General features: G+C 43.1%; 11 protein-coding genes across 17 annotated transcripts; 10 read left to right on the forward strand and 1 right to left on the reverse strand.

Moving 5' to 3' along the window:
* Window positions 1–15045: 15045 nt before the first annotated feature.
* Window positions 15046–17715, forward strand: LOC123728099 (uncharacterized). Its single transcript, XM_045698685.1, has 5 exons — window positions 15046–15534; window positions 15779–16150; window positions 16671–16768; window positions 16933–17044; window positions 17224–17715. Exons 1-5 carry the CDS (start codon window positions 15270–15272, stop codon window positions 17241–17243), a joined length of 867 nt encoding a protein of 288 aa, XP_045554641.1. The 5' UTR covers window positions 15046–15269; the 3' UTR covers window positions 17244–17715.
* A 21681-nt stretch (window positions 17716–39396) lies between these two features.
* On the forward strand, window positions 39397–52150 carry LOC106576253 (C-type lectin BfL-2-like). The gene is made up of 4 exons (XM_045698647.1): window positions 39397–39409; window positions 39669–39779; window positions 51272–51646; window positions 52140–52150. The coding sequence occupies exons 1-4, from the start codon at window positions 39397–39399 to the stop codon at window positions 52148–52150; spliced, it is 510 nt and encodes a 169-aa protein (XP_045554603.1).
* A 670-nt stretch (window positions 52151–52820) lies between these two features.
* On the forward strand, window positions 52821–65207 carry LOC106576244 (mitogen-activated protein kinase 11). Of its 2 annotated transcripts, none has more exons than XM_014153310.2 (12): window positions 52821–53222; window positions 58781–58910; window positions 59020–59078; window positions 59278–59389; window positions 59910–59939; window positions 60383–60430; window positions 60547–60661; window positions 60880–60951; window positions 61426–61505; window positions 61754–61832; window positions 62011–62184; window positions 62392–65207. In XM_014153310.2, exons 1-12 carry the CDS (start codon window positions 53110–53112, stop codon window positions 62463–62465), a joined length of 1086 nt encoding a protein of 361 aa, XP_014008785.1. In that variant the 5' UTR covers window positions 52821–53109; the 3' UTR covers window positions 62466–65207. The 2 variants fall into 2 exon arrangements, with proteins under 2 accessions (XP_014008785.1, XP_014008787.1); XM_014153312.2 differs by lacking the exon at window positions 52821–53222 and adding an exon at window positions 56673–57707.
* Window positions 65208–65631: 424 nt separating this feature from the next.
* LOC106576243 (mitogen-activated protein kinase 12) lies at window positions 65632–71133 on the forward strand. The gene is made up of 12 exons (XM_014153309.2): window positions 65632–65987; window positions 66705–66834; window positions 67912–67970; window positions 68069–68180; window positions 68418–68447; window positions 68620–68667; window positions 68994–69108; window positions 69382–69453; window positions 69683–69762; window positions 69888–69966; window positions 70138–70311; window positions 70911–71133. Exons 1-12 carry the CDS (start codon window positions 65869–65871, stop codon window positions 70985–70987), a joined length of 1095 nt encoding a protein of 364 aa, XP_014008784.1. The 5' UTR covers window positions 65632–65868; the 3' UTR covers window positions 70988–71133.
* A 775-nt stretch (window positions 71134–71908) lies between these two features.
* Window positions 71909–73656, forward strand: LOC106576254 (hemagglutinin/amebocyte aggregation factor). The gene is made up of 5 exons (XM_014153320.2): window positions 71909–72040; window positions 72236–72314; window positions 72679–72867; window positions 73120–73272; window positions 73514–73656. Exons 1-5 carry the CDS (start codon window positions 71983–71985, stop codon window positions 73557–73559), a joined length of 525 nt encoding a protein of 174 aa, XP_014008795.1. The 5' UTR covers window positions 71909–71982; the 3' UTR covers window positions 73560–73656.
* An 8241-nt stretch (window positions 73657–81897) lies between these two features.
* LOC106576255 (uncharacterized) lies at window positions 81898–84122 on the forward strand. Its single transcript, XM_014153321.2, has 6 exons — window positions 81898–82018; window positions 82245–82283; window positions 82560–82808; window positions 83028–83282; window positions 83508–83756; window positions 83886–84122. The coding sequence occupies exons 1-6, from the start codon at window positions 81964–81966 to the stop codon at window positions 84005–84007; spliced, it is 969 nt and encodes a 322-aa protein (XP_014008796.1). The 5' UTR covers window positions 81898–81963; the 3' UTR covers window positions 84008–84122.
* A 10840-nt stretch (window positions 84123–94962) lies between these two features.
* On the forward strand, window positions 94963–97898 carry LOC106576256 (uncharacterized). 3 transcript variants are annotated; one of them, XM_014153322.2, is made up of 6 exons: window positions 94963–95120; window positions 95406–95444; window positions 95727–96023; window positions 96195–96449; window positions 96781–97029; window positions 97517–97898. In XM_014153322.2, exons 1-6 carry the CDS (start codon window positions 95066–95068, stop codon window positions 97609–97611), a joined length of 990 nt encoding a protein of 329 aa, XP_014008797.1. In that variant the 5' UTR covers window positions 94963–95065; the 3' UTR covers window positions 97612–97898. The 3 variants fall into 3 exon arrangements, with proteins under 3 accessions (XP_014008797.1, XP_014008798.1, XP_014008799.1); XM_014153323.2 differs by having other exon boundaries at window positions 94965–95120; window positions 95727–95975; XM_014153324.2 differs by having other exon boundaries at window positions 95008–95120; window positions 95406–95448.
* Window positions 97899–98365: 467 nt separating this feature from the next.
* rpap3 (RNA polymerase II-associated protein 3) lies at window positions 98366–109885 on the reverse strand. 4 transcript variants are annotated; one of them, XM_045698490.1, is made up of 18 exons: window positions 109704–109885; window positions 109191–109346; window positions 108950–109093; window positions 108666–108782; window positions 108109–108236; window positions 107900–108021; window positions 107689–107759; window positions 107469–107603; window positions 107150–107277; window positions 106938–107059; window positions 106695–106765; window positions 106501–106593; window positions 106165–106394; window positions 105828–106017; window positions 105357–105454; window positions 105165–105265; window positions 104984–105070; window positions 98366–99084 (listed from the first exon to the last, which is right to left on the reverse strand). In XM_045698490.1, exons 2-17 carry the CDS (start codon window positions 109338–109340, stop codon window positions 104985–104987), a joined length of 1986 nt encoding a protein of 661 aa, XP_045554446.1. In that variant the 5' UTR covers window positions 109341–109346; window positions 109704–109885; the 3' UTR covers window positions 98366–99084; window position 104984.
* LOC106576245 (uncharacterized) lies at window positions 98996–100233 on the forward strand. Its single transcript, XM_014153313.2, has 3 exons — window positions 98996–99091; window positions 99388–99441; window positions 99644–100233. The coding sequence occupies exons 1-3, from the start codon at window positions 99040–99042 to the stop codon at window positions 100231–100233; spliced, it is 696 nt and encodes a 231-aa protein (XP_014008788.1). The 5' UTR covers window positions 98996–99039.
* LOC123728234 (carcinoembryonic antigen-related cell adhesion molecule 6) lies at window positions 100611–104012 on the forward strand. Its single transcript, XM_045699884.1, has 3 exons — window positions 100611–101239; window positions 103070–103342; window positions 103490–104012. The coding sequence occupies exons 1-3, from the start codon at window positions 100915–100917 to the stop codon at window positions 103762–103764; spliced, it is 873 nt and encodes a 290-aa protein (XP_045555840.1). The 5' UTR covers window positions 100611–100914; the 3' UTR covers window positions 103765–104012.
* A 2681-nt stretch (window positions 109886–112566) lies between the features above and the next one.
* LOC106576246 (mitochondrial inner membrane protease ATP23 homolog) lies at window positions 112567–121356 on the forward strand. Its single transcript, XM_014153314.2, has 6 exons — window positions 112567–112836; window positions 113113–113158; window positions 119817–119898; window positions 120007–120144; window positions 120256–120339; window positions 120624–121356. Exons 1-6 carry the CDS (start codon window positions 112686–112688, stop codon window positions 120825–120827), a joined length of 705 nt encoding a protein of 234 aa, XP_014008789.1. The 5' UTR covers window positions 112567–112685; the 3' UTR covers window positions 120828–121356.
* The last annotated feature ends 21660 nt before the right edge of the window (window positions 121357–143016 follow it).

Consider the following 143016-nt stretch of genomic DNA (forward strand, 5'->3'; position numbering starts at 1 on the left):
GTGAAGAGAGCGGAGGAGCGGGGTGACGTGAGAGAACTTGGGAAGGTTGAACACCAGACGGGCTGCGGCTTTCTGGATGAGTTGTAGGGGTTTAATGGCACAGGCAGGGAGCCCAGCCTACAGCGAGTTGCAGTAATCCAGACGGGAGATGACAAGTGCCTGGATTAGGACCTGCGCCGCTTCCTGTGTGAGGCAGGGTCGTACTCTGCGAATGTTGTAGAGCATGAACCTACAGGATCGGGTCACCGCCTTGATGTTAGTGGAGAACGACAGGGTGTTGTCCAGGATCACCCCAAGGTTCTTAGCACTCTGGGAGGAGGACACAAGGGAGTTGTCAACCGTGATAGCGAGATCATGGAACGGGCAGTCCTTCCCCGGGAGGAAGAGCAGCTCCGTCTTGCCGAGGTTCAGCTTGAGGTGGTGATCCGTCATCCACACTGATATGTCTGCCAGACATGCAGAGATGCGATTCGCCGCCTGGTTATCAGAAGGGGGAAAGGAGAAGATTAATTGTGTGTCGTCTGCATAGCAATGATAGGAGAGACCATGTGAGGATATGACAGAGCCAAGTGACTTGGTGTATAGCGAGAATAGGAGAGGGCCTAGAACAGAGCCCTGGGGGACACCAGTGGTGAGAGCGCGTGGTGCGGAGACAGATTCTCGCCACGCCACCTGGTAGGAGCGACCTGTCAGGTAGGACGCAATCCAAGCGTGGGCCGCGCCGGAGATGCCCAACTCGGAGAGGGTGGAGAGGAGGATCTGATGGTTCACAGTATCAAAGGCAGCAGATAGGTCTAGAAGGATGAGAGCAGAGGAGAGAGAGTTAGCTTTAGCAGTGCGGAGAGCCTCCGTGACACAGAGAAGAGCAGTCTCAGTTGAATGCCCAGTCTTGAAACCTGACTGATTAGGATCAAGAAGGTCATTCTGAGAGAGATAGCAGGAGAGCTGGCCAAGGACGGCACGTTCAAGAGTTTTGGAGAGAAAAGAAAGAAGGGATACTGGTCTGTAGTTGTTGACATCGGAGGGATCGAGTGTAGGTTTTTTCAGAAGGGGTGCAACTCTCGCTCTCTTGAAGACGGAAGGGACGTAGCCAGCGGTCAAGGATGAGTTGATGAGCGAGGTGAGGTAGGGGAGAAGGTCTCCGGAAATGGTCTGGAGAAGAGAGGAGGGGATAGGGTCAAGTGGGCAGGTTGTTGTGCGGCCGGCCGTCACAAGACGCGAGATTTCATCTGGAGAGAGAGGGGAGAAAGAGGTCAAAGCACAGGGTAGGGCAGTGTGAGCAGGACCAGCGGTGTCGTTTGACTTAGCAAACGAGGATCGGATATCGTCAACCTTCTTTTCAAAATGGTTGACGAAGTCATCCGCAGAGAGGGAGGAGGGGGGGGGAGGGGGAGGAGGATTCAGGAGGGAGGAGAAGGTATCAAAGAGCTTCCTAGGGTTAGAGGCAGATGCTTGGAATTTAGAGTGGTATAAAATGGCTTTAGCAGCAGAGACAGAAGAGGAGAATGTAGAGAGGAGGGAGTGAAAGGATGCCAGGTCCGCAGGGAGGCGAGTTTTCCTCCATTTCCACTCGGCTACCCGGAGCCCTGTTCTGTGAGCTCGCAGTGAGTCGTCGAGCCACGGAGCAGGAGGGGAGGACCGAGCCGGCCTGGAGGATAGGGGACAGAGAAAATCAAAGGATGCAGAAAGGGAGGAGAGGAGGGTTGAGGAGGCAGAATCAGGAGATAGGTTGGAGAAGGTTTGAGCAGAGGGAAGAGATGATAGGATGGAAGAGGAGAGAGTAGCGGGAGAGAGAGAGCGAAGGTTGGGACGGCGCAATACCATCCGAGTAGGGGCAGAGTGAGAAGTGTTGGATGAGAGCAAGAGGGAAAAGGATACAAGGTAGTGGTCGGAGATTTGGAGGGGAGTTGCAATGAGATTAGTGGAAGAACAGCATCTAGTAAAGATGAGGTCAAGCGTATTGCCTGCCTTGTGAGTAGGGGGGGAAGGTGAGAGGGTGAGGTCAAAAGAGGAGAGGAGTTCAAAGAAGGAGGCAGAGAGGAATGAGTCAAAGGTAGACGTGGAGAGGTTAAAGTCACCCAGAACTGTGAGAGGTGAGCCATCCTCAGGAAAGGAACTTATCAAGGCGTCAAGCTCATTGATGAACTCTCCAAGGGAACCTGGAGGGCGATAAATGATAAGGATGTTAAGCTTGAAAGGGCTGGTAACTGTGACAGCATGGAATTCAAATGAGGAGATAGACAGATGGGTCAGGGGAGAAAGAGAGAATGTCCACTTGGGAGAGATGAGGATTCCAGTGCCACCACCCCGCTGGCTCGATGCTCTGGGGGTATGCGAGAACACGTGGGCAGACGAGGAGAGAGCAGTAGGAGTAGCAGTGTTATCTGTGGTAATCCATGTTTCCGTCAGCGCCAGGAAGTCTAGGGACTGGAGGGTAGCATAGCCTGAGATGAATTCAGCCTTGTTGGCCGCAGACCAGCAGTTCCAGAGGCTGCCGGAGACCTGGAACTCCACGTGGGTCGTGCGCGCTGGGACCACCAGGTTAGAGTGGCAGCGGCTACGCGGTGTGAAGCGTTTGTATGGCCTGTGCAGAGGGGAGAGAACAGGGATAGACAGACACATAGTTGACAAGCTACAGAAGTGTTGTTTCTTGTATTATTGTCTCTTGTGTCTTTAGAGAACTGTTTCACTTTGATATCCTTTTTCTTCTGTCCTGATTTTATCTTTCTTTTCTTTTGTTAACTAGATATTCTTTGTTATTCTTCGTTAGCTAGCTAGCTTCTTCCTAAAGAGTCCCTAGCAACTGCTTAGCAACTGGTAAACAATTCAGCTGGCTAAGATAACTACAATTTTATGAAAAATAGTAACTTTTTCAAAAGCCTATCTTCTTTGTTTGTTGCTTGTTTTTTCTCCTATTCAGTCTTGCAGTTTTCTTTAGATTTTTTCTGATGTACTTCACTCTAAAAACCATGTAAATTTCAATATTTGTAGGAGCTCATTTTTCAGCTGCTGCTGCTCAAATTGGAATTCCAATTGAGAGCTTAAATATTACATGGGTCAAGGTTCATTGCCGTGGGAAGGTGCACAGACTGTTTCCCGAGACAAGGGAGATGACTTAGAGAGCATCCTCACCCAAGAGGATTACATAGCATTCCAAGCAGAACATAGACACAGCAGTTTGAAATATGGATCGGACTCTACTGGAAGACTTCTACCAGAATGTGGCAGTGGTCCAATGGGGACTCCTTTCCATACTGTGTGTCTGAGCCTCAACTGGGTGCTAGTAACTGCTGCTCCCTGACCCGTAAGGGCCATGGAGAGACTGAACATGCCGCCTCCCCGGACAAGATAGACTGCTCTCTGAAGAGTTGCACTGGAAGTAAGACTGCCATCTTTTATTGAACAGATAGAGAGAGGAAAATACAGGGAGAGGTTGTGTCAAAGGGCACTAGACTGGATTCAAACCTTTTCTGATACCATAGACATGTGTTCCAGAGGCTGTGGCATTACCACTAGACCAGACAGGCCACAAGATTGCCATCTTATTTGGGTTATTGTGGGTAAGACAGGGACAGGGATGGCATTTTAGCCCCAATAGGGTCCCATTGCAGCAAGAACTGTCACATGTCGGACACAGAGATGCTACAGTTAGCCTACTCCAGCCACATTTCTCTCCCCACCTTCCAAATAAATAGTGCCTTCGGAAAGTATTCAGACCCGTTTACTTTTTCCACATTTTGTTAGGTTACAGCCTTATTCTAAAATTGATTAAATCGTTTTTTTCCCTCTCATCAATCTCCACACAATACCCCATAATGACAAAGCTAAAACAGGATTCTATAAATGTTTGCAAATGTATTAAAAATAAAAAACTGAAATATCACATTTACATAAGTATTCAGACCCTTTACTCAGTACTTTGCTGAAGTACCTTTGGCATTGATTACAGCCTCGAGTCTTCTTGGGTTTGACGCTACAAGCTTGACACACCTGTATTTTGGGAGTTTCTCCCATTCTTCTCTGCAGATCCTCTCAAGCTCTGTCAGATTGGTTGGGGAACGTTGCTGCACAGCTATTTTCAGGTCTCTCCAGAGATGTTCGATCAGGTTCAAGTCCGGGCTCTGGCTGGGCCACTCAAGAACATTCAGAGACTTGTCCCGAGGCCACTCCTGCGTTGTCTTAACTATGTGCTTAGGGTCGTTGTCCTGTTGGAAGGTAAACCTTCATCCCATGTCTGAGGTCCTGAGCGCTCTGGAGCAGGTTTTCATCAGGGATCTCTCTGTACTTTGCTCTGTTCATCTTTGCCTCAATCCTGACTAGTCTCCCAGTCCCTACCGCTGAAAAACATCCCCACAGCATGATGCTGCCACCACCATGCTTCACCGTAGTGATGGTGCCAGGTTTCCTCCAGACGTGACGCTTTGCATTACGGCCAAAGAGTTCAATCAGACCAGAGAATCTTGTTTCTCATGGTCTGAGAGTCTTTAGGTGCCTTTGGCAAACTCCAAGCGGGCTTTCATGTGCCTTTTACTGAGGAGTAGTTTCCGTCTGGACACTGTACCATAAAGGCTGATTGGTGGAGTGCTGCAGAGATGGTTGTCATTCTGGAAGGTTCTCCAATCTCCACAGAGAAACTCTAGCGCTCTGTCAGAGTGTCCATCGGGTTCTTGGTCACCTCCCTGACCAAGGCCCTTCTCCCCAATTGCTCAGTTTGGCCGAGCGGCCAGCTATAGGAAGAGTCTTGGTGGTTCCAAAACTTCTTCCATTTAAGAGTGATGGACATGGCTTGGTATTTGCTCTGACATGAACTGTCAACTGTGGAACCTTATATAGACTGGTGTGTACCTTTCCAAATCATGTCTAATCAATTGAATTTACCACAGGTGGAATCTAATCAAGTTGCTGAAAGATCTCAAGGATCTTTTAGACAGCTGATGTTCTGAAAGAACTGCAAAATCTGGATCCCTACAAATCAGCTGGGCTAGACAATCTGGACCCTCTCTTTCTAAAATTATCCGCAGAAATTTTTGCAACCCCTATTACTTGCCTATTCAACCTCTCTTTCGTATCGTCTGAGATCCCCAAAGATTGGAAAGCTGCCGCGGTCATCCCCCTCTTCAAAAGGGGAGACAATAGACCCAAACTGTTATAGACCTATATCCATCCTGCCCTGCCTTTCTAAAATTTTCGAAAGACAAGTTAATAAACAGATCACCGACCATTACGAATCCCACCGTACCTTCTCCACTACGCAATCTGGTTTCCGAGCTGGTCATGTGTGCGCCTCAGCCACGCTCAAGGTCCTAAATGATATCATAACCGCCATCGATAAAAGACAGTACTGTGCAGCCGTCATTATCGACCTGGCCAGGGTTTCGACTCTGTCAATCACCGCATTCTTATCGGCAGACTCAATAGCCTTGGCTTTTCAAATGACTGCCTCACCTGGTTCACCAATTACTTTTCAGTTAGTGTTCAGTGTGTCAAATAGAAGGGCCTTTTGTCCGGACCTCTGGCAGTCTCTATGGGGGTGCCACAGGGTTCAAATCTCGGGCTGACTCTTTTCTCTGTATATATCAATGATGTCGCTCTTGCTGCTGGTGATTCTCTGATCCACCTCTGCGCAGACGACACCATTCTGTATACATCTGGCCCTTCTTTGGACACTGTGTTAAGAAACCTCCAAATGAGTTTCAACGCCATACAATACTCCTTCCATGGCCTCTGCTTTTAAATGCTAGTAAAACTAAGTGCATGCTCTTCAACCGATTGCTGCCCGCACCCTCCCGCCCGACTAGCATCACTTCTCTCGACGGTTCTGACCTAGATTATGTGGACAACTACAAATACCTAGGTGTCTGATTAGACTGTAAACTCTCCTTCCAGACTCATATTAAGCATCTCCAATACAAAGTTAAATATAGAATCGGCTTCCTATTTCGCAACAAAGCTTCCTTCACTCATGCAGACAAACATACCCTCGTAAAACTGACCATCCTACCGATCGTTGACTTCGGCGATGTCATTTACAAAATAGCCCCCAACACTCTACTCAGCAATCAAGATGTAGTCTATCACAGTGTCATCCGTTTTATCACCAAAGCCCCATATACTACCCACCACTGCGACCTGTATGCTCTCGTTGGCTGGCCCTCACTACATATCCATCGCTAAACCCACTGGCTCCAGGTCATCTATGTCTTTGCTAGGTAAAGCCCCACCTTAACTCAGCTCAATGGTCACCATAGCAACACCCACTCGTAGCACACGCTCCAGCAGATATATTGCACTGGTCATCCCCAAAGCCAACACTTACTTTGGCCGCCTTTCCTTCCAGTTCTCTGCTGCCAATGATGAACGAATTGCAAAAATCTCCCTCTCTAACTTTAAGCAACAGCTTTCAGAGCAGCTTACCGATCACTGTACCTGTACACAGCCAATCTGTAAATAGCACACCCGACTACCTCATCCCCATATTATTACTTACCCTCTTGCTCTTTTGCACCCCAGTATCTCTATTTGCACATCATCATTTGCACATCTATCACTCCAGTATTAATGCTAAATTGTAATTATTATTATTATTATTATTATTATAGGGCCTATTTATTAGGGCCTCCCTACTCTTCTACATTTGCACACACTGTACATAGATTTTTTCTATATATATTTTATTTTGTGCTATTGACTGTACGTTTGTTTATGTGTAACTCTGTGTTGTTTTTGTCGCACTGCATTGCTTTATCTTGGCCAGGTCGCAGTTGTAAATGAGAACTTGTTCTCAACTGGCCTACCTGGTTAAATACAGGTAAAATAAAAAATAAATAAAAAATGATCAATGGAAACAGGATGCACCTGAGCTCAATTTCGAATCTCATAGCAAAGGGTCTGAATACTTACTTACAAATAAAAATAAAACAGTGTTTGCTTTGTCATTATGGGGTATTGTGTGTAGATTGATGAGGGAGAAAATAAATGTAATCCTTTTTTAGAATAAGGTTGTAACGTAACAAAATGTGGAAAAAGTCAAGGGTTCTGAATGCTTTCCTAATGCACGACATGTGTTCATGTGGTTTTTAATATCAGATAATAGTTCCATACTGGTAAACATAGAATACAGAGACTTGAACTACACAGTTCCAAATAAATGTACAGCCTTTAAATTACACTGGAAGAAAAGCTACTTATTAATTGCAACTAAGCTGAATCTCATGTGAGTGAATGTTACCACTCCTATGTCTCTCTAGAAAAGAGAATGAAGCAGACCATTGTAAGGATGTCTCTGAAATCTAACTCAGGAGCTGACCTCAATGACCCAGTGGTAAAGGAACAGATGTTGGAGCAGGTACAGTAGTCCTACATCTCCCACATCAGAAATCAATGTCATGCTCACTCATTTCACTCTTCTCATGATTCGGAATAGAAACTTGACATCACATAGTATTACATTTAGGATGCTCAATTGAAATGGGTGTTGGTGGCTTTATCTAGTGCGATCATATCTCATAGATCAGAAATGAGCTGGCCAAGAATGGGAACTTCATCCTAGACCTATGCTGGAGAGAACTGCCTAATGGAGATGTTTATCGCAAGACAGTTGAAGTTGAAAGCCCTGAAGAATGTACACACTTGTGTCACAGTTATGAAAATGACCCTCCTTATGTTTAGTTTGTTGTTCGGAGTCCCTTGTATAGTGTGTTAGGTTTTGCATCCCATTGACAGTATGAAAATGAATTAAGGTGTTCATTAACCTCTCTTGGGTAGAAGGCAGTATTTTGACGTCCGGATGAAAAGCGTGCCCGTAGTAAACTGCGTGCTACTCAGGCCCAGAAGGTAGGATTTGCATATCATTAGTAGATTTGGATAGAAAACACTCTGAAGTTTCTAAAACTGTTTGAATGATGTCTGTGAGGATAACAGAACTCATATGGAAGGCAAAAACCTGAGAAGAAATCCAACCAGGCAGTGTGGAAATCTGAGGTTTGTAGTTTTTCAAGTGATTCCCTATTCAATATACAGTATCTGTGGGGTCATTTTGCACTTCCCAAGGCTTCCACTAGATGTCAACAGTCTTGAGAACGTATTTTCATGCTTCTACTGTGAATGGGTGAGAATAAGAGCATATGGAGTCAGATGACTGAGAAAATGACATGGGCTCAATCGCACGTGCACTCCCATGAGAGTTAGGTGTGTTCCTTTTCATTTCTGAAGACAAAGGAATCGTCCAGATGGAATATTATGAAAGATTTATGATAAAAACATCCTAAAGATTGATTCTATACATCGTTTGACATGTTTCTACAAACTGTAGTATAACTTTTTTGACTTTTCGTCTGGACTTTGTAAGCGCAAGCCTTGCATTTGGAATAGTGAACCTAACGCGCGAAGAAAATGGAGGTATTTGGACATAAAGATGAACTTTATCGAACAAAACAAACATTTATTGTGGAACTGGGATTCCTGGGAGTGCATTCCGATGAAGATCATCAAAGGTAAGTGAATATTTATAATGTTATTTGTGACTTCTGTTGACTCCAAAATGGCGGGTATCTGTATGGCTTGTTTTGATGTCTGAGCGCTGTACTCAGATTATTGCAAAGTTTGCTTTTGCCGTAAAGCTTTTTTGAAATCTGACACAGCGGTTGCATTAAGGAGAAGTGTATCTATAATTCTTTGAATAACAGTTGTATATTTTATCAACGTTTATGATGAGTATTTCTGTAAATTGATGTGCACATTCACCGGAAGTTTGGGAGGCAAAACATTTCTGAACATTACACGTCAACGTAAAATGGGGTTTTGGATATAAATATGAACTTCATCGAGCAAAACACACATGTATTGTGTAACATGAAGTCCTATGAGTGCCATCTGATGAAGATCATCGAAGGTTAGTGATTAATTTGAGCTGTATTTCAGTTTTTTGTGACGCCTCTCCTTTCTTGGAAAATGTCTGTGTGGTTTTTCTTGTCTAGGCTCTGTCCTAACATAATCTAATGTTATGCTTTCGCCGTAAAGCCTTTTTGAAATCGGACACTGTGATTGGATTAACGAGAAGTGTATCTTTAAAATGGGATATAATAGTTGTATGTTTGAGAAATTTGAATTATGAGATTTTTGTTGTTTTGAATTTGGCGCCCTGCTATTTCACTGGCTGTTGACGCTAGCGTCCCACATACCCCAGAGAGGTTAACTAATTCCAGTGAGAGTCTTTGTACTGTTGTGTTTGTTTTCTTTGGTCGGTGTGGGTCTGGATGAAGAGGATCAGCCATGATAATGCAGAAGGAGAGGGATAGAAGGTCCAAGAAAACTAAAATAGTCCATTATAAATAATATATGAAATAAGATTATTAAATTATTTTTAGTTTATGTTATTCAAGTTGTGAAAGTTAGCTTTCTCTTATGAAATACGAAAGAAAAAGAAAAATAATATTTATGTAAGGCTAGATTTAGATTTTACAATATTTTACTAATGCAACATACAATTATAATCTAGATGTTTTGTTGGTGTTTGAACGTATTGTGATAAAAAAGCTTGTTGGGCAATTTGATTAGTAAAGAGAAGTGGATTTTAAAGTTTGTAGTTAAAACATGTACGGTGACAGAGGGATTTTCATAGTTTATAATTCTTCATAATGATGTTACAAACTCACTTATGGATATAACTGTTGACATTCTTAAATAAAATATGTTTGATTAGTGACAACAGTATTAATATTATTTTCACCCTCCAGAAGGAATGGTGACATTGAGGCAGTAATCACAACAACATAGAATGATGTGCCCACTTCCAGGTGGCATGGTTCAGAGAACTGTAAAGAAGGAGACAAACAAACTCTTGTAGGTGTAACAGAATGACAGAATCCATGTCAAGATTTGGATATCATTAGAGTTTTCCCTGGTGTCATAGTTTGTTGACTGTCATTTATTACAGTCATAAACACAGTCTCATGGATATCAGGGGAGGGGTGTGGGGTTCTTGCCCTTATTCATGTGGTTGATGGCTGTTAAATCAGCTTGATAAACCAAAAACCATGAATCAGTGAAGTTTCAAAAGATTTGACACCCTACATTTTTTGAATGATATAGTTATTTTGCAATTATCCAAATCGACATAAAGAAAGGGAAGTAAAAGCACATACTAACTACTTGTAACACTAAACTCCAACTAAATAAGCTATTAGGAACTATGCTTAGGTAAATCCAGATTTACATTTCACTTTTGGGTATTAGGCTGCCATAGCCTTGCAGGTACCACACATAAAAGAAGAGTTAATTTACAATCATTGGAAGGTCTATGAAACTCATATATTCAAACAGCATGTTTCTAGTAAAAAGGCATAGACGGGGTAGTTGTAATTATACTGCAGTATGTTATGCAGTATGCTCTTATTGTAGCATGTACAGGCTACTCCTGTCTAATTTTGATCAACTGACCTCTGACCTTGAACTCCCTCTAGTGGAGATTTAAAATACTGGTAAATAAAACGGATTGATTGGTCTGGCTGGGGCCCCTATGCTTTCCCTCACCTAGATGCTCTGAACACTGAGGTGGGCGTTATTATTGTAATGTAATATGTGGTTATAATATTGTTCAATATGTGTGTCCATGGCCTTAAAAGGCAAATGGCAATGGCCATGCATGCTTGATATGTTATTTAAAGTCACCAAAGGAAACCTAACCTAGTCAAGAGGGCCCAAAAAATACTATACCTCTTCCAGAAAGACAGATTTAGGGTTAATACCATTACAGGGGAAGAACTGACATGAACATTTTCAACTGAGATTTACCCATCATTTCCCTAAGCGCAAAGTCTTGATTTACCAATCAAATGAAGAGCAGGACATATCAGGTTCTCTAAACTGAGTGGACAAATTATTAGGAACACCTTCCTAATATTGAGTTGCAGTTCTTGACACACTCAAACCGGTGTGCCTGGCACCTATTACCATACCCCATTGAAAGGAACTTAAATCTTTTGGCTTGCCCATTCACCCTCTGAATGGCAGACACATACAATCCGTGTCTCAACTGTCTCAATGCTTAAAAATCATTCTGTAACCTGACTCCTCCACTTTATCTACACTGATTGAAGTGGATTAACAAGTGACGTCAATAAGGGATCATAGCTTTCACCTGGATTTACCTGGTCAATCTATGTCATGTAAAGAGCAGGTGTTCCTAATGTGTTGTGCCCTCGGTGTATATCTCCATGGGGATTGGAACTCTTGTCTTGGTCATATGCCAACCTGTCACGTCCTGACCAATATTTAGGTATTATTTCTATTATATTTGGTCAGGACGTGGCAGAGGTATATTTGTTTTGTATTATGGGGTTTTGTGTGTGGTGTAGTGGGGTGTGTTAGTTTGGTATAGGTTCTAGGTTTGTTTTTCTATGTGTAGTTTTGGGTGCTGGACTCTCAATTGGAGGCAGGTGTTTCTAGTTGCCTCTGATTGGGAGTCCTATAAGTAGGTGTGTGTTTGTTTGGTTTTCGTGGGTAGTTGTTTTTTGCACTGCGTGTTGTGTGCCTGCAAAACTGTTCCTGTCTTTGTGAGTACCGTTTATTGTTTTCCCTGTGGATGCTTTACTTGTGTTTGGAATTAAACTATGAGTATCCACATTCCCGCTGCGCCTTGGTCCATTCTTGAAGACAACTGTGACAGAACTACCCACCACCAAAGGACCATGCAGCGGAGAAGAGGACAGAGGCAAGTGAGGGAGGAATGTTGGAAGCAGCGCGCTCGGGAGGTGATGGATTCCTGGTCGCTGGAGGTGTTGACGGAGAGGATTGACTGGACATGGGAGCAGTTGCGGGTCCACTGTGACAACCTGCCTGGGAGGCAGGTAGAACCCGAGAGGCAGCCCCAAGATTTCTTTAGGGGGGGGCACAAGGGCTATTTGGCGGGGCGAGATTACAGCCCCAGGCCAGCTCCCCGTACCCTTGTAGGGCAGACTGGACAGGTCCCGTGCTTTGGGGTTGGGGCTGTGGTGAGGCCTGGGATTTTCAGGCCGGTAGGCAAGGTACCAGCGCCCCGCATGTGCCAGGGCGAAGTAGGCATCGAGCCGGAAGGGGTGATGCCAACCCTGCGCTCAAGACCGCCAGTGCGCCCTTTCGGTCCGGTGTTTCCCGCTAAATGCACTAGCATGGAGGTGCGTGTCTCCAGGCTGGCACGTCCAGTACCAGCCCCACGCATCAGGAGTCTAGTGCGTCAGCCCAGCACCGCCAGTCAACAGTCGTCGGAGCTGCCCGCCAGTCAACAGTCGTCGGAGCTGCCCGCCAGTCAACAGTCGTCGGAGCTGCCCGCCAGTCAACAGTCGTGGGAGCTGTCCGCCAGTCAACAGTCGTGGGAGCTGTCCGCCAGTCAACAGTCGTGGGAGCTGTCCGCCAGTCAACAGTCGTGGGAGCTGCCCGCCAGTCAACAGTCGTCAGAGCTGCCCGCCAGCGCTGAACTGCCGGAGTGGCCAGACTGCGCTGAACTGCCGGAGTGGCCAGACTGCGCTCCGGCCCAGCCCGAGGGGCCCTCCTGTCCCCCGGCCCAGCCCGAGGGGCCCTCCTGTCCCCCGGCCCAGCCCGAGGGGCCCTCCTGTCCCCCGGCCCAGCCCGAGGGGTCCGTCTGCCTGGCGCAGCTATCGGCGCCACCGACGTGGGCGACGCCGAGGGTGGAGCAAGGTCCACGTCCTGCACCGGAGCCACCTCCAGGATAGGTGGGTTGGGGAGGGAGGGTGTAGCACAGTGCCGTCGTTGACGGCAGCCACCCTCCCTTCCCTCCCTTATTGTTTAGGGGGTATTGCTTTTTGGTTTTGTTGGGGTAATGGGGATTTTTTGTGTTTTTCTTTTAAGGTGCATTCCGGGGTCTGCACCTTTAGGGGGGGGTAATGTCACGTCCTGACCAATATTTAGGTATTATTTCTATTATATTTGGTCAGGACGTGGCAGAGGTATATTTGTTTTGTATTATGGGGTTTTGTGTGTGGTGTAGTGGGGTGTGTTAGTTTGGTATAGGTTCTAGGTTTGTTTTTCTATGTGTAGTTTTGGGTGCTGGACTCTCAATTGGAGGCAGGTGTTTCTAGTTGCCTCTGATTGGGAGTCCTATAAGTAGGTGTGTGTTTGTTTGGTTTTCGTGGGTAGTTGTTTTTTGCACTGCGTTTCTAGCCTGCAGAACTGTAGCTGTTGTCACTTTGTTTGAATTGTTAAGTGGATGCTCTACTCCTTTATTTTAATTAAAGATGAGTATTCACATACCTGCTGCGCCTTGGTCCATTTCTACAGAAGACAGCCGTTACACAACCAAAAATAAATTGTTATCTTCATGTAAAAGTTTTCAGGAAATGTTGGAATTTTTCAAATGTTTTGGCTCCTACCAGATCTTAAAAATCATATAAAGTGATACTAAAAATAAATTAAAACATTATTACATACGATGCTACAACATATTTATTAAATACAATTTACTCAATGTGGATAAGTGGAGTCTCCCTTTCAGGTTGTTTGATTTACAATATAGGGACAAACACAGTCTTGGTGGGTCCACGCTTTCTAGAAGGATCTTTCAGCAAGACAACAGGGAGGAGGCTTGATGTTGACTGACACAAGGGTGTGTTCAAAGGAGGAGGAGAGCAGATCCTCTTCATAAACACTCCAGCTACAGTACTTCTCCACCTGACTGCTCATCAAAACCAAACAAGCCTTGAAGAGAGAGAGAGAGAGGAGGAGCCAATAAGGTACAGTATGTTTTAATTTAATTTTACTAATGGATATTACAAGCACTTTCTCACTGTATAACATCTTACATCAGGACCGATATTTTAGTGTCAAAAAGCATTCTTTTAAAGTTGTTTTCTAGTAAATATGCCTAGTTTGTATCACAGGGACTCTCATAATGGAATATTTATCAAGCAGAGAATAAGTCAGAAAATGTGTTTTGTTGTAAAGTGATTATGTAATGACATGTAATACCGCAACAGCATGCCAGCTATAATTTTATCATATCACTTAAAACTTGATCAATGACATGTTTGTGTCACGTCCTGACCATAGTAAGATGTGATTTTCTATGGTAGAGTAGGTCAGGGCGTGACAGGGGGTGTTTTGTGTTTTTCTATGTTTTCTATTTCTATGTTTAAGTTCTAGTTTTTCTTTTTCTATGTTGGGGTTTTTGGGGTTGATCTCCAATTGGAGGCAGCTGGTCCTCGTTACCTCTGATTGGAGATCATATTTAAGTAGGGGTTTTTCTTCCTGGGTTTTGTGGGTGATTATCTTTTGAGTAGTGTTTGTTTCTCTCTGCGTCACAGTTTGTTGTTTTGTAAATTCAGTTGTTTATGGTTTGCAAAGTTTCACGGATTTAATAAAATGTGGAACTACAACCACGCTGCACTTTGGTCCGATCCTTTCGACAGCCATGACAGTTTGTTTCTAATCTATATAGGTCAAGTAAAAAAAAAAAGTGATCCTGTCCGCAAAATGTATTGTTTTACTTAAATAGTCAACAGAGCATTAATTTATGATCCCTAGCCAGCTTGGGTGGAATTGAACTCATATATCAGGGGTCAACATGTCACGGTAGTCGAAGAGATTAGACCAAGGCGCAGCGGGTTGCGTGCTCATCATTACTTTATTTGAACGTGAACACGAAGAAAACAAAGAAGCGACAGTATGACAGTTTCGCAGGCTAAACTAACAGCAATGGAAAAAAAGAACTACCCACAAAGGGACAGGTGAAAAACAAGCTCCTTAATAAGTATGACTCTCAATCAGAAACAACGATGTACAGCTGTTCCTGATTGAGAGCCACACCAGGCAAACAAAGAAATACACAACATAGACAACCTAGAATACAAAACAAGAACATAAACCAAAAACCCCGGAACACACAAAAAATATGTTTTCCTGTTAAAGGTGAAAGGCAAAGGTACATAAACAATCCATGTTTCAATTGTCTCAAGGCTTAAAAATCCTCCTTTAACCTGTCTCCTCCCCTTCATCTACACTGATTGAAGTGGATTTAACAGGTGATATCAATGAAGGATCATAGCTTCACTTGAATTCACCTGGTCAGTCTATGTCATGGAAAGAGCATGATTTGTACACTCAGTTTATGTCAACAATCCTTTCTCTAACGGACCATTCTATGGATTATATTTAGTGAAAATCCCCAAAAGTTCTGTATTTATTTGGTTCTAGTTTCATGAGGAATCACCCCGTGCTTTGTCCACACAGGCCCAGCAGTAGAGATACCAGTGTTTACTCTGTTTGGTGAGGGGAGGAGCATGGCGAAAGCCCAGAAGTTCTGCAGGGAGTACTATGAGGAACTGGCCACCATCTTCAATGCTGAGGACCAGATAGCAGCTCTGAGAGCAGTGTCAGCACACAGCCTCACTGACGCTGTCTGGGTCCACCGCCAGTACCACGCCTTCTGGCCCAAACTGGGCTATTGGAATCCACCAAATGCAAAGTGTGTTGTTCATGGACAAAGAGCAAAAGTATGGGGTTTGAGAGATTGCACAAATCCATGTCAATTTGTGTGCCAGAAAAGTAAGTTGATTTTTGCATCCATTCTCTCCCTTGTCTGATATTTGTAAAATATGACTTCAAAGTAATGAAAAGACTTTACTTGAATAGGGTTATTCATTCAGAACATCTTGCCATAGTACATTTCAAATAATGTCACCTTCATGAGGTACAGTATCCTTTGACAACCGTTTAGGTACATTTATTTAACATCAATGTCTGTGTCTTTCAGACATTTTTAGGACAATTGTGGTTCTTCTGTTCTTAGGCACACATTCAAACAATTCCTCAGAGCTTAAATATTACATGGGTCAAGGTTTATTGACGTGGGAGGGGGCACAGATGGCTTGCCGAGCCGATGGAGATGACTTAGCGAGAATCCTCACCCAAGAGGATTACACAGCATTCCAAAGCATAACAAAGACACAGTGGTATGATATGTGGATCGGACTCTACTGGAACACCTCTACCAGAATGTGGCAGTGGTCCAATGGGGACTCCTTTCCATACTGTGTGTCTGAACCTCAACTGGGTGCTAGTAACTGTTGCTCCCTGACCCGTAAGGGCCATGGACAGACTGAACACGCCTCCCTGGACAAGATAGACTGCACTCTGAAGAGACCGTTCCTTTGCACTGGAAGTAAGACTGCCATCTTTTATTGAACAGATAGAGAGAGCAAAATACAGGCAGAGGTTGAGTCAAAGGGCACTAGACTGGATTCAAACCTTTTCTGACACCATAGACATGTGTTCCAGAGGCTGTGGCATTACCACTAGACCAGACAGGCCACAAGACTGCCATCTCATTGGGGATATTGGGGGATGTAATACAGTGACACGGATGCCATTTTTGCCCCAATAGGGTCCCACTGCAGCAAACACTGTCACATGGGACATTGAGATGCTACATGTAGCCTATTCCGGCCAACTCTCTCTCCCCACTCTCACTAGGAACAAATGCAAACGTGTGTTCATGTGGTTTCTATTATGAGATAATCATTCCATATGGGTAAACATAGAATACAGAGACTTGATACTACACAGTTACAAAGTAATTTACTGTCTTTAAAGACAGTGGAAGAAAAGTTCATTATTTATTGTAAATAAGCTGAATCTCATTTGAGTGGCTGTCTCATCTTACCATTCCTATGTCCCCCTAGAAAAGAGAATGAAGCAGACCATTGTAAGGATGTCTCTGAAATCTAACTCAGGAGCTGACCTCAATGACCCAGTGGTAAAGGAACAGATGTTGGAGCAGGTACAGTAGTCCTACATCTCCCACATCAGAAATCAATGTCATGCTCACTCATTTCACTCTTCTCATGATTCGGAATAGAAACTTGACATCACATAGTATTACATTTAGGATGCTCAATTAAAATGGGTGTTGCTGGCTTTATCTAGTGCGATCATATCTCATAGATCAGAAATCAGCTGGCCAAGAACGGGAACTTCATCCTAGACCTATCCTGGAGAGAACTGCCTAATGGAGATGTTTTTCGCAAGACAGTTGAACTTGAAAGCCCTGAAGAAGGTAAACACTTTTTTGTGTCGGTTATGAAAACGACCCTCCTTAAGATTGGTATGTTGTTCAGAGTCCCTTGTACAATGTGTTGTTAGGTTTTGCATCCCATTGACAGTATGAAAATTAAGCAAGGTGTTCATGAACTCATTCCAGTGAGAGTCTTTGTAGTGTTGTGTTTGTTTTCTTAGGTCACTGTGGGTCTGGATGAAGAGGACCAGCCATGATGCTGTAGCAGGAAATGGATGGAAGGTCCAAGAAAACTAAAATAGTCAAGCTCTCTGTAAATAACCCTTGTACCTAATAATATATTACCGTATATAAATAACATTATCTTAGTTCACGGACAATGTTTTTTCTTTAATGATTGATAGCTTTATGCTTTTGAATGAGAAATAGGATGTCAAGTTATGTTAGGCTAGTTTTAAACTCTACAATGTTTTACTATTGTAACATCAAATTATAATCTAAGATTTTTGTTGGTGTATGAATGTAATGTAATAATAATGTTTGTTGTACATAAGGGCAATTTGATTCATGAAGAGAAGAGGAGTAAAACGGACATTTGTGTTTGTTCAAGTTTGTAGTTTAAACATGCATAGTAACACGTTTTAGTGAGGGATTTTCATAGTGTATAATTCTTCATAATGATGTTACAAACTCACTTATGGATGTAACTGTTGACATTCTTAAATAAAATATGTTTGATTAGTGACATCAGTATTACCATTATTTTCACCCTCCAGCAAGAATGGTGAGATAGGGGCACAAATCACAACAATGTAGAATTACGTGCCCACTTCCAGGTGGCATGGTTCAGAGAACTGCAAAGATGAAAACAGAGAGAATGTTGTAGGTGTGACAGAATGACAATATCCATGTTATGAATTTAAGCAACATTTGTATATCAGAATTTTCCCTGGTGTCATGGTTTGTTGACTGTGTCATCTATTACAGTCACAAACACAAGCTCATGGATATCAGGGGAGGGGTGTGGGGTTCTTTCCCTTATTCATGTGGTTGATGGCTGTTATACATAAATCAACTTGATAAACCAAACACCACAGATCAGTTAGTGAAGGTTCAAAGATTAAACAACCTACATTTAATTTATCATGTTATATAGCATTTATCTAAATTGACATAAAGACAGGGAAGTAAAAGCACATCCTAACTACTAATGACACTAAACTCCAACTAAATAAGATATCAGGAACTATAGGCTTTTGAACATCCAGAATTCCATTTCACTTTGTTAACACTATTGGGTATTAGGCCCTGCAGGTACCGCATAGAAAACAGGACTTTACTTACGATCACTGGAAGGTCTATGATACTCATATATTCAAACAGCAAGTTTCTAGCCAAAAGGCATAGACGGGGTAGTTGTAATTATACTGCAGTATGCTATGCAGTATGCAATTATTGTAGCATGTACAGGCTACTGCTGTCTAACTTTGAAACATCTTGATCAACTGACCTCTGATCTTGAACTCCCTCTAGTTTATATTCAAAATACTGGTAAATATTTTTCAGACCGAAAATAACTACTCTGATTGATGTCTCTGGCTGGGGCCGCCATGCTTCACCTCACCTAGTTTCTCTGAACACTGAGGTTTGAGTTACCATTGTAATGCAATATGAGTGTCTATGATCTTAAAAGGCAAATGACAATGGCTATGTGTAACGCCCTGGCCATAGAGAGGGGTTTTTGTTCTTTATTTTGGTTAGGCCAGGGTGTTACATTGGGTGGGCGTTCTATGTGCATTTTTCTATGTTGGTTTGTTTCATTGATTTTGGCCGTGTGGCTTCCAATCAGGCACAGCTGTAGATTGGGAGACACACATAAGTGCCTGTTTTTCCGTTGGGGTTTTGTGGGTAATTGTTTCTGTTAGTGTTTTGCACCTGACAGGACTGTTTGGCTGTCGGTTTTCTTGTTTTGTTTTTCGTATAGTGTTCTTTCTGTTATTAAATTCAATGATGAACACTAACTCCGCTGCACCTTGGTCTACACTCTCTCCCACCAGCCGTTACAGAATTACCCACCAAAAACGGACCAAGCAGCGGAGGAAGGAGCAGCACAAGGAGGACTATAGGAAGCAGCGCTCGGGAGGTCATGGCATCCTGGTCGCTGGAGGTGTTGGAGTCCAGGATTGACTGGACATGGGATCAATTATTTGACCACTGCAACAACCTGCCGAGGGAGAGCGACGGACACGGGAGACAGCCCCAAGAAAAACATTTTGGGGGGCACACGGGGAGATTGGCGGAGTCAGGCGGTAGACCTGAGCCAACTCCCCGTGCTTACCGGAAGCAGCGGGGTACTGGTAAGGCACCGTGTTATGCTGTGGAGCGCACGGTGTCTCCAGTGTGCTACATTCCAGCCCCCCGCAAGTGACATGCTAGAGTGGGCATCGAGCCAGGGCGGATGGTGCCAGCTCAGCGCGTCTGGTCTCCAGTGCACCTCCTCGGTCCAGGTTATCCTGCGCCGGCGCTGCGCACTGTGTCTCCAGAGCGCTGGGAGGGCCCAGTTTGCCCAATGCCTGCGCTCCGCCCGTGCCGGGCCAAAGTGGGCATTCAGCCTGGAGTGTGGGTAGAGAGCCTACATACCAGAACTCCAGTGCTTCCCCACAGCCCGGTTTATCCTGTGCCTCCTCCTCGGACCAGGCCTCCAGTGGGTCTCCCCATCCTGGTCTCTCCTGTGCCGCCTCCACGGACCAGGCCTCCAGTGGGTCTCCCCATCCTGGTCCGTCCTGTGCCTCCTCCTAGGACCAGGCCTCCAGTGGGTCTCCCCATCCTGGTCCGTCCTGTGCCTCCTCCTAGGACCAGGCCTCCAGTGGGTCTCCCCATCCTGGTCCGTCCTGTGCCTCCTCCTAGGACCAGGCCTCCAGTGGCACTCCCCATCCTGGTCCGTCCAGTGCCTCCTCCTAGGACCAGGCCCCCAGTGGGTCTCACCAGTCCGGAGCCGCCAGAGCCACTCGCCAGTCCGGAGCCGCCAGAGCCGCCCGCCAGTCCGGAGCCGCCAGAGCCGCCCGCCAGTCCGGAGCCGCCAGAGCCGCCCGCCTGTCCGGAGTCGCCAGAGCCGCCCGCCTGTCCGGAGCCGCCAGAGCCGCCCGCCTGTCCGGAGCCGCCAGAGCCGCCCGCCTGTCCGGAGCCGCCAGAGCCGCCCGCCTGTCCGGAGCCGCCAGAGCCACCCGCCTGTCCGGAGTAGTCAGAGCCGCCCGCCAGCCCGGTGAGTCCTGTGCCTCCGCCGAGGGCCAGGCCTCTTACGTGTCTCCTCAGCCTGGTGAGTCCTGGGTCAGTGCCGCCGGCGCAGTCATCGCCGCCCGCCAGCCGGGCGCAGCTATCACCGCCCGCCAGCCGGGTGCAGTCAGGGTCGCCCACCAGACCTTCGGCGCGGCCAGGTGCGCCACCTAAGAGGGCGACGCCGAGGGTGGAGCAGAGGCCACGTCCCGCAACTGAGCCGCCGCCGTAAGAAGGCCCACCCGGACCCTCCCCTTCAGAGTCAGGTTTTGCGGTCGGAGTCCGCACCTTGGGGGGGGTTACTGTAACGCCCTGGCCATAGAGAGGGGTTTTTGTTCTTTATTTTGGTTAGGCCAGGGTGTTACATTGGGTGGGTGTTCTATGTGCATTTTTCTATGTTGGTTTGTTTCATTGATTTTGGCCGTGGCTTCCAATCAGGCACAGCTGTAGAGTCTTGTTGCTGATTGGGAGTCACACATAAGTGCCTGTTTTTCCGTTGGGGTTTTGTGGGTAATTTTTTCTGTTAGTGTTTTGCACCTGACAGGACTGTTTGGCTGTCGGTTTTCTTGTTTTGTTTCGTATAGTGTTCTTTCTGTTATTAAATTCAATGATGAACACTAACTCCGCTGCACCTTGGTCTACTCTCTCTCCCGCCAGCCGTTACACTATGCATGCTTGCTAAGTTATTCAATCGAGTCACCAAAGGAAAACACGCCAAGAGGGCCCACAAACAGTATACCTCTCCCATAAAGACAGATTTAGGGTTAATTCCATTACAGGGGGAGAACTGGAATGAAAAATGTCAACTGACATTTACCTATCATTTCCCTGAGCCAAAGTCTTGATTTACCAATCAAATGAGGACAAGGACATATCAGGTTGTCTACACTGAGTGTACAAAACATTAGCAAAAACTATCTAATATTGATTTCCAACCCCCCCTTTTGCCCTCAGAACAGCCTCAATTCGTTGTGCAAAAGACTCTACAAGGTGTTGAAAGCAGGGGATGCTGGCCCATGTTGACTCCAATGCTTCCCACAGTTGTGCCAAGTTGGCTGGATGTCCTCTGGGTGGTGGACCATTTTTGATACACACGGGAAACTGTTGAGCATGAAAAACCCAGCAGCGTGACAATTAATGACACAAAACGGCACGCCTGGCACCTACTGTTCACAGAGACTTCAATGTTTGCGTTGCATATTCACCCTCTGAACGGCCCACACATACAATCCATATCTCAATTGTCTCAAGGCTTAAAGATACAGTAGACTGTAGGTTACTTCCCTTTATTTACACTGAAGTTGATTTAACAAGTGAGATCAATAAGGGCAAATAGAGATTCAACGTGTCAGTCTACTGTATGTCATGGAAAGAGCAGGTGTTCCTATTATTAGTATTTAGGAAATGTTGATCTTAGGTTATGTTGATCCCACATGATCTTAACAATTATTTGATAAGATATTATACCACCTAGAACACCGGTGCATGAAGTTAAGCAACATAATCAAAAAATCACCATCAAAATATGTCAGTTTAAGCTAGAGATGTCTGTTTATTTAAACGGGCTGTGTCACACACGCCTTTGTCACACTTCCATATCAGTGGTGGAAAGTGGCAGAGCTACCGCACTATTTGTCAGTCCAGAAGACATCCTGAAAATCGGTCTTCTCATGAAAAATGTCTGTAGCATCTGAACGGTTAGGCCTACAACTAATATGACCGCAGATGCGGAAGTGTGACATAGGCGGATGAGGTGGATTGAGACGCAGAAGGTGTAAATAAACATATCTCTAGCTGAAACTGACATATTTTGATGGGGAGTTTTTGATTATGTTGCTTAACTTGACACACTTGTGCTCTAGGGGTATAATATCTTATAAAATAATTGTTAAGATCATGTAGGATCAAAACGTCCTAAGATCAACATTTACTAAATACTTCATAGAAAGGAGACACTCTCACTCTCTGTAACGGCTGCCTTCATAAAACGGACCAAGGCGCAGCAGGTATGTGAATACTCATGGTTATTTATTACCAAAAAAGAGTAAAGCATCCACTTAAAAAAACTATGAAGGTGACAACAGTAACAGTTTTACAGGCTATAAACGCAGTGTAAAAGCAACCACACATAAACCCCAGTGACAAACATACTCCTACATATATGACTCCCAATCAGGAACAACGATCCCCAGCTGTTCCTGATCAGGAGTCACAAGACACACAGAACATTCAAACACACACACAAGACTGCCACGTCCTGACCCCCAAACTACTACAACAGCTCCATCTGCTGGTCAGGACGTGACAGTACCCCCCCCCTCAAGGTGCAGACCCCGGAATGCACCTAACCACAAAAAAAACCACCAACAAACAAAAATCCCCAACAAAACCCATAAACACTAACCCTTAAACAATAAGGGAGGGAAGGGAGGGTGGCTGCCGTCACCGACGGCACTGTGCTACACCCTCCCTCCCCAACCCACCTATCCTGGAGGTGGCTCAGGTGCAGGACATGGACCTCGCTCCACCTTCGGCGTCGCCCACTTTGATGGCGCCGATAGCTGCGCCGGGCAGACGGGCCACTCAGGCTGACCCTGGCAGACGGACCACTCGGGCTGGGCCGGGGGACAGGAGGGCCCCTCGGGCTGGGCCGGGGGACAGGAGGGCCCCTCGGGCTGGGCCGGGGGACAGGAGGGCCCCTCGGGCTGGGCCGGGGGACAGGAGGGCCCCTCGGGCTGGGCCGGGGGACAGGAGGGCCACTCGGGCTGGGCCGGAGGGCAGGAGGGCCACTCGGGCTGGGCCGGAGGGCAGGAGGGCCACTCGGGCTGGGCCGGAGGGCAGGAGGGCCACTCGGGCTGGGCTGGAGGGCAGGAGGGCCACTCGGGCTGGGCCGGAGGGCAGGAGGGCCACTCGGGCTGGGCCGGAGGGCAGGAGGGCCACTCTGGCAGTTCCGGGCAGTCTGGCCACTCTGGCAGTTCCGGGCAGTCTGGCCACTCTGGCAGTTCCGGGCAGTCTGGCCACTCTGGCAGTTCCGGGCAGTCTGGCCACTCTGGCAGTTCCGGGCAGTCTGGCCACTCTGGCAGTTCCGGGCAGTCTGGCCACTCTGGCAGAACCGGGCAGTCTGGCCACTCTGGCAGAACCGGGCAGTCTGGCCACTCTGGCAGAACCGGGCAGTCTGGCCACTCTGGCAGCTTCTGACTAGCGGGCAGCTCTGGCGACTTACGACTGGCGGGCAGCTCTGGTGACTGTTGACTGGCGGGCAGCTCTGGTGACTGTTGACTGGCGGGCAGCTCTGGTGACTGTTGACTGGCGGGCAGCTCTGGTGACTGTTGACTGGCGGGCAGCTCTGGTGACTGTTGACTGGCGGGCAGCTCTGGTGACTGTTGACTGGCGAGGCTGGGCTGACACACTAAACTCCTGATGCGTGGGGCTGGTATTGGACGTGCCAGCCTGGAGACACGCACCTCCATGCTAGTGCGTCTAGCGGGAAACACCGGACCGAAAGGGCGCACTGGCGGTCTTGAGTGCAGGGTTGGCATCACCCCTTCCGGCTCGATGCTCCCCTTGCCCTGGCACCTGCGGGGCGCTGGTACTGGGCGAACTGGGCTGTGCGTCCGTATAGGCGAGATGGTGCATACCACAGCGTAACATGGCGCCCTCCACCTCATATGCACCTCCCTGTAGTCACGGGTAGCTGGCTTACGGCTCTTCCCTGGCCTGGCCAAGCTACCGTGTGCCCCCCCCAAAAAAATTATTGGGGTGCCTCTCGGGTTTCCTTAGCTCCCTTAACTTGTCCGCCCAGAATTTTCTTTCGTCCTGCCAGGTCCATTCCTCCATTTTCTTCTCCTGTGGCTTCCTCCTCTTCTGCTGCTTGGTCCTTTGGTGGGTGGTTCTGTAACGGCTGTCTTCATAAAACGGACCAAGGCGCAGCAGGTATGTGAATACTCATGGTTATTTATTACCAAAAAAAGAGTAAAGCATCCACTTGAAAAAACAATGAAGGTGACAACAGTAACAGTTTTACAGGCTATAAACGCAGTGTAAAAACAACCACCCACAAACCCCAGTGACAAACATACTCCTACATATATGACTCCCAATCAGGAACAACGATCACCAGCTGTTCCTGATCAGGAGTCACAAGACACACAGAACATTCAAACACACACACAAGACTGCCACGTTCTGACCCCCAAACTACTACAACAGCTCCATCTGCTGGTCAGGACGTGACACTCTCACGATGTTGTTTTGCTCTACGACCCCCACAAGCCCCACAGGACTCGTCGGAATTTTCTTAATACTGATGTTCCAATTTTTGTCTGTACATTCCAAACCATTTGGGCTACAATCTGCTAAACTGAAAAAATGCAACATGCAACAATTTCAAAGATTTTACTGAGTTACAGTTCATATAAAGAAATCACTCAATTTAAATATATTCATTAGGCCCTAATCTATGGATTTCACATGACTGGGACTACAGATATGCATCTGTTGGTCACAGATACTTTAAAAAAAGGCAAGGGGCATGGATCATAAAACCAGTCAGTATCTGGTGTGACCACAATTTGCCTCATGCAGTGCGACTCATCTCCTTTGCATAGAGTTGATCAGGCTGTTGATTGTGGCCTGTGGAATGTCGTCCCTACTCCTCTTCAATGGCTGTGCGTAGTTGCTGGATATTAGCGGGAACTGAAACACGTTGTTGTCGTACACATCAATCCAGAGCATCCCAGCTTAGAACCCCCCCTCTCCAACATCTTAGATGCTTAAGAATTTTAAACTAACAATATATCAAATTATTATAACTTAAAATACTACAACACATTTATTTCATATCATTTACTCAATGTGGATAAGTGGAGTCTCCCTTTCAGATTGTTTGTTTTACCATATACAGTGGGGGGAAAAAGTATTTGATCCCCTGCTGATTTTGTACGTTTGCCCACTGACAAAGAAAGGATCAGTCTATAATTTTAAAGGTAGGTTTATTTGAACAGTGAGAGACAGAATAACAACAAAAATATCCAGAAAAACGCATGTCAGAAATGTTATAAATTGATTTGCATTTTCCCTGTGGCTCAGTTGGTGTTTGCAACGCCAGGGTTGTGGGTTTGATTCCCATGGTGGGCCAGTACGAAAATAAATGTATGCATTCACTACTGTAAGTCGCTCTGGATAAGAGCGTCTGCTAAATGAAAAAAATGTAAAAATGTAACGTAAAATGTTTCTAATCTATATAGGTCAAATAAAAAAAGAAGGGATTCTGCCCTCAAAATATAGTGTTTTACTTTAAATATTCAGCAGAGCATTAATTTCCGATCCCTAGCCAGCTTGGGAGGAATTGAACTCATAAATCAGGGATCAGTCCTTAGTCCTAAATAACTTTTGGTTCACACGGTCTGCAGCTAAACCCACTACAATGACACACAAGATTATGTATCACTGACAATAACAGATTGATGCCTCATTATATAATATTTGTTCCAGAGGATGCTGACGAAGAATTTGAGAAAAAAAATAGTTTTCTTGTTAAAGGTGACAGGCAATGGTCAAGTTTGTCCTGAAATCACTGAAAATCTGTCACGTCCTGACCCTAGTAAGATGTCATTTTCTATAGTAGAGTAGGGCAGGGCGTGACAGGGGGTGTTTTGGGTTGTTCTATGTTTTTTTATTTCTATGTTTGAGTTCTTGTTTTTTCTATTTCTATGTTGGGATTGTTTGGGTTGATCTCTAATTGGAGGCAGTTGATCCTCATTGCCTCTGATTAGAGATCATATTTAAGTAGGGGTTTTTCTCTTCCTGTTTTGTGGGTTATTATCTTTTGAGTAGTGTGCTTTCCTCGCTGTGTCACGGTTTGTTGTTTTTGTGTTTTCAAGTATTTAAGTGTATTGCATTGAGTTTCACATTTAATAAATATGTGGAACTACAAACACGCTGCATTTTGGTCCGCTCCTTCAAACAGCCGTGACAGAATAACCCACCAACAAAGGACCAAGCAGCGTGGAATGGAGCAGCAGGTGAAATGGACTTGGGAGGAAATTTTGGACGGGGAAGGACCCTGGAGTCAGGCTGGGGAGTATCGCCGACGGAAGGAGGAACTTGAGGCAGCGAAGGCAGAGCGGCATTACTATGAGGCGCTGTACAAGCCACTACCACACTCATGGTCTGAAAAGGGCCTGCATTTCAATTCATTATATTATTACACCACTATTACTAATATTACTATTACTACTACTTTTCTTATTATTATCATCTCTGTTGCATGATATTACTTAATGATACTGAACTTACATATACTGACTCATAAGCATTGTTATTTGACCTATAATTTATTGTAATACTTTTATTGTTTTAAAATAGAGTAAAGAAAGGTAAAGTAAAGGGTATTAACTGAAAATGTAGTATGTAACTCCTGTGTGATATGTACTGTTTCAGAACGCTATTTAGTTAGAATGTAATTATTGTTATTTTGTATTTCCTTTCATCTCTGTTCTGATTAAACATCCATTTAGAGTTTGATCAGTGTGGAATTTCCTTCTTCATAGAAATTACATTGAGTGATGAATCAAAAGCAATTAATTAATTAATTTTATTTAACTAGGCAAGTCAGTTAAGAACAAATTCTTATTTACAATGACGCCTAAGAACAGTGGGTGAACTGTCTTGTTCAAGGGCAGAACGACAGACTTTTACCTTGTCAGTTGAGGGACACGATCAAGCAACCTTTCGGTTACTGGCCCACCGCTCTAACCACTAGGCTACCTTCCGCCCCGAATAATCCAACCCTATGATTTAAGTTGTGTCTAGTCTAAATGGATTTTATCAATATTTTCAGCAGGACTGCCAACGACAATGAACCTGACATCTTAGAAAACAACTTTTGACCTAATACTGTCTTTTGATTATCAGGGGGCGAGATGTTTGTGACATCTGTAATGTTGACACACAATTGCACTGATGGGCTGTATTTATATAAACTCTATTCTCCAAAATATAAAGTCAAATCCATTTTTTTCCAGGTGCAGCCCCTGACCTCTTCTTCAGTCAGCAGTCCTTCAGTCCTTCAGTGACACCTGAGTAGTCGATCCATGTGAGTGTTTATACTTATATACTATATCTTTAATGCTTTAGTGTAAATCAATCTAATATTGTAATATTGAGCCCTAACAATCAACCTGAACTGGGTGGTAGTAACTGCTGCTCTCTGACCTGTAAGGGCCATAGACAGACTGAACTTGCCTCCCTGGACAAGATAGACTGCTCTCTGAAGAGATTGTTCCTTTGCACTGGAAGGCTATCATTTTTTTGTTTTTGTTATATTTATATATTTTCTATGAACAGATAGAAAGAGAGGATGACAGTAGGGATATATAGACAGAGGTTGCATCAACGGGCACTACGCCAGATTCAAACTTACACTGACACCCTAGGTTGTGGCATTACCACTAGACCAGACAGGCCACAAGACTGCTGCCTTATTGGGGTTAATGGGGTTTATATCTGTAAGACAGGTGCAGGGATGGCATTTTAGAACCAATAGGGTCCCACTTTATCAAGTACTGTCAGATGCCAGACAGGAATGCTTCATGTTGTCTAATCCACTGTCAGATGCCAGACAGGAATGCTCCATGTTGTCTAATCCACTGTCAGATGCCAGACAGGAATGCTTCATGTTGTCTAATCCACTGTCAGATGCCATCTCTCTCTTCCCACTCTTACTAGGGACAAATGCAAATGTGTGTTTGTGTGGTTTCTACTATGAGATAATATTTCCATATGGTTAAACATAGAACATGGAGACTTGAAACTACACATTTCCAAAGTAATTTACAGCCTTCAAAGGACATTGGAAGAAACGTTACTTATTTATTGTAAATAAGCTGAATCTCATTTGAGTGGCTATCTCATCTTACCATTCCTATGTCCTTCTAGAAAAGAGAATGAAGCACACCATTGTAAGGATGTCTCTGAAATCTAACTCAGGAGCTGACCTCAATGACCCAGTGGTAAAGGAACAGATGTTGGAGCAGGTACAGTAGTCCTACATCTCCCACATCAGAAATCAATGTCATGCTCACTCATTTCACTCTTCTCATATGATCTGAAGTTTATATTCCAATTGATCATATTATTAAACTCTGATGCTTGATTAACATAGGAGGGCTGCTGGCTTTATCTGGTTTGATCACATCTCATAGATCAGAAAGGAGTTTACGAAGAATGGTAACTTAATCCAAGCCCTACGCTGGAAAGAACTGCCGAATGGAGACGTTTAATGCAAAACAGTTGAACTTGGAAGCCCTCTAAGCACTATTTTGTGTTAGAGTTATGAAAATGACCCTCCTTATGTTTAGTCTGTTGTTCAGACTCCCTTGTATATTGTGTTGTTAGGTTTTGCATCCCATTGACAGTATGGAAATGAAGTAGTGTGTTCATGAACTAATTCCAGTGAGAGTCTTTGAACAGTTGTGTTTGTTTTCTAAGGTCAGTGTGGGTCTGGATGAAGAGGACCAGACATGATGATGCTGCAGGAGAGGGATGGAAGGTCCAAGAAAACCGTATGATTTATTATATCCCTTATAATACAATATTATTTTAGTTAATGTTATTCAAGTTATGATAGTTTGATGTGTATGAAGTAAATGTATATTAGGATCGTTTTAAACTCTACAATGTTTTACTAATGTAACATCAAATTATAATCTAAGAATTTTGTTGGTGTATGAATGTAATGCCAAAATAATGTGTGTAGTACAGGGCAATTTGATTAGTGAAGCGAATAGGAATAAAAAGGACATTTGTGATTTTTCATGTTTGTAGTTTAAACATGTATAGTAGCACGTTTTAGTGAGGGATTTGCAGAGTGTAAAATTCTTCATAATGAGGAAAATATGTTACACACTTTTCATTAATTCTTTGATGTGAATACAATATCAAATTACATTTCTTGAACCAAGATGGCCTCCTGGTCAGGTGACTGACTCTATCAAGATGGCTGCCGAGCACACCAAACATTCTTTGGTTTGGTAGACATCAGAGGACTCTCATCCAGTATGAGTTCATGACAAAAACATACTTTTGACAGTTCTCTATGAACATGTTTTGCCCTCTATGCTGGGATGGTTTTTGGCGCTACAATACATTGGATTCTTGTCCAGCTCACTCTCGAGACGGAGCCCAATTGGCTGTTAGCATCCAACAACAACTAGTCTTTAGTCTTGGTACACTACAAATCTACTCTAACCTGGTCTTACAAGACACTTCATCAGTGTATTTCATTCACACTCACTTATGGATGTTACTGTTGACAATCTCAAATAAAACATGTTTGAATAGTGACAATCGTTTTATCATAATTTTCAGCCTCTAGCATGAATGGTGAGATGGAGGCACTAATTGAAACAATGTAGAACTATGTGCCCACATCATGGTGGTATGGTTCAGAGAACTGTAAAGATGGAGACTGTTGTAACGTCATTATAATAATTAGGTGGGTGCGTGCATTTGTCCTATTTCATACATCAATTGGAAATATGTTGTTTTTGCATATCCCACTCCCCTTGAGACACCCTCAGAGAGTGAGGTCACAGCCGGAGATCAGCCATTATTGACAGCGACCCTGGTGTGCAATTAGGGATAAGTACCTTGCTCAAGGGCACATTGACAGATTTTCACCAAGTTGGATTGGGGATTCAAACCAGCAACCTTTCCGTTAGTGGCCCAACACTCTTAACCACTAGTATACCTGCTGTTATGGGTGTGACCGTATGACAGATATGCATGTCATGAACCTAATCAAGATGTGGATATTATAATTTTCCCTGGTGTCATGGTTTGTTGACTGTGTCAGCTATTACAGTTATAAACACAGGCTCATGGATAGCAGGGGAGAGGTGTGGGGTTCTTGCCCCTATTCATGTAGTTGATGGCTGTTATACATTAATCAACTTGATAAACCAAGTCATTATGTAGGCCTAGTTATTTAGCAAATGCTTTTATCCAAATCGACATAGAGTCCAGGAAGTAAAACCACATCCTAACTACTTGTACCATAGCACTGAACTCCAACCAAATAAGCTATCAGTATGGACTACAACGTGTCCATATCAGGAACTATGGGCTCTTGTACATCCAGAATTACATTGCACTTTGTTTACACCATTTGGGATTAGGCTGCCATAGCCCTGCAGGTGCCACATAGAAAACAAGACTTTATTTAATTTGCGTTGGGCTGTAGGAAGGCGACCTGCTTTGCATGAAGCTGCGAGAATACACTCACACAGGTTACAATTATATTTTTGAAGTTCTTTGTTTTTTAACCACATTTCTTCATATCTCGTATATCAGAGGTCAGTGGATATTGTTCTGAACCAGGCTCTTCAGTGAAGCACATGTCCAGTGCAAATACAATCAAGTTTGCTGGTTACCAAATGTACTGCAAATTATTGTGACAAATGTGAACTTGATACACTAACAAAAATGTACATTCGATCAGACAACGTAGATGTACTGTAGTTCTAAAAAACTATGTAAACTAATGTAATAACGTAGTAACTGCTGCTTTCTGACCAGTAAGGGCCATAGACAGACTGAACAGGCCTCCCTGGACAATAGAGACTGCTCTCTGAAGAGATTGTTCCTTTGCACTAGAAGTAAGACTATCATCTTTTTTTATTTTACATTTATATTTTCTATAAACAGATAGAGAGGATGACAGTAGGGAAAGATAGACAGAGGTTGAGTCAAAGGGCACTAGACTGGATTCAAACCTTTTCTGACACCATAGACATGTGTTCCAGAGGCTGTGGCATTACAACTAGACCAGACAGGCCACAAGACTGCTGCCTTATTGGGGTTAATGGGGTTTATATCTGTAAGACAGGTGCAGGGATGGCATTTTAGCACCAATAGGGTCCCACTTTAACAAGCACTGTCAGATGCCGGACAGGAACGCTTCATGTAGCCTAATCCACTGTCAGATGCCACCTCTCTCTCCCCATTCTCACAAGGGATTAAATAAAAATATGTGTGTGCACGTGGTTTCTATTATGATATAATATTTCCATACTGGTAAACATAGAACACAGAGTCTTGCAGCTACACAATTCAATATGAGGAATATAAGCATGCAACATTTGGATATCATTAGAGTTTTCGCTGGTGTCATGGTTTGCTGACTGTAGCAGGTATTACAGTCATAAACAAAGGCTCATGGATAGCAGGGACACAAGGGGGAGGTTTTTGCCCTTGTTCATGTAGATGACTGCTGTTATACATGAAACAACTTGATGAATCGACCTTGACACATTTAGCAAAGGTTCAGTGTATATGACATCATACATTGTATTTACTGTAGTTATTAAAGGAAATGCATGTATCCAAATCAACGTAGGACAGGCAAGTGGGCTACAACCACATCCCAACTCCTGGTGTAGTATAATCTAAAATAGGGAGGCCTGACAACGAGTTTCTAGCTTCAGCATGTTTACTAGCCTAGTCTGCGCATGTAATACATAGGTACGGATACCCACAAGGGCCATCCTTCTACATCTTCCCCTCTCCAATGATCAAGAATTCAACATTCAGAACCACTGAAGCATAACTGAAATGCAATTTGGAAACCAGTATTATTTTCTTTAACATCCTACTTCACATCCTGAACCAGTATTGTTCTCTTTAAAATGCTACTTCACATCCTGAACCAGTATTATTCTCACAGTATTATTCTCACAGGGCTTGTTGCTCTGTGAGAATGCTTTTTGGACAAGCTTGTGGCTCTGTGAGAATGCTTTTTGGGCAAGCTTGTGGCTCTGTGAGAATGCTTTTTGGGCAAGCTTGTGGCTCTCTGAGCACTCTTTCTCCTTCCTGCTCTTTTTGTGCGTTGTCTTTGGCCTCCTCAGCCTGTGTGGCTGGTAGATCTGGAAGAGCTCTAGAGATGTGTTTTGTTCCTCTGTGTCTCCTCTGCCTGAGCCCGTTTCCACCACATAGGAGCGTGGAGCATCCACTTTCCTCAGCACTACTACTGTTGTCTTTGAGTTTGTAATCCACACACATTGACCTTCTGTCAGCTCTGGCCTCTCCGTAGTACGATGTCTCCGATTAAAGTCTCCGGTTTGTATTTGTCTCAGCCGTTTTACCCTCTCAGCGAAGGCCTTCCTGTTAGGCCATCGGGGTTTAAGCGGAGCTGGCGAGACAGGCAATGGGGAGCGTAGCCTCCTGCCCATCAGGAGCTCGGCAGGCGACGGCCCATGATGAAGTGGTGTAACTCTGTAAGCTAACAGAGACCTGTATGGATCCTTGTTATTTTTCAGCAGTCCCTTGACAGCACTCTCTGCCTCACCGTTGCTCTGTGCAGTGTAGGGGCTTCTGGTCACATATGAAGTCATATTCTGCGGCAAAAGCAGAAAAGCAGCTTGCTGAGAACTGGGGAGCGTTATCTGTAACCAGGACCTCAGCGCCCCCTTACCTGGAAAAAATGTACTTTAATCCATTGATAACACCAGCTGATGAGGTTATGGGTGTCTTTGCTATTTCAATGTATCTTGAATAGTAATCTACCACTAGCAGATAAGTGTCATTTTTCCAATGGAACATATCTGCCCTTACCTTTTGCCATGGCTGTTTTGGCAGCACCGTTGCCATCATTGGCTCCGGACGACAAGGTTGACATTTTGTACAGACCTCACACTGGGCCACCAGCTTGGCAATCTGAGTACTCAGACCAAGACACCACACCGACTGTTGAGCCCTCAGTCTGCATTTGGTTATCCCCATGTGTCCCTCATGCACTCTGTCTAGCATTTCTGGTTATAGAGTCTCTGGGATAACTATCTGTTGTCCTTTCATGAGAAGGTCTCCATTACAGTGGAAGTCACTTTGGTGCACCCAATAGGGTTTCAGCAGCTGAGGCAGTTCCTGCCTGGGCCATCCCTTTTTGCACTGCTGTACTATCTGTCGGCAGATGGGGTCTCACTGTTGCTCCACTGCAATCTGCTGCAGTTTGGTCTGAGATGCAGGTAGGCTGTCTCTTACAGCATTAATGGACACCTGTACCTCACCCTCTAGACATTGCTCCTCCTCTGTTAATGGACATTTAATTGGGGCCCTGGAGAGGGCATCTGCTGTGATCAGTGCCTTCCCTGGCACATACACCATCTTGTAGGTGAACGTCAGCAATCTGAGGCGGAAGCGCAGAACTCTGGGAGGCAAGTGATCCAGTGCTTTTGTCCCTAACTGAGCCAACAGTGGTTTGTGGTCAGTCTCTGCTGGCCAATAAGTTATTGGCTGAGCCTTTCACATGCCCATGAGATAGCCAACGCCTCCTTCTCCACCTTCTCCACTTGTGCATACCTTTGCTATGTGTCGGATAAGCTTTGTAAGATGTATGCTATTGGATGCCACTCCATGTTGTCCTGCATCTGTGTGAGGACCGCCCAAAGGATGATGCACCCGTTGTTGCCTTAGCGTGGGGACGATACTGGGCCAGCACTCTGTGAGGCCAGGTCTCCTTTGATTTTGTCAAACGCCACCTGTTGCATGCGACCCCATGACCAGTCATTCTCTTTGGCTAGTAAGTCTCTCAGGGGTTTGGTTGTATCTGAAAACTGTGAGAGAAACTTACCCAAATATGTGGTCATGCCTAAGAAGGTCCTGACTTCTGCCACGTTCTGGGGGATGGGCATATCATGTTCTGCTCTGTCCCATCCGCACACAAGCACGTCGTCTGCATGGACTATGACGCCACTCAGCCTATCCAAAAGTTGGGACATTTGTCTTTGGAAATGCTCAGGACCAGAAGCGATTCCAAATGGCAAAACGTTAAAACAGTACTGGCCAAACGGTGTTATAAATGTTGTGAGCGATCTACTCTGGTGACAAGGGCATCTGCCAGAAGCCTGAGCGGGCATCCAGCTTTGAAGACTTTTGAGCCATCCAACTGAGCCAGTGACTGCTCCACTGATGTGTCTCTCTCTGCAGATTGCCTTAAGTTAGTCATGTCCACACAGATCCTTATGTACCCATTGGCTTTTGGGACCACCACCATCCCTGCACACCAGTCAGTGGGACTCTCTATTTTAGACACAGACCCAATATCTTCCATCCTGCTGAATTCTTCCTTTACTCTGGCCAATAAAGGGATAGGCACACGGCGGGGGGTGGTAAGGGCATAGGGGACCACATCCTCTTTCAGGTGGATTTTCTAGTCACTTTTTAGCCTTCCTAGGCCAGAAAACACTTTTGGGAATGTCTTTTTGAAAACCTCCGCTGGGTCCTCCAGTTCGCCCACTCTCTCTAGGAGTTGCAAAGCTTCAATTGCTGGTAGCCCCAGCAACGGTCTGACCAGAGAGTCAATGACGAAGACAGTCTGGATGGCACTTTTGTCTTTACTCTCCAGTTTACTCACCAACTGCCCTACCACTGGTAATATCTTATTACTGGGCCCGTACAGTTTTTTGTTTGTAGAGAGCAAAGGGCCATCTCTACTATAGCTATACAGCCTAGTTGGTATTGCTGTCACTGCTGCCCCTGTGTCTAGTTTAAATGACACAACCTCCCCATTGAGATTAATGTCTGAGTGCCAGCCAGCATCGTTTTCCCTTACTGCTCCCTGAAAGATGCTGGCCTGCTGTAGCTGCTGTTCCTCCTCTGAGACCTCATGCATTTGCTTTGATCGACAGACAGCTGAAAAGTGTCCTCTCCTGTGACATTTCCTGCATTCCGCATCCTTTGCTGGGCAATCTTTCCAGCTGTGGAAAGGAGATTTCCCACATTTGCGGCAAACACTTGAACTAGCTACTAGTGCTGTCTGTGATTGTTTTCTCCACGTCTGTCTCTGTTCTGTGTTCCCCTCCGTATTTTTTATCTCGGTATGAAAACGCATTTGTTTCCTCACTCTCTTCGCTCTGCAAGGAGCTGCTGTAGCGCAGCATCATCTGCTGTCTTTTTACTGACTCACTCTTCCTAACCTGGCTTACAGCTTTGGACAAGGTAGGCTGGGAAACTAACTAACTTTTCAAAAAGTGAGATATTTCTTATTCTCGGATCAGCATTTCCCTGAGTTCGCCAAACTGACAATGTTCCGCTGGCTTGTGAACAGCTGTGATAAAACGGTTGTTGTTTTCACCCTGCTCCTGTTTGCGCACATTAAACCTAGCTCTCTCAAATATAATGGAGGCCCCCATTATAAGCCAGATATAATTATCATTTTGCGCAAAAAAAACTAAGTTAGACAGGCCCACTGGGCTAAAAATGGACCAGCACATCTGGCATTTGCCTAGAATTCCATTGCACCATTTCTGGGGATTAGAATGCCATATAGCCATGCAGGGAACACATAACAGTAGCCCTTATACATTTTATTTGCATTGGGTTTTCAGAAGGCTACCTGCTTTGCATGAAGCTGGGAGAACGTACAGACACAGGTTAAAAAGATATCTTTGGTGGTTTTCTTAGTTTTTTAATCACATATATTTAATTTCTCATGAATCATACGTCAGTGGGTAATTTACTGTAGCAGTCTCTTTAGTGAAGCCCATGTCCAGAGCAAATACAATGAACTGGGTACCAAATAAAATGTACTGCAAATTATTGTTACAAATGTGAACTTAATATGCAAACAGACATATACATTCAATCAAGCAACTTAGATGTACTGTATTTCTAAACTACACTGTAGTAAGTCCACTGTAATACATTCGGCCTATTGGTCAGTGTTTTTTAATGTAGAGGGAGATGTTGGAACTGAAGTTTCAGCATCTCCTGGGTGTGTTCACCTGGTCAGCAGAGAGGGAGGAGAGAAACTCTAGAAACTCATCTCTCTTTCCCCTGTCTCTGCATCTCACATCCAAACTCTGGGGAGGGAACAGGACCGCTAACTGGGTAGGTGTGCCATCATTTCAAGTTGCATTATAAAAAAATGTCCCGATATGTTGAAACACTGTGCTTTTCTTTGAAGAGGTAATAATTCAGATATGTTTAGCGCCTTTGTAACTTACTGTTCAAGATGGTATTTTGAAAACATGAAATGATTTTGCACTCTTCTTTTCGTTGATGAGGTACTTATTCACACATTGTTAGCAACCCTTTGTAACTTTTTTTGTAACTTTTTTTTTAATGATTTGGATGGTGCTGTGTATTTTAATCAAGTTGAGACTTAATAGAGGTCAAATCTAATATTAGATGAAAATGTGTGGGTTGTTTATATGATACCTCTTAAGCATATCATAGACAATGTGGAAACCAATAGATTGGGATACTCTGAGACATTTGTGTTGCTCTCCATCAGATCATTTACTATAGAATAACTTGGTTGATTTCATATTTAAGTTACATTTTCAAAGTGCATGTTTGGTTAATCAAAGTGTATGCCATGTTCCATAGAGTAACTGCAATGCTACTTTGGTAGTCAAATAATCATAACTTCCTTGTCGTTGTTTTGTTTACCTGGGAAGTTACTCTAGGAAGGAAATTGTGCACATTAGTTCAGACATGAAATTAACCTCCAAGACACAGACAATAATTTCTTAGACATTTTCTTCTACATGAAATCTCTGAAACATGTGTGAATTGGCAAATTGTTGTGCTTTTTTACAAAAATTGTTTCTTTCTAAATAATGCTATAAAAAAATCTTAACTTGAATGGTTGGGAGCATTGATGGCTTGTGTTTTAAACCATTTAATATGTTGTTCACAGTGGCAATGATACAGGAAATACTTCTACTCCTGCTACTGGGTAAGAGATCAGATGGGATGAATATTCCTCTCTTGGTGTTATCAAGTAGCCCCTCCATTGTTATGACTTTTGACAAAATAGTAGTTTGTCACTACTGTTAACATCCACTTACACACATGAGTCACATGAGTATGTATATACTGACATGGCAATGAAAGCTATAAGGAATGTATTTATTTCTTATCTTCATGTCACAGTATAATGTCTTGGTCAACACATAAACAATTGCAATAGAATTTCAATCCAAAAGCTACAGTATCATCCAGTGTCTAAAAACAGAATTAGTGACTTTGATCAAACATAGCAGTCTCCTTGTACTGTATGTGGACACGTCTGTGTCAGTGACACAATCTAAATGAAAACAGAGCCTTATTATCTAAGTAACAACATTTTCTTGGTGTGACCTTTGACCCCACAGCAGTCAGGGCCTCATCAGTGTTGATGACTGAGGTGTCAGTACTGGAGGGAAGCTCTGTGACCCTTCTGTGCGGATACTCTGTGAGGGACCACGGGTATGACACATGCTGGGGCAGAAACTGTTATTACAATTTCTGGAGGGAATGTGGATGTTCTGGACCCACACTGATCAAGAAAGCTACCATCCCACCTAATGACCCCAAAAAATACAGCCTCAGCAGGGAATACCTCACCATTTCCAACCTTCAGTTGAAGGACAGGGGGAGTTACTGTTGTTGTGTAGATATCACAAGTGTATTTTACCAAGACTATACAGAATATTACAATCTAAAGGTTGTAAAAGGCAAGTGTTCATGATTCATTGTCATTGCTTGGTGCATGTATTCTAATTGTGAGCAAAATTGAGGTTTATTTACATAAGATACTGTAAACGACACTGTAACATGCTGCATTGTTGATTGGACATTTATTGGCATCCATTGTCCAGGTAGAATACCTGAATATACCACTTGATACCTTTTGTCTCTCTAGTCCAGTGTTGTTTATTCTGCGTTCTGTCCTTCCAGAGACTACTGTAGTGCTGATCACATATTTTTGGTTGCCTAGTTGACTTGAGTTGTTTCAACAACAACAAAAAATCAGCAGTGTCAAATGTAAAATGTCTCTGTTACACAGGTTGTGAGAGGAACCTAATGATAGGAGTGGATTTTGGGATAAATAATATGGATACACATCAATCTCCGCCATTCGTAACTAATGCAAGTCAGTGCAGGCAGAAATGCAACGAACATTACAATTGCCAGTACTTCACATTTGTTGGGAAAGAAGCAGGAATAAAAGACCAAAATAACAGGTAGCCTACATGCTCAAAAAGCTTATATTTTATCTTCAATTTGTGCTCGAGGCAGCTATAGAATTTTTTGATCAGCACCATTCATGTTGTTAATTTCTGATAACTACTACGAGATTCTGTGTGATATTTATCCCACAGACACTTATGTTTTCTGATGGCCTCAACTGGTGATATGCCTGTCACAATACAATACCTTGAACACGCAACCTCAGGTTACTCCCTGAAAAACTGCAGTGGTATCAGTGAGTACACACGTATTTTGATTCATATAGTATATCTAATGAACAGAGGTAGATTTTGTTAATAGGCCCTAATAAACAGGATAGCGTAGACATTGGGACCAAACTCTGCTACACTGTGTTTCTGTTAATTCCATGATCTTTGTTGAAGGTGTAATTTAAGGCATATCGCCAAGCAAACATCAGAGCTCTCTTTAAGAGGGACTTTAACCAAGGCTACAGACTAACGATGTGTGAATTAGTGTAGTCTATAAAGAATATATAGTTGAGTCTGTAGCCTATGTATTTATGATTTTACAAAACACATCCACATTCATAAAACATTTTTAGAATGAGTTTGCAAATGTTTTAATTTCTCCATGCCCTTGACACATGCTCTGTTGCTTTCATCAATTACATCTATATCTCGATATTACTCTGCTATCAAACAGTATGTGTTGCCTATATTTTACAATAGAAAGTGGAAGCTAAAGATGGTAATGTTTGCCACTCAACACAACAAGCAGTCTCATAAGCATTTTCCTCTGTATTTTAAACAGTCACCTACTCAGCCAAATATTACAGTCTTGTCCTTAAGGAGAAAAACTGGACCGATGCACAAGAGTACTGCAGACAACACTACACAAACCTGTCCATCATACACACAGACGAGGATTGGAAGGCAATTCAGTCCTCTTTGGGTAATTTCAGTGGTGATGTGTGGATTGGGCTCCATAGGCCTGGTTCAACTGAAAAGTGGAAGTGGTCTGATGGAGAGGACTTCATGTTCTTTAACTGGGAAAAAGGTTTTGGTGTCCACACCGTGGGTCATGACTGTGTCTTGTCTATTTCATCTCACTGGCAACCAGTGGATTGTGCAGCTTCAAGACAGTATATGTGTCAACGAGGTAAGAACTGACTAACTCACTGTCTTTAACTCACTTACTCTCTCTTTTTATCAATGGAAAATCCAACTTGTCATTTAACAAATGGGATTGATTGATTGATTGCACAACACCTACTCAAAACCTGTAGTCTTCATCTAATCAAATTTCAAACATTTGATTAATTAGGTTATCACCTGTAACTTCCAAGTTATTTCTTATTATGTGAAGTCATTAACTTTCTCATGAAATCTGATGTGTCAGTTTTCACCTTCCCTCCTAGAAGTTCATCATGGTAATGGAACAACAGAGAAGGTGTATGAGCTGATGCCTGGGCCAAAGACGCAGCAGGACGCTCGGAAAGACTGCAAGAGCAAAGGCAGAGATCTGGCAAGTATACTTAACCAGAAAGAACAGGAAGCCTTTGATGAGGTGACTGAAGGGGACACCTGGATCGGACTTGACCACAACAACAGCAACGGACTATGGGAATGGTCAAACGGAGAACCATTTCAGCAATGGGAAAACACCAGGGAAGATGGAAACTGTGTACAGCTGAACAGAAAATGGACACCAAAAGATTGCTCTCGTCCAAGTGCTTTCCTTTGCTATGGAGGTAAGTTGAACCTTGTGAGATTGTTATCAAACTAAACGTTTTCAGTCAGTCATCATCTATGAATAAGTTGTATGGAATCTACACGAAGAAAATCCTCGTTTTTATGAGATGAAAATTTGTATTAAGATTAGGCCTACTTTGTTTTTGTATCAATGATAAAAATAACAGGAAACTTCAAATGTGCTGAAATGTAGTCTACTTCATTCTAACAGATGAACGTGCACTTAACAACACCGGGGATTTGACCACTTCTGTTACACCTGAAACCAACAGCCCTACTTCAACTGGACCTCCGTCTACCAAAACATTTACCACAACAACTACCACCTCACCAACTACCACTACTAAGGGACAGTCCACCACCTCACCACCTACCACTACTAATGGACAGTACACCACTTCACCAACTACCACTACAAAGGGACAGTCCACCACCTCACCAACTATCACTACTAAGGGACAGTCCACCACCTCACCAACTATCACTACTAAGGGACAGTCCACCACCTCACCAACTATCACTACTAAGGGACAGTCCACCACCTCACCAACTATCACTACTAAGGGACAGTCCACCACCTCACCAACTATCACTACTAAGGGACAGTCCACCACCTCACCAACTACCACTACTAAGGGACAGTCCACCACCTCACCAACTATCACTACTAAGGGACAGTCCACCACCTCACCAACTATAACTACTAAGGGACAGTCCACCACCTCACCAACTACCACTACTAAGGGACAGTCCACCACCTCACCACCTACCACTACTAAGGGACAGTCCACCACCTCACCAACTATCACTACTAAGGGACAGTCCACCACCTCACCAACTATCACTACTAAGGGACAGTCCACCACCTCACCAACTACCACTACTAAGGGACAGTCCACCACCTCACCAACTACCACTACTAAGGGACAGTCCACCACCTCACCATCTATCACTACTAAGGGACAGTCCACCACCTCACCAACTACCACTACTAAGGGACAGTCCACCACCTCACCAACTATCACTACTAAGGGACAGTCCACCACCTCACCAACTATCACTACTAAGGGACAGTCCACCACCTCACCACCTACCACTACTAAGGGACAGTCCACCACCTCACCACCTACCACTACTAATGGACAGTCCACCACCTCACCAACTATCACTACTAAGGGACAGTCCACCACCTCACCACCTACCACTACTAATGGACAGTCCACCACCTCACCAACTACAACTACTAAGGGACAGTCCACCACCTCACCAACTATAACTACTAAGGGACAGTCCACCACCTCACCAACTACCACTACTAAGGGACAGTCCACCACCTCACCACCTACCACTACTAAGGGACAGTCCACCACCTCACCAACTATCACTACTAAGGGACAGTCCACTACCTCACCAACTATCACTACTAAGGGACAGTCCACCACCTCACCAACTAACACTACTAAGGGACAGTCCACCACCTCACCAACTACCACTACTAAGGGACAGTCCACCACCTCACCATCTATCACTACTAAGGGACAGTCCACCACCTCACCAACTACCACTACTAAGGGACAGTCCACCACCTCACCAACTATCACTACTAAGGGACAGTCCACCACCTCACCAACTATCACTACTAAGGGACAGTCCACCACCTCACCACCTACCACTACTAAGGGACAGTCCACCACCTCACCACCTACCACTACTAATGGACAGTCCACCACCTCACCAACTATCACTACTAAGGGACAGTCCACCACCTCACCACCTACCACTACTAATGGACAGTCCACCACCTCACCAACTACCACTACAAAGGGACAGTCCACCACCTCACCAACTATCACTACTAAGGGACAGTCCACCACCTCACCAACTATCACTACTAAGGGACAGTCCACCACCTCACCAACTATCACTACTAAGGGACAGTCCACCACCTCACCAACTATCACTACTAAGGGACAGTCCACCACCTCACCAACTACCACTACTAAGGGACAGTCCACCACCTCACCAACTATCACTACTACGGGACAGTCCACCACCTCAGCAACTATCACTACTAAGGGACAGTCCACCACCTCACCAACTATCACTACTAAGGGACAGTCCACCACCTCACCACCTACCACTACTAAGGGACAGTCCACCACCTCACCAACTACCACTACTAAGGGACAGTCCACCACCTCACCAACTACCACTACTAAGGGACAGTCCACCACCTCACCAACTACCACTACTAAGGGACAGTCCACCACCTCACCACCTATCACTACTAAGGGACAGTCCACCACCTCACCAACTATCACTACTAAGGGACAGTACACCACCTCACCAACTACCACTACTAAGGGACAGTCCACCACCTCACCAACTACCACTACTAAGGGACAGTCCACCACCTCAACAACTATCACTACTAAGGGACAGTCCACCACCTCACCAACTATCACTACTAAGGGACAGTCCACCACCTCACCACCTACCACTACTAAGGGACAGTCCATCACCTCACCAACTATCACTACTAAGGGACAGTTCACCACCTCACCAACTATCACTACTAAGGGACAGTCCACCACCTCACGACCTACCACTACTAAGGGACAGTACACCACCTCACCAACTACCACTACTAAGGGACAGTCCACCCCCTCACCACCTACCACTACTAAGGGACAGTCCACCACCTCACCAACTATCACTACTAAGGGACAGTCCACCACCTCACCAACTATCACTACTAAGGGACAGTCCACCACCTCACCAACTATCACTACTAAGGGACAGTCCACCACCTCACCAACTATCACTACTAAGGGACAGTCCACCACCTCACCAACTATCACTACTAAGGGACAGTCCACCACCTCACCAACTATCACAACTAAGGGACAGTCCACCACCTCACCAACTATCACTACTAAGGGACAGTCCACCACCTCACCACCTACCACTACTAATGGACAGTACACCACCTCACCAACTACCACTACAAAGGGACAGTCCACCACCTCACCAACTATCACTACTAAGGGACAGTCCACCACCTCACCAACTATCACTACTAAGGGACAGTACACCACCTCACCAACTACAAATACTAACGGACAGTCCACCACCTCACCAACTACCACTACTAAGGGACAGTCCACCACCTCACCACCTACCACTACTAAGGGACAGTCCACCACCTCACCAACTACCACTACTAAGGGACAGTCTACCACCTCACCAACTATCACTACTAAGGGACAGTCCACCACCTCACCAACTACCACTACTAAGGGACAGTCCACCACCTCACCAACTACCACTACTAAGGGACAGTCCACCACATCACCAACTACCACTACTAAGGGACAGTCCACCACCTCACCAACTACCACTACTAAGGGACAGTCCACCACCTCACCAACTACCACTACTAAGCGACAGTCCACCACCTCACCAACTACCACTACTAAGGGACAGTCCACCACCTCACCAACTATCACTACTAAGGGAACGTCCACCACCTCACCACCTACCACTACTAATGGACAGTACACCACCTCACCAACTACCACTACTAAGGGACAGTCCACCACCTCACCAACTACCACTACTAAGGGACAGTCCACCACCTCACCAACTACCACTACTAAGGGACAGTCCACCACCTCACCAACTATCACTACTAAGGGACAGTCCACCACCTCACCAACTATCAACACTAAGGGACAGTCCACCACCTCACCAACTATCACTACTAAGGGACAGTCGACCACCTCACCACCTACCACTACTAATGGACAGTACACCACCTCACCAACTACCACTACAAAGGGACAGTCCACCACCTCACCAACTATCACTACTAAGGGACAGTCCACCACCTCACCAACTATCACTACTAAGGGACAGTCCACCACCTCACCAACTATCACTACTAAGGGACAGTTCACCACCTCACCAACTACCACTACTAAGGGACAGTCCACCACCTCACCAACTATCACTACTAAGGGACAGTCCACCACCTCACCAACTATCACTACTAAGGGACAGTACACCACCTCACCAACTACCACTGCTAAGGGACAGTCCACCACCTCACCAACTACCACTACTAAGGGACAGTCCACCACCTCAACAACTATCACTACTAAGGGACAGTCCACCACCTCACCAACTATCACTACTAAGGGACAGTCCACCACCTCACCACCTACCACTACTAAGGGACAGTCCACCACCTCACGACCTACCACTACTAATGGACAGTACACCACCTCACCAACTACCACTACTAAGGGACAGTCCACCCCCTCACCACCTACCACTACTAAGGGACAGTCCACCACCTCACCAACATTCACTACTAAGGGACAGTCCACCACCTCACCAACTATCACTACTAAGGGACAGTCCACCACCTCACCAACTATCACTACTAAGGCACAGTCCACCACCTCACCAACTATCACTACTAAGGGACAGTCCACCACCTCACCAACTATCACTACTAAGGGACAGTCCACCACCTCACCAACTATCACTACTAAGGGACAGGCCACCACCTCACCAATTATCACTACTAAGGGACAGTCCACCACCTCACCAACTATCACAACTAAGGGACAGTCCACCACCTCACCAACTATCACTACTAAGGGACAGTCCACCACCTCACCACCTACCACTACTAATGGACAGTACACCACCTCACCAACTATCACTACTAAGGGACAGTCCACCACCTCACCAACTATCACTACTAAGGGACAGGCCACCACCTCACCAACTATCACTACTAAGGGACAGTCCACCACCTCACCAACTATCACAACTAAGGGACAGTCCACCACCTCACCAACTACCACTACTAAGGGACAGTCCACCACCTCACCAACTACCACTACTAAGGGACAGTCCACCACATCACCAACTACCACTACTAAGGGACAGTCCACCACCTCACCAACTACCACTACTAAGGGACAGTCCACCACCTCACCAACTACCACTACTAAAGGACAGTCCACCACCTCACCAACTATCACTACTAAGGGACAGTCCACCACCTCCCCAACTATCACTACTAAGGGACAGTCCACCACCTCCCCAACTATCACTAATAAGGGACAGTCCACCACCTCACCAACTATCACTACTAAGGGACAGTCCACCACCTCACCAACTATCACTACTAAGGGACAGTCCACCACCTCACCAACTATCACTACTAAGGGACAGTCCACCACCTCACCAACTACCACTACTAAGGGACAGTCCACCACCTCACCAACTACCACTACTAAGGGACAGTCCACCACCTCACCAACTACCACTACTAAGCGACAGTCCACCACCTCACCAACTACCACTACTAAGGGACAGTCCACCACCTCACCAACTATCACTACTAAGGGAACGTCCACCACCTCACCACCTACCACTACTAATGGACAGTACACCACCTCACCAACTACCACTACTAAGGGACAGTCCACCACCTCACCAACTACCACTACTAAGGGACAGTCCACCACCTCACCAACTACCACTACTAAGGGACAGTCCACCACCTCACCAACTATCACTACTAAGGGACAGTCCACCACCTCACCAACTATCAACACTAAGGGACAGTCCACCACCTCACCAACTATCACTACTAAGGGACAGTCGACCACCTCACCACCTACCACTACTAATGGACAGTACACCACCTCACCAACTACCACTACAAAGGGACAGTCCACCACCTCACCAACTATCACTACTAAGGGACAGTCCACCACCTCACCAACTATCACTACTAAGGGACAGTCCACCACCTCACCAACTATCACTACTAAGGGACAGTTCACCACCTCACCAACTACCACTACTAAGGGACAGTCCACCACCTCACCAACTATCACTACTAAGGGACAGTCCACCACCTCACCAACTATCACTACTAAGGGACAGTACACCACCTCACCAACTACCACTGCTAAGGGACAGTCCACCACCTCACCAACTACCACTACTAAGGGACAGTCCACCACCTCAACAACTATCACTACTAAGGGACCGTCCACCACCTCACCAACTATCACTACTAAGGGACAGTCCACCACCTCACCACCTACCACTACTAAGGGACAGTCCACCACCTCACGACCTACCACTACTAATGGACAGTACACCACCTCACCAACTACCACTACTAAGGGACAGTCCACCCCCTCACCACCTACCACTACTAAGGGACAGTCCACCACCTCACCAACATTCACTACTAAGGGACAGTCCACCACCTCACCAACTATCACTACTAAGGGACAGTCCACCACCTCACCAACTATCACTACTAAGGCACAGTCCACCACCTCACCAACTATCACTACTAAGGGACAGTCCACCACCTCACCAACTATCACTACTAAGGGACAGTCCACCACCTCACCAACTATCACTACTAAGGGACAGGCCACCACCTCACCAATTATCACTACTAAGGGACAGTCCACCACCTCACCAACTATCACAACTAAGGGACAGTCCACCACCTCACCAACTATCACTACTAAGGGACAGTCCACCACCTCACCACCTACCACTACTAATGGACAGTACACCACCTCACCAACTATCACTACTAAGGGACAGTCCACCACCTCACCAACTATCACTACTAAGGGACAGGCCACCACCTCACCAACTATCACTACTAAGGGACAGTCCACCACCTCACCAACTATCACAACTAAGGGACAGTCCACCACCTCACCAACTATCACTACTAAGGGACAGTCCACCACCTCACCAACTATCACTACTAAGGGACAGTCCACCACCTCACCACCTACCACTACTAATGGACAGTACACCACCTCACCAACTACCACTACAAAGGGACAGTCCACCACCTCACCAACTATCACTACTAAGGGACAGTCCACCACCTCACCAAGTATCACTACTAAGGGACAGTACACCACCTCACCACCTACCACTACTAAGGGACAGTCCACCACCTCACGACCTACCACTACTAATGGACAGTACACCACCTCACCAACTACCACTACTAAGGGACAGTCCACCCCCTCACCACCTACCACTACTAAGGGACAGTCCACCACCTCACCAACATTCACTACTAAGGGACAGTCCACCACCTCACCAACTACCACTACTAAGGGACAGTCCACCACCTCACCAACTACCACTACTAAGGCACAGTCCACCACCTCACCAACTACCACTACTAAGGGACAGTCCACCACCTCACCAACTATCACTACTAAGGGACAGTCCACCACCTCACCAACTACCACTACTAAGGGACAGGCCACCACCTCACCAATTATCACTACTAAGGGACAGTCCACCACCTCACCAACTACCACAACTAAGGGACAGTCCACCACCTCACCAACTATCACTACTAAGGGACAGTCCACCACCTCACCACCTACCACTACTAATGGACAGTCCACCACCTCACCAACTATCACTACTAAGGGACAGTCCACCACCTCACCAACTATCACTACTAAGGGACAGGCCACCACCTCACCAACTATCACTACTAAGGGACAGTCCACCACCTCACCAACTACCACTACTAAGGGACAGTCCACCACCTCACCAACTACCACTACTAAGGGACAGTCCACCACCTCACCAACTACCACTACTAAGGGACAGTCCACCACCTCACCAACTACCACTACTAAGGGACAGTCCACCACCTCACCAACTACCACTACTAAGGGACAGTCCACCACCTCACCAACTACCACTACTAAGGGACAGTCCACCACCTCACCAACTACCACTACTAAGGGACAGTCCACCACCTCACCAACTATCACTACTAAGGGACAGTCCACCACCTCCCCAACTATCACTAATAAGGGACAGTCCACCACCTCACCAACTATCACTACTAAGGGACAGTCCACCACCTCACCAACTATCACTACTAAGGGACAGTCCACCACCTCACCAACTATCACTACTAAGGGACAGTCCACCACCTCACCAACTCCCACTACTAAGGGACAGTCCACCACCTCACCAACTACCACTACTAAGGGACAGTCCACCACCTCACCAACTACCACTACTAAGCGACAGTCCACCACCTCACCAACTACCACTACTAAGGGACAGTCCACCACCTCACCAACTATCACTACTAAGGGACAGTCCACCACCTCACCACCTACCACTACTAATGGACAGTCCACCACCTCACCAACTACCACTACTAAGGGACAGTCCACCACCTCACCAACTACCACTACTAAGGGACAGTCCACCACCTCACCAACTACCACTACTAAGGGACAGTCCACCACCTCACCAACTATCACTACTAAGGGACAGTCCACCACCTCACCAACTATCAACACTAAGGGACAGTCCACCACCTCACCAACTATCACTACTAAGGGACAGTCCACCACCTCACCACCTACCACTACTAATGGACAGTCCACCACCTCACCAACTACCACTACAAAGGGACAGTCCACCACCTCACCAACTATCACTACTAAGGGACAGTCCACCACCTCACCAACTATCACTACTAAGGGACAGTCCACCACCTCACCAACTATCACTACTAAGGGACAGTCCACCACCTCACCAACTACCACTACTAAGGGACAGTCCACCACCTCACCAACTATCACTACTAAGGGACAGTCCACCACCTCACCAACTATCACTACTAAGGGACAGTCCACCACCTCACCAACTACCACTGCTAAGGGACAGTCCACCACCTCACCAACTACCACTACTAAGGGACAGTCCACCACCTCAACAACTATCACTACTAAGGGACCGTCCACCACCTCACCAACTATCACTACTAAGGGACAGTCCACCACCTCACCACCTACCACTACTAAGGGACAGTCCACCACCTCACCACCTACCACTACTAATGGACAGTCCACCACCTCACCAACTACCACTACTAAGGGACAGTCCACCACCTCACCAACTACCACTACTAAGGGACAGTCCACCACCTCACCAACATTCACTACTAAGGGACAGTCCACCACCTCACCAACTACCACTACTAAGGGACAGTCCACCACCTCACCAACTATCACTACTAAGGCACAGTCCACCACCTCACCAACTATCACTACTAAGGGACAGTCCACCACCTCACCAACTATCACTACTAAGGGACAGTCCACCACCTCACCAACTATCACTACTAAGGGACAGGCCACCACCTCACCAATTATCACTACTAAGGGACAGTCCACCACCTCACCAACTATCACAACTAAGGGACAGTCCACCACCTCACCAACTATCACTACTAAGGGACAGTCCACCACCTCACCACCTACCACTACTAATGGACAGTACACCACCTCACCAACTATCACTACTAAGGGACAGTCCACCACCTCACCAACTATCACTACTAAGGGACAGGCCACCACCTCACCAACTATCACTACTAAGGGACAGTCCACCACCTCACCAACTATCACAACTAAGGGACAGTCCACCACCTCACCAACTATCACTACTAAGGGACAGTCCACCACCTCACCAACTATCACTACTAAGGGACAGTCCACCACCTCACCACCTACCACTACTAATGGACAGTACACCACCTCACCAACTACCACTACAAAGGGACAGTCCACCACCTCACCAACTATCACTACTAAGGGACAGTCCACCACCTCACCAAGTATCACTACTAAGGGACAGTACACCACCTCACCAACTACAACTACTAACGGACAGTCCACCACCTCACCAACTACCACTACTAAGGGACAGTCCACCACCTCACCACCTACCACTACTAAGGGACAGTCCACCACCTCACCAACTACCACTACTAAGGGACAGTCTACCACCTCACCAACTATCACTACTAAGGGACAGTCCACCACCTCACCAACTACCACTACTAAGGGACAGTCCACCACCTCACCAACTACCACTACTAAGGGACAGTCCACCACCTCACCAACTACCACTACTAAGGGACAGTCCACCACCTCACCACCTACCACTACTAATGGACAGTACACCACCTCACCAACTACCACTACTAAGGGACAGTCCACCACCTCACCAACTACCACTACTAAAGGACAGTCCACCACCTCCCCAACTATCACTACTAAGGGACAGTCCACCACCTCCCCAACTATCACTAATAAGGGACAGTCCACCACCTCACCAACTATCACTACTAAGGGACAGTCCACCACCACACCAACTACCACTACTAAGGGACAGTCCACCACCTCCCCAACTATCACTACTAAGGGACAGTCCACCACCTCACCAACTATCACTACTAAGGGACAGTCCACCACCTCACCAACTATCACTACTAAGGGACAGTCCACCACCACACCAACTACCACTACTAAGGGACAGTCCACCACCTCACCAACTATCACTACTAAGGGACAGTCCACCACCTCACCAACTACCACTACTAAGGGACAGTCCACCACCTCACCAACTATCACTACTAAGGGACAGTCCACCACCTCACCAACTACCACTACTAAGGGACAGTCCACCACCTCACCAACTACCACTACTAAGGGACAGTCCACCACCTCACCAACTATCACTACTAAGGGACAGTCCACCACCTCACCAACTATCACTACTAAGGGACAGTCCACCACCTCACCAACTACCACTACTAAGGGACAGTCCACCACCTCACCAACTACCACTACGAAGGGACAGTCCACCACCTCACCAACTACCACTACTAAGGGACAGTCCACCACCTCACCAACTACCACTACTAAGGGACAGTCCACCACCTCACCAACTATCACTACTAAGGGACAGTCCACCACCTCACCAACTATCACTACTAAGGGACAGTCCACCACCTCACCAACTACCACTACTAATGGACAGTCCACCACCTCACCAACTACCACTACTAATGGACAGTCCACCACCTCACCAACTACCACTACTTCCAGTGGACAACTGACCTCATCAGGATCCACCTCCTCAAACAGGACGCACACATCTTCCCCCAGTAGTACAACTTCTCCACTCCATCCTGGTGAGTGTCAGACATGGAGCAACATTCTCTACCAATCCGCACAAAGGTGCACAAGTGACAATTGTGATGGTTTTAATGGCAGATAAGACCGTAAGTGTATGTGTATTTGTGGTTTTGTGTTTATTAACTTACATTAACATGTGCAGTTTCATGTGTGTTTGTGTCTTGTCCATGCAGATTACCTGCACTACTTCAACGAGCCCAAGAGCTGGATCAATGCCATAGAGTTCTGCAGAAGTCGTGGCTCCAAGTCCAACCTGGTGCACATCACCAACCAGACCGTGCATGCTGACGTGACCCAGCTCCTGGCCAACGTGGAGCTGCAATGTGGGGAGGTGTGGATTGGTCTGGAGAGGTCCATCTTTGAGTGGAACGCCCCCTGGCTGTGGACCAGTGGTGATGTTGATAAGGTGGTGAAGTACAGCGAGTGGCACAGCTGCTTCCCCCTCAACCCCATCAATTACCACTGTGGTAAGATGGTCCGGGTTGGTAACGGAGAACTGAAGTGGCTGGATGCTTCCTGTCATCAGGAATTACCCTTCATCTGTCAAGGTACATTGCTCAACTTTGGAGCTCCTATTTTAGGGCTTGTTCAGTGGGGTGGAACATTCAGAATGTTGCAGATAGACCAATGTTACATAGACGTGCCCTGGTTTACTGTGGAATAGAGATTTACTTTCTTGACTCTCATGTCAGCTCTATGGAATGTATTACTTTATGCAATGCTCTGATTATACCCCCCTATTGAATAAGGCTCAACCCACATCCCAGAAACCCCCTCTCTACAGCTGACTACTCTCTGCATTGCTCTTTTCTGACTTTTACTGTAGCCAATAGTATATTGTAGTTTAATAGTCTTGAATAAGCAAAAACAAAATAGCAAGGTCTAGTCAAAGATACATAGATGTCATCTCATCCATGTCCTCTCATCCAACAGTTAACCCACTGTTCCTAGGCCGTCATTGAAAATAAGAATTTGTTCTTAACTGACTTGCCTAGTTAAATAAATAAAAGGTAAATAATCCTGTTTATGATGTTTTAACAGATCTCCACTAGAGGGCTTTACATGGCAGCCTGGACAGTCTGCAGACAGACACCACACTCAGGGTCTGAAAAGGGCCTGCATTTCAATTCATTATATTATTAAACCACTATTACTATTATTACAATTATTATTACTACTTTTACTTATCATTTTTACTATTACATTACTTAATGATACTGTATGTTTACTCATAACCATGGCTGTGACTGTTATTAACTGTACTAATTTGATTGTTTAAAAATAGAGTAGATAAAAGTAAAGAAAATATTATTAAAATTAAAATGTAGTATTTCACTTTTGTGTGATCACTGTAGCCTATTGTAGGAGACAGCTACATTGTTATAATGACAATATTGGTATTTTGTTATGATGTATGCATTTCATGCGATAACTGTGACTTCTGTGAAATTGACACGGCTGCACTGATGGGCCACATTGATGCAACAAGGTGCCATAAACTCAAATCAATTGAACCATTGAACCAAAACATGCATTTTGGAGACATAATCCCATTTTCATTTTTTTAATGATGAGGTTTACATACGCTATGGGTAACAATATTATTTGCAGTAGCCTATCCTAATAGATTAATGAGATGAATCACTCCCCTATCTCATCCCCCCTTCCACTCAGCACCCCACATGTCTGAGACATCGTGCTCAGAATCTATTACCAGCTCTATCTCTACTTACACTACCCCCTTCTCAGAAATATCGAGAGAGAGAAGAGAAAGATAGATACTTTTGTTTATTGTCTACTTCACTTGCTTTGGCAATTTTAAAATGTGTTTCCCATGCCAATAAAGCCTTTGAATTGAATTGAGCTAGAGAGAGAGAGAGAGAGAGAGAGAGAGAGAGAGAGAGAGCGGCCAGCAGCTCGTCTCTGTGCACTCAGTCGGAGACAGTTACCGCGGATTGTGCAGACAGAGCAATCAGTTCAGTACTGAGAGCTCGTTTTATTTACGGTAAAAATGTCGGCCAGACCAGGCTACTATCGGCAGGAGCTGAACAAGACTGTATGGGAGGTTCCCGAGCGGTACCAGAACCTGACTCCCGTGGGCTCGGGGGCCTACGGTTCGGTATGGTGAGTAGGCTATATGAAAGAAGGAGGGGCGAGGCTGCAAAGAAGTCCAGAAACACAATACAATGCAGAGGGAAAACATAGTTTAGCCTTATGATTTGTATTATGATTATGCATTATTGGATAATATTGGAAAAACAATAGGCCTATTTATAGCCTATTCTCATTATTATTGTGCAATTACCAGTCTATTGTTATTATTATTATTATTATTGAGGTTATTGAGGCAGTATTAGGCTGATTTAATATCATTAATGTTCATGTGGCCCAGTTAGTTGTTATGCACGAGAAAGTCAATGTTATTTTCATGTTTGTTCAATGTGGATTCACTAGACTACTCTATTTGTATCAATATGATGCTGTCATAAAGGCTTCGTTTTCCGTTTGATTGATTTATCTGTCGTTGACACCATTCCCAAATACTGGGCGTCATCAGTCCAATGGCAGACTGTCCGCAGTTGTTGCCTCTCGGTGCGAAGGCTTTAAACACCTTAAGCTTCGGATGTACAGTAGCTGATTCAGTCTGGACCATACGATCCCCATACCGAAAGAGGAAACAATTAGGAGTTATCGGCGCATCGCACCTGCAACCACGCGCTACGGGAGATCCTCTGAATCGTGACAGTTCTCAATAGGATACATTTAGTTTCCATAAGACTTTTTGGGCTACTAATAACAGGTGCAGCACTTCGGGGGGGGATCTGCACTGAACAACTGACGGATGCATGACACATCTGTATAGCCATGGGCATGTGTAGGGCCCACCTCAGTGTTTCTGACTGCAAATATCTTGAATTGTTTCGTTTTTTTTCAGACATTTGTGCTGTTATGGACTTTTGTCTTTGATATGCTTATGTTCACTTCAGACAGTGAAGAGGGACCTAGGGAATCAATCTCAACATTGTATTCATGACTACCAGTCTGTTGACCGAATAACAGACTTAAATTTCACAACCTGATCTCCTCCCCATACAGTAAATACTCTCTCTCTCTCTCTCTCTCTCTCACGCACACACACCGCTGTCTAGCCCAATGAGGTGGTTCTTATGGTCTACATTTCCACATGAACAAGTTCCTTTTTTCTCACTAGTGGGTTGGGCAATATTTCCTTGTTTTAATTTTGGATCACTCTTTGTCTGTTGCGGGAGAATAGACACTGTTGCCATGGCGAGGTGTCATGGTGATGTGTGCACCTCGGCTTGAGTGTCATACACGCAATCCATATTGATCCATGCATGGGAAGGGAAATTAAGTGCTTGGCGGTTTCAATGTCTGCTTTTACTATAAAAGCACTGGTAGATAGATTTTCATTGTGGGCACATCTCTCTTTGTTGTTTATATGCTGGTAAAACAGCCAACCATGGCCTGTCAATCCAATGCTTTTGCATCTCCTAGGACAGAGGGAAGTGAGGATGTGATCTTCTGAGGATCAGCCCAGGGAGACAGAACACAGACATCTGTGATGCAGCAGACATGGAAGAGAAGGAAGGCACAGAAACTACATGTTAGCTCTAGCAATATCTAAGCCTTTATTGGTCAATTAGATTTAATGGAAGTTTAGCCTAGCTGATTGATGGGAAGAACTGCAGTGTTTTACTACTCCGCTGAGGAATCATGGTGAAGTCGGCACAGTTATGTCTGTTTGATTTGATGAAGACCTTGGAAGCTGAGTAGATAGGCATGATAGCATAGCAACAATTCAAACAAAGACCATCCCTGTGTCTGCTTCTTTTGACTAATACAATTCTCTCAAATACAGTTAAAAACAAAACTCATTATTTATGTGGATTCACAAACACATCTAATACACCATCAACCAAGATGCAGAGCAATGCAGTCATGTGATCTGCTACACCTACAAAATGGCACCACTGCTCATAGTACCAGTCTAGCCAGCAAGGACACTCACATTCTTGCACACAATCTCCCTCTCTCTTTCTCTCTCTCTCTGAGCCCTGCATTGTTCAGGCTGTGCTCCAGTCATTGTCACCGTCTTCTCCATGGCAGAGCTGATTGATTAGCAGAGGGGTGGGGGTTTGGGAATTGGGAAGGTATTTTATAGGGGGTTGGGACGGGGAGAGCCTTGGGGGTCCAGGGACATTACTTCTGAGGATACAGAGGGGAATTGGAGTCATTATATTAATCCTTGGTGCTCCTCAATCTCCCTGCAAAGCCTCCTGAGATTGTTTGCCTGTCCAGGATCTGATCAGAAAGGTCCATATAATGCATATCATCAGATCAAATCAAAATGAAATATTTGTCACATGCGCCTAATACAACAGATGTAGACTTTACTGTGAAATGCTTACTTACGAGCCCTTTCCCAACAATGCTTGAGTTAAAAAGTAAGACAAATATATACAAGGAGCACCGGTACCGAGTCAATGTGCAGGGGTACGAGGTAGTTGAGGTAATATAGTATGTACATGTAGTTAGGGGTAAAGGTGACTAGGCAATCAGGATAGGTGATAAACAAAGTAGCAGCAGCGTATGTGATGAGTGTGAAAGTGTGTCTATCTGTGAGTGTATGTGTGTGTTTTGTGTGTGTGAGCGTACGCAGTGTGTATGTGTGTTGGAGTGTCAGTGTAGTGAGTGTGTGGGTAGAGTCCAGTGAGTATGCATAGAGCCAGTGCAACAGAGTCAGTGCAAATTAAAAGGGGATCAATGCAAATAGCAGTGGTGGGGAAAGTACCCAATTGTCATACTTTGAGTAAAAGTAAAGATACCTTAATAGAAAATGACTGAAGTAAAAGTGAAAGTCATCCTGTAAAATACTACTTGAGTGAAAGTCTAAATGTATTTGGTTTTAAATATACTTAAGTATCAAAAGTAAATGTAGTTGCTAAAATATACTTAAGTATCAAAAGTAAAATTCATTATATTAAGCAAACCAGACGACACAATTTTCTTTTTTTACATTTACGGATAGCCAGGGTCACACTCCAACAGACATAATTTACAAACAAAGCATTTGTGTTTAGTAGGAATGACCAGGGAGGTTCTCTTGATACGTGTGTGAATTGGACCATTTTCTGTCCTGCTTAGCATTGAAAATGTAACGAGTACTTTCGGGTGTCAGGGAAAATGTATGTAGTAAAATAAAAGTTGTCAAATATAAACAGTAAAGTAAAGATACCCCAAAAAAAGACTTAAGTAGTACTTTAAAGTATTTTACACCCCTGGCAAATAGTCAGTGTAGCCATTTAATTAACTGTTCAGCAATCTTATGGCTTGGGGGTAGAAGCTGTTCAGGAGCTTTTTGGTCTTAGAATTTGGTGCTCCGGTACCGCTTTCCCTGCGGTAGCAGAGAGAACAGTCTATAACTTGGGTGGCAGTAGTCTTTGACCATTTGTAGGGCCTTCCTCCTACACCGCCTGGTATAGAGGTTCTGGATGGCAGGGAGCTTGGCCCCAGTGATGTACTAGGCCATACGCACTACCCTCTGTAGCGCCTTACGGTCGGATGCCAAGCAGCTGCCACACCAAGCGGTGATGCAGCCAGCCAAGCTGTCTGAATGGTGTAGCCACCAGACAGAGGTATTATTGTACATGCACTAAAGCAGACTAATATCACACATTGACTGCATACCATGCAGAACATCACATAGGCACATGTATTCGTTTTCCATCATTATACCAGCAGACATCAAAACTCATATCTGAATGAACATGCACATTTAAAATGCATTGGAATGTCAGAGATTTTCACAAATGTGGTTGCTACTTCAAATAGAATTTATTCCAATAACTGGAACGCTTTTCATAGACTGCAAAACACCAGTCACATGTAATGACAATAGTTGTCATTCTTGAGACATCGTACTGGCACTTCCCTGCGCTTTCCCAAGTCGTATCATTTCTCATTTCCCGCTCAGCATGCAGACTGCAAACCCCTAATTCAATTTCAATGGTTACTTTTCCTTCCATCGGTCTCCTGAAAGGAAGTTGAAACGTCTTGGCCAGTAATATAACTCTAATTCGTTGTGAATGATGGGTTTAGAACTTGTCCATGACACTGAACATATTCTTCACAATGGAACTGGGAAACTCTTTGTTGGTGTAACGTTATGTAACAGTAATATAGCGTTGTGCAAATGTTTGCGCTTGCATCATGAATGCTTCATTTAGTCAAAATAACTCAATTCCATGTGCCCATTTCAACTGTTGCAGCAACACTATGCAAATCACGGCTACTGTGAGTGTGTGGTATTTGTAGGGGCGTGGCTGCTTAAAGAGCTATTATCATGTCGCTTCGGTGCCATTTAGCCGACGCTGTTGTGCAGAGTTTGTTTACAACGTGAGAGGACAAGCGATGACCGCCGAAGCTCTCGGATGAAAGCACACATGAAATAGAATCTCAAGTACATGGAACTTTATATCAGTGTTAACATGCAAGCCGCTGTGGGGAGCAAGATGCTGGAGAATAAAAGCAAGCATCCTTCATTTTGAATTCTAGGTGCAAACAGGATGCTCTGGAAGATGCTTTCATGTATGCCCCACTTTCCTTTGAATGATTGCATATGCTTAAGTCTAAAGTCAATATAGATAGCTAGATGAAGAGAGAGAGAGAGAGAAAGCCAAATTACTTTGCATCAGATATTGCGCTGCATTACTGTAACGGCTGATAAAACGTGCTGAGATGGAAGACAGAGTCAGTTGCAGAAATCGATGCATAGCCTGCCTGTGGAGTTGTGGGCAGTGAGGTGGACAGCCATGTATGGAAGATGAGATGGCAAGAGGACTGTGTGTGTGTGTGTGTGGAGACGGAGAGGTCTGGCTTGTGTCATGGAAAGATGATGGTATGCTAGCTGCCTGTTTGGCTAACATTTAACAGGGGCATCTGGGGTAGCAGCAGGTGCTTCTGTGGCTGTGAATGAAATGAATGCACTTGGCCTTGTCTGAAGGCAATGCCTTCAGGTATGTGTGCATGGCCTTGTGTTGTACACATGGCAGGCCGCAGGTAACAACGTAGTAATGGTGTAGTGCTCCTCGCAGGCTGGTTAAAGGGGTTAAAGGTCAGGTTGATTATGACAGTGATTTACGTGGTTGTTTTAACTTCTTGTGCCGTTGTGGCTCTGTGCTGCCTCCCCTTCCTCTTTTCTTCACACTTCCTCTTTCTCATCTCCTTTACTGCTTCTTTTTTCCTTCTGTCCAGTTTCTTTCGATTTCTCAAACACTTATTTCCTGTCTGGTACTTCCTGTCCCCTCCCTCATCTCTTGCTCTCCCTCAATCTCTCTCTGACCTTCTCTACTCCTTCTACAGTACACTCCTTTGTCTCTTCATTCCTCTATAATGTTATTGCCTAGTCTCTTTTTCATTTCCCATAACACTCCTTCTCTGTGCAACATCAGAATTGAGTAAGATGTTGCACCAAATACTGCCTAAGTAGAAATAACACTGTCAACAACGGAGATGGCAGCACAACACCAGTACACTACTCAGACATACATTTGCACTTCAAAGGAAACAATAATGAATCCAATAATTGAATGATCAACATGTTTAAAAGCAATGCATTTCATTTTGTAATCTGCTGTCGCTCATCCCCACACCCCACACAGCTCAGCATATGACGTGCGGCTACGACAGAAGGTGGCAGTGAAGAAGCTGTCTCGGCCTTTCCAGTCCCTTATCCACAGTAGGCGCTCGTACCGTGAGCTCCGGCTACTCAAGCACATGAAACATGAGAACGTGAGTAAGGAGTGGTTGAAGCCCTCCCATGTTGGCTAGTTGACCTAAATTGCCTTGATAATGCACAATAGAGTTGTAACTATTTGGCATCAACCTTCTCCCTGAACAGGTAATAGGACTACTGGATGTATTCTCCCCTGCTGCATCGCTAGAGGACTTCCATGAAGTGTGAGTGGCTACTGAAAGAGCACTAGGATGTCCAACATACCCCATACAGTGATTATACTGTCATGATTATTCTGATGATGACATATTGCATTTAAATAGAGCTTTTCATCATGTTTCAAGGCATGTACTGTATAACTGAATTGGAACATCACCACGCACTGCTCTAAAAGTGTCCTCCTCCTCCTCCTCCTCTTTCCAGCTACCTGGTAACCAACTTGATGGGGGCAGACTTGAACAACATAGTGAAATTCCAGCGTCTCTCTGATGAGCATGTGCAGTTTCTTATTTACCAGCTGCTCAGGGGCCTCAAGGTAGTTAACCCCCCAGCGTATCATGTTTAGACATATTTTTTTTGACATACTATCCCATACACTGACAGTACAAAGCAACCTTCCTTGATAATAATTGTTTTTACTCACAGGCAACTGTTAAGTATTTCAATGTGCCACAGTTGAACCTCAAACACCATGATGATCCTTTTTATACTATAAAACTGCTGGCTATAATTTACTAGAATAACCCTTAACATCCTCTGAAATGGTATATATACTGTACCTTCACATTTGATTATAAACTCGGATATACTGCTAAGTTTGAAAGCTACATTATGCCTGGCTCACTAGGCAACACAGTTAACAGGGGACTGACCAGCCAGCCAAGTAACTAGCAAACCTAGTTACCAAGGAATTAACAAAAAATGTAGACCCTTCTAGACAGGGGCCAATGTTGGAATACACTGTTGACCTCTCTCTCTCTCTCCTTTCTTTCCTCTCTCCACCCACTCCTCCCCCGTCCCGTTGCCATGTCCCTTTTCCGTCTCCCCCTGAACAGTACATCCATTCAGCAGGACTGATACACAGAGTGAGTGGTGGCTTTCCTCTTCTCTTCTCTACTTGCCCACTCTTTTCCTTTTTCCTCAGCCCCTCTTTTCATAAAGGCAGTCTCCTGGATAGCAGTTGCCTCTCCTGAGTGCTTTGTTGGCTTTAAAAGGCAGTTCTGTATTTAGAATGTACCGGTATGTGTGAAAGTAGATAATATCATATTGTGTGAGTGTGTTAGAGAGAGATTGTGAGAGCTTCTTGTTGCATGTGCTTGTAGGCCTTACACCCAGCTTGTAAAACCCAGTATATGTTTCAACCTGTCTGTCTATCTGTCTGCCCTATCCATACATCACTGTCTGTCTGTCTGTCTGTCTGTCTGTCTGTCTGTCTGTCTGTCTACATGACTTTTTCCCTTTCTTTCCCCCTGTCCTTCAGACAGTCTTTGTGTTGACCAGTCTGTCTTTTCATGTGTCTGTCTCACAGGACTTGAAACCAAGTAACGTGGCAGTGAACGAGGACTGCGAGCTGAGGGTAAGACCAGTGACCCAGCCGCCCAACTCCTCAACGCCTCAGACAATCACAACACAACCTCCCCCCCACTCAGAAATGGCTATCACCATGACAACTTGTGTCTCTCTCTCCCCCAGATCCTTGACTTTGGATTGGCCAGACAGACGGATGATGAGATGACAGGGTACGTGGCGACTCGCTGGTATCGAGCGCCAGAGATCATGCTTAATTGGATGCACTACAATCAGACAGGTACAGATCCACACTCACACAACCCAAAAATGATCATAAAACCAAGATCCTCATTTCACACCACATATTACCAGACACCCAATATTACAACCAAACACATACTCGATCATCATGCAGTTCTATCCAGAAAAAAAAATTAGCTAGCTATATCTGTGCTGTTATGGCTAATCGTAAAATCCTGTTGTTATGACGACTGAATGTTAACGCCTCTGTTACAGTGGATATCTGGTCAGTGGGATGCATCATGGGAGAGCTGCTGAAGGGGAAGGTCCTGTTTCCAGGCAACGACTGTATCCTTCACTAACACGGACATGGCTTGAAAATGAGTGCACTACACTCCACAACCACTCTGGAGCGCTGTTGCCACCAATACTGCTCTATGGACACACATCGGCTCCTCCCAGATTTGCATCACAATCCAGTCTAGAGATATAGCCTTTCTGTCTGAAGGGGAGGTGTATTGAGAGTGACTGAAAGGAAAGGAAGTTCACAATGGACTGAATTGTATTGGCTATCACTGTACAGAGTCTAAAGACGGATACAAATAGGAATGTGATTTACTGCTTTGTATATCTGTATTGGGTCCTCAAATGTAGGAGTATGTAGGAGTCTGCTGTCTGCATAAAACGAACACTAGAACACTGTTCTAGCAAAGTCAAGTATGCCTATCCTCAGTCAGTTGTTCTACCTAAAGAGTTGGTCCTGCCAACCAAATGACTTTTTCCCGATCATGATGGCCCTTAATTAACCCCTCCTGATCTAAGATATCGACCAGCTGAAGAGGATTATGGAGGTGGTGGGCACCCCGGCCCCTGACCTTTTACAGAAGATCTCCTCTGAACATGTAAGAAGATGGAGAAATAGAGGGAGAGATGGGAAAGTTGAATGGATCATTAGCTATAGCAATGCTTTAATGACACTGATGATCTCCTGACATCCATTGATCGGTGTAATTGATTGACTAATTTGATGATCGATTATTCAATATTTTGCTTGTAGCATGATTGATTTCTCAATTGATGAATCAATTGGCCCTGCAATGTACTGTACACATTGTCACGTGTGTTGTTGTACATTGCTTCCTATTCATAGGCTCAGAAATATATCCAGTCTCTACCCTTCATGCCCCAGCAGGACTTAGAGAAGATATTCAGAGGAGCCAACCCAATGGGTGAGACTGAGTCATACCCGATAACTGAATTTGCCGGAGGCAAATTTTAACCCAAGGCTATAGTCACCCAAGGCTATGGATTACATAAGGCAGCTTTGTTAGTATTTTTCTCATTGTGCCTGCATCTTTCTCTCTGCATCTCTATTCTTCTCTCTCTCCCTCTCCTTCTCTCCCTCAGCTGTGGATCTACTGAAGCGCATGCTGGTTCTGGACTGTGACGGGCGTATCTCTGCCAGTGAGGCTCTCTCCCACCCTTATTTCTCCCAGTACCACGACCCGGACGACGAACCAGAGGCCCTGCCCTACGACCAGACGCTGGAGAGCAAGGACCGCACGCTAGAGGAGTGGAAAGGTGAGAGAGCGAGAGAGAGAGATGGATGGTGGCTGGAGTGGAGGAGGTTAAGAGGGATATTCCTTTTTAAAGATTCAACAGTTATTTTCTGCTGTGTTCTTGACCACACATAAATGCTCTCTTCCTCCTCACCTTTTGTTCATCCCTTTCTTCACCTCATCTTCTTTCTCTATCTTTCTCTCTCTCTCTCTCCATCCCCCTATACAGAGCTGGTGTTCGAGGAGATGAATGGAATCAAAGCGCCTGTCAGCGAGACGAGTAGTCTACAGGTGGAACAGTGAAAGACAAACCCTGCCTCCTTCTTCTCGGTCTGTCCTGTCAGCTGAGGAAGGACCGCCGTCTTGTCTCCGTCTGTCTGTCGGCCGGCGTTGGGGAGGCGGGAGGATCCGAGAGAAAGAGAGACCGCGGGCCAATCAGAAACAACGCTGTGTCCCCTAGAGGCATGACACCCCTCCCCTTGCTCACTGTGACTGGCTATTTGACTGCCTGTCATGAGTTTTGTAAAAGGGGAGCAGGGAGAGGGGAGGTCTAGTTGAACTGAAAGTGATGAGAATACGCACATTACGACAATTACAGGGAGCATGTTTTGATAGGTATATGTTTACAGTCTGTTGAAGAGAGGTAGGAGAGACAGAGACAGAGAGAGAAAGTAGCACTAGGGTTTTCAAACCTACCTAAGGGTCCAACTGGTAAATGGTCATTGGCTATAGGTTACTGGAAATCTTTCGTCATGAAGACATTTTATAAGCAGTCATAACGGATGTCAGTTTAAGTCTGCTTATAACACCTGTTATGTCATGGTAATGACAGTTTTATGACAGAGGGTTCTAGTGAATTGTTGTCGAGAATTTCACACATTTTATCATATTTCTATTTTAGTTGTAGCAAATATCTGTTATTTCACAGAAACTGACATAAGATGGTTCCTCCCTCGATATAGACCAATGAATGCCATTTGTGCTGTTACTGCACTACATCCCCCAACACCCACCAATATGCCACTGAATGACCAATGACAGAGATCTACTGTACATGGACAGGATTAGTGGCTGTAGGGTTTAAAACTTTGCATCATGTACAACTATTGGCCAGATTCACTAAGCATTTACACCTGTTTTTACAGAACAACACCGGTGGTAGTGTTTTGGTTACGGAGACATAACTGCATTGCTGCAAATGCTATGTAGATATGTCCCAATGTACAGGTAACTGCCAACATAAAGAATACATCAACATAAAGTGTTTTAATAGGGCATTGGGCCAACACAAGCCAGAGCAGATTCAATGCACCTTGGCAAAGTTTTTGGAACTCTGTTGGAGGGATTCGACACCATTCTTCCATGGGAAATTCCATCATTTGGTGTTTTGTTGAGGGTGGTGGAAAACGCTGTCTCAGGCACCACTCCAGAATCTCCTGTAAGTGTTCAATTGGGTTGAGAGCTGGTGACTGAGACAGCCATGGCATATGGTTTACATCGTTTTCATGCACATCAAACCATTCAGTGACCATTCGTGCCCTGTGGATGGGGGCATTGTCATCCTATGGGGGCATAGCCATGGTGGCCAAAATAATGACCTGCCCAGAATTTTTATACATCACCCTAAACATAATGGGATGTTAATTGATTCATTAACTCAGAAACCACACCTATGTGGAAGCACCTGCTTTCAATATGCTTTGTATCTCTTATTAACCCAAGTGTTTCCATGATTTTTGCAGTTACCTGTATGTAGGCTATGCATTTGTTGCTGGTATCACCCATTACAGATTCCACTTGGCTCCAGTCCAACAGGTTTTACTAGTCCCTGGCTCTGTTGAGAAACCCAAACCTATAGCTGAAGTTTACATCTGAACATTCAGCAGATACTATTACCCACAGTGACTCCCAGATGCAGTATGCAGATTAAATTGGATTTACAATAGGTCTGAATGTTGTAGTTTCAGAGGTCTAATATTCAGCATGTTTTAAAGGGGGGGGGACTGAGGTGAACAAATTACAGGGGAGTAAAATAATTCAATTTTCAGTAAAAACATGTTCTGGAATTGCAACATATACTACCCCAAGAACTACAACAACAATCATATACACAATGTCTCAATTACAGTAGAGATAATCCAAAATACTCTTTCTCGGTTGATGTTTGACCATTTACGGTCTTGTATGTGTCATGTACAAACGTTGATTTTGGGAACTTTGTGGATTTAAATAGAAATGCAAAAAAGATGAATGTATACAAAACTGTATGTTTAAAAAAAACAAGTGTCTTTTCATTCAATGGTGGCATGAATTTTAACTGTAAAATTTCTGCCATATGCATTTCCAATCAATAACCGAATGTCAACTCTGTGTCATAATGCCATGACAACTCATGACAGTTGATGTCAACCAACTCAACTCTATTACAACAGTTATAACACCATTATGCAGCATGAACAAGTAAACATTTGGTTACACATATTCATAATAAATCAAATCGATCTATTCCCTGTCTTGTTAACGTCATGAATGCGTGCGTCAATCCAGTCTTGTTTTCTCCCAAAAATGATTACGTCTGTTGTTGTATGGACAAATTCCTTTATGTTTTCCAAGTATCACACAGCAGCCTATCAGCTGGTATGCAGCACTATGTTAGTTGTGAGAATCTGTCATGGGCATAGCATGTTGTGGCATTATGAAAGACCACTTTACTTCAGAGTTACTGCCTACTCATTCCTCCTCCACATGGCCAAAGTTCCATCAATACTCCCAGCCCACACACACAGTAGCTTTCCAGTGCTTTCTGGGTTCCAAGTCTTGAGTATACATGGCCTTTTCCGTGTGTGTTTATGTGTGTGTCAATTTGCCTTCAAGGTCCATTCTTGCATGTTTCCAACAAACATGCCTGCAGGCATCGAACTATGTCATAATCTCTCAGCCACAGAACAGAGACAGTATTATGAGAGACCATCCTTTGATCATCATGACAACGCATGTATCCTCTTCTTCCTCGTCATCAATAAAAGCTAAATTCATCACCAGTTATCTTACTGTGTGTGTGTGGCCTACATGTACATTTTTACTTCTGAGCCTGCATATTAACAGCAACAACACTATCAGCAAAACAGAAAGGAAGGGTGACCAAGGGAGGCCAGGGAAATACTAAAATAAATTTCATCCCCACCTTTAGGCTAGGCTAGCTCTCTTCGCTATCTCATGGCAACAGACAGCATTTTGGCAACATTCCTTGTAAAGAGCCAGGGCGGCACGTAACCTAGCTGTTAAGAGTGTTGCTGGTTCGAATCCCTGAGTCAACTAGGTGAAAAATATGCCCATGTGCCTTTAATCTGGATAAAGAGCATCTGCTAAATTACTAAAATGTTAAAATGAGTCTGGACACAGACGCCCATCAATAGCACAGGGCGGCTCTAGTGTTTAACTTTTTCTGACATAATCCAGAGAGGTCATGCCACTAGGCGATTCAGGTATTAAAAACGAGTGAGACCAGCCACTGGTTACTGTTCTTTAGGCGTGTCACTGGAGACCACTGTCGGGCAACGGAATGCATTGCGCATTAGCCGAGTGCTAGAGTGTGTAGGTGGCTACATGAGAGCAAGTGAACGTAGTGTCTCATGCACAACAACGCCTCATTATCCCTGAATTAAGAGTTAGCTGGGAATACATTGACCCCCAAATCGATTTGGATATGTCGGTCCGCACGCGGACAGGATTTTACCGTCAGGAGGTAAACAAAACGGCATGGGAGGTTCCCGAGCGATACCGCGAGCTAAAGCAGGTGGGGACTGGCGCGTATGGGACAGTATGGTGAGTTTTATACGAGTTTAATCATCAAACATGGGTAGGCTACTCTTCGTAAATGTCGAATTTGGAGTTAACAATAGCCTATGTGAAGGCAATACAAACCAAGCCACAACAAGACGTGACTCGTTCCTAAAATTAGCATCGTTTTTTTTTTAGGAACTGTTCATCTCATGCATTCTTCATGTGGTTAAAGTGAAGTTTTTGTGCAGTGGAGCGCTGGATTGTGTCCGAATTAAGTCATCAACAAACATCGGTGCTATTTGATGAATAGTGAAGAAACAACCTTTACATTATGCGGTTTCTGTTTCATTCCTAAACATAGCTTACACCGCAGGGACTTTTTGGGCTTTGTGAAGTCGGGAAAAGCATAACAAAGAACCCCCATTGGCCTCATTGTTTGTTGGATTTTAGTGAGCAGAAGATTTCGATTTAAGTGCATCGGCCTACATCTGTTCTGGGTCTTTGCGCAATGTTTCTTGGGATATGCCGACCAAATGTTTCTACTTGAATTCCAGAAATACCCAAGAATGTCTTTGAAGTAGGCCCAACCACTTGATTATAAAACATGATATTTGGATGTAAATTATTTTAAAGAAATAATTAATCAAGCATTCAAAAAGGAAAAAAAAAAGAGTTGGGTCCTTGTTCAGTAGGCTACCACCACCAATGGCCAACATTGATAAAATGTTTTCTTCCCTGTACCTACATTTCTTGCTGCAGTTCCGCCCAGGACCACAGGACTGGGGTGAGGGTGGCCATCAAGAAGCTCCACAGACCCTTCCAGTCAAAGCTCTTCGCCAAGAGGGCCTACAGAGAGCTCCGACTCCTCAAGCACATGAAGCACGAAAATGTGAGGGCCTTTCCTGAAATATGCACCTAATGGTGCACATAAATGCACATAAATAGAAAATGTGTCTGTTTCAGACCACTAATTAGGCCTTGTCTAAAAACGAAATGGCGCAACTCTGCAGTACTGCGTTTAAAACTCACTTTTATCCATAGCAAACTGTTCAAATCCTTATGGCCTAGGCTGCGTGCAGAGAGCAGTGACAGTTTCTTTTTTGCACAGAGTGAGACAAACACAGCTGTTCCTTATGATTGGCAATTAGTCAGTAGCAGAGTAGTCAGAAAGATCACATTGGTAATAGTCACATCACAACCCATAATACTAAACAGAAACACATCATATCAAGATTATAGAGATATTCATTTGAGGCAGGCACAGGTTCTGAGTCTTGATTTGAGAAGTTGAATCAGGCATTCAATTTGGGGCGGCAGGTAGCCTCATGGTTAGAGTGTTGGGCCAGTAACTGAAAGGTTGCTGGATTGAATCCCTGAGCTGACAAGGTAAAAATCAGTCATTCTGCCCCTGAACAAGGCAGGTAACCCACTGTTCCCCCGTAGGCTGTCATTGTAAATAAGCATTTGTTCTTAACTGACTTGCCTAGTTAAATAAAGGTTAAATTACATGTTGTAGCTCTCCTGGACCAGGGTTGGACTTGGTGACCACTGATTTCAGAGGTCTACTGGGTATACAGGGAGTAGGTAGAGTTTAATAATGGTACACAAGGAAAGTCTGAGAAGGAAGCCAATCCATGTTGTGGGAAAAATGCCTCATAGCAACATCTACTTTAGTCAGTGGCTCACTCTAGAACGACAGAGACACACCCCATATCACAATTTTGTGTGTGTGTGTGTGTGTGTGTGTGTGTGTGTGTGTGTGTGTGTGTGTGTGTGTGTGTGTGTGTGTGTGTGTGTGTGTGTGTGTGTGTGTGTGTGTGTGTGTGTGTGTGTGTGGGAATTCAAGTGGGAATCATTTCCTGATACTGTAATTCATCATAATGATGCAAAATAAAATAATCTCCAGTTAGTCTATAATTGAGCTATTCTATTTATTTTCTGTTATTCTTTGATTGGCTTGGATTAGGTGATTGGACTGCTGGATGTGTTCACCTCTGAGATCTCATTGGACAGGTTTCATGACTTGTAAGTACCTCTTTGTCCAATACCCTTCCTGTTCATATATTGAATGTTTTTATTCACAGTGAAGTATACATTTTTTCCTTTTCTCCTGTCATTCTCAGTTACCTGGTAATGCCATTCATGGGTACTGATCTGGGGAAACTGATGAAGATGGAGAGATTGTCACAGGACAGGGTGCAATTCCTCGTCTATCAAATGCTGAAAGGACTCAAGGTTAGAGTTGCATACATACACATGCACTCAAAAGAACAATATATATATATACAATTCTAAGCAGTTTAAAAGATATACCTACAAATGCTGATTTTTATCCCCAACATTCAAATATGATACCAAAAAAAGGCAGTTTATACAGAAGGTTTAAATGTTTCCCAGAATATACTTGAATACCACCTTCTTTTTCTAATTTTAAGACGTTCTCTTTTCCTGGTCTTTTGTGACTCCCCACAGTATATCCACTCTGCAGGGATCATCCACAGGGTGCGTAACCTCTGACCTTTCAACTATGTGCAATGGGTTTGGGGCCCTTGCTCTTTTTGACGCCCACTGCTATTCATGCCGTTTTCCATATCAGAAGCTCTTTGTGTGGGTGCTTGCGTGTGTTTGCGTCAATCTGGCAGCATGATAATGTAATTTTTCTAAATACCAACAGGATCTCAAACCTGGAAATTTATCTGTCAACGAAGACTGCGAGCTAAAGGTACTACATGTATCACCAGACCTGTGATAAGCACTGTGCTTTACCTGTTCAGTCTCGCTCTCTCTCGATTTAACTGAAATACACTTTATTGAAGTGGAGGCTGCTGAGGGGAGGACAGATCATACTAATGGCTGGAACGGAGCAGATGGAATGGGATGGCATCAAACACCTGGAAACCCTGTATTTGATACCATTCTACTATTCCACTCATGCCATTACCACAAGCCCGTCCTCCCCAATTAAGGTGCCACCAACCTCCTGTACTTTATTGTCATAAAAGGGACAATCCAATGTAGCCAAAGCAACTCTCTCTCTGTCTGTCTCAGATCCTTGACTTCGGGCTGGCTCGGCAGACGGACACAGAGATGACGGGGTACGTCGTCACTCGCTGGTACAGAGCCCCTGAGGTAATCCTCAATTGGATGCACTATACCCAGACTGGTGAGTCTCTCTCATACACTCATTCATGGCTGCCTTCTTTGTCCACATGATGGCAGTACTTTCTAATGTCAAAAACTGTGTTATCGCCATGATTAATCATGCTATTGTAACCAGAAAAATGTCCTACAGTATGAGGTCCTATGGAGATCTATCTCTTTGTACAATTTGTGTTAAATATATTTGTAACTGAACTCACTGGTATGGTAGCAGTTTGGTAGCAATGTGGTACTGAAAGACCATTCAATCCTATATATGTCTTTGTCCTCGCGTCAGTGGATATCTGGTCGGTGGGCTGCATCATGGCGGAGATGCTGCTGGGGAAGCCGCTGTTCAAAGGAAATGACCGTATCCTTTTTCAGTGTTTACTACTCTGTCTTCACCCCACACAACTATTGCAGAATAATGATCCTGCTAGGCAAATCAGCAGGTGCATTAGTCATAATTATATGTTATCAACCTGTCAAAGACTAGTTCTGTAAGCTTATTATGGCTAAGCATATATAGTATGAGCACCATGTGAATGTGACTTCCTGTACCACATGAGCTATGAGCCTTGACCCCTGGGTGAGCACAGACCTGGACCAACTGAAAGAGATCATGAAGATCACTGGTACACCCACTGCAGACTTTGTTACGAAGCTACAAAGCCAAGATGTAAGTCATGTGGACGCTCAAAATACATTCAGATAGTACACATTCAAAGAAAACACAGCCTACTAGAGTACATAGGAATAGAATACCACATACACTCCCAGGTAAATCTGCTCCTCTTCCAACAGGCCAAAAACTACATACGGAGCCTTCCCAAAGTACCAAAGAAAGATTTGCACTTTCTTTTTTCCAAAGCTAGCTCAGACGGTGAGCAGACATTCAATACTATGATGTGAACACGCAGTTAGTTGAATTTGACAGTCTATTACTAAAGGATCAAAACGGAGGTTTACAAAACAGCAACTGTTTCTAACTATTGTCAGGAGTGTCCTTCTGACCATAACACCGCTATTGACACTGTATACCTCTGTGTGGCAGCGGTGTGTGTGCTGGAGCGCATGCTGTTGCTGGACCCTGAGCGGAGGGTGAGTGCGTCGGAGGCGCTGGCCATGCCCTTTTTCAGCGAGTTCAGAGAACCAGAGGAGGAGACTGAGGCCCAGCCCTACGATCACTCCATGGACAACACAGACCTACTCCTGGAGCAGTGGAAACGTGAGAGATGGATGGAGGGAAGCTGAAGAAAGAGATGGAGAGCAGGGGGAGGGAGGAGGAAGATATGGGAGAGAGAGTGAGAGAGATGTAGGGGGAGCTGGGGAGGAGGGAGGGAGAGAGAGAAGGAGATACAGGCAGAGGAAAAAAGGGGGAGAGATGGAGGATGAAGTGGCTGGTAGCCTAGAGGTTAAGACCGTTGGGCAGGTAGCTGAAAGGTTGTTGGTTTGAATCCCCAAGCTGGCAAGGTAGAAAACTATGCAATTCTGCCCATGCGCAGAGCAACAACTGCTCCCTGGGTGCTGATGATGTGGATGTCAATTAAGGCAGCCCCCTGCATCGCTCTGATTGGGGGGTTGGGTTAAATACAGAAGATGCTTTTCGGTTGAACGCATTCAGCAACTGACTAGGTATCTCTTTCCCTAGGAAGAGGGCTTAAGGAAAAACATTCCTTTGGTCATTCCACATGATAGAAGGAGAGAAAGATGAGGGAGATGGATGTGTGATAACACGTTCAGCTTGAGAGAAAGAAAGAGGAAGAAAAACCTATAGAGTCTACAGAGTAACTAATTAGTAATTTCTTGTGATAATATCTCCTACAGGTTACACATTCACAGAGATTCTGTCCTTCAGGCCTGCAGCAACAGAGATCAAGGACCCCAAAGAGACATCACTCTGAGAGTACACACATACCTCTCAATACCTGTCAATGATTATTATAAGGCATTGTTGTATTGTTGTACAGATGTAATGCGAATCCAATGTACAGAATGTAGTTTATTGATTATAAATTGATTTTCTGACAAATAAACATTTTCAAAGATATTGTCTTGTGTAATTGTGGAACTACTGTAACAGCCAACCAATGAGCCCCTGGGAAATAAATTATTGCTTACTTCCCCGTAAACCATGAGAATGACTGTAAACTGAGACTTTAGAGGGATAGTTCATCAAATGTTCATCAATAAAAGGCCACTCTAAAATGAGCAGTTTTGTCACAAAACAATGCCACAGATGTCTCAAGCTTTGAGGGAGAGTGCCATTGGCATGCTGACTGCAGGAATGTCCACCAGAACTGTTGCCAGAGAATTTCATGTTGATTTCTCTACCATAAGCTGCCTCCAACGTCGTTTTAGAGAATTTAGCAGTATGTCCAACCGGCCTCACAACCTCAGACCACATGTAAGCACGCCAACCCAGGAACTCCACATCCGGATCCTTCACCTGCCAGATAGTCTGACACCAGCCACCCGGACAGCTGATGAAATTGAGTATTTCTGTCTGTAATAAAGCCCTTTTGTGGGGAAAAACGAATTCTGATTGGCTTGGCCTGGCTCCCAAGTGGATGGGCCTACGCCCTCCAAAGCCCACCCAATGGCTGAGCCCCCCGCCCAATCATGGAAATCCATAGATTAGGGCCTAATGGATTTCAATTGACTGATTTCCTTATATGAACTGTAACTCAGTAAAATCGTTGAAATTGTTGCATGTTGCATGTTCAATATAACATGAATTGACTGCAATATTTTTTAGACTGCAATACACCTGCTCAAACACTGAGATTACCCACGTACGTGGCCTAAGGTCCAGCAAGGACACAGATCGCGTCTGTCTATAAATGGAGCACCAACCTTGCTGATTTTAGTTTGGCCCCCTCAAAAGCCTCTGAAAGCCATGAAGAGAGCCGACGTCTTTATTCTGCTTCTTGCTGGTGTGTTGGTCAATGGAAAAGGTATGCTTTATGTTACATGTGAGGTTGTGGATTAAAGCCTGAGCATATGTGTAGCAGAGTAACTCAAAATGTGGACTTAATATTTCAATCAAAAAGCAATGTGTGTGGTCAGAAATCTTTAAAAAAGGAGAAGGAGGTGCTGATTACTACGGTAATCAATTACGTTTTTATTGTGCCCTTGTTTGTGTGTTGCAGACCTCCGCTGGCAGAACAGCTATGACCAGCCGTTAGATTTTAATTGCCCCTCAGGGCAATCCATCTCTCGCATAGTGAGGTGATTCCTTATATTCCATACAACCAATCTTCTGCAAAACCTGAATTCTGCACTGACTCACAAGCACAGAGTTCCAAATCAGAGTGTGCTTTTTACTGCTGCAGTGCTGAGTTAACCCTAACCCTTTCTCAAACCCTAGCTAGCTGTTGCATATCAACAGAGTTGCTGCTGATTCAGATTTGCAATTTTCCATTTTGAGAAATGAAACTCTGGTTTAACTCTGTATTTTGGATTTAGGTTATTGTAATTGCATTCCAGACAAAATATGTTGGGCAACAATAAAACCTTCAACCTGCATAAATGTTTGTTTTCGTATAAATTCAACTATTAATTTGTGCATTGTAATGTATTTATCCAATTTTAGTGAGCATCACAACAAACATGAAGACCGTCTGTGGGACTTTGGGTGCAAAGCCACGTTTGACTCAGCAACTAACTGCTTCACATCTTCCTACGTAAATGACTTCGACAAACCTTTCAGCTACCAATGCCCAAGCCACCAGGTCATCACAGGGATGAACAGCTATCATGAGAACAAGCATGAGGACAGAAGGTAAGATGTAAATGAATCACTATTAACATGAAATAAATACAAATCTTCAAGAAATCAAACCAAATAACTAGGGCTTTACAATGATGGTGAAACTTTGAGACATTTGGGGATTAAAATGTGTAAGATCTTCCTAGAAGTGACACAGGGTTGACGGAGGCACTGTTTTTGTTGAACAACCCTACTATAATGTGAATTACAAGGTCAATACAAAAAATATATCATAATTCAAACCTCATTTCCACCATTGTACAGATGGAAGTTCACCTGCTGTGGAACCAGCAACTTCTGTACTGATACCTGCCAGTGGACCAACTACGTAAACTGGTTTGATGAGGCCTTCACTTTTGATGTCCCACCAAATTCCTACCTGATTGCAGCTGAAAGCTACCATGAAAACAAGCATGAGTGAGTATGATTATTCATTGGTACTGTATGCTAATGTTACGGATTCCAAGTATTTTCTCTCTCTCTGTGTGTGTGTGTGTGTGTGTGTGTGTGTGTGTGTGTGTGTGTGTGTGTGTTGTGTGTGTGTCTACAGTATCTGTGTGTCATATTTTTGCTGTTGGATGAAACAAGCTTCAGCAAAGGATGAATTGACTACAAAACTAACAGGAACAAAATGTCTGTTTGTCTTGTGTACTTTCAGAGATCGTCGCTGGAAATACCAATACTGTACCAGAAGGTCATGCTGAATCTATAACTGATTCTTCCTACAATCAGATTATTTGATCCATTGTTGTCGCTTGATAATCTTGAAAGAAATTCATGATTAAAGATACATGTAACAAATTATTGTGTTTCATTTCACTGCACTAACGTTTAAATTATTGATTATGCTTGGTTTCTGGTCAAGATACAGTGGGGCAAAAAAGTATTTAGTCAGCCACCAATTGTGCAAGTTCTCCCACTTAAAAAGATGAGAGAGGCCTGTAATTTTCATCATAGGTATACTTCAACTAATTTGCAAATAAATTCATAACAAATCCTACAATGTGATTTTCTGGATTTTTTTTCTCATTTTGTCTGTCATAGTTGACGTGTACCTATGATGAAAATTACAGGCCTCTCTCATCTTTTTAAGTGGGAGAACTTGCACAATTGGTGGCTGACTAAATACTTTTTTGCCCCATTGTATAAACTGTATACAGTACTGTAATGGACGGCAAATGGTTATCTCAGACAATAATTACTAAAACATTGGGTCACACTTTATTTGGATAGTCCCCTATAGATGATCTACAGCGGCTCAAACCATCAACAGACTATCAACTGCAACTCTGTTGATATGCAACAGCTTGCTATGGTTAGGTTTAGGGATAGAGTTAGCCAAATCAAATCAAATTGTATTTGTCTCATGCGCCGAATACAACAGGTGTAGACCTTACAGTGAAATGCTTACTTACAAGCCCTTAATTAACCAACAATGCAGTTTTAAGAAAATACACACAAAAAAAAGTGTTGGGGTTAAAGGGGAAGTTCAGTATTTTACAACTTCATTTTAGATGGTTCCTGCCCCTGAAAGTAGTCTATGGATCAGGAGAAACTGTAATACATGATTTGGTTTTTCATCTAACAGCCACTAGAAACTTCAGCTAACTTTAGCCTCTGCTGGTTTAAAATCAATGGGAGTGATGTGGGCCTAGTGGTTAGAGCGTTGAACTAGTAACCGAAAGGTTGCAAGATTGAATCCCTGAGCTGACAAGGTAAAAATCTGTTGTTCTGCCCCTGAACAAGACAGTTAACCCACTGTTCCTAGGCCGTCATTGAAAATAAGAATTTGTTCTTAACTGACTAGCCTAAAGGTAACTAAATAAATGCAGTGCCTGTTAACAAAGCCATAGACAAATTAACTGAATTATTTGGTTTGACGTTACTTTAAGTGATTAGACTTCTTCAATTCTTAAACACCTTAACCATGAATTACAGTTTCTCCTGGCCCATAGACAACCTTCAGGGGAGGATCCATCTAACATGAAGGTGTAAAATACTGAACTTCCCCTTTAAGGCATTTACTGAGATACTGCAGTCAGGCATGTATGCATTGAGAAAAGTGTATGCTGTTCTAGTCTGCCTAAGTGGCCGTGTCCTCTCGAGCCTGCCTAACGGTCCTAAACTGACCTGATATAAAGTTGATTTCCCCCCAGTTTGGTAGTGTAAAAATGTTTATCTAGTGAGCTGGGCTTAAATTGCTCTGAACCCTTTCAGCTTGTTAGGAAAACATCTAATTCTGTTGATTGTTTTCACACAATCATATTTGGACAGATCTTGTGGGACTCTACTTACATTTACATTTAAGTCATTTAGCAGACGCTCTTATCCAGAGCGACTTACAAATTGGTGCATTCACCTTATAATATCCAGTGGAACAACCACTTTACAATAGTGCATCTAAATCTTTTAAGGGGGGGTTAGAAGGATTACTTTATCCTATCCCAGGTATTCCTTGAAGAGGTGGGGTTTCAGGTGTCTCCGGAAGGTGGTGATTGACTCCGCTGTCCTGGCGTCGTGAGGGAGCTTGTTCCACCATTGGGGTGCCAGAGCAGCGAACAGTTTTGACTGGGCTGAGCGGGAACTGTGTAGGGAGGCGAGCAGGCCAGAGGTGGATGAACGCAGTGCCCTTGTTTGGGTGTAGGGCCTGATCAGAGCCTGAAGGTACGGAGGTGCCGTTCCCCTCACAGCTCCGTAGGCAAGCACCATGGTCTTGTAGCGGATGCGAGCTTCGACTGGAAGCCAGTGGATAGAGCGGAGGAGCGGGGTGACGTGAGAGAACTTGGGAAGGTTGAACACCAGACGGGCTGCGGCGTTCTGGATGAGTTGTAGGGGTTTAATGGCACAGGCAGGGAGCCCAGCCAACAACGAGTTGCAGTAATCCAGACGGGAGATGACAAGTGCCTGGATGCCTGGATTAGGACCTGCGCCGCTTCCTGTGTGAGGCAGGGTCGTACTCTGCGAATGTTGTAGAGCATGAACCTACAGGATCGGGTCACCGCCTTGATGTTAGTGGAGAACGACAGGGTGTTGTCCAGGGTCACGCCAAGGCTCTTAGCACTCTGGGAGGAGGACACAAGGGAGTTGTCAACCGTGATCACATCAGTGGAGAGAATGTGATGTACATAATGTAGTTTATTGGTTGATTAGTTATGAAGTTAACATATTTAAACCTTTTCATTTTGAAAGATCTTCCCAATGGTGTCTGTTTCTTTTCAAACTAGCAGCCAAGTAACCCCTGACCCATTTACACTTGACCCATGGTTCTCACTGTAACACAGAGGTCAATTAAAAATAGTTGGGAAACATTTCTAGCACACAAAAACCATCCTGTTATGTAATTCCTGAGAGATTATGCTGTTATTTAGTGTATTTATGTTAAACTTTTCCATTTCAGCACACCTGTTCAAACACTGAGATTACCCATGTACGTGGCTGAAAAACCACCAAGGTCTTTAGCTCAGTCATCCTATCAGTTTCTATAAATATATATTTAGCCCTGCTTGTTGTGCTTTGGTCAGATCCCACACCTCTGGGAAGCTACAGTGCATTCAGAAAAGAATTCACTCCCCTTTACTTTTTCCAAAATGTGTTGTGTTACAGCCTGAATTTAAAGTTGATTCAATTGAGAGTTGTGTCACGGGCCTGCACACAATACCCCATAATGTCAAACTGGAATTATGTTTTTAGACATTTTTGCAAATTCATAAAAAATGAAAAGCTGAAATGTCTTGAGTCAATAAGTATTCAACCCCTTTGTTATGGCAAGTCTAAATACGTTCAGGAGTAAAGATGTGCTTAACAAGTCACATAATAAACTGCATGGACTCACTATGTATGCAATAATAGAGTTTAACATTGAATGACTTCCTCATCTCTGTACCCCACACAATTATCTGTAAGGTCCCTCAGTGGAACAGTGAATTTAAAACACAGATTCAACCACAAAGACCAGGGAGGTATTCCAATGCCTCGCAAAGAAGGGCACCTATTGGTAGATAGGTAAAAATTATGTAAACAGACATTGAATATCCCTTTGAGCATGGTGAAGTTATTAATTACACTTTGGATGGTGTATCAATACACCCAGTCACTACAAAAATACAAGCGTCCTTCCTAACTCAGTTGCCAGAGAGGAAGAAAACCACTCAGGGATTTCACCATGAGGCCAATACTGACTTTAAACATTTTATGGCTGTGATAGGAGAAAACTAAGGATGGATCAACAACATTGTAGTTATTCCACAGTACTAACCTAATTGAGTGAAAAGAAGGAAGCTTCCAAAAACATGCATCGTGTTTGCAACAAAGGCACTAAAGTTTACAGTGTTATGTTTGGAGCAAATCCAATTCAACACATTACTGAGTACCACTCTCCATATTTTCAAGCATAATGGTGGCTGCATCATGTTATGGGTACGCTTTTAATCGTTAAGGACTGGAGAATTTTTCAGGATAAAAAATACATGTAATAGAGCTAAGCACAGACAAAACCTGGTTCAGTCTGCTTTCCAACAGACACTGAGAGTCAAATTTACCTTTCAGCAGGACAATAATCTAAAACACAAGGCCAAATATAAAAATATCTTGCTTACCAAGATGACATTAAATGTTCCTGAGTGGCCTAGTTACAGTTTTACCTTTTATCGGCTTGAAAATCTATGGCAAGACTTGGACATGGCTTGATGAATATTAAAAAGAATGATGTGCAAATATTGTACAATCCAGTTGTGCAAAGCTTCCAGAAAGGCTCACAGCTGTAATCTCTGCCAAAGGTGATTCTAACATGTATTGACTTAGGGGGTTGATATATTAGTGTTTTATATGTGTTTTATATTTCATTAATCATTTACAAATGTTCGAATACATTTTTTTGCTTTGACAATACAGAGTATTTTGTGTAGTTCGTTGACAAAAAATGACATTTAAATCCATTTTAATCCCACACAACAAAATGTGGAAAAAGTCAAGGGGTGTGGATACTTTCTGAAGGCACTATTTGTCAGTCTTATGGCTTGGGGATAGAAGCTGCTCATGGTGTCAGACTTGATGCACCAGTACCACTTGCTGTGCAGAAGAAGAGAACAGTCTATGGCTTGGGGGCTAGAGTCTTTAATGATTTTCTGGGCCTTCCTTTCACACTGCCTGATATAGAGGTCCTGGATGGCAGGGAGCTCAGCCCCAGTGATGTATTGGGCCGTCCGCACCACACTCTGTAGCGCCATGCGATCGAGGGCAGTGCTGTTGCCATACCAAGCAGTGATGCAGCCAGTCAGGATGCTCTCAATGGTGCAGCTGTAGAACTTTTGGGGGATTTTAGGGCCTTTTCCAAACCTGTTCAACTTCCTTAGGGGGAAGAGGTGCTGTCGCACCTTCTTCACGACTGTGCGCATGTGAGTGGACCATTTTAAATCCATAGTGATTTGGACACCGAGGAACTTGAATCTCTTGACCCGCTCCACTGCAGCCCTGTTGATGTGGATGGGGGTGTGTTCGGCCCCTCATTTCCTGTAGTCCACGATCAGCTCCTTGGTCTTACTGACGTTGAGGGAGGGGTTATCGTCCCGCCACCACACTGCCAGGTCTCTGACCTTCTTCCTGTAGTTTGTCTCATTGTTGCCGGTGATCAGGCCTACCATTGTTGTGTCGTCAGCAAACTTAATGATGGTGTTGGAGTCGTGCTTGGCAACGCAGTCGTGGGTGAACAGGGAGCACAGGAGGGGACTAAACAAAAAATGACTGTGAACATGCCTGCCAGCTGATCTGCTCATGTTCTGAGAACGCACCCTGGAATATCGCTCAAGGGCACAGGCTAGCAGCTTCTCTTTGAGCGATTCTCCGCATGATCCTAAAGCCAGCCGATCAATACGCCTAACAGCCGTTGCATTTTAATCCGGACTAGAATGATTGCTTTGTTAATAAGACACAAACAATATAGCTTTGTGATATTTAACAAGTAATGTTTATCTGAAGGAATGTAATTCATTGACCACTAGATATATTATCTTACATTAAGTGCTATTTGTATATGCTGATCATATAGAATGCACTCTGAAATACTGTTCTATTGTTTTTGAGCTGACAGAAAACATTCTATTTCATAGTTCATATTTTCAATTGACAATCAAGCTACTGTATGTGCACTGGAAAGATTATTTTCTCATTGTACATTTAATGTTTATTACAGTCATGTAGACTGGCTTAAACTTCAGAAAGACCTTTGTATAGACGGAATCAACAACAAAAAAGTGTGTCGCTTTGTGTGGTAAATTACTGGCTTGATAAGATGGCTCATGCAATGTTTATTATGCCACAGATCCTACTCCACATTCCTTGAAATGTTGTCACAGGTTTGTAGCTATGCCTTCTTGCCTTTTCCCAGAGATATCTGATCTGTCAGATGATTGGGTAAGTAGATTTAATCACATATGTGATTATTACCTAATGTAAGGGTAGAAAATACCATCCCTTGTCTGAGGAGACAACATTCTCTGCAGAGGGCCAAACATAGAGAATCCCTTCATCAGGCTTCACCTCTCTCTGCTTCTCATCCTTATAACAGGTAAGAGCAGTCATCTCGATCCATTTACTGTAGTGTATAGATAACATTGCCAATGGTTACGTTCCAATGTCCATAGTAGCAGACCACTTAGAATGAACAAATGAATTTGGCATGCATTCTAAGTAGTATGATGGTGTGGATATTGGAACAGAGCTCTGGTGCCAACAAATTGGTGTTTCCCAGCAGGATATAGAGTTGCTGGGTGGGATAATGACTATGATGCACCGTTTATGTCCTTTCCAATCTATGTAGTTATTAAGGTAAAAGGGGGTGACTGGTAGGAAATATTTGTGTTTCATGTGTTATGGAAAACATTTTATTTTGCCCCAATTGTAACTGTAATGCTGAAGAGATGCTTAGTCAGTATCGGCCATACCTTTTGTTTTATAGTGATGTATGCTGACTTATACCATCTGATATTATTTTGTTTCAGATACCACAGTAACCACCACGAGGACAGGTTATGCTAATAACTACGACAACTTTATGGACTTTACATGCTGAACCAACCATGCAATTGCTGGGATGTACAGCTATCACAGTAACCACCACGAGGACAGGAGGTGGGTCTTTTCATTTCAGTATATAGAATAATCACATTCAGATTTTCAGGCATTTTGTGAATTTCTTAGGAACACAAATTTGTCTTAGTCATTTTGAGCAAGGCTGAGGAACAATTTACATTGTAATAAGTCAGATGAGGCCTACGAAACATTACAGTACCTTCTTTACTCAGTTTCTCTAGTATCCTCGGTTACAAATGTCTGAGAATCCTGATAAACTACCAACAAGATCAGTGCCCTCATGTTACTCCACTCTCCACTACTTAACTGCCAAAATGAATGTTTAATGAAGGGAGAAAGTATAGTAAATTAACTAACATTAATATTAATTTATTGTCTGTCCCTTTTCAGTTGGAGGTTTTACTGCAGTTCTGTCCTTAAGATTTGTACCTTTGACTGCCAGGTTACACCCTGGGTCAACTACAGTACTGGGATGATGCATTCACCTACAAAGCCACCAGTACCAACGATCTCATTATTCCACATTTTGTTGTGTTACAGCCTGAACTCAACACTGATTAAATTGATAATTTTTCTCACCAATCTACACACAATATCCCATAATGACAAAGTGGTTTTATGTTTAAAAAATAATAATAATTTAATAAAGAAATGAAAAACTGAAATATCTCATTTACATAAGTATTCACATCCCTGAGTCAATACTTTGTATGTTTGAATATACCCTTGAGCATGGTGAAGTTATTAATTACATTTTGGATGGTATATCAATACACCCAGTCACTACAAAGATACAAGCGTCCTTCCTAACTCAGTTGCCGGAGAGGAAGGAAACCGCTCAGGGATTTCACTATGAGGCCAATGGTGACTTTAAAACAGTTATAGAGTTTAGTGGCTGTGATAGGAGAAAACTAAGGATGGATCAACAACATTATAGTTACTCCACAAAAATAACCTAATGAAAAGAAGGAAGCCTGTACAGAATACAAATATTCCAAAACATGCATCCTGTTTGCAACAAGGCATTAAAGTACAACTGCAATAAATGTGGCAAAGCAATTAACTTTTTGTCCTGAATACAAAGTGTTATGATTGGGACAAATCCAATATAATCTACAGAGTACCACTGGTGGCTGCATCATGTTAAAAGTATGCTTGTAAACGTTGGGACTGGGGAGTTTTTCAGGATAAAAAGGAAATGGAATTTTCACGGGATACTAGGAGTGGTGGTAGGAGTCAGGCGCAGAGAGCAGAGGTATAGTATAACGTCCTTTATTTCTTCCGGCACAAACCGGTCACGCCAAAACAGACGGGCGCGTAAAAAAAGGAAAAAGGGATCAGCGGTGGCTAGTAGGCCCTCGACGACGACCGCCGAGCGCCGTTCGAGCAGGCAGGGGAGCCACCTTCGGTGGGATTCGTGACAGGAATTGACCTAAACACAGGCAAAATCACAGAGGAAAATCCTAGTGGTTCAGTCTGCTTTCCTAAAGCTAAAGTAAAAGTTTGTATTATACACAACGTTTTGAGGTTAAAGGTAATTACATTAAAAGAACGAAAGGTATGACATCATTGGACTGTATTTGACTTTTGATAAGAGATTCTGGTACAAGCCATGCCCTGAAACCAAGTTCTCGACACTCCTATATTCGTCATACACTCATGTATTACACATATAGTCTCTAATCTTTCCCTCCAATTGGTTCTGTCTATTAAAAATAGTAAATTAACTGACTTCAGCTCCCCAGGACCAGGGATGGAGAGTTGGAGACCATTTATTTTATACCTCAGTACATTGCCCTCTACATGTTAGTTCATAGTAAAAGCTGCCAGTTCTGTTTCGTCCTGTTCACTACAGAAATAATATATTTTTTAATGGCCAGGTATGAATGGGCAGGGCAGGTTTGCTCTCAGTTTGTTCTCTCTGATAAGGTGTGTTTGTTTACCTTCTCACTCTACTACTTGACTCTGTAACAGTCCCATATTTCCTGGTGTCCATTCACCTCACTCCATCGCTGCAAGACAATGAAGGATACACACACCCTGCTCAATCTGCTTCTGCTGCTAGTGTACCTAGCAGGTAATATGATTTAAAAATATATAACAACATTGTTTTATGATAACATTTATTTTTGAGGATGCCAAAATCGGTTTAACATCAGTCAGTAGGTCTGGACACTTCCTGTTAAGCTCTATAACTACATTTACTTTCAATGTCTACAGAAGTCCAGCTTTTGTTTGGGTGAAAATAGTGTTACATTACAATGTGTTGATTATAGACTGTGGCTGTTTTAATGAACTTCCAGGATCAGCTCTGACCACTGATGGAGGGAGTGGCAGTACCAGTAAGTGAACCACATCACATAATAGCCAAGCCAAATTATTACAGGATGGACCACATCACTGCATTGATGGGAATGTTGGGTACTTTGAATAATGACTGTGATAGTAGGGTAGTGCTATCAGCTATCAGCCAACTACAGAAGTGAAGGCCTTTTATTGGATTATCTTTGTAGTAATTTATCACTGTTACAAGAATACATTTACACCCTGTATCCAAGAAATCCTTCATTCTAAAACCAGTAGGCCTACATTGCCTGATTGTGCACTGTAATTTTCAGATGGTCCCTTGGAACTAACCATTGTGGGACCTGACTTTGTTAAAGTGGGTGTGCCACGCAGCTTTGACTGTGCTGCCCAGTGCTCTCCCTCCTGTAGCTACAGAATGAGTATCGACGGGCAGATTTGGCATGGCAACGAGCTGTTGTTCACAGCTCGCCAATGGGAGGAGTCCCTAAACCTCACATGCACTGCAAGGAATGATGACTCTGGGAGGTCCTCTACAGTAACAAAGATACTGCAGGTTTTAGGTGTGTTGGTGGTTTGTTGTTTTTATGACACTTCACTTGAAATTAGAGGTGATGGTCTTTATGATATTAGGAATGGAGGGATAATTCAATGTGTTGTAATTTACTGACAAAATGTCTGAATTACTGGATTAGTGCTAGATTAAATTATTTTGCTCATGTTTTCACATTGGTCGTAGGATCTAGACTATTATCTAAATGTGTGTGGTTTCCTCCTTTTAGCTGGACCAACCAACGTATCGATCACAGGCCCTGCCCTGATGTCACCAGGGGCCCCACAAAGCTTCAAGTGTAACGCAGACTGCCGTCCCTCCTGCAACTACACCTGGAAGATAAAGGGCCGATGGCTCGGGGGGCAGGGGAACAAGATTACTGTAACTCCCGAAGAGTTGGCCACCTCTGTTACCCTGAACTGCAAGGCCATCAACAGTGTGTCTGGGCTCTATGCCATGGAAACCAGGACAATACCTGTGACATGTAGGTTATTCTGAGGTTTAGAGCTTCCTCTAACAATTGTAGATTCCCTCTTGTTGTTAGTGTAATGCAATTGTCCATATCCACACCAATAGCTTCATCTATCAATATACACACATTCCCTTATATAGTATGTAGTTTATATTTGATGATTCAAGAGTGATTTTGGGGTTTTGGTTGAAGTGATACTTGAACCAGTTTCTTCCTCTAATTTTTGTCTCCTATCAGCTGGTCCATCAGAGGTCCACGTCATAGGCCCAGACTCTGTTGCAGTCGGCTTCAAGTCCATGTTTCAGTGCACTGCCAAATGCACTCCCGCTTGTGACTACCGCTGGACCATTGATGGTCTCACTGTCCACGGCAGTGAGATGGAGATGACGGTCGAGCGACATGTGAAGTCAGAGAAGATTATGTGCCACGCTCAGAATACGGTCTCAACTCATTTTGAGGTGGTCACCAAGTCCGTAAAGGTGGAAGGTACAGCAGAAATCTCATGATTGTACATTTTAGCAACTACTTTAACTTTTATGCTGTCATAAACATTATCTGACCTAATATCATGTTTTTTTGTGTGTTCCTTTTGGAATGTTTTTGTGCGTGTTGCAGACAATGACAAAAAAAAGATCCTCTCCAAAAAATATGGTTGTCAAGCTGTGTCCAGTTTGTGTTTGTACAAGCAGACCATCTCTGGGAGGAAGCATCAGCATTGTACAGCAGCTGAAACCTAGTCCCGATTGAGTCCGAACACTCCTTGCTGACAACAACACCAGGTTCCAGAGCATTAAAGCTGTAAAACAGGAATATAGACCGAAAACAGACAAGACATTAAAACCTTGAATACCAGCTACAGTGACTTCAGAAAGTATTCACACTCCCTGACTTCCACATTTTGTTGTGTTAGAGTCTGAATTGAAAATAGAACACGTTTAGATGTTTTTGTCACTGGCCTACGCACAATACCCCATAATGTCAAAGTGGAATTATGTTTTTGATATATATACACTACTGTTCAAAAGTTTGGGGTCACTTAGAAATGTCCTTGTTTTTGAAAGAAAATCACATTTTTTGTTCATTACAATAACATCAAATTGATCAGAAATACAGTGTAGACATTGTTAATGTTGTAAATGACTATTGTAGCTGGAAACGACAGATTTTTTGTGGAAAATCTACATAGGCGTACAGAGGCCCATTAACAGCAACCATCACTTCTGTGTTCCAATGGCACGTTATGTTAGCTAATCCAATAGTACCCATAAAACATCAGTCTCAACATCAACAGTGAAGAGATGACTCCGGGATGTTCCTCTGTGTAATGTCGTGTGCGTAGGTGGCAGGGAAGTCAGGCGCAGGAGAATCGAACTTGGTATAAATGGAGTCGTTTAATAGACTTAACAAAACTCCAAAACCAAAGTTACATGATAAATAAAAGTGGGTTCAAGAACCCGTCGCGCACCAATGCATAATACACGAACATACAAAACAAACAATCTCTGACAAGGACATGATGGGAAACAGAGGGTTAAATACACAACATGTAATTGATGGGATTGGAACCAGGTGTGAAGTAAGACAAGACAAAACCAATGGAAAATGAAAAATGGATAAGTGATGGCTAGAAGATCGGTGACGTCGACCGCCGAACACCGCCCGAACAAAGAGAGGGACCGACTTCGGTGGAAGTCGTGACACTCTGTCCAGTGTCTGTGTTCTTTTGCCCATCTTAATCTTTTCTTTTCATTGGCCAGTCTGAGATATGGCTTTTTTTTTTCAAGTCTGCCTAGATGGCCAGCATCCCGGAGTCGCCTCTTCACTGTTGACGTTCAGACTGGTGTTTTGCGGGTACTATTTAATGAAGCTGCCAGTTGAGGACTTGTGAGGTGTCTGTTTCTCAAACTAGACACTCTAATGTACTTGTCCTCTTGCTCAGTTGTGCACCGGGGCATCCCACTCCTCTTTCTATTCTGGTCAGGGCCAGTTTGCGCTGTTCTGTGAAGTGAGTAGTACACATTGTTGTATGAGATCTTCAGTTTCTTGGCAATTTCTCACGTTGCCAAAAAAAATATTGGTAAATGTTGAATTAATATGGAAATGACTAAAAGTAACTCCACTACATGTAACTGTTATTCTGCTGATACTCAACTAGTCTAAAGAAGGCCAGTTTTATTGCTTCTTTAAACAGTACAACAGTTTTCAGCTGTGCTAACATAATTGCAAAAGGGCTTTCTAATGATCAATTGGCCTTTTAAAATGATCAACTTGGATTAGCTAACACAACGTGCCATTGGAACACAGGAGTGATGGTTGCTGGTAATGGGCCTCTGTACGCCTATGTAGATATTCCACTGAAAATCTGCCATTTCCAGCCACAATAGTCATTTACAACATTAACAAAGTCTGCACTGTATTTCTGATCAATTTGATGTTATTTAAATGGACAAAAAATTGGTTTTCTTTCAAAAACAAGGACAAGTGACCCCAAACTTTTGAACGGTATTGTATATTTTTTTACTAATGAATTAAAAATGAAAATCTGAAATGTCTTGAGTCAATACGTATTCAAACCCTTTGTTATGGCAAGCCTAATAAGTTCAGGAGTAAACATGTGTTTAACAAGTCACATACTGTAAGTTGCATTGACTCCCTCTGTGTGCAATAGTAGTGTTTACCATAATTGTTGAATGACTATCTCATCTCTGTACCCCACAAATACAATTAACTGTAAGGTCCCTCAGTTGAGCAGTGAATTTAAAACACAGATTCAACCACAAAGACTAGGGAGGTTTTTTAATGCCATGCAAAGAAGGGCACCTATTGGTAGATGGGTATAAATAAAATAAAAAGCAGACATTGAAGATCCCTTTGAGCATGGTGAAGTTATTAATTAAACTTTGGATGGTGTATCAATACACCCAGTTCCTACAAAGATACAGGCGTCCTTCCAAACTCAGTTGCTGGAGAGGAGTCAAACCGCTCAGGGATATCACCACGAGGCCAATGGTGAATTTAAATCAGTTACAGAGTTGAATGGCTGTGATAGGAGAAAACTGAGGATGGATCAACAACATTGTAATTAACAATACTAACCTAATTGACAGAGGGAAAAGAAGGAAGCCTTTACAAAATAAAAATATTCAAAAACATGCATCCTGTTTGCAACAAAGGCACTAACGTAATACTGCAAAAGAAATTGGCAAAGCAATTCACTTTTTTATCCTGAATAGAAAGTCTTATGCTTGGGGCAAATCCAATACAACACATTACTGACTAGCACGCTCCACATTTTCAAACGTAGTGGTGGCTGTGTCATGTTATGGGTATGCATGTAATTGTTAATGCATATAATTGTTAAGGACTGTGGAGTTTTTCAAGATAAAAAATAAACGGAATGGAGCTAAGCACAGGCAAAATCCTAGAGGAAAATCTGGTTCAGTCTGCTTTCCATCAGACACTGGGAGATGAATTCACCTTTCAGCAAGACAATAACCTAAAACACAAAGCCAAATCTAAACAGGAGTTGCTTACCAAGAAGACATTGAATGTTCCTAAGTGGCCTAGTTACAGTTTTAACTTAAATCTGCTCGATAATCAATGGCAAAACCTAAAATTTGTTGTTTAGCAATGATCAACAACAAATTTGACAGAGCTTGAAGAATTGTGACAAGAATAATGGGCAAATATTGCACAATCCAGGTGTGGAAAGCTCTTAGAGATTTACCCAGAAAGACTCGCAGCTGTAATCGCTGATTCAGGAGGTTGAATGCTTATCTAAATCAAGAAATATTAGTGTTTTATTTGTCTTTTTTTTTTTTACAAATTATAGATCCTTTTTTCCGCTTTGACATTATAGAGTATTTTGTGTAGATCGTTGACAGAAAATGACAATTAAATCCATTTCAATCCCACTTAGTAACAACAAAATGTTGAAAAAGTCAAGGGATGTGACTACTTTCTGAAGACAGTGTATAACATAAATTGACCTCTATTTTCATCTGATACGAATAAGCTCATTCAATGTAATGACAATGATAATTACTGGTCCAGCTTGATCTGTGGCAGAGGCCTGAAGTACGGACTCAGTTGATGTTGCTAGTCCAAACTTTCCACCAGTACTGTACTGCACTGTACCGTCCTCCAGTCCAACCAGCTGTGGGATGTTGACCCCAATGTTGTATATAAACTCTGGATTGCTGATGCTATGTATTTACCATTGAGAGGCTATGAAGCCACTGGTTGGACATATTGCCACTCCCCAGTAGGAGGTGCTCCATTTCAATTAAATGTTTCAAGGACAAAATTACATTTATTTAAGTTACATTTTTGTAGTAGTGGGGACAGTAACATTAGTCATCTCTAAAAATGATACTTTAAGGATTATAATTTTTTTACCGTTATTTAACTAGGCAAGTCAGTTAAGAACAAATTCTTATTTACAATGACAGCCTTCCCCGGCCAAACCCAGACAAAGCTGGGCCAATTGTGCACCGCTTATGGGACTCCCAATCACGGCCGGATATGATGCAGCCTGGAATCGAACCAGGGACTGCAGTGGCGTCTCTTGCGCTGTGCCACTCAGGAGGTCAATGTTTAGCCGTGTAATAGAACAATTTAGCAAAAATGAACGTACACATTAATAAATACATTTCTATAGCTTCCAAAAATCTTTTTTACACTCATGACGGAGTGCCAAGATGGAGGCACAGTGGCTTCAACACATCACCCCCTATCAGCCATCTAGTGTATATATAAATCATTGGTTGACCCGTCACAGTGCTGTCCTTCACCACGCCAGCAATCTCTCACAAAGTGTTCACTCTGGTCTTTCTGCTGAAAGACAAATTCCAGACCAAAAATGTGCTTAGTAAAATATGAGACTTACACAGACACACATGGCTAAGTTAATGGGTCATGTAAATTAGTTCAATAGAATGTTATATATATATATGGGGGGATACATCCATCCCAGCTCTGCGAGACAGAATCATTAGATCCTTTGTTTTTGTACTGTCCATCTGTACTGTAGCTTGTTTTGGTCGCAGGTTCAGGAATGGCGAAAGAATTGCAACATTTACTTGGAGCTAACTCTGCAAATAGCACTGCTGGGTGATTTAAAAAGTAAATCGATCAATAATATAATAATGCTCTTAGCAAAAATGTTTATCTTTAATTTACAATCTGTAGAAACTGAAAATAGGAAGGTTCAGAACTTTTGTGAAACATCACAGTACAGTTGAAAAATATATTTACATTTACGTCATTTAGCAGACACTCTTATCCAGAGCTGTCAGGTGCCTTTTACTGAGGAGTGGCTTTCATCTGGCCACTCTACCATAAAAGCCAGATTGGTGGAGTGCGCCAGATATGTTTGTCCTTCTGGAAGGTTCTCCCATCTCCACAGAGGAACTCTGAAGCTCTGTCAGAGTGACCATTGGGATCTTGGTCACTTCCCTGACCAAGGCCCTTCTCCCCCGATTGCTCAGTTTGGCCAGGCGGCCAGCTCTAGGAAGAGTCTTGGTGATTCCAAACTACTTCCATTTAAGAATGATGCAGGCCACTGTGTTCTCGGGGACCTTCAATGCTGCAGACATTTTTTGGTACTCTTCCCCAGATCTGTGCCTTGAAACAATCCTGTTTCAGAGCTCTACGGACAATTCCTTTCGACCTCATGGCTTGGTTTTTGCTCTGACATGCACTGTCAACTGTGGGATCTTATATAGACAGGTGTGTGCCTTTCCAAATCATGTCCAATCAATTGAATTTAGCACAGGTAAAAACATCTCAAGCATGATCAATGGAAACAGTATGCACCTGAGCTCAATTTCAAGTCTCATAGCAAAGGATCTGAATACTTATGTGAATAAGGTATTCCTGTTTTTTATTTGGAATAAATTTGCTAAACATTCTAAAAACCTGTTTTCACTTTGTCATTATGGGGTATTGTGTGTAAATTGACGAGGATTTGTATTTATTTAATCCATTTTAGAATAAGGCTGTAGCGTAACAAAATGTGGAAAAAGTCAATAGGTCTGAATACTTTCCGAAGGCACTGTATATTTTTGTTCAGTATAGTTAGACCCCAGACCCCCCCTTAGACCACTGACAACCAGAATTAACCCTGATTAGGAAAAGGGGTGTAACAGGTGCGTGACGTCACTCCGACCCCTACCAAAATACAAATAATGACGGACAGTTTCTCTCACCTTGGATTTGAACCACGAGTAACCACCAACTTCAATGACAGTCAATTTAAAATTAAAAGACAAATCTAGCATTCCAGTGCCCAAATTACATTACCTCAGAGGAAGGCTTGCTAGCTAGCTACAGTGTTTGACTCATATCAGTCATTTTCTTGTAAAACAGCCCAGCTAGCTATTGAAATGCTAATTTGCAATGCTAGCTAGCTAATGTGTTAGCTTGACTACTTATAGACTTGGGAGCTCATGGGGGCTTCAAGAGCCAGTGGTTTAGATGATTCCACCATCGGCAACAACAGCTAGCTACTAGTTTATATTCAGCTAAATATAGCAGCAGGGCTATAAGAACTAAACCGATGGACATGGGTCATGACATTGGGTATGTAAACCTTATGTATATGTCCTTAGAAGCTGTGTGGATATAAATTCACTGCAACCTTTGATGGCTGCACCAGACCAGTTGGTGGCACTATATATATGTTATTGGCACCAGTGGCACCATAGGATACTAGAGCAATAACTTTTGAGCAAGGGAGCTTTGTCTCATGCAAATTAATGTTAGATTTCAATTATACAGACAATGTGAAATATTGTGATTATATCTTTTTAATCACATATTGTTGCCCTATTATGTGGTCTGAACGTTGTGAAAGGTGAATATTTTATTCAGGAAAATTGGAAACTGGAAGTCCTGCTGCTTGCGCAGTCAACGTATTACAGCTTTGAAAGTTTATAGAAGTATTTTGGAACACTAATGTGGAGTACAACTATGTTTGGTATAGTTTATTGATGTATTTTGGAACACTAATGTGGAGTATACCAACTATGATTCAAATCATGTAGACATCCAGATTGACTTATAGGAGCAATTGGGCTTAAGTGCCTTGCTAAAGGGCACATTGACATATTTTTCACCTAGTCGGCTCACAGATTCAAACCAGCAATCTTTTGGTTACTGGCCCAACACTCAACCACTAGGCTACACCTAGGGATTGCTTATACAACTGATATTGTGTCCTTTCTGTCATCCTATAAACCCTGTTCATTGCTGCTCATAGCTATATATTTTTTAAATATCAATGCCAAATGCAGTGGTAGAAAAAGTACACAAATGTCATACTTGAGTAAAATTAACATACATTAATAGAAAATGACTCAAGTAAAAGTGAAAGTCACCCAGTAAAATACTTACTACTTGAGTAAGTCTAAAAGTATTTGGTTTTTGTATCAAAAGTAAATGTAATTGCAAAATATACTTAAATATCAAAAGTAAAAATATAAACAATTTCAAATTGCTTATATTAAGCAAACCAGACAGAACAATTGTCTAGTTTTTATTTTATTTACAGATAGCCAGAGGCACACTACAACACGCAGACATCATTTACAAATGAAGCATCAGAGGCAATATGGATGCCCAGGGATGTTCTCTTGATAAGTGTGTGAATTGGGCCATTTCCCTGTCCTGCTAAGCATTCAAAATGTAAGTACTTTTGGGTTTCAGGGAAAATGTAAAAAGTACATTATGTTCTGTGGGAATGTAGTGAAGTAAAAGTTGTCAAATATATAAATAGTAAAATAAAGCACAGATACCCCAAAAAACTACTTAAGTAGTACTTTAAAGTAGTTTTACTTAAGTACTTTAAACCACTGGCCAAATGTAACAGGTAATGGCTTTGCCCCTCAAAAGTTGATAGGCCATTGTGGAGTGGATTTACAAAGGATTTAAACACGTCATATCTGATCTCTTAACCAATACGTTAGCTTTTCTCATACTAAGTTAAGAGATGTACCATAGACATACATACTGAATTTTGTTTTATTCTGACTTTTTCAAAGGTTTTCAAAAATGTTCAAGATGGAGGAAAATCTCTCTTGATGGACCTTATGGGTCCACATTTGTTCAGCATGAGGCAAGACAAAGTTTAGGATAGGATAGTTGAAAGCCAGTGCCAGAGGACCTGAGGGACCTACTGGGTACATAACTTAAATGCATGTCTGACAATCTATCCTGATGGACCTCATGGGAGCTTGAGGCAAATTTGTTCAGCATGAGGAAAGACGCCTACATACAAAGTTTCAAGTCTAGGACAAATGGAGCAGTGGATATGAGGGTTTAACCCCTCGATCACACCTACAGCATCATTCCATTTTGGTACACCAGAAGTACCTTCATTTCTGATGGAATGCTGCGCTTGCTTTGCAGCATTGCATTGCAGAGGCAGTTGCAGTGTGTTCTGTGTGGTGCATACCTTGGATTTTTGTTGCACACATGTCCAGATGTTGATGCTTACCATTTTGCGCAATGACAATTTTGCGTGACTGCCTCTGCAATGCAATGCTGCAAGGCAAACGCAGCGTTCCATTGGAAATTAATGTACTTCTGGAGTACCAAAATGCAATGATGCTGTAGGTGTGATTGAGATGTTAAACCCTCATATTCACTGCTCCAGTTGTCCTAGAGACTTGAAACTTTGTATGTAGGCATCTTTCCTCATGCTGAACAAATTTGCCTCAAGCTCCCATAAGGTCCATCTGTAACGGCTGTCGTTAGAAGAAGGGGACCAAAGCGCAGCGTGGTAAGAGTTCATAATTATTTAATGCTGAGAACACTCGAACAAAAATAACAAACACAAAAAACCAACAGTTCTGTCAGGTAACAGATAACAAAACAACTACCCACAAACCCAGGTGGGAAAAGGCTGCCTAAGTATGGTTCCAAATCAGAGACAACGATGGACAGCTGCCTCTGATTGGAAACCACACTACGCCAAAACAAAGAAATAGATAAACGAGATTGCCCACCCCACATCACACCCTGACCTAACCAAACTAGAGGAAAATAAACGTCTCTAAGGTCAGGGCGTGACACCATCAGGATAGATTGGCAGACATGCATTTAAGTTATGTACCCAGTAGGTCCCTCAGGTCCTCTGGCACTGGCCTTTTAACTATCCTAAAGCCTAGGACCAAGAGGCATGGAGAGGCAGCCTTTAGGTATTATGCCCCCAGCCTCTGGAATAGCCTGCCAGAGAACCTGAGGGAGGCCGAAACTGTGGACATATTTAAAAGAGATCTTAAAACACACCTTTTTAGATTTGCTTTTCCTTAAAGTGCTTTTTAGTCATTTTTATTGTTATTTTGTTTTTTATCCTCTTATGTTTGTTGTGTAGTAAATATTTGTATTGGTTTTTTCCTGTGAAGGACATTGGGTTGCATTCCATGTCTGAAATGTGCTGTATAAATCAAGTTTGATTTGATTTCACACTGTAGGTGTGATCAAGGCATACATTAAGTGAGACTGCTTATAACAGTACCACCTATAGGCCAATCAGTGCCATTCTGTTTGGCCAAGTTACTCATGGCATCTTGTTTCTGTGTGTCAAATTAGATTATTTTTTTTTTACCAATGCTTGACTTATTTGACCATGCTTCACTGTGAACCTCTAATTATTCTATAACCACAGCATGGGCACACACACATAGTCTATACCTTTAACATTATGTTAGACATACAGTGAGGGAAAAAAGTCTGACCTCTGTGATTGCCAACAAGGGTTTTGCCACCAAGTACTAAGTCATGTTTTGCAGAGGGGTCAAATACTTATTTCCCTCATTAAAATGAAAATCAATTTATAACATTTTGACATGCGTTTTTATGGATTTTTCTGTTGTTATTCTGTCTCTCACTGTTCAAATAAACCTACCATTAAAATTATAGACTGATAATTTCTTTGTCAGTGGGCAAACGTACAAAATCAAATACTTTTTGTCCCTCACTGTATATTCTTAAATAAGCACTTAGAGGTTGTGTGATTAAAATGTCATTTTTGTAAACATATATAATGGTTTTAGACACACAAAATAAAGGAGTTTAGTGATTAAATATGTAGACATCGAGTGTAGATGCATGAAGACACATTGACATTTAACATTATATATACTGTGGAGCTCCAAGGACTCGGGGTTATTGCATCCAGATTCCACGTTCAACTAGTCAACTAGCAGTGGTGGAAAAAGTACCCAATTGTCATACTTGAGTAAAAGTAAACATACCGTAATAGAATATTACTCAAGTAAAAGTGAAAGTCACCCAGTAAAATACTACTTCAGTAAAGCCTAAAAGGATTTGGTTTTAAATATACATAAGTATAGAAAATAAATGGAATTAAGAATCAAAAGTAAAAGTATAAATCATTTCAAATTCCTTATATTACGCAAACCAGACGGCAAAATGTTCTCCTTTTTTAAAAATTGATGGATAACCAGGGGCACACTCCAACACTCAGACATACAGTAATTTACAAACAAAGAATTTGTTTAGTGAGTCTGCCAGATCAGAAGCAGTAGGGATGACCGGGGATTTTCTCTTGATAAGTGTGTGAATTGTACCATTTTCCTGTCAAAATGTAATGAGTACTTTTGCGTGTCAGGGAAAATGTGTGGAGTAAAAAGTACATTATTTTCTTTAGGAATGTAGTGAAGTAAAAGTTGGCAAAAATATAAATAGTAAAGTAAAGCACAGATACCGCAAAAAATGACTTAAGTAGTACTTTAAAGTATTTTTACTTAAGTACTTTACACCACTGTCAACTAGTATAACTTGTGATTGACTCTACAATGTGAAAAGCATTACATGGATGATGGAATACAACTGAAAGAGATGGTTGTCTGAAATGTTTACGTGAAATTAACAAATGTTAGATCAGCTTTAATAGGATATGATGAAACAGAGGGGTTATAAATGGGAATTTAGATTATTTTACAACATATGACATACATTTTACCCACACAGTATATAAAAATGTTCACTTCTGCATTTGCAAATATCTGTATCAGCAAAAAATACACTTTTTAAGAGTAATACTTTGTAGTTACTGTGTTTGTTTTATTCTGTTTGAGGTACTGAATGAGGTATTGATATTGAGGTTAAAACCAGAGTTTCTGACACTGTTGACATAACCAAGTCACGTGTGCCTAAAGCTAAAGTCAAAGTCTGTTTCATACGGAACTTTTTGAGGTCAAATGTAATTAAATTAAAAGAACCAAAGGTATGACATCATTGCACTGTATTTGACTTTTGATAAGAGATTCTGGTACAAGCCATGCACTGAAACCACGTTCTCGACACTCTTAAATTCGTCATACACTCATGTATTACACATATGAGAACATTTGAGAACTTGTTCTCAACTTGCCTACCTGGTTAAAGGTGAAATAAAAAAAATAAAAAAAGATGGTCTCTAATCTTTCCCTCCAATTGGTTCTGTCTATTAAAAATAGTAAATTAACTGACTTCAGCTCCCCAGGACCAGGGATGGAGAGTTGGAGACCATTTATTTTATACCTCAGTACATTGCCCTCTACATGTTAGTTCATAGTAAAAGCTGCCAGTTCTGTTTCGCCCTATTTAACGTTCACTACAGAAATAATGTATTTTTAATGGCCAGGTATGAATGGGCAGGGCAGGTTTGCTCTCAGTCCGTTCTCTCTGATAAGGTGTGTTTGTTAACCTTCTCTCTCTACTACTTGACTCTGTAACAGTCCCATATTTCCTGGTATCCATTCACCTCACTCCATCGCTACAAGACAATGAAGGATACACACACCCTGCTCAATCTGCTTCTGCTGTTCGTGTATCTTGCAGGTAATATGATATGGAAAACACAACGTTATTTTGAGATAATATTTTGTCAAAATCTATTTTTGAGGATGCCGAATTCGGTTTGACATCAGTCAGTAAGTCTATATGTTTTGGAATCTTTCTGTTAAGCTCTATAACCATGCATATGTTCAGTGTCTGCTGAGGTTAAACTTTTGTTTGGACAACAGGCTAACATATTTGGGTCTAAGCATAATGATAGTTTTCGTGTTACATATACATTATAACGTCTTGATGATAGACTGTGAGGCTGTTTTTATGAACTTCCAGGATCAGCTGTGACCACTGATGGAGGGAAGATCAGTCCCAGTAGGTAAACCACAGACACATGACACAAACTAGTCAACGTATTATAGTATGGCAACATCATTATTTGGAGTGTTGGGTCCTCTGGATTGTACCTGTGGTAGGGCAGTAGTGCTAACAGCTAGCAGAAAACTACTGTACAGAAATGAGGGGTCCATTTGAAATGCCATGACTTTTAATTTTATTATCATTGTAGTAATTTATCCCTATTACAAGTAAATTTACACCCTGTGTGCCGAAAATCCGGTAGGCCTACATTGCCTGATTGTGCACTGTAACTTTCAGATGGTCCCTTGGAACTAACCATTTTGGGACCTGACTTTGTGACTGTGGGCGTGCCATGCAGTTTTGACTGTTACGCCCAGTGCTCTCCCTCCTGTAGCTACAGAATGAGTATCGACGGACAGATTGGGCAGAGGAACGAAGTGTTCTTCACAGCCCGGCAATGGGAGGAGTCCCTAAACCTCACATGCACTGCAAGGAATGATGACTCTGGGAGGTCCTCTACAGTAACAAAGATACTGCAGGTTTTAGGTGCATGGGTGGTTTGTTGTTTTAATGACACTTCACTTGAAATTAGAGGTGATGGTCTTTATGATATTAGGAATGGAGGGATAATTCAATGTGTTGTAATTTACTGACAAAATGTCTGAATTACTGGATTAGTGCTAGATTAAATTATTTTGCTCATGTTTTCACATTGGTCGTAGGATCTAGACTATTATCTAAATGTGTATGTGTTCCTCATTTTAGCTGGACCAAGCAACGTATCAATCACAGGCCCTGACTTGATGACCCCAGGTGCCCCACAAAGCTTCAAGTGTAACGCCAACTGTCGTCCCTCCTGCAACTACACCTGGGGGATAAAGGGCCGATGGCTCGGGGGACAGGGGAATGAGATTACCGTAACTCCCGAAGAGTTAGCCACCTCTGTTACCCTGAACTGCAAGGCCATCAACAGTGTGTCTGGGCTCTATGCCATGGAAACCAGGACAATACCTGTGACATGTAGGTTATTGGGAGATTTAGAGCTTCCTCTAACAATTGTAGATTCTTTATTGTCATTAGTGTAATGCAATTGTCCATATTCGTATCCAGGGCCGGATTAAGATATCCTAGGCTTTGTTTTTTTATAGGCCCCCTGGTTGGATATTTTTTGGGGCCTCTCAGACCCCATTGAGTCTTGGGCCCAGGGGCTTTTCAATAGCTTGATCTATCAATTAACACACTTCCCTTATCCAGTATACATTCTACATTTGATGATTAAAGAGTGATGTTGGGGTTTTGGTTGAAGTGATACTTGAACCAGCTTCTTCCTTTACTTTTTGTCTCCTATCAGTTGGTCCATCAGAGGTCCACGTCATTGGTCAAGACTCTGTTGCAGTCGGCTTCAAGTCCAAGTTTCGGTGCACTGCCAAATGCATTCCTGCTTGTGACTACTGGTGGACCGTTGATGGTCACACTGTTTATGGCAGTGAGATGGAGATGACGGTCGAGCGACATGTAAAGTCAGAGAAGATTAAGTGCTACGCTCAGAATACGGTCTCAATGAATTTTGACTTGGTAACCAAGACCGTACGGGTCGGAGGTACAGCAGAAATCTCATGATTATACATTTGAGTAACTACAGACATTAAAAAAAATATGTCAAGACAAATCAAATCCAAATCAAATGTATTTATAAAACCCTTTTTACATCAGCAGATGCCACAAAGTGCTTATACAGAAACCCAGCCTAAAACTCCAAACAGCAAGCAATGCAGATGTAGAAGCACGGTGGCTAGGAAAAATCTCCCTAGAAAGGCAGGAACCTACTGTAGGAAGAAGTCTAGGGAGGAACCGGGCTCTGAGGGGTGGCCAGTCCTCTTCTAGCTGTGCCAGGTGGAGATTATAAGAGTACATGGCCATTAAGGCCAGATTGTTCTTCAAGATGTTCAAACGTTCATAGATGACCAGCAGGTTCAAATAATAATCACAGTGGTTGTACAGGGTGCAGCAGGTCAGCACCTCAGGAGTAAATGTCAGTTGACTATTTAGTGTTCCTTTTGTAATATTTTTGTTGTTGTGTGTTACAGATGATGGAAAATCCATGGCCACACAGGCTAAACAGACTATAGACCTGCTTCTGTTTGCCTTTACACTCTCACTCTACACTGTAATATCACCATAATCCAGGAGAGAGCAGTTTTGTACAAGGATGTAAGCTTTTCTCCACATGCACATCTGAATAATTTGAAAACATGTCAGCATTATTAGACAGTGATGGAACATGTGGTTTATTGGTAAAGAACAAACAGTTCCTTCCATATCAGGATGTTAACCATATTTGCTAATGATAAGTGAACTGGAAAGGCTTGGCTGAATCTTTCAATATTAAAGCACTACGTGTGTGTGCAAGCACCATCACGTGTATAGCCTATTTGGATTAAATATTTAATAAAGACAAATTTACATTAATTTAGTAGCATGTCTTTTTTGCAATGTGTAACTTTTTCCAGACTTTGAGATGGAGTTGAAACCTGTAAGCATGCCATCTTCATGGAAGGCACAGACTTAGAAGTAATGTATTTTAAATGGTGTGCTGATGTGGACAGGCTCAAGACAGGCCAGGTCCAGCTCAACACGCCAATTCAAATACATTACTTCAAAGTCTGTGCCTTTGGGGGGAACAAAATATGTAATATAGATCTTGTTTGCTCAAATAATTTACACTCCCAATATTTGTCTACAAATGTGAAATAGTTCGGTATTGTTAGTTGAAGTGTTACTTTCACATATCGTCTGACTGATGATTAGCATTAACTTCACAACAGATGAGGGGCCCACCCTGCATCTACATGTACATTTTGATCTTGAATGTAATCAACATGAGTAAATATGAAAACACACTTGATCATGGAGTGCGATTAGTCCGCTTTTGATTATCACTGATTATATATCAGGAGTTTATTTTATTGTACATAAGAACAATCAATGTTCCAGAGAGGCAATGGTATCACCTAAACACACACCCTCTCTATCTTTTCAAGTTTTTCCATGCATAACCCTTTTATCATCTTGAATTATAGTTACATTGGTTATGATCAAAGTGAATTAATGCATTTTAAATGGGAAAATAATAAGTATCCTTTACTAATATAATTATTACACCAACAACCTCTGTATCTGCATAAGAGCTATTCTACATAATAGGATAAACAGATTAAAACATGTTTGCACACTTTCTTTTGTCTGTAACCTTCACCTGTCTGAATGGACGAGAATCAAACAAAGTGAATGCTCCCTAGCTCAGAGACATGACACTTGGCAGTATCAAAAGGCTCAACCGCAGTAGATAAATGCCTATGAACACAAGAAACTAGCACGCACGTCCTAACCAGAACAGAATGCCGTGAAGCTGATTACCCACATAAAGGTCCAAACACTAGCGGCGCTTTGCTGGCACTGTTGGATAATGTCCTGTTTTTGAATTGGTTCCTGATAAGATTGTCAGACTGTTTTTTTCCGGAGGTATAAGGGGAGAACAGCTCTTGTTGTTCTTGCATTTCACAGCTCTGCATTTCAGCCACTTAGTCGCCCGGATCTCGGCAGCAGAACCATGGTTCTCCTCTGCACATTTAGTCTGCCTCTGCTGCTCACCTGCCTGGCAGGTAAGATAACACATACAACTCAATCTGTTAGTGTTGAGGTCAAATCTACTTCAAGTCAGGAATTACATTTTCTCATGCACATTTGTAATGGAAAAAAAAATATCGGAATTTTTCTGAATTGTCAAAGTAGCGAATAAGAATGAAAATCCAAACGTTTTAAACAGGGTAGTGCCTGCATGTAATGTGTAGCTAGGGCCTAGGTCATATAAATGTGTTATTAATGCTTTATAAGATAGTTCATGTAAAGTGAACCATTGTGATGGCATGGGATTCTTTTTCTTTCTGTGTTTCTGTAGGAACACTTGCCAGTGAGAGAGAGCAGGGCAGGACATCGGAGGAAACCACACCATGTAAGATACATTAGGTTTCTGGCATCATTTCTAAGTATACAAAATAAATGTATGCCAAAAAGCTATATGCATTAATCACCCATTGTTTATCCTTACACTAACATTATAACATTATGGTGAACAATAAAAAATGTAAATCCACTTCGTCCTAATTTTTTCACATTATGTTTATGACTCAGGCGCTTGTTTTCCATTCTGTCAGATGGGCCGTCCTTTGTGGAGATCAGTGGGGTGAACACAGTGACGGTGGAAGTTCCCTATGGCTTCCAGTGTTCAGCCAATTGCTTCCCAACCTGCACCTTCACCTGGACCAGAGGAGGACTCACCACCCAGGGCCCAGAGCTCAACCTCCAGCTGAAGGAGCAGGTTCCTCCACAGGTCCTGATCTGTATGGCTATAAACCCCACCACTGGGAAGTCAGTGACGGTCAGAAAAACAGTCAACGTGACGTGTAGGCTACTTATAATCAGTTTTCATCAATCTAAACCAATATTTAGAAATCATACCATGCCAACAGATGTTATGCTTTTGTGTCTCTGTACTGCACATCCAAAGTTTGTGGAGCTCTGTTCTACACTCTCCAACCTAATTCACCCAAGAACAATTATCTATTTTCTACCTGGACCGTCCAATATAAAGATCACAGGTCCTGATACACTGTCCAGTGGAGTGACGTCCAACTTTTCCTGCTCTGCTGATTGCTACCCGTCCTGCTTCTACACCTGGACAATTAGTTTTGAAGCACAAAGCACAGTGACCACCAAATATGGTCAAACCATCTGTCACACCTGACTCCTGGGAGATTGCAGAGGAATTGATCTGTGATGCTCAGGACACTGTCTCACTCCTATACATCTCAACCTATGTCACACCTTACGTGGCCCGTGAGTGGAATTTTTGTCATTTTTTTCAACTTTGGAGTGGTCCATTGAAGTCGCATTGGATAATTATTACTATACTATGTTAGTCATATATTCTGTGTACACTGCATTTTTAGAAAGCTCTAAGAGTTTATAATCACTTAAACACATAATCAAGTGTTTACTTCCACCTCTTCCCAGGCGGACCGGGGGCCATTTTGATCACGGGTGCCAGCTCAGTGACAGTAGGAGACACAACTTTGTGTGCTTTGTTGACTGCACCCCCTCCTGTAACTTTACCTGGATATTCAATGGCGACGAGATCCATTTGCCCATCTTCCATAGGGCGATAAGCCCATGGTTGCCAGTAAACTGGTGGTTACTGTTGATGATTACAGGCAAAATGAGGTACTGACGTGTGAGGCCAAGAATGTTGCCTCAGGGGTCACTGCTGTTAGCAGCAAGATCCTGAGCATCACTGGTAAGTCATAGTTTTTGTGACAAAAGACTTGTCACAAGCCAATATTTAGAATCAGATGTTTGAACGTGAAAGCCCACCATTTTTGTAAAAGCCAACTCAAAGTATTTAACTTGGTATCTCTCTGAAAATAAAATGTTCCTCGTTCTTTCTGTCCTCTTCACCTCTTTTCCACTCCCCTGTCTTCCAGATCCTATCTCTGTACAGCCGGTGTCCCAGGACAAGCCCTTGGCACACCAGCCCTTCTCACTGCAGTGTGTGGGCTCTCAGAATTCAGCCTCCATTTTGTGGTTAAAAAATGGCCTCCCTGTAGCTGTGTCCGGCAGGGTCAGTCTCTCCCCCAACAATATCACTGTGTCTTTTAGTCCTCTGCTCCAGTCTGATGGTGGCCTGTACCAATGCATCGTTTCTCAGGGGGGAGCACCCATCAAAGGGTTTGGGTACCAACTGAATGTAAATTGTGAGTATGCAGAGATGAATTCTATTTATACAGTCATTTTTGCTCACCATACACCGGTATTTCAAGAAAGATCATAAAAGACATCCAGTTATTATTTACAGGAGCAATTAGGGGTTAAGTGCCTTGCTCAAAGGCACATCAACAGAACCCTTAGGCTACTTGCCACCCCTATGTGTGTGTGTGTGTGTGTGTGTCTGTATATATACTGCTCAAAAAAATAAAGGGAACACTTAAACAACACATCCTAGATCTGAATGAAAGAAATAATCTTATTAAATACTTATTTCTTTACATAGTTGAATGTGCTGTCAACAAAATCACACAAAAATAATCAATGGAAATCCAATTTATCAACCCATGAAGGTCTGGATTTGGAGTCACACTCAAAATTAAAGTGGAAAACCACACTACAGGCTGATCCAACTTTGATGTAATGTCCTTAAAACAAGTCAAAATGAGGCTCAGTAGTGTGTGTGGCCTCCACGTGCCTGTATGACCTCCCTACAACGCCTGGGCATGCTCCTGATGAGGTGGCGGATGGTCTCCTGAGGGATCTCCTCCCAGACCTGGACTAAAGCATCCGCCAACTCCTGGACAGTCTGTGGTGCAACGTGGAGTTGGTGGATGGAGCGAGACATGATGTCCCAGATGTGCTCAATTGGATTCAGGTCTGGGGAACGTGCGGGCCAGTCCATAGCATCAATGCCTTCTTCTTGCAGGAACTGCTGACACACTCCAGCCACATGAGGTCTAGCATTGTCTTGCATTAGGAGGAACCCAGGGCCAACCGCACCAGCATATGGTCTCACAAGGGGTCTGAGGATCTCATCTCGGTACCTAATTGGCAGTCAGGCTACCTCTGGCGAGCACATGGAGGGCTGTGCGGCCCCCCAAAGAAATGCCACCCCACACCATGACTGACCCACCGCCAAACCGGTCATGCTGGAGGATGTTGCAGGCAGCAGAACGTTCTCCACGGCGTCTCCAGACTCTGTCACGTCTGTCATGTGCTCAGTGTGAACCTGCTTTCATCTGTGAAGAGCACAGTGCGCCAGTGGCGAATTTGCCAATCTTGGTGTTCTCTGGCAAATGCCAAACCTCCTGCACGGTGTTGGGCTGTAAGCACAACCCCCACCTGTGGACGTCGGGCCCTCATACCACCCTCATGGAGTCTGTTTCTGACCATTTGAGCAGACACATGCACATTTGGGGCCTGTTGCAGGTCATTTTGCAGGGCTCTGGCAGAGCTCCTCCTGCTCCTCCTTGCACAAAGGCGGAGGTAGCGGTCCTGCTGCTGGGTTGTTGCCCTCCTACGGCCTCCTCCACGTCTCCTGATGTGCTGGCCTGTCTCCTGGTAGCGCCTCCATGCTCTGGACACTACGCTGACAGACACAGCAAACCTTCTTGCCACAGCTCGCATTGATGTGCCATCCTGGATGAGCTGCACTACCTGAGCCACTTGTGTGGGTTGTAGACTCCGTCTCATGCTACCACTAGAGTGAAAGCACAGCCAGCATTCAAAAGTGACCAAAACATCAGCCAGGAAGCTTAGGAACTGCGAAGTGGTCTGTGGTCCACACCTGCAGAACCACTCCTTTATTGGGGGTGTCTTGCTAATTGCCTATAATTTCCACCTGTTGTCTATTCCATTTGCACAACAGCATGTGAAATTTATTGTCAATCAGTGTTGCTTCCTAAGTGGACAGTTTGATTACATAGAAGTGTGATTGACTTGGAGTTACATTGTGTTGTTTAAGTGTTCCCTTTATTTTTTTGAGCAGTGTATATGTTTACAAGCTAATCATAAAGATATTTCATGACATTTTCCAGATGGACCAGTTCAAGCTGTTATCATCCAATCTGGCAAAGGCCCAGTAGGTAAAGCCCTGTATCTCCTGCCTGGATCAAAGACAGCACTTCAGTGTTCGGCCCTGTGCTACCCCACCTGTACCTACATCTGGATATACAAGGGGAGGCTGGCAGAGATGAACACCTTCTCCCTCACACCTGAGACCACCATGGACAGAGGACCCCTCAGCTGTGTGGCTTACAACTCAGTGACCAATGACAACAGCACTGTTAATACCTCAGTTGTGTTACTTGGTGAGCAGCAGTTAGATTGTATTTGTCAAAACATATTTCTATGCAGACCTTGAAACGGTGTTGTCTTGTCACTGTCGTATGAAGTATAAAAAGAGGTAGTGCAGAACGAACGAGCCATTCTAGGTCTAATGTTGACCTTTCTTTCAGATGGACCATCTAACGTGACCATCTCAGGACCAGGTGCCCTAGAGGTAGGGGTCAAGGCCAGCTTCAAGTGTATTGCCCAGTGCTCTCCCTCTTGCAGCTACACCTGGAGTGTGTATGGTCGGACCATGCACGGCAGCGTGGTCGATTCAACCGTTACGTGGCCACTGAGTCTTTCAGCTGCGAGGCACACAACACAATCACCAGGAAGACAGCCACAGCCAATGAGACACTCAGTGTCACAGGTATGGTCAAACTACTATGATCCATCAATTTAATTGTTGGTCTTATAACACTTTCTACTACTCTATTCAACTGGGCACGGCATCTCGAGTAATACTTCTCATGCAACCGGCCACAGTTATTGCCATAATCGTAATTTTAGTAGAATTATTTTTTTTCTCTTTTGTAATGTATCATTATGCACGTTTAAAAATGTGCTACAACAAACCTAATGAATACAATACAGCTTTGGTGAAACACACGTCTCAATAATTAATAGTTAACTGCTTGGAACTTTTGGAAATTAAGCTTCTCTTGACCGTGCCGTCTTGCTTGTAAAATGATCACCAACTTCACGAAAAACTGCTATTGGGTAAACTATTGAGAAAAAAAATTGATTCCCCCCGTGCTAAAATATAGGTATTAAGACAATTGACACTGTTTTTAGTTCACGCTTATTCTCCATAATTGTCAGTTACACGCTAATACAATTATCGTGCCAGCTATTAACATTTCGCCCCTTACTCCCAAAGAGTCTCACTGGTGTGGATGTTGAGAACAGTCAAGAGAAGAATTCCATTCAATGGCAGTGGGGCAACAATGCAATCTAACAGTGTCTTTATTATCTTGTACTGCTGTCTGGAAAATGTGTGCTTTGTTAATGCAGTTTGACAGACTTTCTGTAATTGGTTTATTTTCCACATAGTGTATACTTTCTTGCCAACCTCTTAGTCCACGTGTAGACGTCTTAGTCTACACTAAAACCTATATTTTACAGTTAACATGTGAAAATGCTACTTGCTGAAAAGTGTCATCTCCGTATCTGCACTTTCAGTGATAATCAAAGATTGTCAATTTATTAGGTATTCACACTCATTTACTGCAATTAATGTCTTGAACATGAGATGTATGGTCCTGGACAGAAGAATTAAAAAGAACAAAAATATTTTTCCTTTATTCATAGTTCAGTTCTCCTGGCTTTCTGAGAGTGGCAGATGCATATTTGAACTATTACCCATAATGGTTCTGTTGGGCCGCAGTCAGATAGAACATTCTTGTTTTGGCCATGCATAGTAACTACTGTTCTAATATAAGGATAGACCTTCCAATATGGCAGCCAAAATTAAGTGATGCATTGTTGCGTACATACAGCAATGTTTAGATTAGTAACATGTACTAGAGCATTGAAAAACACTACTTCAATCGATTGCTTCCTGAAGTAAACACCAATTTTGCTCTCTGTGGTAATGTCCATTTTTAGGGTTCTGCACTCACATCACACTCCATACTTCTTTTGCAGGGCTCCTACTGATGTGTCCTCAAGTCCAGCTTGATGAAGAAAGTCAAACAATTCTTGTAGAACTAGAAAAAACAAAAAGTTTGCAGTTATCAATGTCGTATAATAATTTCGCATTTGGGTTAAATAATGTAATCACAAACTGTGCCAGATCGGTACCTTTCTTCTCAGGGTTGGACATGAACATGACAGCCATGTCGAACCGCCTCACACCGGCCAGATTCCTGAGGATCTCCAGTATGACAGGTGGCTCTTCCTTCCTTAATTTGATAAAGACAATGTGATAACACAGTCACATTTCTTGTAAGAGCCATAACAGTCATAATGGCATGGTATTTGTACAGTACTTACTTGATGTAGAAGCCTTGTAACGTCCTTAGAATCTGATTGAGCATGTCTGGTTCAAGAGAGCTCTGGAAGATCTTTGCGTAAGCCTGAGGCTGGATTTGCTAAAACACAGACACACAACAAATAAACATCAGTCCTTAGTGGCATCTACATGTTTTTCTCAGCAGAAAAGACAAATCTCATTGTATGGTGATTTTTTAGTGTACAAATAGAACTCCAAACAAGAGATCAGGTCTCTGTTGAAGAATAGATGATCACAATAAGATAGGCTATATCTTATCAGTAGGTCACATGTCATTAGCAACCATTTTGTATAGGCTATAAATAAAAGGTTACATAAAAAAGGACATTAATAACCCATATTGTTTATTTATTTCCCCCTTTGAACTTAACTATTTGCACATATGACATTGAAATGTCTATTCTTTTGGATGTGTAATATTGTTTTTCATCATATTTTAATTCCACACCCACCTTCAAATACTTGTAGATGACTTCAGGGCCATTTCCAATCTTCCTTAGGTCTGCCTCTAGCTGGAAGCTGTTGGTGGGGGCAGGAGGTATGACCTCAGTTGAGGGTGTAGCAGGCGGTTCTGTTGGTTCACTGACAGTTGCCTCCCTGTGCTTCTGTGTCTGTGCTCTCACAGCATACCCCTCATGCCCTCTGAAATAAGAAAACAGCTTCATCAGTGGTGCTATTATCAAAAGCCTAACTTCACAAAAGTTATATTCAAAACTAACTAAAAACATGCATCAACAAAATCCTCAAGCCGTACGGCTTGAGATTAAGCAATTGAACAATATCTCTTACTTGACAGGGGAATGCGAGGGGACGTTTGATATTTCTTCAATCTTCAGGATCTTAGTTCTGGGGGAGGTAGAGGGAGGCGAGGCCTGACCCTCTCTCACAGTGTCTGCGATGGAGGTGGTCTTCTGGGGCCTAACACGGGGGGCTGTGGTTGAAGTCAACACAGCCGAGGACTCCTCCTGGACCAGGATCTTTCCACAAACCTCTTCAATGTCAACGCTCCTCAATGGCTTCTGAGATAAGGAAATCCAATTGGCACACAACAATGTTCCTATCTTTCAAGCCAAGTTTAGAAACAGCCTACCAAAAATATTTTCCTGTTTTATCTGAGTGACTCACGGTTGACTGCAGGTGAGGTGGTTTGTTAACTGGCTGTACTGTTCTCCGCTGTGCATGCTCTTCTGTTGCCAGCAGCCCACTGGTGCCCATGTCCTAAGAGCAGAGAGAGGCTATGTCAATGATTTGTCAACAAAGACAACAGGTGTAAGAACATTAACACAAAAACCATAGTGAGCATGGAACCACATACGTACAATTGCAATCTTCTTAATTTCATGAAATGCCTGCTTGTTTCCTGGTTCCAGCTTCAGGACCTCCTCAAAATCTACAATAAAAATACATGACATAAACAGTTGATGACTACTGCTACCATTCACACAAAGACTTTAACCTGCTCAAGGTAGTTACATAGAAACATGCCTAGCCTATACAAAATGGTTGCTAATGCCATGTGACCTAATAAGATATAGCCTATCTTGGATGCCTGTCTACTGTACCTTCTTTAGCTTGTTTGAGCAGTCCCAGAGCAGCCCTGGCTGTCCCTCTGCGGGCAAAGGCCTTTGAATAGGTGCCATCCAGGGCTATTGCTTTACTGCAGTCCTCCTCAGCCTCTTTATATCTAAGGAGAGAATCAAGCTTAAATCAATGTACAGCTTTGACAGAATTTACACTTACCCAATACTCTTATCCTGCCTTCCCTGCTGCTTACCTCTGCAGCTTTAAGTAAGCCATGGCCCGGTTGGCAGGCAGGAGGATGTTGGTGCTGTCCGCTTCCATGCCCTTGGTGTAGTACTCTACTGCTGCCTCATACTTCCCCTCTTTGAAATATGCATTCCCCTGAGAGTCAAGGTTTAGTGTCGTGGTAACAATTTAAAAACAATGCACTTAAAAACAGACAAATAGCATGCTGTAGTACACCTGTGGTATGTCTTCAGCGCTGCAGTGTCTCAGAGTCACTGGGTAACTGGTACCCAATATGTAGCAGGCCTACTCTAACATCAAAAGATAAGTGTAGCTGGTGGCTCTACCCTGTCTTTCTGCACCACCGCCTCCTGTCTCCTCTGCTGTTCCTCCATGAGTTGCTGTTGCATGACGTCCACCACAGGTGGTGTCACCACTGCAGCCTCTGGGCTTTCTGCCTTTCCACCCAGTTTAGCAATGACCTACCGATAAGAGGAGAGGTTAGAGTGGATCAGGGAGGGGGATACAGAGGTACAGTAGTAAATCCAACACCAGTTAATGTCTCACCTCTTTGCATTTCATCACTTCATTCTGTGCCTCCAGGTTCCCAGGATCCAGCTTGAGAACCATTACATAATCTAGTTATGTAGAGGAAGGAAGCAGAAATTGTTTTTAAGTGACCTATTATAAGATGATACATCATATAAAAACTATACATCCTCTGCTGGCATTCTACCCATTTGAAAACAAGTTTTGTTGTGTTACCATTACTCCTCACCTTCTAGGGCAGATTCATAATTTTGCAGGGCGAATCGAGACGCTCCTCTTTGTGCAAATGCTTTGAAGTAGTTACTGTCCAGAGCAATGGACAAGTTGCAGTCAGACTCGGCAACAGCAAACCTGACGGACAGAGAAATATGAATTCTAACGTTAATGTTGTCTTTTAAAATGTTACATATGTTGCTTATTTCCTTACATGTTGCTTACTTCTTGAGTCTGAAGAAGCAGGCAGCTCGGTTTGTTGGCAGAACGGGGTTATAAGGGTCTGCGCCCATGCCTCTGGTGTAACACTCAATGGCATCATCATACTTCCCTTCTTTGAACAGCTGACTACCCTGAAAAACAATTGTCAAATTCAGTAAAGCAAATATAGGTTTTTGCAATCTATATATTCAACAAAGTAGTAACATTTACTGACTACAGGTGACTTACTGACTGAGTATTATTGACTACTACCCTCAACGACTGGTGATAGTTGCTAACGAGGCCCCGATGGTGGTATACTATATGGGTAATTTTCTAGGATTTCAGAGGCAACTTTCTAGTCCTACAGACATCTAAATCACAGCATACTGCAAACAAATGACCAGTTTGCAAGTCTGTTCCTTGAATTGACCTTCAATGGTGGTCATTGTATCATCATAATAATAATAATAAGTCATATTTTAAAATGACAACATTTACATGAGAAATCATATTTCTGTATGTCTGTCAGGTTTGCTGTGGCTGAGTCTGACTACAATACTATGAGTGCGAAGCCGTACTTTCTCCTTCTCAGCAAGCGCCTTGTCTTGGTCAGTAGCAGGAACCCCAGAATCCTCAGACTCAGAGTCATTGGACTCAGCACTGTCCTCTTTATCCATGGACTCCAATACCTTGTCCTACCAGAAGACAAAAAAATAATCCCCAAAAATGTTTAGTGTAACAGCAAGCAGTACATTCTGTTTAGCAGGGTGCACTGCTGCCATTCAGTTTAAAACCATAGACTTAGTTTAAACTCACTATTGAAATCAAACGAGAAACAGGCAAGATCCACCTAATCCATTACCACATCAAATTTGTCCCATGACTGATCGTCATGAGACTTTATCCTGCGTGCTTGTTTTGGTTCAGTCTTTGCATTGTTGTCTGATGCCTTCTTTTTCTCTCTCTTCTTTTTGTAGTCCTTGTTTCGCACTGGTGGGAGGCTTTTCTAAGGCAGGAATACATAGTTCAGGATCTTTATAACATAGCACAATCTCAACTCTATAGCTAAACATAAAACATACACATTTTCAAGTGTTACATACTTGAGACACGCCAACGCTCCCAGTTCTTAGTTGCTCATCCTTCCTCTTTATGTCAGTTTCCCAGCTGTCAAGATCTTTCATGAAGTTATGCAGGTCCTCTGCATTTTGTCGCATTTGCAGTTGGAGTTCAATGGCTTTGTTTTCAGACATGCCTACCTGTCAAATACATTGAATATTCTAGCTTGACAAAACAAGAGATAGGATCACTTTAATTTAATGTTATTCAGCGAGCTATACATCTAGTCAACGGGGACAGATAAATAAAAACACTAACTTAGTTAACTAACAGTCAGTTCTTTATTGACGTTACTCAAACTGTGGAGCTAGTAACATCACGCTACTGTTGACTAACTACTATAACACCAAGGAGTAATTAGCTAGTTAGCTAACGTTAGTCACGGCTGTCTCGCAGAAGCAGCAATTTATAGCTAGCTAGTTGCCTAAGCTAACGCAACGCTTTTAACGAGTTACGACCTGCATATAAGAGCTGATTACATTAGAATATTTGAGTACCTGTCCCTTGCGTCCCAAATCGATTGTAATTTATCAGTTTAAGTTTAAACGAGGCTTACTAGCATTTAATGTTAGCTACAAACTATCGCCATACTGTCGTTTTCTGTTTGTGTTCGGCGCCATGACAGCATGTCTTCTTCTTCGACGACGAGGTTTAACGGCGGTTGGCATCCAATAAATGTTGCATTACTGCCACCTACTAGACTGGAGTACTCCCCTATACTTTGCTTTAAAAATTTAACAAACACTACACTCACAAAAAAATAAAACCACGCTACTCCAGTATTTAAATCTATTTAGTCCTTCCTCAGCTCAACAACCTGAAAGGATTGGACGACACCACCACTTAACACACCCTGTAACTCTTCGGATGTCAAGTCTCGCACATCCAAATACCTCTCTGCAGCTGCCACCACAACCTACATTTTCTACGACTTACGTTCCATCCCTGCAGTACAGTTGATAACCATTGCTATAAATGCTAAAAATCTAAATCGTACTGAAAAATTATATCACTTGCTGGCCTATACCTCTGTACTGGTACAGATCTACTACTCACACCACTCCTCTCAGGAGCTGTCCCATTTCACCCATCTTCCTCTACTTTCTTTACTGCCTCAGCATATGACAACTTTTTCACTACTCTAACCGTGGAAACCTCAACCTGTCTTTCTCGCACGGGACATTTCTGAGCCACAGCCCCATGGTCACCCCTACAATTAACACATACCACCACTTTCCCCAATGTTACACGTTCCTTTGTCTCATGCCCTTCTGCACACTTCTCACACATAGGAACCTCCATTCTACACACTGCTGCCACATTTGTACTTATTTTTATTTCACCTTTATTTAACCAGGTAGGCCAGTTGAGAACAAGTTCTCATTTACAACTGCGACCTGGCCAAGATAAAGCAAAGCAGTGCGACAGAAACAACAGAGTTACATATAAACAAACGTACAGTCAATAACACAAAGGAAAATAAAAATATGTACAGTGTGCGCAAATGTAGAAGAGTAGGGAGGTAGGAAATAAATAGGCCAGAGGGGGAAAATTATTTGCATGCCCATATGCTTGACACCTGTAACAACATAATGCATTTGGCACAAAAGCTAGTACAGGATAACGTATATATCCTAACATCACTGTCGGGCAAAGACTCAAAATCAGAACTCAAAAGAACAGACAATGACGCTTCTATTTAAACCACTCACGACACCCTGTCTGTGTCGCACCAAACGACGAGCATCACAAACATCGGGAATCTCCCCCTTCAGTTGATCAACTTTTACATGTACTGCTACTCCAGTAATCGCTCCTTTCAATGGCACCCATTTCTTGCGAGCAAAACTATTTACATTTCTTGCCCACATTCCGTTTAACGTGGAGCGCTTTCTCCCTCTGACCAGCAGAAACAAACAATTATCACAAGACCACTTCTGGTTACCTTCACCGATTCCACAGCACCCAACTCTGTTTTCACCCACCCTGAAACCACAAATGGATCAGCGAAAAGACAAGGGTCCCCTTTTCCCAAAAACTCCACTCCTACTGTCAGACTCATCTTTATCCTGACCCTCGGTGCAAGCCTCGACTCTGAGAACTTCACCTCCGATACTTCAACCTCATTCACTTCCATTTCTCCTCAGCTTACTCTTTCTACCATTCTTCTTTAACAGACCATCTCCCTTTCCCCCGCCATTTTTAACCATCTCTCTCAGTATTCCAAGTATACTGCACCTGTACACAGCCCATCTATAATTTAGCCCAAACTACTACCTCTTCCCCTACTGTATTTATTTATTATTTTTGCTCCTTTGCACCATATTATTTATATTTAAAATTTGAACTTTCTTCAAATTATAAATCTACCATTCCAGTGTTTTACATGCTATACTTTATTTACTTTGCCACCATGGCCTTTTTTGCCTTTACCTCCCTTATCTCACATCATTTACTCACATTGTATATAGACTTATTTGTCTACTGTATCATTGATTGTATGTTGTTTTACTCCATGTGTAACTCCGTGTTGTTGTAGGTGTCGAACTGCTTTGCTTTATCTTGGCCAGGTCGCAATTGTAAATGAGAACTTGTTCTCAACTTGCCTACCTGGTTAAATAAAGGTGAAATTAAAATTAAAATAAATACATCTCCTTATGATAATAGTGCACTTCTTCTAACATACATATTGTTCTTGCCTTCTCAAGGGACGCCATTTAACCGGCTGTCACAATCGCCATACAATCAGCACGAACCCCTCGGGATGTAGCGCTCAATTTATAAAGCAGCTGCTTCATCTTGAGGTTCTTCTTCATGAAAAGCTACCGTGACACTTTTCCATTTCAAATAAGCGCGCTGCTCCTCCAACCACCATCCATGGTCTCGCGTCATCCGACTCTCCCTTTGACAGCATCTCCCAGCAGCCTTTGCGTTTTCTTCTATACCGAACGTGCACGCAGTCAATGTCACTTGCCAATGCATGGAGTAATGTGTTTCAATAAACCTTGTTTGTAATTATATTACAAAAAGCAAATGTATTTTCTGTAACTAGCTAGCAACAATGTTGTTGCAGACATTAATTGAATCTTTCACCTCTGGCTTACAAGGTGAAATTAGTTTATACTGGATATTCTGTTTTCTCTTGTCAATAGCTATTGATCCAAGCATGCCTTGACTATGAAATTGGTGTATTCTGAATCAGCATGGGTGGATAGAAAAAAGGTGTGGATTTTTCTCCATACATCTCTTTCTCTCATATATATATATATCATATATCATATAAAAAACAGTATATCATTATCATAGTCATGGCACGCCGTGTGAGAGCTATTGATGATTGAAATAGGAATATCCAATATAAACTAATTTGACCTCGGTCTGGTTTACCACGTGATTTGAAAAACAGACCGACCTCTCGTTGCTAGGCTGTGCTTGTTCCTAGAAGCAAAAGTATATATTTTAGAAACAATTCTCATGCAATGGCTCAAACTGAACAGCAAGAAGATGACTATGGATATAACCTATTCCCGGAAAGGAATTCTGGAAAGTTCCAAAAGGGATCGATAGCAGAAAGCTTGTTCACTTTCAATCACAAATGTCAGGTTATGCTACAATTCGCAATGGAAACAAGTAAGCTAACAGGCTAGCAAGCTGATATGTCTGTCATCCTCAAATATATCGCATGGCAATAGTTAGCTAGATGACCGTGTAACCATTGATGCCGTGTTTACATTTGTCATATACGTCATAGCCATGTTTCTAGCAAGCTTAGCTAGCCAGCTATCGTTGAACAGTAAAGAGACTGTCATGAGTAAGCCAGTTAGCTATACGCTAGTTGTTGAATGACCTGATTGCTGTCATGGTGCATAACCGATTAGGCCTAATCTCATTCTATCTCCCTTTCAGGTCCATATGCAAAGCTTCTCCTTGGAGCCATGAAAAGCTCAGGATGGTAAGTGTCAGCCAGCCACTATCCTCATCAATCACAACTCAACACAGCTGTCAGCTGCCATAATTCTTCTTCTTCCTCCTATCAGTTACCGGCAGACTAGACAAGTAATGCGTATTGCTGCCTTTCTCAGGCTGGAGAGTGAAAAACACACTTCATTATATAAATAGCCTAGGTGCAAGCCGATGGAATAAAGAAACCACAACAGCTTCCTTTCTATTTTGCTCCGCCTGTCATTTGAGCCCAAAATAGTTACAAGCGAAAATGTGGTTACACCCAATTTAGTCAGCTCACAGAAAAATATCCTCCTATCCTCAGCATACTGTCTGCTATAACAGAACATGCGTCACAGTCGTACAGTCTCTTCCTCCCCACATTCGTCACACTTGCCATCTGGGTGTTTCTCCACTAACAATAACCCACTTCCCAATCCACAATGCCCCAACCTCCCCACTTCTTCCACCCATCCCAATGCTCACACTAGTGCTATCATTTCAGCAGAGAAGACTGAAACTCCATCAGACAACTGCCTCCCCTGATGTATCTGAAACCAGGAACATGTATCCCAAACTCTGCTCTCCCACTGCCTGGTTTCTTTGATCCATCTGTGAATGTGTAAGTAGGGACCCCCAGGCCCACGGCAGATGGGCCTCAACCACCAGAGAAGGCTCTCTACAGTCCTTAGTCCTTATTACATCAAGAATGGTCATGTTAACATCAGGCTCTGGCAACAGCCTCAGAGGAACACGCAGACAGGGACCCCCCACTTCCAGACCTCCCATTCCTGACTCCTACCCCTCATTCCTGCACTTGGGTCAGATAGCTTGGCCTACCTCTTCTCACTCCAGTTCCCTCTCCCCATTCCCATGCCTCTCCCAACAGACATCTTGCAGGGTGAGATGATACATGCCCCTGCACTTTCATCCCATAGCGCATGGCCAGCTTAGCTAGTTGTAGCCTCAACGGGACCTCCTCCATTTCAGTCAACAACGCAGGGATAGGGGTAGTTTGAAATGCCCCACAGCACAACCGCAGCGCAATTGCCTGTACCACATCCAACATCTGTAGTGTTGTAGCTGCCGCCGACCCAAATGCCATAGTCCATAGTCCAGCACTGAGCAGATCATTGCTTGGTAAATCATTTGTATGGAGCTGATGTCTGCTCCCCAAGATATCCTGGACAGGCACCATATTATATTAATAACTTTACTGCACCGTTCAAAAACAATTATTCCCCACATGGATACTCTAGGTCATTCACTTCCAACCAAACCTACATGAATTTGAATGCCTTGACCCGTTCCAGCAGTCAACCACACATTTTAAAACCCTTACATCACCTTCCTTCTTTTAAATCCCCAAATTACAAACTTGGTCTTTGCTGCTTAAATTCTAAATCCCCACTTATCTGCCCTATCCACCACCTTTTCCATTGCCTCTTGCACCTTCTGGACCACAAACAGGATATTCCTTCCTCTTTTCCAGAGCGCCCCATAATCGGAAAACAGGGAAAGGCCAAAACCAGGCCCAACATCCTGGAACATGGCATTCACCATTTATGTTAAACAAAATTGGACTAATTACACTTACCTGCGGTGTCCCATTCTCTATCCCCACTAACTCAGAATAAGCTCCACCAACTTCGACCTGTGTGGTCCGGTTCTTGAAGAAATCCTGGATCCAATTAAACAGCAACCACTCACCCCAGCAGAATATAGCTCCAGCAGCAGTCCCCCTTTACAGAGCATGTCGTATGCCTTTTCAATGTCCAGAAACAACACCACCACTCCCTCCTTGTTGGCCAGCGCCTTCTTTATATCACAGTCCATAGTACACCGTCCTAACCTAAAACCACTCTGGTACGAGGAAAACATACATTTACTCTCAAACATATGTACTAATCTGTCTGTGACCATTCTTTCCATTACTTTTAACACAGTACAGAGGTCAACGCTATGGGTCTGTATGAACCCGGGTGTGATGCTTCTTTTCACGGTTTTACAGTTGGTACCACTAAGGCATGTTTCCGCAGTGCTGGTAACACCCCTTCTTCTCACGCTGTATTCATTAACGCCAGTACCACCTCCAGTACCAAATCATCCAGGTGTTTAAGTTGCTCATAGCATAGCCCATCCATTCCCGGGGCTGTGTTTCCTCCTTGTATCTCAGCTCATTCATTGCAAAAAACACGTTACTCGGGTCTAGCTGCCATAATGCTCGGGTCTAGCTGCCATGACACTGATTTATTGTACACTGAACAAAAATATAACGCAACATGTAACAATTTCAGATTTTGCTGAGTTACAGGAAATCAGTCCATTTAAATGCATTCATTAAGCCCTAATCTACAAATGTCACATGACTGGGAATACAGATATGCATGCATCTGTTGGTCACAGATAGCTTTTTTTTTTTAAAGGTAGGGGCGTGGATCAGGAAACCAGTCAGTATCTGGTGTGACCACCATTTGCCTCATGTGTCGTGCCTCATCTCCTTTGCATAGAGTTGATCAGGCTGTAAATTGTGGCCTGTGGAATGTTGTCCCACTCCTCTTCAATGGCTGTGTGAAGTTGCTGGATATAGGCGAGAACTGGAGCACCCTTTTGTACACGTTGATCCAGAGCATTCCAAACATGCTCAATGGGCGTCATGTCTGGTGAGTATGCAGGCCGTGGAAGAACTAGGACATTTTCAGCTTCCAGGAATTGTGTACAGATCCTTGCGACACGGGGCCATGCATTATCATGCTGAAACATGAGGTGATTGCAGCGGATTAATTGCTTGACAATGGGCCTCAGAATCTCGTCATGGTATCTCTGTGTTCAAATTACCAACGATAAAATGCAATTGTGTTCGTTGTCCGTAGTTTATGCCTGCCCATACCATAACCCCACTGACACCATGAGGCACTCTGTTCACAATGTTGACATCAGCAAACCACTTGCAAACCACACGGCACTACACACGCTCCCTGCCATCTGCCCGGAACAGTTGAAACTGGGATTCGTCCGTGAAGAGCACACTTCTCCAGCGTGCCAGTGACCATCGGGGTGAGCATTTTCCCATTAAAGTCAGTTATGACGCTGAACTTCAAAACCTTGGTGAGGACAACGAGCACGCAGATGAGCTTCCCTGAGATGGTTTCTGACAGTTTGTGCAGAAATTCTTCGGTTGTGCAAAACCCATGTTTCGTCAGCTGTCCAGGTGGCTGGTCTCAGACGATCTCCCAGGTGAAGAAGCCAGATGTGGAGGGCCTGGGCTGGTGTGGTTACACATGGTCTGTGGTTGTGAGGTCAGTTGGACATGAGGCCAGTTGGACGTACTGCCAAATTCTCTAAAATGACGTTTGAGGTTACTTATGGTAGAGAAATTAAAATTGTATTCTCTGGCAACAGCTCTGGTTGTCATTCCTGCAGTCAACATGCCAATTGCACGCTCCCTCAAAACTTGAGACATCTGTGCCATTGTATTTTGTGACAAAACTGCACATTTTAGTGGCCTTTTAATTGTCCCCAACACAAGGTGCACCTGTGTAATGATCATGCTGTTTAATCAGCATCTTGATATGCCACACCTGTAAGGTGGATGTATTTTCACTAGTGCTCACTAACAGGGATGTAAAGAAATTTGTGCACACATTTTGAGAGAAATAAGCATTTGTGCTTATGGAAAATGTCCAGGGTCTTTTATTTAAGCTCATGAAACAGGATAAAAACATATTACATGTTACGTTTATATTTTTGTTCAGTATAATTGTAAGACAGACATTACAATTAGAATAAGACATATTGTAAGGCTTTAGTCACATGAATAATGTCATTACAGTTTTGCTACAGTATCTATTATATTATACACTGAGTGTACAACACATTAGGAACACCTTCCTAATATTGAGTTGCACCCCCTTTTGCCCTCAGTACAGCCTCAATTAGTCGGGGCATGGACTCCACAAGGTGTCAAGTGTTCCACAGGGATGCTGGCCCATGTTGACTTCCAATGCTTCCCAAAGTCGGCAAGTTGGCTGGATGTCCTTTGGGTGGTGGACCATTTGTTAATACACACGGAAACTGTTGAGCTTGAAAAACCCAGCAGCGTTGCAGTTCTTGACCCAATCAAACCGATGTGCCTGGCACTTAATATCAAAGGCACTTAATTATTTTGTTTTGCACATTCACCCTCTGAATGGCACACATACACAATCCATGTCTCCTCCCATTCATCTACACCAGTGGTATTCAAACTTTTTCAGCGGGACCCCATTTTTTTCGCCAGAATTTCTGAGGACCCTATGTTTTCCCCCAAGAAAATTCAGATTTTTTTACATCAACAAATAACCTTAAATTCATTGCATTTTCATTTCTTATCAAAATGAAAATAAACCAATAAATATATTTACTCTGTAAAATGTTTGTGCATTGTCCCATACAATAATCTGTACTCTTAATGTTTTATAGAAATTATTTATTTTTAATTGGCGACGCCAGTGCAGTTCCCTAGTGGGGTTGCGACCCCGACTTTGAATCCCACTGATCTACACTGATGTGGATTTAACAAGTGACATCAAAAAGGGATCATAGCTTTCACCTGGTCAGTTTGTAATGGAAAGAGCAGGTGTTCCTAATGTTTTTTTATTTTCTATTGTGTTATTGACTGTACGCTTGTTTATTCCATGTATAACTCTGTGTTGTTTGTGTCGCACTGCTTTGCTTTATCTAGGCCAGGTCGCAGTTGTAAATGAGAACTTGTTCTCAACAAGCTTACCTGGTAAAATAAAGGTGAAATCAAAAAAAAGAAAATGTTTTGTACACTCACTGTAGGTAATACAGGGGTGTCAAACTAATTCTACGGAGGGCCGAGTGTCTGGTTTTTTGTTTTTTCCTTTCGATTAAGACCTAGACAACCAGGTGAGGGGAGTTCCTTACTAATTACTGACCTTAATTCATCAGTCATGTACAGGGTGGAGCGAAAACCCGCAGCCACTCTGCCCTCTGTGGAATGAATTTGACACGTGATGTAATAGATATACAGTGGGGGAAAAAAGTATTTGATCCCCTGCTGATTTTGTACATTTGCCCACTGACAAAGAAATGATCAGTCTATAATTTTAATGGTAGGTTTATTTGAACAGTGAGAGACAGAATAACAAAAAAAATCCAGAAAAACGCATGTCAAAAATGTTATAAAATGATTTACATTTTAATGAGGGAAATAAGTATTTGACCCCTCTGCAAAACATGACTTCGTACTTGGTGGCAAAACCCTTGTTGGCAATCACAGAGGTCAGACGTTTCCTGTAGTTGTCCACCAGGTCTACACACATCTCAGGAGGGATTTTGTCCCACTCCTCTTTGCAGATCTTCCCCAAGTCATTAAGGTTTCAAGGCTGATGTTTGGCAACTCGAACCTTCAGCTCCCTCCACAGATTTTCTATGGGATTAAGGTCTGGAGACTGGCTAGGCCACTCCAGGACCTTAATGTGCTTCTTCTTGAGCCACTCCTTTGTTGCCTTGGCCGTGTGTTTTCGGTCATTGTCATGCTGGAATACCCATCTACGACCCATTTTCAATGCCCTGGCTGAGGGAAGGAGGTTCTCACCCAAGATTTGACGGTACATGGCCCCGTCCATCGTCCCTTTGATACGGTGAAGTTGTCCTGTCCCCTTAGCAGAAAAACACCCCCAAAGTATAATGTTTCCACCTCCATGTTTGATGGTGTTCTTGGGGTCATAGGCAGCATTCCTCCTCCAAACACGGCGAGTTGAGTTGATGTCAAAGAGCTCCATTTTGGTCTCATCTGACCACAACACTTTCACCAGTTGTCCTCTGAGTCATTCAGATGTTCATTGGCAAACTTCAGACGGGCATGTATATGTATTCTTGAGCAGGGGGACCTTGCGGGCGCTGCAGGATTTCAGTCCTTTACGGTGTAGTGTGTTACCAACTGTTTTCTTGGTGACTATGGTCTCAGCTGCCTTGAGATCATTGACAAGATCCTCCCATGTAGTTCTGGGCTGATTCCTCGCCGTTCTCATGATCATTGCAACTCCACGAGGTGAGATCTTGCATGGAGCCCCAGGCTGAGGGATATTGACAGTTATTTTGTGTTTCTTCTATTTGCGAATAATCGCACCAAATGTTGTCACCTTCTCACCAAGCTGCTTGGCGATGGTCTTGTAGCCCATTCCAGCCTTGTGTAGGTCTACAATCTTGTCCCTGACATCCTTGGAGAGCTCTTTGGTCTTGGCCATGGGGGAGAGTTTGGAATCTGATTGATTGATTGCTTCTGTGGACAGGTGTCTTTTATACAGGTAACAAACTGAGATTAGGAGCACTCCCTTTAAGAAGAAGAACTCTTTCTGATTGAAAGGGGGTCAAATACTTATTTCCCTCATTAAAATGCAAATCAATTTATAACATTTCTGACATGCGTTTTCTGGATATTTTTGTTGTTATTCTGTCTCACTGTTCAAATAAACCTACCATTAAAATGATAGACTGATCCTTTCTTTGTCAGTGGGCAAACGTACAAAATCAGCAGGGGATCAAATACTTTTTCCCCTCACTGTACCATGCCGTGATTTTTTTCTTCTTTTTCTTCCATGCTAATGTACATTTGACATCATTATGCCACCCCTTTGTCAAGTATTATCCTGTCTCTTCAGTGCAGTGTACAAAGACAGACATTTCTCCTGTGAAGACTGTGATGGGACTGTCAGTGGTGGTTTCGATGCAACGTCATCACAAGTAAGACAGCTAGAACCGTTACCTTTGTGTACAGGTTCACATGCTACACTGTGTACTTTGTATCACATCTGTAAGATACCAATTGTTTTCCCCCCTTCCCATTTCTAGATTGTTTTGTGTCAGAATAATATTCACCAGCAGTCCCACATGAACAGAGTGGTTACACATGAGCTCATCCATGCCTTTGACCACTGCCGGGCGCATGTGGATTGGTTTAACAACTTCAAGCACTTGGCCTGCTCAGAGGTGAGACCAAGAGATAAACATGCATGTTATGGGGGAATGAATTGTGTTTGTGCTCAGTTTTAATTGTGTTTTAAAGGAAGTCATGCTAATTGTTCGGCTCTTATTTTTCAGATTCGAGCAGCCAATCTCAGTGGGGATTGCTCTTTCCACAATGAAGTATCCAGGTTCAACTTTGGCCTCAAGAAGCACCATCAGGTAATATCTGGAGATCATGTGAATTCACTGCAAACAAAATTATTCTTACTTGTATGTATTTCAGTAAAAACTGGTATCCTTCATGGTATAGCATAACATGATTTTTCCCATCCCGTGAACTGGTATGTCTGAATTGACAACCAGTTTAGTTGAAACTGTAGTACAATGTAATGGCACGTATAGCACTGCCTTTTTCAGTGCTTAGCGATTAACAAGAAGTGCATATGATGGCCAATATTCACATGAAGAACTTCCTACCTAACCCATTCACTACTACCTATCAGGAATGTGTTCGGGGACGTGCCTTGCGCTCCATCCTTGCTGTTAGGAAGGTGAGCCGAGAGGAGGCAGAGAAAGTGGTGAACGAGGTATTCGACACCTGCTTCAATGACCACGCCCCCTTCGGCCGCATCCCACATGACAAGAAGGACGCCAAGTTTGCCTACAGAGATTTTGAGAACCGAGATCGGTATTACGCAAACCTTTAATGTGTTATTACGTGCACAAATGAATTATAATTTAATTTCCATGGGTGCTATTGTAAGGATCCTTGCAGAAACCTGGGCAACCTACCACTGCCCTTAGCAGAATTACTGTCAAAAATTGTATGAAATTACCTCCTGAAGGGAAAAATTCAGAGTTCTTTCTCTCTGTCATTTAAATAAATCAAAGGATATAATAAATTCTATGTTTTCATGGCACGCTATTGTGGACTCTAATACTATAACTAAAGAATGTGATGGAGTGGTTTCCTTTTGGATATTGATAAATGTGGCCCAAATATTTGTTGGTCGTCCTTTTTAGAGCGGTTCCAAAGTTGGTGTTTGAAGGGTATATGATGCCTGTAAAATTTATTTCAAGACTGAAAGGTGGGGACACATTTCCAAGGGGGACTCTCCACCTCTCTACTCTGCCATGTGGACATAAAATGACAGAACTGGGAGTTCACTGTAAATAGATTTTATTGTACTGTACTAAGTCAACTTGTTTAAATAAATATTTGATTATTATGAATAATATGATATTGAGCCTTGATTATTATCGCATTAGCGTTTATGAATTGACAAAGACGATTAAAAAAAACGAATTCTACAAAGTGCTCAGTTTGTACCCACGTTACATTAAACAGACACAGCATTCCCTGAAGACAACATGAAACATGCTTATTTAGATTTCATACTATCAAGAAGCATGCATTAATCCATTTCAGCATCATTCCATCAGATGAGCAAATCATTTATCCATCAGATGAGCAAATCATTTATCCATCAGATGAGCGAATCATTTCTTGAACAAGTTTGACAAGTGATGTTACTTCTCAAGACCATATACAGTGCCTTCTGAAAGTATACACACCCTTTGACTTTTTCTACATTTTGTTGTGTTACAAAGTGGGATTAAAATGTGCAAAAATATCCAAAATAAAACATCTTCATTACATATGTATTTATTAACCCCCTGAGTCAATACATGTTAGAATCACCTTTAGCAGCGATAATAGCTGTGAGTCTTTCTGGGTGAAAGACGCTGCATGTTCAATCTGAGATCTGCATTGGCCGTGCAGCATTTATGGTGATATGGCCTCCGCAGAAATCATGGCATTCATACTTCTTGCGCTTCGCCGAGCAGCTCAGAGCTGTTGTAAAGGAAGTGAGTTTGTGTTTATACAGGACCTCCTGCTCTCACCTACCGTCAACCAATCATGTCTATACGGAGTCCTTCGTATTGTTATAACATTTGAGAGACGCACGCCGATGCGGTAGAGCTCAATTTTGGCTCCGCAATTGAGTCACACAAGCCATACTGTGCCTACGACCACATCTTTGGATCAAGCATAAATTGTCTCTAAATCTCGAATAAGAGTTTTGCATACCTGGATAACACCATGTTTGCACATCATTTTTTTTTTTTATTCTTCAAGCTCTGTCAAGTTGGTTGTTCATCATTGCTAGACAGTCATTTGTAAGTCTTGCCATAGATTTTCAAGACGATTTAAGTCAACACTTTATACTAGGCCACTTAGGAACATTCAATGTCGTCTTGGTAAGCAACTCCAGTCTCTGTTGGAAAGCTGACGGTACCAGGTTTTCTTCTTGGGTTTTGCCTCTTCTTAGCTTTATTCAGTTTTCTATTTATTTATTTTTACTCCCAAATCCTTGCAGATGACAAGTATGCCCATAACACGATGCAGCCACCACCATGCTTGAAAATATGAAGAGTGGTACTCAGTGATGTGTTGTGTTGGATTTGCCCAAAACATAACACTTTTTATTCAGGACATAAAGTTAATTTCTTTGCCAATATTTTTGCAGTATTACTTTAGTGCCTTATTGCAAACAGGATGCATGTTTGGGAATATTTTTATTCTGTACAGGCTTCCTTCTTTTCCCTCTGTCATTTAGGTTAATATTGTGGAGTAACTACAATGTTGTTGATCCATCCTCAGTTTTCTCCTATCACAGCCATTAAACTCCGTAAATGTTTTAAAGTCACCATTGGCCTCATGGTGAAATCCCTGAGCAGTTTCCTTCCTCTCCGGCAACATAACAAAGGGGTTGAATACCTATTGACTCAAGACATTTCTGCTTAAAATGTTGTATTAATTTGTAACAATGTCTAAAAACATAATTCCACTTTGACATTATGGGGTAAATTTCATAAATGTTTTATTCAGGCTGTAACACAACAAAATGTGGAAAAGGGGGTGTGAATACTTTCTGAAGGCACTGTAGAGACAATTCTCACCAGCAGCTGTCAGTCCCGATTAAGATGAGGGAGGACAAATTATTTTTTCAATGAGTATAGTCTTATTTCTATTACAGCATATTAGATGACTCTCATTCATATTCCATTCACCCAGTTCAATGTAACAGTGATAGGTTTAGGCTACTACATGAAACTCAAATTTTCCCTATACCCATCACGAGGTTGCTACAACAAGGTTGCTATGAATTAAAGTTTACAACACAGGTTGAGAGACAAATGTGAGGTGACAGACAGTGACATTCAATACAGCCTTGCACACTCTTGCCTGCATCTAGCTGAGTTTCTATTGGACAAATGCAGGAATATTTATCCTCGTTTTGTTCCATTTGCTTCCGTTTAAGGAACGCTTTTCAACAGAATCGGCGGAAAGAATACAGCCCTGATCTCGCGTAAATGGAGTACACTCTCATAGCAGCCACGTTGTATTCCTTCTCTTTTCTTCGTTTGTGGACTTCAATGCACAACACATCAGCTGTATGTGACCAGACGAAAAAACTTTTCCAAGCCAAACCATAAATGCTACACACAGCCTAGATCATTGTCACCATATTAGCTAAAGTAACATCATAGTCAGCATAGCTAATAGAACTAACGAGTTAATAAACCCGCTACAATCATGCAGTAACTTTACAGTGTACAGTCAGTAAGCAGTTACACCGGTGGTTCTCCTGGCAATACATTTGTGAAAACCAAAAGCTTACCTTGACTTGGAAGATTTCCAGTGTTGTAATGGAAAGTCATAGCCAGCTAGCTAACATAGTGTCCCTCTGTTTGAGCAGCGTGTTTCAGTAGGCTAAACGATCTAGCTGCATTTGCTAGCTAAGTAAGTGAAACTGAAAAAAAATTACGAAATCGCTTTCTCTATGTCTCTCTTGCTTCTCCTTCATTAGGAAGAAATGTATTTGTTCAAAACGGTTCAACTACTGTCTTTCTCTCTCTCTTTGAGTCAACCACTCACCTCATTTTATACACTGTAGTGCTAGCTAGCTGTAGCTTATGCTTTCAGTACTAGATTCATTCTCTGATTCTTTGATTGTGTGGACAACATGTCAGTTCATGCTGCAAAAGATCTGATAAAGTGGAGGACGTCCTCCAGAAGTTGTCATAGTTACTGTGTAAGTCTATGGAAGGGGGTGAGAACCATAAGCCTCCTAGGTTGTGTATTGAAGTCAATGAACCCAGACTGAAGCAAGCTGTCCTCCGGCTACACCATGGTGCTGTAGACCTTCTTTGCAAAATAGTGTGTTTTAATCAGTTATTTGGTGACGTGATTATATGTAGTATAGTTTTATCTAAAAATGATACATTTTTAAATGTTTTAGCATTTACATTTTTATGAAATTCACTGAGGAGGATGGTTCTCCTTCCTCCTCTGAGGAGCCTCCACTGATTCTCACCTATATTTTAAGGTACACTGTTGCCCTCTGAATGTCAGTGCAGCTGAGGCCTCTCTTTCTCAGTGTGTGGGGGGAAAAGTAAAACAAAAAACTTATTCCCCAGGCAGATGATGGCAAACACTACCTCTACATCTTATAAACTTCCTCTGTAAAATGTAACTGGGGACATTTTTATAGGACATTAGCATTCTGAGAATCCGTTATCCTTCTTTGGATTAATGAGGAACGGTTACGCGGGAATTAGCCTCATAATCTTCCCACACCATATACTGCATATGGTGACTCTCAGGCTATCGCAAAGAGTCCAGACATCGACTACGACATTTGAATTGTAATTAGAAATAGTGTGGTGAAAGTTACACTGTACTTGTCTTTAATGTACACTCCACCAACAGGCACTACAGAGGGCATACATTTTACATGGGATCAAACAACAAGAAGAGTTGGTTGAATAAGACAAAGAAAAGAAGATTAGGTTCATTTGAGTAGTTTGCAAAAAATGCACCCTCATAGGCAAGCAGGGGATTAGTGTTAACTGCATAATAACTAGTAAACAACAGCAGTTAGAGGATATTAGCCAAAAGACTATGGGAATACCAATAAAATATACTGCCATTCATATAAAACAATACAATTACTTGTAGAATTATTAACTGAACTATGTTAATTGCCATATTGAACAACACTGTGCTTTGTGACATTATCCTTTCCCCCCCCATACAAACACTTGAGTATGTGGATTTATTACTTGTATACTTGTTTGAATGGCTGGTGTAATTTGTAATCTAATTCAATAGGTCCTTCCTTTAGGGTATTTCCCCCAAATCTGCCTCATGTAAAACAACTTTAGAAACATGATTTTGGAATTGGAACTGACTGACTTGGTTCACACAGGACCAAGCATTTGACTCCTGTACATATTGGGTGATTTCACACATCTCCGTTGAAGTGCAGAGCCAATGTCGAATATATAAATGCTCCGCACATCTGCATGCTCAATTTTGATCCTTGCATTCAAGACCTATGACACATCAGGAGTCATCTTATCTGTAGTACCATCATTGTCCTTAGGATGGCAGTCTTGATGTATCAAACTTCAGGCTACAGTGGTCGATTAGACTCCATAAAGAAGACAGAAGAAAGTGCAATCACAGTTTTAGTGAAACAGATGATTTAATCCATTTCAATGAGCCCTGGTTCAGGTGAATGCCAGGCCTTTATAGGGTAAAATAGAGCATGGTGATTAAGTTACCACTGAGAGAATGACTTATCTCATTACTCCATCCATTTAAACAGGCAGCTCCCACTGAGTTCTAATTAGAATGTTCCAGCATCATTTAAGTCCCCTGCCTTCTCTAATCTACTCTAGGACAACACATTAACCCAGACCTCACTGATGAACTAATGTGTTTAATTTGAATAATTCCAGATTTAGTTGTGAGGAGTAACACTAAAAACATGAACTTGTGTTTGGTATAATGTTTTTGGAAGTCATCTTTAAACTTGAAAAACAGAAGGAATCCGGTTTGTGTCAAAATTCCACAAATAGGTACCCAGCATTTTGTAATGTAGTAATGTTGCCACTGGATTGTTCTTGACTTTTTTGGCAGGGACAGCCCTGGGTATATGCTTTGTGCCACGGTACAGTTTTGAAGAGGCAGGTGGGAAACCAAGCTTATTATGCCAGGACTGGAGCAGGTACTCGTTCTATTTGGATGGCTCTTCCAGTCCAGAGAGTGAGCTAAGTAGCATGCTGAAGTGTAATACACTGAAGTGTAAACATGGGTAACGTGGGTAAAAAAAACAGCTGGAGAGAGACTAGTCCAGTAGAATTTACAGTATATGGATCTTGCCAATGTTATCTGTCTTTCAAAACACCCTGGCATGTGTCCACCATTATGTTAAAGGTGTATTTTAGCCAATTATTGCCTGTTTCTCCATATCTGTCGTGTATGGTGATTACCATAACAATTAAAACGACAGTACATTATCCCACTTCTTTCGGATGTTTAATGAGATTTCATTTAAGCCCAAATGAAGAGTTCTGAGGAGTGATATAAAAGGTTAGGTCATTTGTTTTGCTAAGATGGTCATGCACCGCCCAATCTCCCTCGCTCGTGGGTAATGCTATAACAAAAGAAAAATATTGAGTCCATCAGTGTCTGTTCTTTAGCCTGAGGTGGACAATGACTTTCAGCTTATTGAGGACAAGGTTGCTTCTCTAAAGATGGATTCCTGAATCATTTAATGTCCTTGTAAACCACTCAATACATCAAAATAAGCATAATCATGATGCACTAAAACTAAACAAACATCAGCTGGTTTACTAAGGACGTTAAATTATCACTTATGTTATGAATTATAAAATTGAAATATATGTGATATGTAGGCATACTGTAAATTAATAAGTGCCCACATTGTGGCATTATGGGTATTAATATGATTAGGAAAACTGTTATCAGCTCACTCTGACGGAATTGAAACGACTAGCTATCATTATAATTCACAGCACCAAGCCACCTCAGGCTAAGCATCTAACCTGACGATTAACTTGCCCAGCAGGTAACTGCTGTAAGAGGTGCTCAGCATGGCGGTTGGAAATCAATTAATTATGTGTGTAGGGAATTTAATTAAGAAGGTGTTTATATGTTGGCTTAAAGGTTGGCACAGACCCAATGGCCATCATCATCTTCTTTATATATATTTTAAAATGGAATGGATTGGTACTGAGTCTCGGGCTAGTTCTAAAGGCGAACTGCACATATTAGCAAGTCAATTACCTGGCTAAACAGTTCTTACGTGAACACATAGTTCACTCAAAATACTGTGATCAATTTATAATTTAAAACACCTATATATTCAACCTCCCCCACAGAAAAATGTGTTCATTGCCAAGTTTCTGCAATGAACGATCCAATGAAACACTGTAGGCTTAGTATTCTTGCGAAACGATTTTAATGAGTGAAAAATATAATTAGGCTAGTCCCTTCTCAATTTAGAGTCCCTACTTTGGCTTGATCACTATGAAGTCACCACTGTATCTACATCACCACAGTATAATAAATGTGGAACTGTGTAACATATTCAACAACAGTTGTATTAATCTCTGCTCTCAGACATACATAGCATGTAAGGGCAGGGCAGAACAACAGGTGGTTTAGTGATACAAAGCATCTTAACACTGCACCTCATTGTGTCTGCTAGATGACAGAGATGAAAGGAATGTTCATAAATGACTCTTGGCAGATTGTTAGCATTCATGGCAGAAATGCTCGACAAGTTCTTCAGCGGTAATTAATGTCTGCTGGCATTTAAATCTTAATTTTCCACTAATGATATGCGTGGTATTAATTAAGTGATTAGCATAACAACCATTGGACAATGTCTTGGGGGAAGAACAGGGGGGGCTGCTTTTACTCTCTGTGAGCCATGTGCTCATTAATTAATCCTTTCAGCTAACTCCAATAACCTTAACAAACTTTCCTCCACAAACATAGTGTTTTTGTCATTAATATTGGCTAATTCATTAATATTTTCTTTCCATGAATCCGGAGGCAGATTTGATGTGCCTCACTCCTCCACCTTGAGGCAACGCTCAAGCACATAATTGCAAAACAACACAGTTTGGCCTCGAATTACTGATGTTATTGATTAAAAATACATTTGAATGAAAGCAAGGTTTTTCAAGCATCAATGAAGATGGAATTTTGATCATCATTATGTGTATGTGTGCAGTGTCAAAAGGAAGAGGATGATTCAATCCATCTACGTTCAAGGCAAGGGGAAATTGCTCAATGCCTTTTCATATTTAACAAATGTTCAAATATAGACATCAACAGCAGGAGCAAGAATTAGGTAGAGTTACAGTAGGGGAAGCGGAGTGTAATCCATATTTACTATGTAGACTAATATGCCACAAGGATCAACATTCTGAGAAACTGAGAGAAACTGAGAAAAAAGATAATCGGTGTTTGCTCCCCTCTGCTGTGCACAACATGACTGTCCCAGAGCTCCACTGAGGAGGCATTGCACCCCAGTAACCACCACAGCCCACAGCTCTGCTTTGTCTCACTGCTCTGAGAGAGAGGGAGGGAGAGATCCCCCGCTGATACTGGGAGGCAATTAGTTTGAAGTTTGTGCAGCAGAGCCTTTGCATACACTTGACTCTGAAACAGTGAAGAAAACTTTCTCCCTGATCCCGCTGTGTAGTGTCTGTGAGTAAGATGCAAGACAAGAAAGTCACTATGACCATGGCTTTGATAGCCTGAGGTCAGAGCTTACTCTAGTGGCTATGATGTGAAATATCTTGAAACATACTGTCAATATGAAGGCCAAACCTACCATCAAACTTGATATAACATAACAGAATGGTGTGGTTAAACGCTCTATGATGTTGAGCTCTTTGTCAGTCTCTGCTCCAAGGACACAGAGGAGAATCACTCCATTCTTCTAGCTATCGCTCCATTTGCAAGACAGCGGTCAGCCTTCTCTGCGCCACAGAGTGGCCAGGGGAGTTACACATCATTGAAGGGAGGAGCAGGACTCAGATTGCCTTGAGGTGGTGGACAGATCTCTCTCGTGAGCCAATTTAGAGTGACCTTGAGTTGTCCCCTGCGTTTGGAAGTCCTGATAAGTGTCCCCTCAATCTGGGGGCTTTGTCACACCCCTGTGTGTGTGGTCCTGCAGCAATGAGAAGGAAGTGAACCCGAACAACTCTGACCAACAGGGATTTACCTTGACTTCGCTGAGCCGCAGAGCCAGGGACACAGTTAAGAACAGATTTGATGCCTTTCACTGAAAATGTTCAGCACTTTGTTGAGGGAAAATGGATTGTAAAACACATACTGCCTAGCACACAGTTACAGTAGGAATGTGTTTTATTTTGATGAAAGGTCAAACATTTGATCAATTTAGGATCAGAAGTGTACTGTGTGTTTACATTAATTAGCTACTACTAAGGTGATTAGAGAGACTACAAGAAGTGGTGGATGAAAAACCCTCAGAATTATCTTCGAGCAATCCATAGAATGGAACTCTCCTGTCTACGTCAACATTATTGATTTTGAAAAGGTGTTTCACAGTATGGACCGAGAGATGCTGAGGAAGCGTATGTCACACTATGGATTCCCACCCAAATTCAGGATATCATTAAGCACACCTATCAAGGAATGCAGTGTCAAGTCCTTCATGAGGGAAGTCCATCAGAAAAGTTCAAAGTCCTTACCGGGGTTCGGCAGGGCTGCCTGCTCTGTCCCTTCCTCTTCCATCTTTGCGTCGACTGGATCTTGAAACAAACAACCAACAATAACTGAACCTGTGTTCAGAGGAGCCTGACCGAGCAGCTAGAGGATCTCTGCTGATGATTTGGCACTATTAGCACACACTCACCAGCAGATACAGCACGACTCCCATACTGTAGAAACAATAGCAGCTATGCTTGGACTTAAAATCAACCCCCCCCTCCCGAAAATGAAAGTCGTGAGGATCAACAATAAAGACATCGCACCAATAACCATGGAAATACCACCTAGAGGAGGTAGTCAGATTAACCTACCTAGGTAGATGGAGGATGGAGGAAGATGTGAAATAAATAATTGGTAAAGCAAGAATAGCATTCAACACTACATTTTTTTTATTTATTTAACCTTAATTTAACTAGGCAAGTCAGCTAAGAACAAATTATTATTTACAATGACGGCCTACCAAAAGGAAAAAGGCCTCCTGCGGGGATGGGATTAAAACATTAATTTTTTTAATAAAATATAAATATAGGACAAAACACACATCACAACAAGATAGGCAACACAACACTACATAAAGAGAGACATAATACAACAACATAGCAAGGCAGCAACACATGACAACACAGCATGGTAGAAACACAACATGACAACAACATGGTAGCAACACAACATGGTAGCAGCACAAAACATGGTACAAACATTACTGGGCACAGACAACACCACAAAGGGCAAGAAAGTAGAGACAACAATACATCACGCAAGCAGCCACAACTGTCAGTAAGAGTGTCCATGATTGAGTCTTTGAATGAAGAGATTGAGATAAAGTTTGAGTGTTTGTTGCAGCTCTTTCCAGTCGCTAGTTGCAGCGAACTGAAAAGACGAGCGACCCAGGGATGTGTGTGCTTTGGGGACCTTTAACAGAATATGACTGGCAGAACGGGTGTCATGTGGAGGATGAGGGCTGCAGTAGATATCTCAGATAGGGGGGAATGAGGCCTAAGAGGGTTTTATAAATAAGCATCAACCAGTGGGTCTTGCGACGGGTATACAGAGATGACCAGTTTACAGAGGAGTATATAGTGCAGTGATGTGTCCTATAAGGAGCATTGGTGTCAAATCTGACGGCAGAATGATAAAGAACATCTAGCCACTCGAGAGCACCCTTACCTGCCGATTTATAAATTATGTCTCCGCAATCTAGCATGGGTGGATGGTCATCTGAATCAGGGTTAGTTTGGCAGCTGGGGTGAAAGAGGAGTAATTACGATAGAGGAAACCAAGTCTAGATTTAGCTTTAGCCTGCAGCTTTGATATGTGCTGAGAGAAGGACAGTGTACTGTCTAGCCATACTCCCAAGTACTTGTTTGAGGTGACTACCTCAAGCTCTAAACCCTCAGAGGTAGTAATCACACCTGTGGGGGAGAGGGGCATTCTTCTTACCAAACCACATGACCTTTGTTTTGGAGATGTTCAGAACAAGGTTAAGGGTAGAGAAAGCTTGTTGGACACTAAGAAAGCTTTGTTGTAGAGCATTTAACACAAAATCCGGGGAGGGGCCAGCTGAGTATAAGACTGTATCATCTGCATATAAATGGATGAGAGAGATTCCTACTGCCTGAGCTATGATGTTGATGTAAATTGAGAAGAGCGTGGGGCCTAGGATTGAGCCTTGGGGTACTCCCTTGGTGACAGGCAGTGGCTGAGACAGCAGATGTTCTGACTTTATACACTGCACTCTTTGAGAGAGGTAGTTAGCAAACCATGCCAAAGACCCCTCAGAGATACCAATAGTCCTTAGTTGGCCCACAAGAATGGAATGGTCTACCGTATCAAAAGCTTTGGCCAAGTCAATAAAAATAGCTGCAAAACATTGCTTAGAATCAAGGGCAATGGTGACATCATTGAGGACCTTTAAGGTTGCAGTGATACATCCACAACCTGAGCGGAAACCAGATTGCATACCAGAGAGAATACTATAGACATCAAGAAAGCCACGTTTTTCCAATACTTTGATAAACAGGGCAAAAAAGAAATAGGCCTATAACAGTTAGGATCAGCTTGATCTCCCCCTTTTAAATAAAAGACGAACCGTGGCTGCCTTCTAAGCAATGGGAACCTCCCCAGAAAGGAGAGACAGGTTAAAAAGGTTGGAGATAGGCTTGGCGATGATAGGGGCAGCAACCTTAAAGAAGAAAGGGTCTCAACCATCTGACCCAGATGTTTATTTTGGGTCAAGTTTCAGGAGCTCCTTTAGCACCACGGACTCAGTGACTGCCTGCAGGGAGAAACTTTGTAGCGGGGCAGGGGGAAAAGAAGGAGAAGCATCGGGGATAGTTGCATTAGAAGGGGGGGAGATGAGGAAATGTTGGACGGGCAAGGAGGCATGGCTGAGTCAAATAGGAATCCTGACTTAATGAAGTGGTGATTAACGAGCTCAGCCATGTGCTTCTTGTCAGTAACAAACACATCATCAACTTTAAGGGACACGGGCAGCTGTGAGGAGGAGGGTTTATTCTCCAGGTCTTTAACCGTTTTCCAGAACTTCTTGGGGTTAGACCCACAGAGAGAGAACTGCTACTTAAAGTAACTAACTTTTTCTCACTTTGAGTGCACTTATTTCTCATTTGCCTAAACGAGTATGCGAGTATGCGTGTGCCGAGCTTTTCGCCAAATGCAATTCTTGAGGTGGAGTAACTCTGCAAGATCACGGTCGAACCAGGGGTGAACCTGTTTTTAATTCTCATTTTATTAATGGGAGCGTGTTTGTTAACAATACCACTGAAAATATCAAAAAAGAAGATCCAAGGGTCTTCGACAGAGGGGATCAAGCTGATTCTATTACAGAGGCCAGTTCATGAAGGAAGGCTTGCTCATTAAAGTTTTTTTGCAAGCGTCTATGACAGATCATGACAGGCTGTTTCACTGAGCAGCCATTACGAATACAGGCTGTAAAACAGTGATCACTAAGGTCATTACAGAAAACACCAGACTGATACCTATCAGGATTATTTGTGAGGATAACATCAAGAAGAGTAGCCTTTCTGGGTGTTTGGAGTCATACCTTGTGGGATTGGTAATAATCTGAGTGTCACGTGTGCTCCCTCTCTGGCCTCTAGGTCACCAGGCTGCTCGTTAGGGTGCACACCTGTCATCAGTGTTAAGGAAACATAATGACATTCACCTGGACTCCATCACCTCCTTGATTACCTGCCCTATATATGTCACTCCCTTTGGTTTCTTCCCCAGTCGTCATTGTTTCTGTTCCTGTTCCATGTCGGTGTGCTGTTTGTGTTACGTGTTTGTTTCATTTATTTATTAAATGTATTCACTCCCTGAACTTGCTTCCCGACTCTCAACGTACATGGTTAGAATGGGATGGGAGGCCAAAAGTCTGTGTAACCAATAGAGAGTCAGAGTCCTGAGTGTGGGATCAAACATATTGTGTCCCACAGTTGGATAAAGAAAGTTTGGAGTCAACAAAGCATGCAGGAGTCATGAGGCAAATAGCAAAATGCACAAGAAAAAAACGAAATATATAACGACTTCAGAGTCAGAGTCACTCACACCAACAGTGCCTGTGTGCTGGAGATGAGCAAAGGCTCGGGGGGGGACAACCAGGGCAGACGGTGAACAGATCGCCAGGTGGAATCCAAGCAGCAGTGCAGCAGGCAACGGGCGTAGGTGTCACACCCACAGAAGCTTTAATTTATGGAGGCAGATTTCTTGTAGAAAATGCCAGTGGATGGCCCTGAACATCAGGAGGGGACTTCAAGGCCTCTGGATTTGGGTGGGGTAGCCTGCCATTTGTTGGGCTCAAAGGCTTCGACACCTCTCGCTTCACACGTCAGTGCTAATTGAAGTTATATCTCTTTGTCCTAGCAAGCTTGGTAACCTTAGCATTCAGTCCTTATATAAAATAAAATATATCATGGTAATGTATTTTTCTTCTTGGCTTTTGAAAGTAAGAAAAATTGCTTCAGACTAAGCATTACTGACTCAGTTCCTGGTTGGACGGTGTTTTCTTTGTTTGTTTGCCAGAGCATTTGCTGTATAGCTTGGGAATATTATTCATTGGGTGTAGGAAGCATTCCAGGCAATTCTGTCCAAAATCAGGTTGTAGGTTTGGAGTTTTGATTTGTAGTGGAGATTATGTTGTTTATGGTAGCATCCTGTATATATATCCCTGCCAAAAAAATCCAAGTTCTAAATATATCAATGTTTTTTAAAACATGCTGAAAAACATGGGAGCTCATCTGCTCATGACCTCTCTCTCTCTCTCTCTCTCTCTCTCTCTCTCTCTCTTGAATCTAAATAAGATCTGGAAAACCAAAAACATCTCACTTTAAACAAAATGGAAAATCTTCAACTAAAATGTGAAATCCATTCTTCTGTACGGATCTGAAACATGGAGAACCACCACTAACGTACTGAATAAATTACAACCACCACTGGCCAGATACCAACAGCAACATCAAGCTGTGGGAAACTACTAAACAATAACCATTAGAAGAACAACTCAAGAGTAGAGTGAAGTTGGATAGGTCACACACTCTGAAGAAACAATAATTAAATCACAAAACAGGCCCTAACATGGAACCCACAAGGCAAACACATAAGAGGAAGACCTAGAACAACCCGGAGACAAAGCACGGAGCAGGAGATGAAGGCTGAGGGTCTGACATGGCAACGCCTGGAGCGGAGGGCAAAAGACCGGAAGGATGGAGGCGATTCATCGATGGCCTATGTTCCGCAAGGAATATAAAGTTCTAAGTAAGGACATCATAAAAAACACACAAAAACAATCACAACTCTCTCTCCCATCCAACCAAACCAAACAACCATCTAATGTTTTGATCCAACGTCAAAGCAGAAAGACTTCTCACCCACATCAACTCCTCATCAGCCTCTTTAGGGTGCCCCGGTCAAACGAGTCTCTAATTGCACTTTGCGTGTTCATTAACCTTCGCTGGCCCACAATCCACAGGGGGTTCATTATCCGGGAGGATGGACCTCCACGGTACGTCTCTGACCCAGTCTTTGACCTGGCCCACGTCGACGTTGCATCTCACTCTCATTAGTAACAGCTAGGCGAGTGAGGCAGCCGAGCCACGAGCCCAGTGCTACAATGCAACCCACTGTTATTGATCAGCCTTTGTATTAAATGTTGTGGTCGCTCCGAGGCAGTGAGCAATTAAAAAGCAAGAAGCTGTGTAACCATACACACTTAGCGTGACATAATGAATGCATGCTAATTATTTCTTTTGCGAGTAGGAAAGAAACTCTGTGCACTCTCAGACAGTGGTGTTGAGGAGAAAGAGTGAAAACAAAATACAGATGTAGAATCTTAATTTGATCACTCTTTTGTTGCTGAGAATCTTCCTGCGCTGCAGAAAATACAGATGAGCTTTATGATATACATTTTAAAAAATGAGTTACAGTTCATATACTGAAATCAGTCAATTGGAATAAATTCATTAGGCCCTAATCTATGGATTTAACATGATTGGGCAGGGGCCCACCCACTTGGGAGCCAGACCTACCCACTGGGGAGCCAGGCCCAGCCAATCAGAATTAGTTTTTCTCCACTAAAGGGCTTTATTACAGACTGAAATACTTCTCAGTTTCATCAGCTGTCCAGGTGGCTGGTCTCAGACGATTCCGCAGGTAAACAGGCCGGGTGTGGAGGTCCTGGGCTGGTGTGGTTACACGTGGTCTGCGGTTGTGAGGCCAGTTGGACGTACTGACAAATTCTCTAAAATGGTGTTGGAGGTGGCTTATGGTAGAGAAATGAACATTAAATTATCTGGCAACACCTCTGGTGGACATTCCTGCAGTCAGCATGCCAAATGCACACTTCCTCAAAACTTGAGACATCTGTGGCATTGTGTTGTGTGAAAAAAACTGCACATTTTAGAGTGGCCTTTTATTATCACCAGCACAAGGTGCACCTGTGTAATGATCATGCTGTTTAATCAGCTTCTTGATATGCCACACCTTTCAGGTGGTTGGATTATCTTGGCAGAGGAGAAATACTCACTAACAGGGATGTAAACAAATTTGTGCACATTTCTGGGATCTTTTATTTCAGTTCATGAAACATGGAGCTAACACTTTACATGTTGCGTTTATATTTTTATTCAGTATATATTAACAGTATTGTACTTTTCATGTAGCTTACTTTTGTCCAGCTCACCACTGATCAAGCAACATTAAGGACTAAACAGTCAAATCCTGATGCTGCAGGATTATTTTTCTACGACAATACTGGTCAAATTAAGATCCTATATACGTATGTAATCATAGCGTCATAGCATGTCTTGAAGAAAGTGAATAGGATAACCATGTTATGATAAGAGCAGACAGATATTCTCAAACCAAAGATGAGATTCATTTTGTCTTGAAAATGTTCTGGCAGTAGTTTTCTCAAAGCCACCAAATGTTACTATGGTGACACTTTACCTGCAGTGGTAAAGCGTCCTCACATCTTGTCCTCAAAGCAACACAACCTTTCACTGTAAGGGCCGACGCTGGAGTAGAGAAGCAGGTACTGGGAGTCAACATTTAATAATGAACAGACATGGCCCAGCGTCAGCACACGGGTAACACAACGACGTACAACAATTAATGCTGAAGTGGGGAACAGAGCAGGGGAACAGACCGATATAGGGGAGGAAATGACAGAGGTGATTAAGTCCAGGTGAGTCCAATAATCGCTGATGCGTGTGACGGGGGAAGGCAGGTGTGCGTAATAATGGTGGCAGGTGTGCGTAATGCTGGGGAGCCTGGTCGACCTCTAGCGCCAGGGGGGAAGAGCGGGAGCAGGCGTGACATTCACAGTGTCATGACTGTTCTCACCTTTACCCATAGTAACTGACTTTGTTCCTTAGACCTCCTAAATGTCATTCCATTGTATGACCAAGTGCAGTAATTATACAATCATTATGGTCAACCGTACTGTCTATCAAAGAGGTTCTGAATGGCATTGAGGAATTGTGAATATTCAGAGGTGACGGAATTACATCTATGCCAAAGAGGAGACCTTTCTCAACCTGCAAATGTCTTGTTTGACACTTCCATTTTCTAGAAAGTTCACAGAATTGACAATAGTGATTCGTGTTTATTTTCTACCAGCCAATTAGATTGGGAGAGAATTAGAAGACCAGGTGCTGTTGGGAATAGTCCACTGCACGAAACACACTGCATTAACAAGTAAAATGTTCGTTTAAGAGAGTGGAGAAAGTCTTCCAGCTGTAAAATGAAAAACAGAGAGAATGGATGCATGAGCAAGTTATGAGAGGCCTTCCCCGGATACCAAGCTACCTAGTACTGTACCTCCTTGCATATGTTCATGCCAGAGGTTACTGGTGGGAGGAGCTTTAGAAGGACGGGCTCATTGTACAGACTGGAATGGAACATATGGAATGGTATCAAACACATCAAACATATGGAAACCAAATGTTTGACTCCGTTCCATTGATTCCATTACAGTCTTTAAAATGAGCCCGCCCTCCAATAGCTCCTCCCACCATTCTCCTCTGCTTCCTGCCTACCTATTAGTTTTTTAACCTTTATTTAACTAGGCAAATATTATTTACAATGACGTCCTACACCGGCCAAACTTGGACGACGCTGGGCCAATTGGATGGTATATGCCAGGATCAGTTCATGGAGATTGGCTACCTGAATGGTGGTCGGATTCACAATCCTACCTAACTACCTACATGTCTTTTCGCATGTCTGCCCATCCATCCGTCCATCTGTGTCTGTCTGTCTGTCATAGCATCTGTATTCTAATATGTTTCAACAAGGCTGTGTTTTGCTGATAAAGGAAGGCAGGAACCATGCAGCTGACCAACAGCCACATGTTTTCTCATTTAAACTCTCTAGACTTCTCTGGCTTTCATCTACACCCCTGCCTCCCATTCTCCTTATTCCCTCGCTCCCCTCCGCCTCCAAAAGAAAAAAAACACTTTCTAACCACTTCTAACGGAAAATGCAGCTGTTTGCAAGTTTTCTCTGTGAGAGTGCATGGAAATGGTTTCTGAGGCACGTTCCATCAGACAAGAGCACTGTACAAGAGGGTGGAGAGAACGGGGGGGGGAGAGGAGAGGGTTGAAGGAACGTACGTACACAAGGGCACAGGCCATGGGGTTGTGAGTCATTGACCAGAAACATGACTCTTCTCACATAGAATGGTGGGGTGTATCAACCCAAAATATTGCTGGACACAAAATAATAGGATCATGTTCAAGAGGTGTGTCGCTATCTACCCAGGGGTACATGAGAGTTTAAATCAAACAATATATAACACTCATTATCAGGATTTGTGTCAAAGTTAACACCATAGGAGTCAAGTTGCTTGAAGAAAAAGTGATTTGAGTGAAATTAATTTGAGCTAAAAACTCTTTCTTGTGGTGAAGTCAGCTGCTAGTCAGGGAATGCATTCTCCCCCCAAGCAGTATTTGCCACAAAAAGTGAGAGAACATTTAGTTTTTGTTCTACGTGGTGAATAACAATAGGTTTTCATGTTGTTTATCCAAGGCCATACGAGTTCATAACAACACCACCACTGATCTGAAGAACTGTGAACTTGGTGGATATGATCTGGTTATAGGGCCTACACAGAAATGAACAGTGTCACCTTTTCTGGTTATAAATCCCAAAACATTTCATGCCAGATATACAACATAGTTCCCCTCTCTTTCTTTTCTTATCTCAAAAGATACATTTGAACCACTTTGTGGGTGTCAGAATGATCATTGCAACCGTGGCGAAGTGATTAAACTCGGACGTTCTTCTTTGATTGATTGATGCAATATGGCCCACATATGTGCTCTTGCACTCTGGTAATTACAACACTTTGAAAGCCGTGGAATTCGCCTTTTGATATGTGTCCGTCTGCGCCGACTTTGAAGAGTCCAACTAAAGGCCATCTGGGTTTGAAAAGAAAGATGTTCGTCAGGAAAAGAAAGGGAAAAAAGCCACCCAGTGACATTCATGTCTGAAAACGCAGTGCAACAAGTCGTTTGAACAGAGCCAAGAGTTCTCGGCTCTTGACTTTGGAGAGAGCTGTGACGTGTCCAGCATTTACATGACGTAGTGGACCATATGGTGGTTTTTAAGACTCATGGGTAGTTTGAGGCTGCTAGAGGGAGGTTTTCATGTGGGTTATATGGAGCGTGGAGGTTTAAAGGCGTCAGTACATGCTGGTATAGTGCATGGTTGGAACATGAGTAGTATATCTATGTGGAAATGGTAGGGCTGTTTCCCTATGACCACATAAATGTGTGATTTAATTGTAGTACACAGAAGTCTGGATGAAGCAAAATACCTAGTCAGTTGTACAACTGAATGCATTCAACTGAAATGTGTCTTCCGCATTTATCCCAACCCCTCTGAATCGGAGAGGTGCGGGGGGCTGCCTTAATCGACATCCGAGTCAATGGCGCCCAGGGAACAGTGGGTTAACTGCCTTGCTCAGTGGCAGAACAATAGATTTTTACCTTGTCAGCTTGGGGATTCGACGCTCCGACCCACCAGGCTACAGATGAGGGATGTCACTTTACGCCAAGAGTATGTGTCTTCCCACTTGATTTTAGTAGGGAGTAGGAAGGACATTGATCAAAAGTCTATTAACAGTACTTTTCAGCCTTTATTGTACAAAGGAACGGCATGCCCAAATGCATTCAGAACTGAGTGCTGTTGTGGTGTCTGCTAGCTAACCGAGGGGGCATATCAAAGGCAATAGTGCTGGGCAATGGAGGGAGGTTGAAAAACAGTTTCATACACACCGGGTACATAACCTAGAATGATTGTAGGATATAACAGTAGGGATGGAAAGGAACAAACAGTACAAGGACAGGATCTCCTCAGGGAGATAATCAGACAATTCTACCACCAAACTGTGCATGTTTTCTCCCCAGCTACCTCCTCCATTGTGGACATGATTAGTTTAACTGCAGCGAAGCAAGTTCCACCCACTACCATGGAAAGTAATGCTGTTTTTTCTGTAGGGAGTAATTTGTCCACCTGCACTTCTGAACACCAGGTTTGGTAACAATTACTGGCCCCAGGAGAGAAAACATTACAGAGCCATTACAATAATGATAGTAATTCAAGCCAGGATTGATCTAGGGCTCTGCAGGCTTTCTCTCTACCTTCTTCCCTCCACCTCTCTCTCTTTCTTTCTCTCTCCCTCTTGTCCGTTCACTTTCTCTCTCCCTCTTGTCCACTTTTAATTCCTTGGTCTGTGTTTCACTTGAATGTCTCCCAATACTTCTCACTCACTGTGAACACACACATTGGCATCTGAAATAGCACAGGTTAGCCCCACTCAAAAGCTGACTGAGGCCTTTGACTGAAGTGAATTCATCTGAATGCAGAATTGGAATCACGGCAGGGTATTCACACCACATATGAATACAATCTGAGAAAAGCCTGAGGGATCAAAGGTTATTTTACATGTGCATTGAGTTTTCCAGCAGGGGGCACAAGCCAGCAGAGACAGAGAGCTGCTGGACTCATTCTGCCGTCACCACCACCATCTTTTATAATAATCTTATTTATGTTTCAGAAAGCTAGCAGTGCCAAGACATTATCTAACACACTGATGGAGCCACCACAGTGCTTGCTGCCGCTGCTTTTCCCCCCTTCTCTGGTCTGGAAAACATTAGAAAATCTTTGTTATGAAAAGAGTGTGATGCTCACCAAAATTAACTGCACGTTTGAGCTCCTCTGCCTCAGTCTTCATGTTGTAGAGAGAGTCTTGAAGAAGAAAAATAAAACAAATCTCTATTTCCATTTGGATCGTGCTAAATTGATGTGGGGAGGAGGGGGTAATGTGTACAAGACTTTGGCACCATACCCAGAAAGTCAACCTATGGAGAGGAGGGTTGTGTAACTTAATAAACATTTATTGTAATATCCTTCTGGGTGGGCTTGGAGATGTACATCTCAGAAGATGTCTCCAGGGGCTTAACTGTACTTCTCCTTCATTTTGGGGTGAGAGAGAGCCATCAGCTTCAAAAAGACCCTGGCTAAGGTAGACCTATCCATCAACGGAGAGCCCCTCTGGACAAATCCACCTGATATGGAAACTCTATCAACTGGAGTTGGTGTTATGTCTTAAACAGAACCAACAGACTGCTAGCCAAATGGCACACTATTCCCTATTTACTGCACTACTTTTGACCAGGATCCATAGCGCTCTGGTCCCAGGGTCCTTGGGGCGCTGGTGAAAGTAGTGCACTACATAGGGAATAGGGTGCCATTTGGGATGTACAAGTCTGGGCTGGGAATGTGGGAAATCCCCCTCTCTCTGTCTCCACTGTGGGCCTTGTTGCTACTCAAGTCCAGTGTCATAATTCAGTGTTGTAACCCAAAACCAAACAATAAATATTAGACAGTTTAGTTGTTTTAAAAGCAGCCGTGTTTCTACAACAGTGCACGCCTGAACATGTTTGCTTTATTGCGATGTGGAGGCTTTTTCTATTGTCAACCACCAGCCTCAAAACATACTGTAGCCTACTATACACAACCCAAATGAGGTTTCACAGAGGCTCTTACATAACTTTATTGCAAGTTCTCCAACAGCACAGATCTGTCTGTATTTTTACATATAATATTTTATCAGTTCAATAGTCTTTAGGCACATGGTACATGTCAAGTGTGTACATTTTCAGATTGACTGCAGATATCATGATTAGCCTGGAAAACACACAGCGCATCGCATCAGGGCTCCCCAGACAGCACCTTTAGAGCACGAGGCAAACAAATACACCATGGAGCCAAGAGTGGATTCTTTGCATGTGAAGGGATCGAACAGATCGTTTCCATTAACCACTGGCAAAACCCAGAAAAACACAAGATAATTGCCTTAACATACCAGCCAAGACTTCAACTCAACATATCTGCAGCACTCTCTGATGTTCTACAGAGAAACTCTTGGAGCTGAATACTTATAATACTGTATTTGGGTATATAGAAGTACTCCCTATAATGAAAAGTCTCTGGCACATTCAGGTAATCTCCATAGCACAGTACTGGCTAGCTATCTTCCCTACACTGTATGTAGCCATATTACTCCCCAATGCCATTCCTGGTCCACCTTCTGTTCGGCTGAGTCATTTGGAATATTCTAAAACAGCAGCCATTTGGCAACTTTGGCTCTCAGTAAACAGTGGATTGGTTACCGTGGTAAAAGACCAACTCAAACACCCCCGCTACTCTAAACCTCTTCCCCTGTTTGTTTTCTGTCATCAGATCTGGTTTCTACATAGAGCACTTTAAATCAATGAATGAGTCATTTTGGGGGGTGAGGGGTCGATGTCTGTGTGCCCTCCTCCTGCCTTCCTCCCCCCTCATCCCTCCTCTCATTCAGGTGTTGTTTGAGCTGATGACAGGGGGCTTGGCTTCACATTACAGGCCTTTGGTGTTTGCTTGCTCATAGTCAACAAAAGGGCCTCCTCCATCCATGTATGGAGGAGCATCACTCACACCTTTTCAAAGCACATCCATTGACTTGTCCCAGGCCATCCATTGCAGTGCGGTAGGTAGACTCCCAATGGTGGAATTGAAGATATGTCATGTCATCGCTTGACAAGGACTCATCTGCACCTCAGTTCCAGGACCGCATCTTCAATGTCTTTAAAGGAAAGCTCTCTTTATTTAAGAATTTAAGCAAATAAGTGAAAGACCCTTGAGGTCAGGTCTTTGCCCATTTTTGCAGAGTGTGTGGTTTGAACATTTGTGTGTGCGTATGGTGAGGTTTTCCTGAGTTGTTGTGTCAGCATGTTTGACCCTGGAGTGTCTGAAGTGGCGGTGCTCCAACAGGTCAAGGGGCAGATCAGTCAATACCTCATGTGGGAGTGTCACCGTGGCCTACATGATCAGACACTGTGTGGCACCCCGAGTTTTGCTCCATTTCACCTGTCAGTTACTCCAAGAATTTATGACTTAATAACCCCGTCTCAACCTCTCTTTGAGCAAATCTCCTATTTGCATTGATGTACGATAGCATCTCAATTTCGAACATGTGCCTCAAGTTAGCATTCATCTTTAGGTTTCTTGTAATTGTAAATCAATTCTGAAATTCTTGAATCGGACGAAAATTAGCATGGCACTTCAACAACGCAGACTCAGCCGCATTATTCCCTTCACTATGGATAGATTGGGGGGGGGGGGTATCTTACATGGAATAGCCTTGGGGTCAAGCCAATCAGGCCCTTCTCACGAGTGAATGACCCTCTCCATCGTCAAGCGTGCAGGGGGGT

This window comes from Salmo salar, chromosome ssa17 (assembly GCF_905237065.1).
Source record: "Salmo salar chromosome ssa17, Ssal_v3.1, whole genome shotgun sequence".
Taxonomy (NCBI): Eukaryota; Metazoa; Chordata; class Actinopteri; order Salmoniformes; family Salmonidae; genus Salmo; species Salmo salar.

What these genes read in the sequence shown, in the direction of transcription:
- LOC123728099 (XM_045698685.1), top strand. Translation starts at nt 15,270, where the DNA reads ATGGCGAAAGCCCAGAAGTTCTGCAGGGAGTACTATGAGGAACTGGCC. An exon ending in AGGAACAGATGTTGGAGCAG is followed by an intron (nt 16,769 to 16,932) that starts GTACAGTAGTCC and finishes CATATCTCATAG; the next exon opens with ATCAGAAATCAGCTGGCCAA. An exon ending in ACTTGAAAGCCCTGAAGAAG is followed by an intron (nt 17,045 to 17,223) that starts GTAAACACTTTT and finishes TTGTTTTCTTAG; the next exon opens with GTCACTGTGGGTCTGGATGA.
- LOC106576253 (XM_045698647.1), top strand. An exon ending in CAAAGGCAGAGATCTGGCAA is followed by an intron (nt 39,780 to 51,271) that starts GTATACTTAACC and finishes TTGTCCATGCAG; the next exon opens with ATTACCTGCACTACTTCAAC.
- LOC106576244 (XM_014153310.2), top strand. Translation starts at nt 53,110, where the DNA reads ATGTCGGCCAGACCAGGCTACTATCGGCAGGAGCTGAACAAGACTGTA. An exon ending in GGGGCCTACGGTTCGGTATG is followed by an intron (nt 53,223 to 58,780) that starts GTGAGTAGGCTA and finishes CACCCCACACAG; the next exon opens with CTCAGCATATGACGTGCGGC. An exon ending in GATGCACTACAATCAGACAG is followed by an intron (nt 60,662 to 60,879) that starts GTACAGATCCAC and finishes CCTCTGTTACAG; the next exon opens with TGGATATCTGGTCAGTGGGA.
- LOC106576243 (XM_014153309.2), top strand. Translation starts at nt 65,869, where the DNA reads ATGTCGGTCCGCACGCGGACAGGATTTTACCGTCAGGAGGTAAACAAA. An exon ending in ACGAAGACTGCGAGCTAAAG is followed by an intron (nt 68,668 to 68,993) that starts GTACTACATGTA and finishes TGTCTGTCTCAG; the next exon opens with ATCCTTGACTTCGGGCTGGC. An exon ending in GATGCACTATACCCAGACTG is followed by an intron (nt 69,109 to 69,381) that starts GTGAGTCTCTCT and finishes TCCTCGCGTCAG; the next exon opens with TGGATATCTGGTCGGTGGGC.
- LOC106576254 (XM_014153320.2), top strand. Translation starts at nt 71,983, where the DNA reads ATGAAGAGAGCCGACGTCTTTATTCTGCTTCTTGCTGGTGTGTTGGTC. An exon ending in AACAAGCATGAGGACAGAAG is followed by an intron (nt 72,868 to 73,119) that starts GTAAGATGTAAA and finishes ACCATTGTACAG; the next exon opens with ATGGAAGTTCACCTGCTGTG. An exon ending in TACCATGAAAACAAGCATGA is followed by an intron (nt 73,273 to 73,513) that starts GTGAGTATGATT and finishes GTGTACTTTCAG; the next exon opens with AGATCGTCGCTGGAAATACC.
- LOC106576255 (XM_014153321.2), top strand. Translation starts at nt 81,964, where the DNA reads ATGAAGGATACACACACCCTGCTCAATCTGCTTCTGCTGCTAGTGTAC. An exon ending in TGGAGGGAGTGGCAGTACCA is followed by an intron (nt 82,284 to 82,559) that starts GTAAGTGAACCA and finishes TGTAATTTTCAG; the next exon opens with ATGGTCCCTTGGAACTAACC. An exon ending in AAAGATACTGCAGGTTTTAG is followed by an intron (nt 82,809 to 83,027) that starts GTGTGTTGGTGG and finishes TCCTCCTTTTAG; the next exon opens with CTGGACCAACCAACGTATCG.
- LOC106576256 (XM_014153322.2), top strand. Translation starts at nt 95,066, where the DNA reads ATGAAGGATACACACACCCTGCTCAATCTGCTTCTGCTGTTCGTGTAT. An exon ending in GCTGTTCGTGTATCTTGCAG is followed by an intron (nt 95,121 to 95,405) that starts GTAATATGATAT and finishes ATGAACTTCCAG; the next exon opens with GATCAGCTGTGACCACTGAT. An exon ending in CAGGACAATACCTGTGACAT is followed by an intron (nt 96,450 to 96,780) that starts GTAGGTTATTGG and finishes GTCTCCTATCAG; the next exon opens with TTGGTCCATCAGAGGTCCAC.
- LOC106576245 (XM_014153313.2), top strand. Translation starts at nt 99,040, where the DNA reads ATGGTTCTCCTCTGCACATTTAGTCTGCCTCTGCTGCTCACCTGCCTG. An exon ending in GCTGCTCACCTGCCTGGCAG is followed by an intron (nt 99,092 to 99,387) that starts GTAAGATAACAC and finishes GTGTTTCTGTAG; the next exon opens with GAACACTTGCCAGTGAGAGA. An exon ending in ATCGGAGGAAACCACACCAT is followed by an intron (nt 99,442 to 99,643) that starts GTAAGATACATT and finishes CCATTCTGTCAG; the next exon opens with ATGGGCCGTCCTTTGTGGAG.
- LOC123728234 (XM_045699884.1), top strand. Translation starts at nt 100,915, where the DNA reads ATGTTCCTCGTTCTTTCTGTCCTCTTCACCTCTTTTCCACTCCCCTGT. An exon ending in GTACCAACTGAATGTAAATT is followed by an intron (nt 101,240 to 103,069) that starts GTGAGTATGCAG and finishes GACATTTTCCAG; the next exon opens with ATGGACCAGTTCAAGCTGTT. An exon ending in TACCTCAGTTGTGTTACTTG is followed by an intron (nt 103,343 to 103,489) that starts GTGAGCAGCAGT and finishes CCTTTCTTTCAG; the next exon opens with ATGGACCATCTAACGTGACC.
- rpap3 (XM_045698490.1), bottom strand. Translation starts at nt 109,340, where the DNA reads ATGTCTGAAAACAAAGCCATTGAACTCCAACTGCAAATGCGACAAAAT. An exon ending in AAGTGATGAAATGCAAAGAG is followed by an intron (nt 107,604 to 107,688) that starts GTGAGACATTAA and finishes TCTTATCGGTAG; the next exon opens with GTCATTGCTAAACTGGGTGG. An exon ending in GCTTACTTAAAGCTGCAGAG is followed by an intron (nt 107,060 to 107,149) that starts GTAAGCAGCAGG and finishes TTCTCTCCTTAG; the next exon opens with ATATAAAGAGGCTGAGGAGG.
- LOC106576246 (XM_014153314.2), top strand. Translation starts at nt 112,686, where the DNA reads ATGGCTCAAACTGAACAGCAAGAAGATGACTATGGATATAACCTATTC. An exon ending in GCCATGAAAAGCTCAGGATG is followed by an intron (nt 113,159 to 119,816) that starts GTAAGTGTCAGC and finishes CTGTCTCTTCAG; the next exon opens with TGCAGTGTACAAAGACAGAC. An exon ending in GCCTCAAGAAGCACCATCAG is followed by an intron (nt 120,340 to 120,623) that starts GTAATATCTGGA and finishes ACTACCTATCAG; the next exon opens with GAATGTGTTCGGGGACGTGC.